Source organism: Lagopus leucura, unplaced genomic scaffold, assembly GCF_019238085.1.
Source record: "Lagopus leucura isolate 7727_CA_CO unplaced genomic scaffold, USGS_WTPT01 Super-Scaffold_100035, whole genome shotgun sequence".
NCBI lineage: Eukaryota > Metazoa > Chordata > Aves > Galliformes > Phasianidae > Lagopus > Lagopus leucura.
Window position 1 is genome coordinate 1,153,991 of NW_024962284.1, and position 138,259 is coordinate 1,292,249.

The following is a 138,259-nucleotide window of genomic DNA, read 5'->3' on the forward strand; positions in this document are numbered from 1 at the left end:
AGGTGCTTAAAATCTAACGCAAGTTCTGGCATCTGGAACACATGCGACTTCTTTATTTTCTTTTTTCCTTTTTCTTTTGGTTTTAGTATCTCGAGGGACAGAAACTATGATTTGCTGCCAATAACTTTTTCTCTGAGTGAATCTCATACTTTCACATGTCTGTGTTAAACGTTCTGTTTAAAGGTGCTTAAAAGTGATTGATAATAAGTCCTCAGAAAACAAATGTGAAATCAGAGGCAGTGGCAGAGAGGGGTCAAAGGCAAAGGGCCTTTGCGGGTGACTATGGTCAAGTAATAGGGGGTGGCAGGCAGAGGAGGAGGCTGCGTGGATGTGTGTGAGTGTGCTTTGGGGAAACGTTTCTGCTGGGTTGGCTGCCCATATTTTCCACCAGTTCTGCTGCTATAGCAGAGCTTTTCTCGACTGCTATAGATGATCCCTGTGTAAGACATGTGAAAATATGTTAAATGAGCTGCGTGCGTAATCATATGCTATGTCGCTTACCTAACATTTTATTTCTGTTTTATATATGCGTAATTATTCAGTGCAATTAAGCATCTGCTGGTTCAAGAAATTGTGAAATAAAACAGGTAAGTTAAGGTATTACTTGTTACATTTTGAGTAGCATATTACTTTAACTGGAGCTTGATTTAGGGAGGCAAGCTAAGAGGGAGCTGGGCTAGTTGTGTTGGATTGGAACAAGAATGAAGTCAGACACATTCAGATCAAAGATCTGATGATAAGAGAATGAGGATTCTGTGAAAGTGGGTTTTTGTGGAGAGAACAAACCCTGAGGCCAAGATAGACAGCTTCAATGGAATTGCTCAATGCACAGTTCTGGTTTTCACCATCCAGACACATAAACGAACTGTGGAATCTCTTAGAGGAGAAATGTGGAATGAGGCATTACCTTTTATTAAAGAAGTTATCCCCTCTCTCATGAAACTGATACAATGGGTCTGCCCCTGTAGTAAATATGGCTTGTCTAACAAAGCCTTGCTTGGATAATTTGCATTAGCTTGTGTAGAAGTATTTACCACTAGTGATTTTTAGCAGCCCAACTAATGCAAAAGTGCTTTGATGACATGGTACTGAACTATTTCTGAATGTCCAGTGGAGTGCAGGCCTTCAGACACTGGTCTTGCTTCTCATCCAGGAAAACAAAAAATAAATCAGAAATAGCTCTTAATAATGAAAGCTTTTTTAAGGCAAAAATAAAGGCTGTCTGAGGACATAGCACTTGGAGAGAGTGGTTTGCAATACTGGCATCACAAAATACACTGGATCTGGATAGAATTTAATCTTAAAATACGTGGAGCACTTGTGTGTGGTCCACAATCAATACTGAAAGGGCTTTTTTTTTGTAGGCAGTAGTCACTATTCTTTATTACTTTATCAATAAATTGGAAAATATTTAAATAGATGTGCAAAGGGGAAAAAACAAGCAAAAAAACCCCAAAACAATTGTGAAATTATCCACAGTAAAAATCATATTCATGAAGTCAATTTTGATCAAGAACGTGCCTGTCAATGTATTTTAACCAACTTGATGAACAAAGCACTTTGTAGACATGAACAAAGAAAACATTGGCTGCACTTTGCACCTCACTCTTCTGCATGTATTTTTCCCAGTTCAACTGAATTAAACAGAAGCAGCGGTGAGAAACAAGAAATTTCAAGTTTGCATTTATAACATGAAGTTAATATTACTGAAATTTTCCTTAACCTCCCTGTGCTGGTTAAGGATTAAACCTTCAGTATTAATCTTTCATTTATCACTTCAGAAAGGAAGAGTTCTGTGCATGCTGGTGAAATGTTAGCAGTACACGTACAATGCCTTGTGGAGCTGAGATTTTTCAGTAGGGATGCTTTAGGGTTTTTTAATTTATTTATTTTTGCTTTAGAGGAATTGCCCCTGTTTTTATTTTGCATCACATGAAGCTTGATTCCGTAACCAAAGTGTATTCATTCAACCTATCATGTCCTTATTCTCCCCCATCTCCCACCTCTCACTGGAAGAAACACAAGAATAAACCCTTACTTACCTACAGGTACAAAAGAATCTGTAAGTCCTTAAGTAACAGTACAGCACTGCAGAGAGGACAGAATATGGCCTTTCCATCAGCCAAGTTACGCAGCTCTCGTGCCTGCTGCTGCACCAAGCTGTACAAAGGCTTAGTGCACTCAGGGTGTAACAGTTGGAGCTTTGACTTTCTGAGGTGGTGAGTTTGCTTGTCCCCATTTCTGTTCAATCTTGCATCCATATCTTTCTGATAAAAGCTTTATGCAAATTGTGATAAAATTACCCCTGCCTTCCTAACGTTTGAATTTTGTTCAGAAAGGAACAAAGCTTCCACACTGCATCAGGTCTAAGCTAAACTCAGCCATCCCAGGTTTGCTTACCATTTGCTTCCATCATGCTCTGATGACAGTGGGAGAAATAAAGACAGCCCTCAGTGTTAAGAAGCTGCTCCTCGTGGCCATATGCTGGAGCAGAACTGGGCTCTGCCAGGTGTTTGCAGGACTTCTGCATCCTGCTGTGAGCACTTGGCCAAACTGATTCACTCCCACTGACCTCTAAGTCCCTCAGTCAATACTAAGGAGAAATGTGAAACATGGAACTGAAAGGTTGTTTACTTGTGCTTGCTGTGACGCTGATCCAGCAACAGAGGGTTGATGCCAACTTTCTTGTTGTTTCACTCTATTACTGCAAGTTTTTAAGAAAGAGAAACTGCAGAAAATAGAAGAAAAAACAGACAGAGGGAATTTACCCTGCCTGATTTTTCGGTGACAAACTGCAAAAGCAATAGCAGACTCGTAGAGAAGAGTGTCTTTTGGCCTAGTGATATCAAAATACATTGTGCATCACTCTTTTCAGGGCTGCTTCAGGCTTCAGAAGAATTGCCACTTTTGCAGTCAAATCCAAGTAACATCTGCTCTATGCAACCAGTCAATATTGTGGAAAAGTTCAAAGAATGAAGATCATTAGTAGTGTCAGCTTTACAACCAGAAGGTAATGGCATTAAAGTGAGCAAGTATAATACCCAACAATACCAGGCTCATTAACCAGTGATTTATCATGATGAAAAGACCTGTTTAACCTTTAGTCTTCACATGCTTTCTCTTTTTAACAAAAAGAGCTATTATTTCTAGTTGTCAAGTGATAATTTGTGGGTTGTTAAAGGGGTGTATTAAATTATACTTTAAGTGATTATACACAGTTACATAAATATTACGCTTCCATTGGGATAAGTTGAAAATATTATTTTTTCTTTCCCTTTAATTTTGTTCAGCCATTTGGAAAGTAAAATTAAGGCGTTATATGTATTAAGCCTCTCAGTATATGACTTTTAATCAAGTTATATCAAGCCTCTGACTAAATAAATAGGTGCATATAGCTGACTGCCTTGGAAAATTGTATTTCTCTCATCCATAGGCTAGGAGGTTTGCTAGCTTAATTCAGATTTTACTGGGAAGGAAGCACTGATTCTGGACAGCTTTGCCAGTTGCCATTTAACCTTGTGTACAGCAAATCTACCAGTAGAGTTTATTCTGACCTACGACATCTGTGCCTTGCCAGCAATAAGCCTCTCTGAAAACATCAACTCTAACTTGGTGCCATACGTTTTTGTGGCTTTTGTGATGTAGGCAAACGTCCATCAAGGATTGGAAAGATTGTGAGGCTCATTTCAGATCTCGTTAGATAATTTGGGATCTAGTTCATATTCGTGTTGCAAGTTGCCAGGAACAGTGTCATCTACTTCTAGTTTTACACTTGCTCTGTCTGGCTATTCCGTTGTCTGTTTGTTCTTAGTTCAGTAATACATGGTGAAATACAAGGATTATTTTTACCTGACTGAGTAACTCTTCAAGGAAGTGTTATGTAATGAGATGCTAGAGATGTAAACTAATGTGCAAAAGTAGATAAAATAGAGTGAGTGTGGACTTCACATCTCTTTTTTACGCCCACTTTTTAAATGTTGTAAGACTACATGCAGGTAGACATCCTCTTTCTCAGCCTCCATGCAGTACTGGTGTTTTGTCTTTGGTGATGCTTATCCTTATCTCTGTAGCGATGTTTTCTAGGGCCAGGTAGACTTTTTGTGACGTATCACTGTCCACCAATTTTGCTGTAAAATCATAGAATCATAGAATCCTTAGAGTAGGATGGGACTTCTGAAGACCACCTAGTCCAAAAATATTCTTGGTTATAAAGAGACTATTTGAATTCCTTGCTGCATTTGAGAAACAATTTTGACTGAAAATAAGCCATAGCAATCTCTTTTTTTATATATATATATGTAAAGAAAGATAATCCTGAGCTGTACTCTGTGTATCAGTTGAACTGAGAAGATGGTGAGGGGGAGGGTGACGAGAGATGGGCAAGTCTCCAAAGGAAAGAAGACAAGCTTTGTATTATTATTTTTTCTGTAAAATTAGAGGATTTGAACAATTGACTGGAGATTTAAATTTAATAATAATCTTATTAAAATTCTGCCCCTCGTTCTGCAATTTTACCTGGAATAAAACTTTCAGTACACATTTGCCTGTAGAAAAGAGATCCGGGTGCAAATGGAAATACACATATATTTGTAGTTTCCTTCTGAAAACATGGAAAATGCTCAAATCTTCTGTCTGAAAAATTTTTAAGTGGGCTAGTTAATGAATTCTCATAGGGAGGAGAGGAAAAAAAAAAGCAAATCAGAAGAATCTGGCAAGTTCAGCTTTTGTTTGCAACTATTTGTAGCTCTCTGGCAGTGATGTCAGATTAGTTTTGCAGCTGTAACATATGTTTGCTCTTTCTGGGCTCAGTATTGTGAGCTCCTCAATATTCTGTCTGTCATGAACCATTTCAGGGGTGTTATCTTAGAGATAACCCACATGTTTGAGTGCTTTCCTAAACCTGCATTGAAATAAGCCTTGTGAGGATTTATGATGTTTGGGATCAGAAGCAGCATGGCTCCTTGCAGGAAGATGGAACCACTGGAATAGTCATCAGGACTTTTCTTCAGGGCTATCCATCCACTTAGATGGATTTCCAATCATTTTGCAATACTGAAAAATTGATATTCTATACTAATTCAGGAAAAAAAAAAGTACAACTCACACATGAATTACAGGAGCTGATTTTATTAGGTTGCTTGCCCTAAGGAACCAAAACTGTACCACAAACACACTTCTTTAATAGTAAAAATCCCCCAGAAAATTTAAAAGATGGATATATTTGAAAGATACATTGTGCAAGGGCTTTGAAAGAGAGCTTAAAAGCAGCTTGGTAATACAGAACGGGATCAGCAGCTTGGCACATCACGTAGTGTATATCTACATACACATTAAAATGCACTTGGTCTCAGAAACGGGCTTTCTCCACTCCTTCTACCCTGCCTCTTTCTCCCTCCCCCCCCCCCCCCAATTCTGTGCTGCCTAACAAAAGGTTTTCTACAAAAGAAATTCTTCCTGATTTGTAAAACAGTTGTGTAAAACTTGGACTGTAAAGCCACAGTTGACTGCTTTAATGTGGAACAGTTGGGAGGGTGGGGAATCACTGGCAGGTTGGGACAGGACACAGCAATGGTGCCCCTATTCTGTCGAGGGTCTACTTAGTCACACCACCTGCTCCCCCTATTCTTTCAAAGGCAAACCAGTCGTGACAGTATGAACAGACGGATGTTTAGCCTCAATACCTTGGACACACGGCACCAGACGGAGCAAGAAAAGATAAATTAAGTGATCAATAAAGATAAGGGACCTGTTTAGCAGTAAATGGTGGGGACAGAGCAGACAGAACAAGGGGGGAAACGTGTGTTAAATAATGCAACTGTGTGTTCATCTAAACTCAAAACTTTTCAAATCCATGTGTTGCTCCCCAAAAAGCCTTTGTTGTTGTTGTTCTATTTTTTTCCCCAGCATTGGTTAATTGTGCTTTAGGTAAATGCAGGGAAGTGTCTGCAGGCACAGAGAAACTCCCCAGCCTATGTCTCCTCAGTCAGCTTCACTGTTCGGTGTTTGGTTGGAGAAGGGGAAGAGCAGAGGCAGTGTCCAGAGGTGAGTCAGTGACCTCTGCACCTCCTGTCTTCCCTATATAAGGGAAAGCATAGTCAGGGGTAATGAAGCTCTGACTGAGACTGACTATCAGCTGATTGATAGTTAAGTAATCCCAACCCATGGGTCTGTTCTAACAGGCTATAACGCTCTTTGTCTCAAGGACAGTCCTCTTGTTCTGTCCTTCTGCCTTGCATAGTCAAGGTCTTGACTTCAAGCTTAGACTTCAAAGCGTGACTGTAGTTTAGTCAGAAGCTATTAAAGCCAACCTACAGTGTTTATTCACCTTCAAGGCAATAAATAAATAAAGCATTCATGTCAATAGGTGCTGAAAAATGGCGTGGTTTTATTTAGCAGGGCTCTATGCCCCAGAAAATGTTTTTGTTGATGCCAACAAAAGAAGCCACCACCAACATGAAGGTCCATGAATAGCCTGATACCTGGCTGATATGAAGTTGTGGCCTCACAGGGTGGTCCCAAGCTCATGCAGAATTAACTCTGAACCTCCCAGAAGAGTCCTGTTTTTACAATGGGCATCTTATCACAAACTAAGTTGACCGATGTAGCCATTTTTCTGCTTGTGTTATCCTAATATGATTAAATATTTAATTCTGCTTAAATGGTTGAGTGCCAGACTGTATTAGACTCTCTTGACTGCAATTCATTGAGTAGATCACAGAGGTCTTGCAGCTTCAGCTCCAAACTTTTACATAATTTTCTTTGTGTACTTGCTGTATGATGCTGGAATTGAAAATAGTGCTGTTGTAGAGGGTTTTTAAGGTGCTGTACACCTTAATATCCCAGGATATGAACATTGAATTGTAGTAGTGGTACAGCAGGACAATTCATTTCTCTGTTATAAAATTATATAAAAGGCTCTTCTTTTTCACTAGGTTAGAAAAAAATGCAGAGATCACTGGTAGGGATTGTCTCTAAAGGGACAGGGAGAAACAGCTCAAAAAAAGAGTTGAATCAGCCACAGTGACTTGGAGATGACTTGGAAGTGAAGCTAAGCCTCAGCTGTTCTCTCCAGCGTCATCCTGAACTGACACTTTGATTTTCCTCTCAGAGCTGAAATGATTCTCAGTGAATGTCCTCTGCAACTGATCCTGAGCAGCTGTGGGTGCTTGAGCAGTGGGAACACATTTCGAGCAGGCAGAGGCCAGCACAGCTGCGTGGAGCCAGCTGTCCACATCGGGTGGCTCTCAGCACTGGGAAGATGGAGGTACCCTCCACTGACCTCTCAGCATTTCATGTCCAACACATGGCTCTGGGCACCCTGCCTGTTACTGTGAACCACTCATAAAAATAAAATGCTAGCCTGTAGAGATGCTGGCTAGCTCAGATGTGGAATTTCCTTTGCTCGCAATAGTGCTATCGCTCTTTGCCATGAGTTGATATGGATGCCACTGCTGCTGTTTGAAGGCAGTGCAGGATCCCTTTATTTTCACTGTCCACAGGTTTTACAGATCATAAGAATGCCAGAATAAGGACAACCTGGAGAATGAACCTTCTACACATTTTAGATGTGAGCTGTGAGCCACACTCGGGATATCTGGATATGTGCAGTAGCGAAGGAAAGCTGAATAAGCAATTGGAATTTCTCTGACGTCCGTGAAAGTTTATAGTTCTGGAAGTTCTTGATGTTGATCCCTTGTCCTTTTCCAGCTAATTTTCCCTTTTCCCTTGATGAGAGAGGAGCCTTCTTCTGCCATGCATTCCTTGCTGCCCAGAGCCATTGGGTTCAGCTGTGCTTGGAGACCTGCCTAGGTTGGAGTGTGTAGTACTACTTCCCCGCTTGCATTTTTAATGTTTTTCTTGGGGAGCATGGGTGAAAAGGGAGAAGGCACGAAAGAAAAAGGGTAAAGAGTGGGATATGAATGATATGAATGGCTTCTTGTGGTGGTGTTCAGCCTTAGTGCCGCGTAACATCAGCACTTGCAAATGGAATGGTGGTGCTGACTAGAAACAGGAAATGAATTGTCAAAACTTGTGGAAATTGAACATGTAAGCGAAGAAATTAATGCAACATTTTTCCACTTTTAAAACTGATTTTAGACTTTGTACATAAAGATTTTGAAGAGAGGAGAAGTACAGCCCCGTGCCCTCATTCTGTGCTTCATTCTGTCACTACTCAAAAGGACATACTCTCTGGCAAAGTCCAGGACTGAAAAATATCTAAAGGAGGGCTTCTTTCACACTTGGAGGTAAATTAAACAGGTAAAAACACAGCAGCTCTGTGTGAGTCAGAACCTTCTGATTTTAGAATTAAGCCCTGTTAAGCATAAACATGCAGTGAGTGCAATGAGTTTTTTTGTCCTTTCAAATCAGCAGGGTCGAGATGTCTGCTTCTGTGCTAAAAAAAAAGTGATGGGAAATTCTTCTGTGTAGGAAGTGTACTGACAGTGCTGTGAGGAACAGAGATTGGCTGAGTACCGTTATTTTTACTCCTGATTGCTGGGCTGAGGCCAATGGGATGAAGAAGGCCAGTAGCATCCTGGCTTGTATCAGGAATGGTGTGATGAGCAGGACTATGGAAGTCATCCTGCCCCTGTACTCAGCATTGGTGAGGCCTCACCTCGAGTGCTGTGTTCAGTTTTGGGCACCTCAGTACAGAAAGGACATGGAGGTGCTGGAGCAGGTGCAAAGAAGGACAACAAGGCTGGGGAAGGGCTTGGAGAATATGGCCTATGAGGAGAGACTGAAGGAACTGGAGCTGTTCAGTCTGGGGAAAAGGAGGCTGAGGGCAGACCTTATTGCTCTCTTCCAATACCTGAAAGGTGCTTACAGCGAGAGCAGGGTTGGTCTCTTCTCACTGGTGACAGGTGACAAGAGGAGGGGAAATGGCCTCAAGTTGTGCCAGGGGAGATTTAGGTTGAATCACTAAAATCTTCTTTACAGAAAGGGATGTTAAGCACTGGAATAGGCTCCCCAGGGAGGTGATTGAGACACCATCCTGGATGTGTTTAAAAACCGTTTGGATGTGGTGCTCAGGGACATGATTTAGCAGAGGGCTGTTAGAGTTAGGGCAGTATGGTTAGGTTGTGGTTGGACTCGATGATCTTGAAGGTCTTTTCCAACCTGAGTGATTCTGTGATTCTATCAAGTTCAACAAGACCAAGTACTGAGTCCTGTTCTTTGGCCACAACAACCCCAGGCAGCGCTACAGGCTTGGGACAGAGTGGTTGAGAGGAAAGGAAAAGGACTGAGGGGTGCTGGTTGACTCTTGGCTGAACAAGAGCTGGCAGTGTGCCCTGGTCACCAAGAAGGCCAACAGCATCCTGGCTTGTATCAGAAATAGTGCAGGCAGTGGGAGCAGGAGGAGACTGTGTGGTGAAGCTGTACCTTTGAGTGCTGAGTTAATTGTTGGGCCCCTCACTACAAGAAACATATGGAGGCCTGGGAGCTTGTTCAGAAACGGGCAATGAAGTTGGGAGGGATCTGGAGCACAAGTCTTGCAGGGAGCGGCTGAGGGAGCTGGGATGGTTCATCTCAGAGAAGTGGAGGCTCAGGGGAGATCTCATCACTGTCTGCAAGTGCCTGACTGGAGGTTGTGGCAAAGTGGGGATCAGCCTCTCCTCCTGGGTAACAGTGAAAGGATGAAAGGGAATGGCCTCAAGTTGTGTCAGGGGAGGTTCAGGTTGAATATCAGGAAAACTTCTCTGAAAGAGTGGTAGCGCATTGAAACGGGCTGCCCAGGGAAGTGGGGGAGTCACTGTCCCTGGAGGTGTTCAGGAACCATGGCGATGTGGCACTAAGGGATGTGGTTTAGTGGGCAATATTGGTGGGAGGTGGACGATTAGAGCTGGTGATCTTGGAGGTCTTCTCCAACCTTGGTGATTCTGTGATTCATTAGGGCTGGTCCTTGATGGCACAGTGTGTTTTCAGCAGCAGGCAACCACTGTCTGCTTCGTGTAGGAAGAACATAATGTAACTGCAAAACCACAAACTCCATAAAACAGATCCCTGGTTTGGTAATTACCTTGGCACGTTCTTTGATTAATGATTTTCATCTGTGGGATTATCATTCATCAGCCCAGCAGTAAGGCTGTTTATTTTTATGAGATATTTAATAATTCTAGCTCTGAGAATGGCATAGTCCATTAGTGTTGGTACATCAGCTAAATGTGCACATAGCATCATTGGATGACTCAAACAAACAACTGGGAGCATTACTGTGTGTTCTGAAATTTACCAAAGTGCAGCGACAGCATGATTCATTTGGCATCCTTCTCTTACAGCTAATTGCAGACATTTTAGAAGACCATGGGTCTTTTTCCACATAAAGTCAGCTTGGCAGCAAGATGTATCCCATGAACAAAGTGTGTGACCCTTAATAATAATAATAATGAGCTGCTTCAAATTCATTATGAATACTTAGCAAAAAAAAAAAAAAAAAGTTGGCTTGAAGAGTGGCAGAAGCAGGAGGAGTGCAGCTCAAGGATTGAGTTGGTGTGAGAGTTGGAATGAGCCACAGTTAGTTGGTTTGGGGCTGTAATGAGATCGCAGGTGTCCATGGTGAGCACTGCCAGCTCTCTGTGTCTCTGTGTGAGCTCTTTTTTATGAGCTGAGCTTTTTCTCTTGTCCAAATCCAAATTTTCAGGGGAACATTTTTTGCCTAAAATTCAGTTATCTGTTTTGCCTGGAGGTGGGCTAACTGGGACAGAAATCTCATGGCTTGACGCCACAGGAGCTGAGGCCATGGGACCAGGAGATTGGAAGCTATGGGAGTAACACTGACATGAATAGGAGGCCATGATACCGCAGGCTGCGGAAGCTGAAGGTTGCAGGCTGGAGACCTTGGGACGAGGGTGCACAAGTCTAGAAGCTACTGGGAGTGAGGGACAGAGGTTTTGGAGACTGTTGGAGATGAGGCCATGGAATGGAGGGACGGGGAGGCTATGAAAACCGAGACCACAAGAGTGGAGTCAATGGGACCAGATGCCGTAGAGCTGAAGAATATATGAATTGAACTCATGGGATCTGAGGTCATGGGACTGTGTTAGCTGAGGCTATGTTATAAACCCAGTAATCTGAATTAAAAGTAAACTTTGCTTGGAGGAATGAGAGATGTGATGGGAATTTCTGCCCACTTGGCTTTTGAAGCTGGGACCTTCCTGGATTTCTCCAGCAGAGATGTGGAGCGGCACACCTGAAGAGCTGTTGAAATGCCTGCAGCTCACCCCAACACAACCTCATTTCTCTTCGTCTCTAGTCCTGGCTCAACTTGAGTCTCTGGAAACATAATATTTAGACAAATGTGTGTTGTCCTTTCAGCAGCAGTTTGGCAACCGCTGCTCTTTCATTAATCATCCACACAGTGTGGCAGTGACCTGATTTCTCATAGCCGTGGGGTTGGGTATTATAGGAGGCAGCATTACCCCCAAGGCAAAACTGAATCTGTCAGATCTGCCACAGAGGAGCTGGCTGGCAGCAGGTGCCCTGCTGTGAAAAGGAAGGAGTAGGGAGAAAGGAAATGAAGGGCTTTGTCTTTGGGAGAGGCATGTGGTCACTTGCATGACCAGCTGCTACCTTCTGTAGTTTCCTGAAATTCCTACAAGACCATAGACAGCCTGCCCAAGTTCCCTTCTATCCAAGGATGCATGGCAGCCAGAAATGAGAAGTGTAGCAGGAGAGCTGCCATTCCTGTTTGGATTTCAGGGGCTCCAAGCAGGTTGATTGTGCCAGTCCTCATTCTCTTACGGCCTTCATTCTTCTTGGGGAATGAAGATGCAGAGCTACTGTTCTTACAGCCCTGACCAGCCTCGTGGGGGCAGCTCACGGCCTGCTGAAGGCACTAATTAAGCTCATGTAACTCAGGTACAGGATCAGGGAGTAAATGCTGGACTGCCTCTAATTCAAACATTCCACTTTGGCTGTAGTAAGAAACACAGTGTAAACTTGCGTTGTAAAATCCAGGTAAAAGGCAACAAATGATCATAATAACTCAAGCACAATAACAAAAAAATTGCACTTTATATGCTTGCAATTAAATTGATCATATATGGGGTGAGATCAAAACACTGCTTAATAAATAGTGTCTGTGTCATTCCAGTTTCTTGCTGATAAAACTGTTAGATGAGCAGATCTTGGTAACACAAGAACATATCACGCAATATTCCTTAATGCTGCACTGCCACCCTGCTTTTGGCTGCTCTCAAATTTGTCTATCAATAAGGGCCAGAATATTTTCCATTTCCTCATATGTCTAAAACACTTATCTTGTGATCAAATGCTACTGCTTAGGATAAAAGCACTAAATACATAAACATAATATAAATGCAACAAAGAGAGATTTCACTACAAAAACTCAGGAAGGTCTGATTAATGGAATGACGGTGTTAAGCTTCAGGTACAATACAATATTGAGGGGAAAAAAAAAAGGAAAAATGTATTCTTCAGATGTTTTTTCAATTATTCTGTGTGTCCCCATCTTTCCTGTGCCTACACGTTCATTTACACAGTGATTTTTCAAACGTTAAGCTATCTAGATCAGAAGAAAGCATTTTCGAAATTGATGATGGAGGGACACGGTCATGATAGAAAATATTACCCCCAAAACACTGTGTTTCTAATCAGTGCCTGTTGTGTACAACTTGTAGCTTTGCATTTTGTTAAGACTGCCTTTGGCATTGTGCTTTTTGGAACTGTTGGGTGCATTTTCTTATTGCTGTCGCCGAAGGTGCATTGTTGGCACCATGGGAGAGACAGTCTTGCATTTATTTTATCTTGCATCATCAGTCACACAGAGCGATTACTCCAGCTGTACAAATAATGTAGGAAATGGATTTTTCTTGCTTTGGAATTATGCAAGCCCAGCAAATACTCTCAACAATTGCTCCTTAAGTCAGTGAAATTTAAAGCCATTCAGTTTTCTTGTAAGGAGCTCACGGCCTCTTTGATGATGAGGTTTGTTAAGCCCAAATGTGGAGAACTAATAAAATAATAAAAAGACTCCAGAGGTGTTTATAGATTCCAATTATCTCCTGCTTTCTCTCCCAGGATTGGGCTGGGCAGGATTGTGCTGCCCTCAAGTAGTACTTGAGTCCAGGCTGCATTTTCTGCTGGCTGTCACCGAGGTTTCTTCTTTGTGGCTGAATCGCCTTAGTGCAGGCAGTGTACAGAGGTGCTAAGGGCTCACCCAGACAAAGCAGACATGCTTCACAAAGGCAAAGGAGCAAAAGGAAGCAAAATTGAATCTCTAGCATCCAGCTCCTGGGCAAACAGACAAAACTAATGGATCCACTCTTGCTCCTCCCATCCAATTACTGTGATCCAGTAGAGAGAATATGACAACATCGGTTCACACAAACTCTAATGCTCTTAATCCCTTCCATACACATAAACCTCACATTCACCACCGTTACTTCATTATCGAGCCACCCAGGCAGACGGAGTGTTGGAATGGACCCACCGGCTGCAAAAACCTGCCTCCTTCAGGTTTTAATCAGCTAATGAGGGGTATGCAAATGCCAAGCTTATGGGATTACGGTTTGTCTTACAGCAGTCCTCCCCACCGTGATACAGTGCTAATACAGGTGTTAGTAAACTGGTTATTAGGTGCTGGCTAATGCCGGGCCATTCACGCTGTGATTGCGCTCGCGGCCCTGCCATTTGTAGTGGTGTTTGTGGCCCGTCACAGATCTCCTAGTGCTGCGGTGGGTCTGACATGAACGCCTCGTTCTTTGCTATAAAGTTAATAAATCCTGTTGGTTTGGTATTTAGCCATAGACGGCAGCGCATGACTGAAATGGGGGTTGCTCCTCCGCCCCTACTGCCTGGGAAATTGCTGTGGGAGGGCAAAGGGGGAGTTTAATTAACAGCTGCTTAACATTTATATGGACTGATCGCATACTTTTGAAGGAAGTGCAGAGCACAGCAATATGATTAACATATATTTTCTCTCAGTCACAACTAGCCAACTGTCTTTCGTGAAAGAATGGGCAGCCTCAAAGTGCACAGCAAGAACAAAATCACTAGGGATGTTTCTAGGGATGAGCAATCTGTTCGGGGCTCTGGATGGCTTGGTTCGGAGCAACTCTCTGCTTTTTCATTTTCCTTGTCTTGAAGTTTTTCTTTGAAATGTTCTTTCATTACACAAGGAACTCTACTTCACAGTTCATTTGTTCTCCCCATCAACTGCAGCAAAATTTTCCAGTGTGGGTGCTATATATAAAATGGAGTGACATCGGTAAGGTGGTGACATACCAGAGCATGCCACATGCTCAGGTTCCACAGCAATTTTCAGTATTTGCTCAGAGGACATTGGTGCCATAATACACAAATCCACAGTTGAAATTAAGGTAGGGTTAGCACATAATTTCAAAGGTCTAGTGTTCATAAACAGAGAGAGAAGCATAGCTGTTTCTGTGTACGGGAGACCCAGAATAGTGGAAATCTCCAAGTGAGTCACCTGATGAGTGCCAAAATTAGTTAAAAAGAAGATGTCTGATGAATGATAGCTTTATTTTTTCCAGTCAGCTGATGAAAATGTGTATTTCAAAGTGAATCTTCAAGGCACATTTTAAGATTTTGTCAGAAATCTTACAACAGTACCTCTAATTACTCAGTGCTTCATTTAAATATTACCTAAAACTGTTGAGCTGTCCTAGGAGAAGCGTGATATTCAGGTAGCCTTCATTGAGTGAATGACTGGGAGTTCATCTTCAAAACTACTGAGTTGGAATTATCGTCATCATATGTGGGGAGACTGAGACAAAGATTTAAAAGAAGAGTTAAAAAATGAGTCTGTAAATGTAAATACAAAAAGCCTCTTAGATTTAATGCATACATATCTATTGTTCCTCTGTTTGCTCTGGCTGACCCTACCTAAATGTGTATCTTCAGAGGAAGGCTCTGCATCTGAACTCTTTGTGTCCTTTTAAACATTAAGATATTTGAAAATCAGGCAAGTTTCGACCTGTCCAAAATCTGTACGTTTAGGTCTGTCTCTGGAACCCAAGTCTTTTGGATAAATGGGGCTGGATCATCTGCTTACATGGCACTTCTTGAGGTTTTCTTGTCCTTCTGATAAGTAAACTGGAATGACCAATTGAGAAAAGACTTCCACTGTGTACCTAGTTTGGACCTACTAAAAATCCCAATATCTAGAATTCCTGAATGGTCACAGAACACATGAATCCTCAGAAATATTCAGAAGCCCTTTAGAGCAAGAAGAAAAGATTTTTCTTGCAATTGTTCTGCGAAAGAACAATACCTCTGAATGCTGATTACTGCTTTACTTGAATTTACAAAACGCAATGGAGCTAAACAGTGCAAAAGAAATGGCAGAAAAAAAAGTCTGCTTGTACAGAACAGATCAGAGGCATTGTGGAAACTTCAGGGAAAAATGCCTGTTCTGATGGTACTATGAAATTGGTAGTAGTTGGCATGCGAGGGAGCGAAATAATTCTAATGGTGCAGAAGCACACCATAAAAGTGCAGTGCGTTTCTTTGTTTATTTTAAACACAAGGATGATTACTTCTCACACTACGAGGAGAAATGTACACCCCATCCAAGGAAAAGGTTGCTCCATTTGATTACGAAAATGAACCAATGTGCTGTGCAAAAATGAATGTGTATGTGTCAGAAAGTGCCTGTATTCATAAAAAATGGCATGGGCTATAAGGCTAAATAGATGTAGAGGTATATAGGCGTAGGTCATCTTCTTTAATGAACACGCAGGGATATCTTGCAGTTAGATGAGTTAGCTACAGGTCTCTACTTGGTCATCCTGGAAGTTACACTTCTTTCCAATACAAGTTGGAAGTTAGATGAATCACACATTTGTTTTCAGGGTTCAGTATTTGTTGGTGCATATTCACCGCTGAATCACTTCTACATGCTAAGAGAGTTCTCCACTTGACTGATGACTTTCTAGCTCCGCTAATGTCAGCAGCAAAATTTCCAGCAAGCTTGACAGGAGCAGAATTTCACAGTTTCAACAGAGTTGTTGGAAGCACATTAAACTGAGACCAAAATATATCACAACATTGATGTTGGGTTTTTTTTTTTCTGATACAAATGACCAGAGAAAAGCCTTACCTCTGTATAATGCGCTGAAACTTTGTTCATGTAGGTCTTGCTGCTCCTTTCAGAACCTTTGCTACCACAGCCTACATGCAAGGTAATGGATAAGTCTGACTGTTTTTCTGATTAAAAGGAAGTTTCACATAGCGTGGAGATATAATTGCTTGGGTTTTTTAATGCAAGTTTTATCATCTGCCTGTAGCTTTTATGTTTGGTACATTTGCTCTAGACGTTTGTTTTGTATTATGTTAAAATGTAATTGCATCTATCCACGTTATTTGGGCTCCTTTTCAGTGCATGCCTGAAGCAGGACTATCCTGACTCTTCACCTTTCCCAGTGAAATATTCTGGCCGCTTGGGATAACTCTATTATCTGAAAGATCTGTTGTCATAGAGAGTTTGCCCTTTGTCCCAGAGAAAGTAAATATGGCTTCTTTCTTAGGCATTTCTGAATCCTAATTTTTTTTGGTTACTTTTTATTTTTTGAAGAAATTATCAGTTGTCTCACTGCTAAATGAGAAAACAAAATAGAAAACAAACGCACTGTGAGAAGTTGTTTAAAGAATTGTTAGTAAATGCAAAAAGATGTGAGAAAGTCATATGCAAAAGTTACCTTCAGAAAATCCTGAAGTCAAATAGGAGTAATGCTGCTTCTTGTGTAACTTTACAATGAGAATTTTAAGCGGATTCCTCCTGCATGGTGGTACATAGGGTTAAAGGTTAACAACTGACCAATTCCTTGGACAAGGTGTTATTCAAAATCAGGTACTTAAGACATTTGCTGGAGGACTTAGCCATTATAGTTGTTTGGAATCAGTGCATTTTCCAGCAGGGAAAGTATTTAGGGAAACAAAAAAGAATGTGGAGATGTGGAATGCCAGAAAGCCTGTCAACACATAAACTGAAAACCACCATTAGGAGATGAGTTTTCTTTACAAAAATCTGACAGTATCCAAATAGGTTGTGTGGAAATCATGGTTGCTAGAAGAGATGAGAGCTTTCTCTGCAAATAGTTCAGCTTGGCTCCATTTGAACTTTGTTTTCAATGTACACACCAGCTCTCTCTTCCCATGTTGCATTCCTTTGATGTAATTATGCTTGTTGGAATCTGTCAGGTTGTTTTTTTAGTGCTTATAAAATAAGTGGTAATTTTACAATCAGATCTGGCTCAAAGGAAAAAAACTTGTTGGAGGCTTCTGATTTTGCATTATTTGAAGAAGTGTCTCATCCAGCATTGGAGATTATTTGAAAGAACGCTGAAATAACAGAAATTGTCAGGATTATGTTGTCCTGTTTTGAAGAAGAGCTTATAAATTGGATGGTCAGAAAATAGTCACATTCTTTAGTCAGTGAGTTCTGCTGTTGGATCTCCTTTGTGGTGTGAGCTGCGGCTTTTCTCTTTTGTTCTTGTTTGTGCTTCTGGATCTTCTGGGTCTTGAAGTGGTTGGGCAATGCAGACAGCATGGCTAGCTCCTCTGCTGGATAGGAAAACATGAACAACGATCCTGGGCAGGATTCAGAGCCAAAAAAATGGACACTAAAAACAGCTTTAAAGAGGTAATAAAATTCTCAGGACTAAGCCATTGTGTAAGAAAATGAAAAGTAAGTAATAATACCTATTGTTCTTATTTGAGTGAGATTCAGGTAAGACTTGGTTCAGTAGAAGTCTCGAGAGCTTTAGTCTGTGGAGTTGGAACTACATGATCTGCGAGGTCCCTTCCAACCAGAGCAATTCTGTGTCTGTGAATATCATCCAAGATATCACAGATATCTTAGATCACTCCTGGCAGCCATATGTTAATCTTTCACAAGTAACAAGAGGAAAAACTGCATGGTACACCAGCTTTGTCCAGAGCTGTTGTATACTAACCTCAGTAGGATCTGTCTCCCAGCATACAGCACAAGGCATGGCCTTCTCTTACTCTGTTTTATTTAAATAAGAAGCAATAAGCCCTACATCCACTTGCAGGAATGATTTTAAGCATTTAAAATCATTTGAGCACACAGCTGTGAAGATAACACATCCAGCCCAAACTTCTGCACAGTGGAGATGGGCAACTCCAGCCGACATCCAGATCCTTCTGTATTTTCTCCTAAACTCCCACTGGCATTTTAAGTGCTTAGCTACCTTGAAAATTCGCAGAGGAGAGCAGATCCTCCTGATACTATGCCTGTGGTCATGCTCATTGATTTCAGAAGACTGGCTGCATGAGTGCGTTGGCTGTGTCTTTGGTTCAGGTAGAGCCAAAGGCTGGAATGGCTGGGCTGGTTGTCACCTGCAGCTGAAGCACACCATGCACATTTTTCTTTGCCCAGAAAATGAAAGGAAGGATTTGTGCTTGTAATCATTATCAACACTATAACAAAATGTTTCCCCGAGGATGCCCTTGTGAGAAAGTGGCTGTGGTTGGGTCTTGATTTGGCAGTGTGTTAAGAGCACTTCACCATTTAGGTCTTGCAGGTATTTTGCCTGCCTTCTCTATTGTTCTTCCACGTTGTTAAAGGTATTTAAATAAGTTGGTGATTTTTTTTTTCCTCTTACAGCTCCCCTGCTTCCTGCCAGAGCTGCTAAAATTATGTATTCTTTACTGCTCACTAAGAAGATTACTGAGCCAGCTGACCCAAACAGCAGCACCAATTAGACATCATTCAAAATTAATAACCACTATGATGATAACAAATAAAAAGATTGATTCTTCTGATGCGAGAATCATTTTAATTAATTTAATCCATGTTGAAAGATCAGCTGTGCCCAATCCAGCTCACCAGTGGGGCCCATTTGTCCCTGTTTGTCCCCGTCACCTAAAGCCAGTGAATATGATCAGTAGCCAGCACTTAGGGAACAATAAGAAGCAGATTGTACTGTCAGGCTTCATTAAAGATCATCATTAGTATTCCAATTTGGAAACAGTCAATCTATCCCAACCTTTTACCAATTCTTTTCGGACGCTTTTGTGAAGTTTGGTTCAGCTGCTAAACGTAGAAACACTGCGCAAGGCTCTTTTTAAAGAGCAGGCTGGTGCTGGCTGACGCCTGTCAGGCTGAAGCTTAAGGACAAAGCTCCGGGGAAACATGCGTTACGCAACCGCACTCTAAATGATATCATGTGCAGCTGCTTATGATTTGAGCATTTATGGGCAATGAAACTTTCTTAAAGTGCAGCTTAACAATGATGAATGGAAATGAAATTGATATGGCACTTGCTTTCATCCCCTGGCTGGAGCTGCGGGTCGCGGGGCTGTGTTTGCAGAGATAGTGCTGGCTGCACCCACTGCTCTCCCGAGCGGGCTGCAGAGGGCTTTCTGAGCACGTTGATGAGAGAGGGGGAACGCTGGAGTTGTTTGCAGTTCAATTTATCTTTTCTGCTAAGGTCAGATTGCTTTGTTTGTTTGCTCTTGATTCTGATGACTGGAAATAGTTATGGACAAATGGATTATAGGATTTCAGGGTATGTTTCTGTATGGCCATCCCTTTATCTTGACCATATCTTCTGGCTGAGCTGGTTGTGTATCTTGGATCTTAGTTTTCAAAACAGTTTGCCTGCCAGGCAGTGATCTCATTACTTCCATATTCTTGACATTTATTGTTTGCAAACTGTCCCAGTTGTCTGTGCAGTCTCCTAAAGGTGATGGGAGAGCACGGCTGCTTCAGGAATATTCTTCTTGAAACACCAAAAGGAAATAACAATTCTGTCATTTTGAATAACCCCTTACATAAATGCTTTTAAAATAGAGCCTCTGTGGTTTTTTTCTTCTGACACATTCCTGTGGATCAGGAAGCATTTCACCATGATTATGAATGAAAGCAGAATTAGTCCAGTGAAGTAGGGAAGGAATGGAAGCTTAGTTGTCACACGAACTTGATCACAATTCTTTTGCAAACTTTTGCTTACGGTCTGCGAAGAAAAGCTGAGAGCTGTCGCCTGTTTTCTGTGAGAGTCGTGAAAATGCAATTTGCTGATAAAATATCATACAGAGCAAACTGAATTTCAAACTGAGTTTCAAACTGAATTTGCTGTGCACTTTTTGCTCTGGGTATGTGTATCGTGTTGTTTGAATTCACACTAACAAGATGGCTTTCGTCAAAATTCAAAGAGATTGTAGAGTTTACATGTTAATACTTATTAATTGCAAAGGTGTTGGCTATGTGACTATTTGCTACAGTACATTAATTAGCAGCACAGACTGAGTGACAAATAGCCTTTGTAGTGGCGTGAATGCAGATTAAAGACTTCTAGCATTCTAGCACTCAGGAATAACAATCTTTCAAACTACTACAACTCCTTTCTTTTTATAACTTAGGTATAATTTTTCACTGTCTACTCTGCTTATTTTGTTAGATTTGCACATTACAAACCTGTTACAAATGAGGAAGTTGAGAGATACAAATTTTGTACACCAGTGCAGCTGAGTTCCACAGCATCAACTCCATAAATGATTCCTAGCTGTTTCTTAAAATTGTTCTTTTTGAACTGCATCTTCTCAGTTTCAAATTTTCTTGTTTTTTTTTTGTTTGTTTGTTTTGTTTTGTTTTGTTTTTTGGTGGTTTCTTTTTTTTTCTTTTTTTCTTTTTCTTTTTTTTTTTTTTTACTACTTGACTTTTACTTTTTTTTCTTTCCCTTTTTCTTTTTCTTTTTTTTTCTTTTTCTCCTTTTTTCACTGGTAATTATACCTGCAGAAGAAGAAGATAGGTGCACTGTGGTATTATCTTTATATTTTCAAGTAGATTTAATTTCTGGATTGGGACTTTATAAGAAAGTGTCCCCAGTGAAAATTTCCTACCAAGGCACCTCATCAGAGTGCTGTGCCTGCCTGGAATCCACCAGAAGCTGGGCTCTGATTCTGGTCCCAGGTTCAGGTCTCATCCACTCTAAGATGCTGCCTTTAAGAGAGGCTCCTGTGCCTTACCCTAGTGCTGTGCCTTCCATTCTTGTTTCTTTTTCCTGGTTTGGATAACTACCCGGAAAGGTACTCCATTTATTTTAAATGGAGATTTAAAATTAAAAAATGATAATGTTGCTTTGGGCTGGAGACGAATCAAGTAGCCATGTGGTTGTGTGATTTCTTTATAGCCCTTCAATCTAACTACTAAGTAAGCTGAAATTAGAAATACATATAAGGTAAATGCAGAAACATATATTAAGATACAATGTAGCTTATGTAAATATTAGTTCCTAAAACAACAATTAAAAATAATGACTGCAAATATCCCTAATCATTTCTAAAATCTCTCTCCCTCTTCTGCGTATATACAATGTCAAGGGACGTAATACCCACCAAGAGGGTGAAAGCACAGAAGCATCACAAATGGACAAACTCTATAATGTAGTGAAAGCTTCATCCCAAGAACTATTTCAGCACAAACCCTTCTGCACTGATGTGGCTCCAGAGAGGCGGGAGCCCTGTGCAGAGCGCAGCATGCTGTGTGCTGTGCTGTTGGTAACACACCGCACATCGCATGGATCCTGAGGCCCCCAAGTGTTTCCCAGCACTGAGGGATGTGCCAGGACCCAGGCCAGAAACAGAGTTTTCAAACCCACCACATTCTTCAGGTTCTGCAGTCCATCAGCGGGGTCTCCCACAGAGCCTGGTTAAAGTCAATATCCTGTGAACAACAGACTTTTGTTAGCAGTAAGTGGTTTACTTTGCTGCAGTGTTCTTGGGAAAAAATGTGCTTACCATTGAATTTTTTGCACCAAGTGAGGCAATCCTTATTGCCCCAAACTACCAGTTACTTCAATGACTGTTTTGTTTGGGTAGTATTTTTACTTTGCAAAATGTTTTTTCACTGAAGTGTTTCATTGGAAGGAACACCTTAAAATAAATGTGGATAAACTAAAATAAATGTGACAGAAGACAGTTAAATATATTTTACAGAGGAAATTTGAACTCTCCAGCTGGCCCATCAGAGCAGAGCAGAACAAATCTGCCCAAAGCACTAATAAGAAAAAGCAAGCACTTTTTTTTTCAAATGTTCATCTCTACTTATTCCACACTTTAAAGCCATATGGACTGACAGTTCTTGATCTGCTTCTCTTTTTAGGCATAATTGGTATCCTATGCATCCAACTGCTTGTTTTATGTTTTTGTTGCCCCCTTTTTTTCCATGCTGTTTTAATTAAAAATATGTCTTCAAAAAGAAGTTTTGTTACATATATACAATAACTTTATTATCTATGTTATATGTGGCCCAACACAATTCCTCCTACTCAGCATGGCAAGCCGAAAGGTCAGACACCCATGGCTTACGTATTGCAGTAATGGCTTTTTGACAGGTAATGGAATCTTTCATTTTCTTGTTCAAGATGACATCAAATTGTGAGAAGAATTTTTAGTCTTTGTTTCCAGAAAGCACTTAATTCTACTGGCAGTGAATTACTATTCCAAAAATATTTTTAAAAAGTCATAAAAAGTCAGCACGCTGGCATCCTTTGGCCCTGCCTTTTTATCTCATTCTTAAGATACGCTCTGCCTATCACAAGTTATCCAGTAGTACTTTAGATGTTGAAAAAGACTGATGTGAGAATAGGAACTGATGGATTTCCCTGTCACCTCACCAGGCTGCGGTTCCAAGGCCCCTGCAGTGCCCCTGTTGCTGCAGTCCAAGAGAAGCCTGAAGAGCTTCATCCTGCAGAGCTGCTACCAGGGACCACTGAGAGATCGATTTCAGACACGCTTGGTTTGCTTTGGGGCCCTGAGCACTTGTGATGTAGCACTGCAGAGCAATTGTGTGGGATCAGCACTTTCCAGGACTTGGCTACCAGAGAGACCAATAGAGCCACTTCATTACGCTTAGGAAAAAGAGGCTGCCCTTGTCTTTTTTCTTCCATTCATTCTTCCTTCTTCTATATTTTTCCCCCTTTGGCATTATAGATATTTGCTGCAAATGAGGAAGACATCTCTGATTTAAAGGGTGTAACTACGGCTGTGTGCAGCAAGGAGGGAAATGGTAGGAACTAGAAGCTTGCTCTCCCTTGCGCAGATCATCTGGCTTTTGGATCCAAATTAGAGCTGCACTGCCCCCCGGTGTTCTCCAGTGATGAAGGCTGCGTGTGGGAATGAGAAGGATTTGCCCAAGAAGTGCTTTCAGAGTGAAGGAAGTGACTAGTTTCACACAAGGTACACTAGCAATAAGTACGCAGGGCTTCCTGTGCCTGGCTGCTGAGGAGGAGCGATATATAGTGGGCATGGTGGTGGTAGGATGATGGTTGGATGTGGTGATCTTAGAGGTCTTTTCCAACCGCAATGATTCTGTGATTCTATATGACCAAACCCGTTTAATCTGCTTTGGGCATACCATGCTTAGAGTCAAATCTGAGTGGAGTGCTAGCTCCAAGTCTCATTTTCCAATTTTGAATTCACTGCATAAACAGTCTGAAAGTTTTTCAACATGCTCTGCTTTCATGGGCAGCAAATTCAGGTGCTATAGTGAAGTCACTGTGTAGACTGCAGGTATATAGGCAACTCTGTACAGTTGAACAGGTTCAGAGATTTCCAACCCTGGCCATTCTGTGATGCTGTGATTCTGTGAAAAGCAGCTAAAACCTTTGTGACACAGAATGTCGAACACAAAGGCAGGTGCCCACACAGCATCTATGCCACCTTCACCAGACCTGACAAACTACAGGGTTTGGCTAAAGCTGTAGCATTCACAGAATCAGGTGTGATTGCATTAAGTGGCCCCGAGGCTAATTGCTTGGGGCAGAGCTGCACGAGGCTGTGAAATGCTGGTGGCAGAGTGAGTCGCTGGGCTTTGGCACCTGGGCCTGCCCTGCCCTCTGCTCTGTATGTGCACTGCAGTTCCAGCTGCCCGCTGGGCGAGGAGTCAAACAGCTTCTGAGACAGAAAGGGAAAATCTATGCCATACACAGAAAATTGTTGCTTGTTATCTAGTGCCCTCTGCTGCTATACACAAAATCAGGGGTTCACTGGAGGGTCACACCCATTCTCCTTTAAGCAGCTCAATCTGCATGTTGAGCAGGGCGCTCCTCCCTCCTCCGGTATATTTTGGTAACGTCTCCTCCACATGAGAAGGGTTTCCTAGAAGGCAAGCACAGGGGTTTGTATGCAGCAAAACAGAAATAAGTAAGCCATGAAAGCAGGAAACAGGAGATTGAACACATAACTTTAGGAAGGAGCAAACAGGCTGCTGGGGTGAGGGGTGTAGAACTGGGATAAAACACCCTAGTATCAGTAGCTAAGTAGCACTGCAGTTTACTGTAGTTTACTGTAATGGTTACATAAAGTGGCAATCCTCATTCTGCTGTTTTTCAAAGACAGTCTTTTGTGCTTTTGCAATCACAGATTTTTCTCTAGGGGGGAAAAGTGAAAATAACACAAATAGAATTTTTTATTGATATATATCAAAGCATGGAAAGCTGAAGGGCAAAACAAGCTGTTACTTTTAAAACTGCTGAGACTCAGTTTTAGTTTTATCGAATTACTGTCCACCCAGATGAATCTGCTTGGGAATTGCATTCACTGCTGGCTCAGTGTAATTCTGTCCTGGCTCGGGGTCCGGATTTGATCTTCAGCTTCTCTGAGTGTCACATTGTTCAGTTTTGGGCTCTTAGAATTCAGCAGGCAGAACTTAGGCACACAAATCATGTGGCCATTAAACAAACTGGGTAGTGTTTAAGTGATTAGGTAACAAAAATATCTGGTCAATCAGTAGGAAAACTACATAGCTGCAGTATCCTCTGTGCTCTGAATATTGCCAAACGAAGCAGGGGGCTGGACAGCCTGAGCAAAGCAGGAAGACTCCTTCCTGCCTGTGTAACTTGGACAACAGCTGCTCAGCATCTGCCTTGGCTTCCAGATGTGTGACTTGGCTACTAGTCAGATTTCCAGTAAACAAGAAGGATGACCTGAATTTGTACTGCATCAATGAACACCAGTGGTTGGTTTGTGGAGGCAGGTGGCTCCTAGCAGGAAGTGGTGAAACAACAGGGGAATTGCTCTAAGTAGTGGCAATCTGTATCAATCCACAGGGATTATTCCTCTGGAGTAACAGTGTTCTCAGCCTGCCACCAGAAAACATTATGTATACATCAGTAATTTGTTAGGGGCAGATCAATACACAGAAGTGAGATGTGTGAGGTCTTATAGCTGTGCCACACTAAGTTATCCACCAGCTAAGATTCAGTCTGGTTCCCTGGGTTCACCATCTGCACCACATTTGTGGTCTGAAGCTGTCTGAAGAAGCTGCTGTTGCTTCAGAGCCTAATTTCTGCTGCTGGAATGTATTTGCTGTGCACCTGGACTGGAGACCTCTCATTTAGCTTCATTCAGTCTGCTGATCTAAACAACAGAGTTAAGTGGGGATCATGGGAAATTCACTTCAGAACCACGATGCTGTTTTCCAGTGTTATGGAATGGAACAAAATGCTTTGGTAGATGGCAGCTACTACCATCTTGACATAAAGTCATGGCTGTAAGCCAGCACTTAGGTTAAAAACAACTGTATTTGCAGGTCTGCTACTTCTGTTTTCACCAATAAATTTGTACATTTATTTTCTTTTTTTTTCCCATAGAAAACGTTGCCTTAAAAAAAAACAGTAAAGATCTTTTAGGTTGTGTATTTTGATCAATAATTGAACAACAAACTGTCCCTCTGTGTTAGTCCTTGTTGTTTGTTCTTAAGAATACAAAACTGGAAAAAACTTCTCCAAGACTGTAGGCCTATTTTTACTCCTGGCAAACAAAAGAGGGTTATTTATGTCAGTAGCCAAAAGACAGTGGGGAAAAAAAAACACCCAACACCTCTATTTTATTTGTCCTGTCAAAAACTTGCATGCCTTGGTCAAAATATCTGAGATTTAAAATGTTATCCTTTTTGAAAGTAGGTAAGTGTATTTTCTGATAGTATGTTCCAATCTTCTGATGTTCTTTTTTTTTTTTTTTTTTTTTTTTTTTTTGACAGGATAGATATTTGTCCAAATGAAAATATATTAGAAAAAGAGTTTGAGGTAATCCCAAGAGAGACCTGAGTATATGTGAAAGCCATTTAAAACAGACTATACAGTCCTCTTTGGAGCTATGTTAATGTTATTCTCTGAGCAACTGCATTCACATTAATTGTGCCTAGGTATGGAGGAGCACAAAAGTGCTCTACCAAAAGGTAGTTACTAATTTGAAACATTGCCTCTAAAGCATTACTTTTATAATCCATTTCAGAACTGGTACTTTGTTACATGGCTGACGAAGTGGAAAAACTGTTTTGTTTCAGCCCAGAGGAATTTATCAGCCAAAACAACTTTTCATTTCCTAGTTAACACAAGATTTAGGTATGTTAAAGCCTTGCACAGAGGGCATAAAACATATGCTTAGTCCATTTTGGTTTTTTAGTTGAATCATAGCTGAATCTTTCAGGTCCAGGAAGAAGACGACTAACCTTTGAATGGTTTTCTTGCATCGAAGAGTAAAATCTGCCTATTCCAAGATTTATTTTGGGCAAAGTATGCACAGTCATTCATAGAATTGTAGAATCAGGCTGGCTCAGTTTGGAAGTGACCTTAAAGACGCCCAGGTGCAACCCTTGCTATGGGCTGGTGGCCCCCAGCAGATCAGGCTGTCCAGGGCCCCGTCCAGCCTGACCTTGGGCATCTCCAGGGATGGGGCATCCACAGTCTGAGCAGCCTGTTTCAGTGCCCAACCACACTCTCAGGAAAGAATTTCCACCTAATATCTAAGCTAAATTTTTCCTGTTTTAGTTTAAAACCATTTCCCTTGTCCTATTATTATCAGACCGTGTAAAAAGTCAGTCTCCCTCCTTCTTTTGAGCTCTCTTTAAGTACTGGAAGATTGCGATGGGATCTCCTCCAGAGCCTTCTCTTCTCCAGGCTCCAGCTTCCTCAGCATTTTTCATAGGGCAGGTGCTCCAGCTCCCTGAGTATCCTTGCAGCCTTCCTCTGGACCCATTGAGGTATCATTGCTGAGGTGTTAGCTTGCAATAGTTCCTCTTTTCCAGTTGTCATAGGGAGCATGTCCTACAGAAAAAAACAGAAATGTGCAAAGGACAAGCCAAAGGTGCCAAACAAGGACAAGCAAAAGTCCCCATGCCTCAAAACTCAGGATCTACTTCCAGGAGCTACAATATGTGTGTGCCTCCCAGCAGAGCCCATCTGCCATGGCCTGGTGATCTGCACCATGGCCAGTGGGCCATCATTATGTTACCAGCTGTCATGATCAGCATTTCTGGGGTGAAGTAAAACAAGCAAGGATGGGTACGGCCAAGAGGAAATGTGTTTGTGATGCTGCTCCCCTTGTGCCTCACAGAAGACACATCCATGGCCCAGAATGCAAAGAAAGGATTGTCAGAGTGAATCAGGCCTGCCCAAGCGTTCTGTCTGACTTGGACGTGAACAGTGCATCATTCAGCGGTGCAGCGTTCAGCTTTGTTACCATTTTATATATTGTAAATAAAAAAAGCTTAGTTCCCTCTCTCACTTCTTATTCCATCAGCCCACAGACTAAGCAAGAATTTACTATATTGCTGTGAAAGCAAGAGGAAGGCTCAGAAGCTTTCTTATTCTTAAGTTGCAAACAAATGGCCAGAAAGTGGAGGAGCAGGGAAATCTGTTGATTAACACCACAAGGTGTAGGTTTGATCAAATTTAAACTGAAAATCTTTGACAAAACTTTGTAAATGTTCAGTTAAAGGCAACATTAAAACAACAAGCTTTTTTTTTTTTTTTTTTTTTTTTTTTTTTTTTGTGGCTTTGCTTACCAGCTACAATGTCCCGTATCAGTGCAGGAGGGTCAGGAGAGGAGAAAATCCATCTGAAATTTAGCAGCTTTAAAAAAAACCGCAACAAAACAAAACAAAAAAAACCCCACCAAACGTTTATAATCAGCTTGGGAGCTCAGTGGATTTGTGAAATCGTTTGGGATTAACAGGCTATTGATTGCTAATAAAACAATATTTAGCTTTGTTTGATGAACGGCAATGGAAAAAGGTGTGGGCACCTTGTCAAACAAGAGCCATTGAGGACGGATGATGGGTTAAGTGTGGGGGTCTGAGTGGCAGCGTGGGTGCCCGTTCTTCAAGGAGAACTTGTCAGTTGTTAGTGAGGCTGGTGAAAGGAAGGACGCCAGCGCCTGATGGCTGGGGCAGTATTGATGCAAGTTAGCTGACTAATCAGATTGAAAAAGTCCCATGGTATTTATGTCACTTTAATTTTCATCAAACAATTGGAGACGACAGCACTCTATTAAGGAGAGGTTGATCCAGAACTAAAGCTAAATAAATTGGGGTCTCAGTTTAATCAAATTATCCCTCTACTGGCCTTGGATTAGCCGAGGGAGACAGCGTCAGTCTAGGCACTTCTGATTGGCTGGTTTATTTTTTTTTTTAAATAAGCTGATGCAAAGAATGGGAGGTTTAACACACATAGCTACTACTTACAAAACTTCAAACAAGCACCTTTTTTAAAAAAGTGGAATTTAATAGTTATCAGAAGAACTTGCTGTTTTACTGAAGGATATTTCCATTTTCTTTAGTTTTGTTCAGTGAAATGAACTGAGAATGAGGCAAAAATCTGCCAAGAGACAAGCTAAAACTTGGAAAAAGCTGGCACAAAACCCAAAATACTAGATTGATGCTGCTTAGTATATTTGATTAGCAGCAGATACCTCAGTTTCCTCGATTTATTTTTATTTTTTAGATCCTTTGATAGCACCTTTACATTGTGCTACCATTTACTTACACTATTTGTGCAGGTTTAAGTAAGTCTTCTGCCTTTCTTCAGAGAAGCCTTTAGGGTAGCTAGATTGCCTGAGAGAATGCTTTTCCCAAACTTTTTGGTATCCCGCAAAGTGTTTTCAAAATTTTTCAAGGAGAGAAACCTTGAACTCCTACAATGCTCCCCATTGCTGTGTTGTCAAAACAAAAATGACATTTTTCCAGAGATGGAAACACAGGTAAAACAGCACATTTCTTCTGCAAATAACTAAATGAATTGAGCCCAGTGAGCTATGAAACCTGTTTATTAAAAATGCAGTGCAATCTATACTCTCTTGCATCTTTGTTGAAAAAGCAAAAATGGTTTGGTAGATCTAATCCTATGCTTGATTCTACTTTCTAATTTTTTTTCTCTTTCTCTGACACACTTAAGCTTCTCCTGATCATCAGGATCGCTCCCCGTACTGCTGGGGTAGCCACACATTAGGGAGAGGGGAGCTGGAGAAAGAAATAATTGTGTTTTTGTTGCATCCACCGTAACAGAGAGAATGGTCTGAGCTGTAAGCTAACACATGTTCAGGGCAAATCACTTACGCTGCATACGTAGAAGACATGAGAAATACAACTGCATTACATTGCTCTCTACTACTTACTCTGTAACCTACAAAATTTCATATTCTTCCTCTACTTGCCTCTCAAGTGAGCTTTTACCAATAGCAAGCTGTGAAAATCTAGGCACTAAGTTCACTAAGCTCTAGGTTCTCTTAATATCAGTGCCCTTTTAATTTCTTATTTCCATTTTTTAAGTTCCTTTTTCAGCACTGTAGGTTTGCCCCTAAATGCAGCAGCTCTGTAGCAGAGGAGCACTGCCCTTTGCCACTTCCACAAGCACAGTCTGCCAAGTTAGCAAGATGTGTCAGTGCACCAAGTTCTCACAGGAACGGATGCTGGAGATGCAGGGCTCCTTGCCTGGGAGCAAACAAGTGTGTTGGATCGTCTCACCTAACTGTGCCTTGAGACAAGATTCAAATGTAAGGATAAAAGCTGTCACCTGAATTGCAAAGGGACTGTATGATGGATAGGAAGAGATGCCCTGTATTGCCTTTGATTTTCTGACAGGTTGAGAAATGCTGCTTGACTGTAAAAGAAGAGAAAATGGAGAAAGAAAGGGGAGTGGTTGATGAAAATTATCTGTGCAACATACTGAGTCCCACATTTGGTAACATAACCCAGCCATAATTCCAGGGTGAGCATGAAAAGAAAGCCAGCAGCCACCTGCCCAGAGGAAAAACTGGTAACATTGGTGTTTTTTGTATCCCACGCTTTCTTTTGGCAGCCCCTTTCCAGCCCCACTCCAGCTGCATATACAGGCTTGCTTTCTCTGTCAAAGGCAATCCTATTCCCACCCTATGATCAGCGTGAGCCCTACACAGAGTCCTCTGGGATGTCTGCCCAGATCAAAAATGCCTCACAGTCCCGTTATCTCAGTATGGAATTAAGGGAAATATAGCCATCATTATGAAATTTCTAAAGACTAGTTGAGTATGTAAATCCAGATTGTGATCCCACTTTCAAAACTACTGGCTTTCCCTGAAGATAAAGAGTTTTATTATTATTACAATTCACTGTATCACATCTTGTTTCCCACTGTATGCTAACTGGCACTAAAATTTTCTGTTTTATGCTTCAACTGAATCTTTCTTTGCTTTTAATTAACACAGTCTAAACTCACCCTTCAGCTGAGAGGTAATAAAGGTGTAAGATTGTCACCGACATTAATGATGCTTTACTTGCAGCGATGCCCCTGTGGTTTTTGCATGAGGTTTTTGGGCCTCTTTCTGTTGCACTGACTGCCACTGTTGCATCTGTGCTTTACATTGCTGTGTGACGTTGGGCAGTGACAACGTTGTATGAACCTCCTTGTTGCTAGACATCATAAAGTCTAGAAAAACCTCATAAGGTATTGGGAAAAAAAAAAAAAAAGCCTCATAAAGTATTGGAAAAGCCAGATCTGCTTATAGATCAAAGACTGCTTGCTCCAGAGAGTTTGCATCGTTAATAAAAAGTCCAACAAACTGGGAGGGGAGGACTGGATATAAAATAGTAATTGTCATCATACATGTGATTTTGGGAGTATCTTTCCTAGCACATACATGTAGCGGGATGGGTTTAGTACTAAAGGAATGTGGGATAACTTTTCAGATGTTTGGGCCTTTCCACATAAGCACTGCTTCTGAGCCATTGTTTGCAGTCTTGATCTTCATGGTTCTGTGTAACTGTCTGTTCTGCTGGAGACCTTGAGTGGTTAAAACTGAAGAACGTCACTGCTATGTAAATTTAGACCTATACAACTGATTAGGAAGCAATTGGGTTTACTATCTATCTATTATTATTTTTTTTTTTTTACATTTTCTCTCTATTTTTCTCCAGTGTACATTACACAAGGTAAAGTGATAGCAGCCTAGTAATAGTTTGCTCAAAAATGTTTCACTCGCTTTCCAAGCAGTTTCCATTAACACACTTTCTGTGCTTTTGAATAATGGCAAGCATGATGGTGACGGGTAGAGAATAAATGTACGTGGCCTACAAGCAATATGATGACACTGCATTTGGTGTGTGAACACCCTTGGGTGGCCTCCCCAGTGTTGTCTTTCTAGAGCTGAAAAAAAGTTTGAAATGCAGTCCAAAAAAATCGTAAATATTTGAAGTTTCTTCCCCTTGGCCCGGATTATGGAATAGTAATTACATTGTAAATCTTCCTGTACCATGCAAATCCCTTTATAAGGATTAGGAGATGGTAACAAAGATGATCATATTCCAAGAGGTTCTGGTGTAAGCTGTGTGCTTTGGATGCAGGACTTCATACAGTCTTCACCCAATGAGTTACAGACATTGTTCTGGATGAACAGGTGCTTTACATTTATTGAGAATCTTACTCCAAGCAATTAAAGGAAATAATAATAAAAAAAGATTCAGTTCCAAGGCTTGGCGGCACATTCAGTCTGTTGCTCTCTGAGTAGGCTCAACAATAGCTGAGGGTGTGCAATGGAGCAAAGACTATGCAATCAGTGACCCCTTGCCCCTTCAGTGGGGGAGAATTTCAGGAAAGCACAAAGACGCTGCTGTTCCTGCCTTGCTGCTATCAGCCAAGGACTACTTGCACAACAGTGGCTGTTGGATCTATTTCTGTGATTAGCTGCTTGAATCAGAGGGAAAAGTGTGTTTTCTCACCCTGCATCACTCCAGTTTCTTTCCTAGGATCAGATTCTACTCTGGGAGGAGAGGTAGCAGCATCTGGTTTGCCTCGGTTTCTTCTGCACTTTGGGGGCATGCAGTGCTTTTTAACAGCGTTTTGCACAGCTTCCTAGTCAAGGAGCAGTGATGCATCACTTTGTAAGGAAATCAAATTTCATCAGGAGCATTGCTTTACCCCACGAAGCAGCACTTGCAGAATTGCTGTATACTGCTGTGTCCACAAGGAGCAATGCTGAATGGATAATGGAATTTAAAAACAGAGGCTGTGAAGGAGACTGATTCAATAGCTGCGGAAACAACTTTCCTTTTTAAAATCTGTCATTCCGGTCATATCCAAAATCAGTTTCTGTGTTTGGATTTTCTCGTGTCCCTTTGGGTTTGCCTGAAACTGCAAAATCAAGGCAGCTCCAATCTGTCGAGTTAGTATGGCATTTAGAAGTCTTGTTAGCTTTAAAAGGAAGCCGAAGCAGGAATTCCATTATGTTTGGAAATATTTCTACTAGCACTACGGCAGATTGGTGCACGTGGAGCAACTGACAGGCACAAAGCCCTCATTTAGAACAGAACGCAAACTGCAGCTCCTCAGACACCACAGGTTGTGGTGTCCAACCATCTTATTTTTTGTATTTATTTTTCTGCATTTCACCCTGGCTGGCAGTCCTGAAAACCTCTTGCTAAACTTTATTTAAAAGCCAGCTTGCAGTTGCCGTTCCCGCTATTTAAGTCTCCCCTCAGGCGGACGCTACTCGTTGCAGGCGTTTCCCGCCTCCGCCCGCCAGGTGGCGCCTGGCCGCCCTCCTGTCGCGGCGCAGAGGCGCGCGCGCGCTTTTGAAAAATAACGGCCGGCAACCCCGCAACTTCCTGCTTCCGGAGGGCGCCGCCAGGGTGCGCGCTGCCACGCTCTCACGTTGACGCGCGGGGCGGGGCGCGCTGCCGGCCCGGAAGCGGCGCACGCGGGGCGCGGCGCGGGAATGGGCTCGCGGGTAGAGGAGGCGGCTGGCAGCTCTGTGCCCACAGGGCCTGAGCGGGACGACGAGATGGCTGAGCTGTCTGACGGCGAGGAGGCCTGGGAGGAGGAAGAGGAGGAGGAGCGGAGAGCAGGCGAGGGGCTGCGTGCCCGCTGCCTTTTCTGCGATAGGTGAGCGGCCCCCAGGGCCGGGCTTCTCAGAGAAGGAGCAGGCGTGCAGCAGGTGGGGCTCCCAGCCCTCAGGTTGTGTCTCTGGCTCTGCCGTGTTATGCCCGTGTGTCGGAATGCAGCAGTGTAAGCTGCGTGCGTTACAGCTCCCGCGTAATGGTGTTTGAGTGCTGTGTGCTCAGTAACTGTCTGCTTGCAGGTGGTTCTGCAGCCCCGAAGATGTGTTCTGCCACTGTAACGCGGAGCATCAGTTTAATGTTCGTGATGTGGTCAGAAAACACGGTAGGTGCTGACCCTGACTAATAACTACCTGTGTATTGTTGTCTGTTAAAAACAAGTTGTGAAGATCAGCTTAATGGATTTCATGTTGGTGATTGGATATAGCAATATCTATATTCATGCTCGTTGCTACCTGCATGTTTTCTGTACTGAGAGAGCTCTTATCAGGCTCACTTTGGTTAGTAGCTCTCTGCTGGCTCACTCTGAGTCTCTGCTGTCTGCTTTGTCTCCTCAGGCACTGTGCTAAGTGTGCATGGCCATGAATAGGGTTGAGCTAGTCACCTGTCTTGCGAGTTGCTATGTGATGCCTGGACTTATCACAGGAGAACCAAAAATCTAATTATGATTTTTTTTAAGGCTAATTTCTGCTTAAGACTCCCGTGCATTTAGGCCAAGATGGTGACTAAAGGAAAGAACATACAGGAGGATGCACATGGAGCTAAGGGGTGGTGCTTTGGAAGAGTTAAGTGTTGAACTGCTGAACCTCAAATTCACATCCTACTGCTGGTAGAGGAAAACCTAGGCAACAGAGGAAAGAGAAAGAGGATTGGAGAAACAGTGCTTTGGGAGTGTGTATGAAAAATGGGAGAGAAGAAGGGTTGGGAACTACATGAAGTGTTTAGAAATCTGCGTGTGAAATACTTACACCTGGTCTGCTTTCAGTCTAAAACCCAATAGAAGATATTTTGGGTTTATGTGGCATCCTCTCTGCTCTTGAGGAAAGTACATAATTACAGTAACTTGATCTTTTTGAGTTAGGCTGCGGTTTTAAATTAGTATAAGTGTGTGTTCTTGATTAGTAGGATCAATTTACCTGTTTGTTTGTTTTTAAGCAGAAAGCTGAAAAGTATAACAAGGAGCACAACAGTCTAAAATATCAGCAAGATGGCCTGGTAGGAGATAAATATGGCTGTTCCAATGTACATTGCTTACTAAATGAAGGAAATACTTGCTAGTGAGATGAGTTGGCATGTTTTCTTTTCTTGACATGTGGTAAAAGTATCTGTACTAAAGGTGAGGATTTTATAGTTTGAACCTAAAAAGAGCAGAATCGTAGATGGCATATCTAAGATAGGAAAACTGTACTGGGTGATGATGTACACCCTAAGGGGAAGCTGGCTGACTGAACAAGTAATTACTAATCTTATCACTGTAAAATGTGGATTTTCAGTAACACAAGCTGTCTCTGCTTTTTTTTTTTTTTCTTTCCAGGACTTGATTTTTATGGATACATTAAACTAATAAACTTTGTCAGGCTGAAGGTAAGTGTGCCATGTAATATTTCTGTAGCTGATGTCTGGAGAATGTGAAATCCAGACACTGTGCTTTCAATGTTCTTTTTAAAAATAACTGTATGGAAACGAGGATGACACTTGTAGAAGTAAGAGTTTCGTAGCCATTGATTGGTTTATTTAGGTGTGAGCATTTTAACTATAAAGTTGTTTTAATTTCAAATGTGTTTATTTAACGTGACTTCTGTTGTTTCTGTGAGATAAATTTTATACTTGCAAAAAGCTGGTGCTGTGTTGTGATACTATTTTGTTACTTCGTCTTGGCCTCTGACTTGGAGGTCTGGCTCTAGTATTGGGGTTACCTCTAAGTGACAGAAGTTTCTTGGTTAACAAGTGTGCAAAAAAGGCTTTCGTGGGAATGTGAGCCATCTGCTGCAGCGCAAGGAAACTTAGGTCTCAGAATGTAGAATTAAGCTTTGCAAAAAATAACAAGAAAAGCTGTTGGGCACCTATGGTTTTAAGTTATGCTTGGCTAGCTTTTGTGTTTGTGTTGACTTGAATATGGGTTCTTTGGTTGTTCTGAGGATGTTTACATTTATAATGAAGAACATTTTGCCCAACTGAAGTTTTTTTAAATGAAATTTTCAAGTCTTTACTTAAATCCTTGGATGGTTATTTAAAGCATAACTAACTATTCACAGTAAATCATTTAAACGAAAAAACTGGTCCAGAATCGGACCTCTCCTTTTCCTAAGGAAAGGAATTAATTCCTATTAATTATGCAAGTGGGAGAGAATGTAGCGTTTCTGAAATTGATCCCCAAAGCACTATGCACGTGGAAAGACTTTGCACAATTAGGATCTTGGCTTTACAGATTAGCCCTGTTGTAAGCTGTGAGCCTGACACAGCTGAACACCTGAGTAAACTTGATTCCTGGCAGCAGTGCAATCCTAAAGATACCTTTTGACATCTGTCAGTCTCCTATGCTTTGCTGCTTGTACTGGGTTCCACAATCCTGGGTTTTGCTACCAGTCTAGCTTCTAGATGTATTTTTGTGTTGTTCTATGGTCACCATGGTTGTAGTGTTAGTATGCTATTTTGGATATGTGCTGTCAGAACTAGGATGGAAGACAGAACTTAATTTCTTTACTGTTGCTGCTTGTGCTTTAAAACAGTATTTATCATAGCCCTTGCCATAAAGCTGCTTTGGAAATGTCACATTTATTTTAATGGGTGGAAGAAAAGGCCTTTGCTTTATTGTCTTGAATGGACTTGGATGGTTTGTTTTTTCGAAGGAACTTAGCCTACATGCTCTTCTTCTTTCCTTTAGAAACCTATGCCAGCTTATTTGAATTCACTCAGCAGCCCGCTGCCTTGGGATGGAGAGGAATATCTGAAACCAGAGCTGGAAGATGATCTCCTGCTTCAGTTTGGTAGGAGATTGTATTTTAGAATTCAGTGTATTGTATCTTGAGGTAAATGTGATGTTTGCATCATGCAAAGTAACCCTTCCTGTACTGAAATTAATTTGAGTATGCTTAAGAAGGTCCATGTAATAGTTTAAGTCAGGATGTTACATCGTTCTCTGATATTTCTACCACATATTGTCAATTAGTTTTAATGGCTGGGATTTCTGTAGCCTTGTTTATTATCTGCATTCACTTACATTAAATATGTTCTTAGTTGCCATGTGTAGTAATTAAGCAGATGAAAGGGGTATTACACCTATATTTCAGTGAGGCTTCTATGAGATTTATAAACCTAAACACAGGCGCTTAAAACTGGGTGACTTCAATAAAAAAAAACCACAGTAGAAGAATAGAGCAAGGAATTAGTTGTGTTGAAAATTCCTTCATCTTTTATATGGATTGTCATTGGATAAAGGGAGTGTAAGATGAGAGTTAGGCTTTCTAGTGGTTCTGACAGTCTGTTTGCTAGAAATCCTTAGGAATACAGTTTGACTTCAGAACATCCTTTAGCAGCCCACAAAACTCCTACTGGCTTATTTGGCACTTGATTGGGTATCTTTCTTTGACCTGAACTATGAGATATTTAAACTCTACTGGAGCTTTCCCACTTAGTACTGTCTGTTTCTAAACAAGTCCAGCTATTGCTAGCACACGGAGGGATGGCGCAGGGTGCTATAGTGCTTGAGCGTGTATTTAGTATACGTTTCACTGGTTATAAGCCTGTCCTGTGTGTGCTCTTTATGCAAGTTACAGGATTCTGGGATGTGTGGTTCTTTCAACTGCCTTTGCGGTTTGCTGATGGTTATGGATTATCTGAACATCTCCAATTTGTATTTTAAGTATCTCTTTGTGCTTGAGGAACAAGTAGTTGGTCTGCTATCGTTAAATGTAATAAACATAGTTATGGTTTATTTATTTTTGTTAGTGAAGTCGTTATCCTGACAAGCTGCAGTTGCTTCTTAACACCCCTGGAAATGTGCTAGCATTGTCCTTTGAACCGCTGATAACTTTTTAAAGAAGTCTCAGCTCAGGATGTACTTGTTTTGCTAAGTTTGAGTTCACTTTTAGCATCTTGCTTTTATTGAGTTTCTGCAGCTGGCTCTCTCAAATTCAGCGATGTTATTGCCTACAAGAAACAGAAATAGCAGTACTGGTTGAGTATTATGTTTATAAGCAGGTTTATAGTTTTTCCTCCTTTTTGTTTCAACAGATACAGAAGACCTATGTGAACCCACAGACATTTTGTGTTCTAATGGCTTAAATGATACCTCGGTGCTCCTTAAACAATTAAAGCATGCAGAAGACAGAGCAAGACTTGCTGAAGCAGCCCTTGCTAGAGCACAAGATGATCTTCAGAAAATGAGGTAAGTGCTTTAGCTGAGGTTTTTTTATCTGATATGTTTTAGACAAGATAGAACAGTTTCTAAGACCAATAAGATTTGTAAGAAGTAGTAGAGTGTAACGGTGGAATAGAACTCATATCTTGTGTTGGAAATTTTTGTGTGGTTTAATTTTTCTCTTATCGATGATCAGTGAAATTGTAAAAACTGTGTAAACAAAGCATGGTTAGGAAGGCTGAGTAAACACCCAGAATAGAAACATGTATTTTTCTTCAGACCACTCTGTTTTTCACTTTTCCAGTAGTCCTTTAAATATGAATTAAGTGTTGAAGATGTATGCAGTGCTCCACGAGGGAGTCTGAATTACAAGACTTGGAGCATCTCGAGAGAGATTTTTGTGCCGATTCAGTTTTCCCCTTCCCCATTTATTTTTAAGTGGAATCCAGTTCCTTCAACAGCTGTACATCATGCTTGTAAATCTTGAGGTCTTCAGAATGGAGGTTAATGATGCATATGCATAAAAACAGGAATTTAAGTTTCTTTAGAGAACACATGAGATTCAATACTATATGGAAATATCATTTCAAGATGATAACTGCAGTGATAAGGCACTGAAAAACTGGGTTGACTGAACTTAATTCATACTCTCCTTCAAATCCCAACAACTATGGCAAAATAGGCAGTTTTGTTCTAAGAATTTCAGGTCTTCTCTTGCAATTTCTTTTCAGCTCTGTAAGATTCATTCAGCCTTACATATTTTAGGCTTGTTCATCAAGCTACCCCTTGGTATAAGCAGGACCCTTTAACTGCTCTTTTTCAGTGTAGGTTTTTCCAATTCAGAAGGGATCAACCAGCAGGAAAAGTAGCCAGTTGTGATGAAGCAGCCTGCTTGGAAATTATGGACAGATTAACCAGCTACATTGTAGTAGCCTGTGTGCTGTAGTTTGTAGTGATACTGGTTTGTACTGTTATTTATGACTGTGTACAGGTGTTTTCTTTCAGGTAGACAGCATAGGGCTTCCCTCAGTGCAATTAAAGTAGCTCAGAAGTCAAATGTGAAGTGGAAATTAATTTAAGGGACCTTAAGCTACAGCAGCCTGTTTTTTCTCTTGTCTTTGGTCATTGAAATTGGTTTATGCCAGTATTTAGAAGGCTGGTTCATTGACCCGAACTTCTGGAATATAAAATCTAGGTGAAGGAGCTTTCTCGTGCTTTACCTGTCTGCAGAGACTTCTTGGGAGATTATGCAACTGCAATTTGTCTCAGTGTTTATATTATGCAGATTTTTCTCTCTAGAATTGGGAAAAAACATTAGGTGTTTTAATGACTGTCTGTTTAGGATCAGTCGTGCAACTCCCTGGAAATTGTTGCCTTATGAGTGTGAAAATATGGGAGGGCCTGCTAAATGAGTATAATGTAATATCTGTGGAAATGTTTCTCCAGGCTTGCCAGGCTCTGCAGTCGTTTATGATGAAGTTGGTTCCGCCCTGATACTTCAGCTTTGAAGTTCTTTCTTTAGCTGTCCACGAGTTATTCAGTGATGTGTGCTGAATGGTTCTTCAGTACTGCTTGTTTACTGAGTCCGTATCTACGTGACACGACATGACCTCTTTTGTTGCCCTGTGGATGTTTACCACTGTGGCTCTAGCTTTTGTACTAGACCAGCAAGTGCAGAACAGATGATTCCTATATAAAAGTAGAAATTAACTATGAATTGTGGCTGGCACATAGATAAATACAGTGAGTGTTTCAGTGCTGATGTTTACTGCTTCAAATGAGAGAGAAATGCTGAAGCGTAATGCACCAAGTGCTGGATCGTCATGCAGCAGCCTCCAGACGCCAGCAGAGGGAGATTGTGCACATTTGAAGTCTATGCTAGACCCATTGCTGTAGAAACCCCTGGGCAGTCTGGATTCCTTCTCTCTTTCAAGCCCCTGCCCCCACTTCCCAGTCGTGCTCTCATAAGCATGTCTCAAGAGTATATTTCGAATTGATTACAGACAGTTTGCACAGGATTTCGTGATGAACGCCGATGTCGGAAGCAGCTCGTCATCCAACACCACTGCAGACCTTTGTGAGGATGAGGATGGCGTTTACTTCAGCTCCTATGGGCATTATGGGATACATGAAGAGATGCTGAAGGTTAGAAAGTGATCTCAACTGCATCTTAGTAGGACTAAAGAGGAGATGGAATGAAGTGGGCTGTGTGCCTGTAAATATACTGCAGAGCAGCTGCATTTTTAACCCTTTCTATGCAAAATATTTTTTTCCTTTGGAGATTAGTTGAGTTCCTATTTTCAGTTTTATTCCTTTTGTGTAAGTTCTGTTTACTGTACAGGAAGTACTAGGTACACAGAATCATTCACTACAGATATGTGTTTTGAAATGTTGTGTTTTCCATACCACAACTCTACCTTGGCAGAAGCAGCTTTTCATGTAGGCTTAAAAGAGAAATGAAATAATGTGGTACAGACAATGAATTTTTCTAAGTTCATATTTTCTGAACAATTGGAGTTTGCCTTATTGTAGAAATATTGTAAACTGAAACTAGGTATTTGTGCACCATCCAACATACTGATAATAGAACACTGAACAGCTGGAAAAATTATGTGCACCTCTTATATAATAAAGATGATATAAAATAGTCAGAATTGTTCAAAGGGAAACCTGTAATGCCCTTTTAACTTCAAAAAAGAAAATAATGTTATAATTGGCATGCAAACCAACATCCCTTAATGCTTCCTTTCATAGAAAAAGTCACGATTAAAAGTGTTGTAAGCAGATTTACTGTTTTATGGCATAAATAAAATTCTTTCCTGCCTGTATGGATAAAATATGAACTTGTGAAGTACCTTAGTCCTTACAGGTAGTATGTGTATCCTTCTGTGTTGGAGATCCGTTAGTGGCCCCACTGTAGAAACACTCATAGATCTGTATTAAGAATAATGTAAGTATGAGGTAGGTTATGAAGGGGAGGGAGTGCTGTGGAAAGACAAAGCACTGCTGCAGAGGTGGAGGGATGTTCTCCAGAATGCATAAGCTAGGGAAATACGATCAAAATCTTGAAGATAAATAATAGAAGTTGGGTTTGGCAGTCAGTTATATTAAAAATTAAGAAAAGTGTTTGAGATGTCATGGGAATGGATGGGGAAGCCTTTGCTACTGAAGTTCTTAGTAATTCTGCGTCTCTGCAGAAGATCGATTTTTAGAAAATCATATTCTGTTGATTTCAGGGAGTGTTTGTCAGGATGCCTTTCAGAACTCTGACTTCTTTTCTAAACAGGAAAAGGTTGATTTTTACCATGTATAAATTGAATGTTTTGCTGTGTGCCTGATGTTTACTTAGGTTTTGGTGCATCAACCTTATTTAAATTGGCCAGTAACTCGCTACGTTTGAAGGAAGGAGGCTGTCTGCGTTTGTCTGACAACACTGTTTTGAAACCTTTTTTCTTTATTCTTAGTAGTGACAGCACAAAGTTTGTTTGTTTCTTTTACAGCACTCATTTCAAATACAGGAAAGATAACTGCTGCTTTTCAGCAGTGAAATGCCCAGTCACTTCCCTGTTCCTTTTATTTTTTTTTTTTCTTTGAGAATGTCTTGTATAGTAATCTGAGTGAAATTTCTTTCCACTTTATTTAAAAAAAAAAAAAAGTGTGACATGGCAGTGGTGAGTGAAAGTAATTCGTAAGTAGAGAGACCTGAAAGTGAATGACTGTGGCTTACTCAAGCCAGTAATGCATATAGGAGACACAGGATCTTGCACTGTATTGATTAAGCTGGGGCAGTGCTGAGGCAGTGTCAGTGGGCAGGATGTAAAGCTGAAAGCTTTGCAGCTGACTGCATTATTGACTGATGTTGAACCTTCTTTTTTTTCATTCTATTTTGGTTGTTTCAGCAAATAGTGTGATAGGAGTGAACTAGTAAAAATAGTTATTGTTGAAATATTTTTTCTCAATGTAATATTATAGTAATAAAGTATAATTTTAAAGGATTCACTTTTTTATTCATAGTTGTGTACTTTTAAAGTACAATTTTCTACACTGTTTGGGCTGTATTTGAGATGATGCTTTTTAACCTTATCTGGATTCTAGGGTTTTCAAGACTGAGTATAGCTTAGTTTGTCTAAATAATTGTTATGAATATACCTTTTGTTCTCACCCCGATCTTTTTTTTCCTAATAAAACACTTCTCACTAGAGAAAGTTTATTTAATTTAAATATTTTTTTCTAAACATTTTCTGCCATAGTAGAAGAATGTAATCTTGATTATTTTTCTACTTTAGTATTGTTTCTAGGCCAAATGTCTTAGATAAAGATCACTTTTGTAAGGCTTTCATTTGCATTGTTCTAACATCTGACTTACAACAGCAGTTCCAAAACTGACTGCTAGCTGTAAATTTGTGTACTGGCTGATGCACATTAAATGAATTACTATATCACCATGCTGGCAGATTGAGCTATGCCATCAGCTTTCATACACTAAGATACTATAAATGCTTGGTTAGATGCTCGTTAGGAACTTTAAAGCACCCAAAAATCAAACATAAAAGGTCAGTATGGTGTAAGTTGTCTTTTTTGTATGTTTGTTTTTGCTGTTTTTTTCCTCCACTTGTAGAGGTTCAGCTGACTTGGTTTGCTTAGGCAGTAAATTTTAAAGGGTTGCAGTACAGAACTTCATTGTTGCAGAATCCTTATAGGTGTAGTAGCAACAAAACATCTGTAGGTCAGGTTAAAAGCCAGTTGCTCAGCATGTTTGAACTGTATCTTGTATACAAATAAGCCAAGTAAACATTGTGTGGGTTTTTTTTAAATCATAGGATAAAGTGCGTACAGAAAGCTATCGTGACTTCATCTATCAAAATCCACATATCTTCAAGGACAAGGTGCGTAAAACAGTTCAGAAAATTCAGTAATTTCTGTTTTTGTTTTTGTTTTTTTTTTTGTTTCTGTTCCTTGCAGTGGTAGAAATGGTACAGACCAGCTGCTTTGTGGCTTTGGAAATGGAGTATTGCACTGACAAGGTTTGATTTAATAGACTCAGCTTTTATTAGTTGATAGAATGTTATTCAGCTGCTGGAGGGTGGATAGTGCTGATAACAGAAGTGTTGATTGCTGTTGTCATTGTTGTGTGTGCTGTGTCAGGATGTTCATTAATTATGTTGGTGGGGTTAGGCTGAGCCTTTCTTGTCTAGTATATTAAGCAGAATCCATCTTAGAGGGGCTCAAACACAATTTAAGTGAATTTCAATCTGTGCCTGATTTCAGTAAAGACATCCTAGGAGCACTGAGTAATTAAAACTGGGGAAGAATTCACACGCAACTGACTTGTTGAATTGTTGCTTAATGCATCCAGGCTAGGTTATTACGAAGGGACTTGAAATCAGCAGCTGGTATTTCACTTGCAATGAGGAAAAAAGAGACCTGTCTTTATGATCCTACTGTGGTTATGACCCCAGTGCAGTTGTAACCTGCTTGTCTTCTGTATTTTGCTTGGCTGTTTCTGATGAGTTTGATGTCTTCTGAGTTATGCTACGCAGGCTTCTGTTCTGGAGTAGCTTTCATCCACTTACTACTTACATTCTTCAGCTGGCAAGTTCATGGAATCTTCCATAAACTTCCAATTGTTATGTGAATTTTGATTGATACTTTGTTAATCAGCAAGACTTGAGTATAGCTGTGGAGGAAATGAAGGTGTGCCCATCTAATAGCTGCTCTTTATATTTCTTACATCAGATTTCTTTTAGCAACTTTTGCTTCAGCTCATGTCATAAGCCTGTTTTTACTAAACACAGCTAAGGTTTTCATTGCAGTGACAGCAAGCAAAAGTGTCTTTAAAACATGATGCTGACAGTTTGTCAAAAGTTGTGAATGATCAGATAGCTTGATGGCTCGTCCTACAGGGCAGAAAGATTCAGTAAAGAAGCAAAACTTTCCCGTGTGCAGTTCAGTTTCGCAGATGAACCTTGAATTGATAACTGGATTTTCACAGGGGGCAGCTGATCTCTGAGTTCCCAATTAGCTGGTATCCAGATGACCTGTGGGTTGCAGATTTCTGCTTGAGGAAGTGTTCACATGCTTTGTTTAACTTGGGTGTCATATGATGCTCTCAAAATCATATTGAAGAGTGAAACTTCCATCTTGAGAAAATAAGCAGATTCCTCTTAAAAGTTTGTTTACAATTACTAAGAAAATGAATAAAAGGAATAGTCTGACACTGTGTTTCCAAGATTCTTGTAGTATCTATAGAAATCATATGACATTTCCCTTTAGGAGATATGTGGTGATGCTTTTTTGTTGTTTATGAAAAGATAGCTGTGAGAGTAGTTTATTAAGAGAGCTTATCTAAACTTTTAATTACTAATCTGAAGTGTCCCTTAAGAAATGCATGAAATCAGCATATCTATGTCATCAATGCTGTATTGAGGAGAAAAAAGGAAGTTTTTAAAACATCCCTTCTACTAAGAATTCATAGATGGAATTAATTTAATTGACCAAGTTAGCTAAAAGCCTGTTTTTCTGAATTTGAAGTACTTTTTTTTTTTCCCCATTATGAAAACAAGAATATCGGTTTGGGTTCAGCTGCAGAGAAAAACGTGATAACTGCGGTGTGTTATGGTATAGTCAGATCACTAGTCCAGCTGTTCCAGATCCCTGGTGAGAGGCCATATGTGATCACTGCAAGAATGTGTTGGCTGCAGACCCTTGTCCTTAGGCTAATTGGTGATCATTCTGCTCGCCTTTCCCTTTCTCAGATGTGTTCCAGCTTGTGCGTATTCTCTCCCTTGCCTTTTTCTCCATCCCTGTCCCCTGCCTAAGTCTAGATGAGTTCCATCTGGGTTTTTAAGTGACCAGGGCAGCTGTCCAAATGTTGTCCATTTTGATTTTTTTCCCATTTGTGGTGATTGCTCTCTTTCATACAACTGCATGTCGAGAGCAGTCTTTTGCAGAGGTTTGTTTTTGGCTCTGACTTCTAGCTATCATGGCTCAGCAGTTCTGTTAACTACCATGGCCAAGTGCTAGAACAGATGATTCTGGGGGCATGAGATTTCAACAGCTGCAGGAACATTCTAGTCACTTCCTATTCCTGTCTCCAGAAGATTTCAGCCTAGACACTTCTGTAGCCTTTGCTACTCCTGCGTAACGTGTCGCAGATGGGTCACAGCACAGACTCCCTTTGGAAGAAAGCTGCAGACTTTAAGTAGAACAACTATATCTCCAACTGTTGTTTCAGAGGTAGTGCTGGGATGCCAGTGTTTTCTAGGCTGATTCCAGATAGTAAGTTTGTTTATGAAGGCACGTGGCATTTGCTTCATCAGTTGCTGCTTCCCTGTGCACCGCAACAGAGGTCACGCTTTGTTGCTAAGTATAAAAGGGTATTTTAATTCTTGCTGGGTTCAGTGTTGTTGTCTGTATTCATCCTCAAAGTTGTATAATATACAGTGCAAACGTGCCTATTGTGCAGAACATTCATGAGCTTAAATTCTGGAAACTTGTAGTGTGAAATTTAAAAGGGCTTATGTAAGTTTTTTGTTGTGCCAAGCAGTCTTAATTGTTCGTTCGTAAGAGTGCATTGTTGCCTTGAAATATTTTGTAAAAAGGAGTTGTAATTCTCAAGTGTGACATTGATTACTAAGTGATGTGATACCTCCTTAATGAATTAATGCCATGTCTTGAAGAATTCATGTCATGAAAGCTATGAAGACCATTTTACAACAGTGGAATCTGTGCTAAGGGGAGCTAGTGAAATAAGTTGGTACTCCCTTCTAATGGATGATTCTTTTGATTACTGTTACTAGTAGTTTCAGAAGGTATGGCACACTGGTGTTATCAGTGAGTAGGCGTTTTCTTTCTTTTTGTATTCTCCTTTTGAAGCGTATGTACCTCTTAACTATCGCATTGAGTTTTTGTACTTGAAGGGAAGAATGAAACACACAAACATGTAATTATGATTTAAAGTCAGAAATCTTAAGATGTAAGATAGGAACAGTTGTGTGAATTTACTTTGGATTAAAAAGGATGTAGCCAATGAAGAAGATAAATATTGATATAGTAAGAATGCTGAGAGAATGCATTCTCAGTGTTGAACAGTCTGTGGTTGAGACATTTCTTTTCTTACACAAAGAGATATGAATTTTCAGTGACTTCAGATGTTCTTTATGTTGAGCAATGTAGATATTTTAGAATTAATTTGTAAATGTTTTTTACACTTGTTGAAATTACTTAACAGATCTACTTAAAGAAAATATAAAGGCTTTTGGCTTTGTGAGTATTTATGTATACATTATCTTCTTGTGCTATAGTTGGAATTAAACTACTGGAAAGAATACAATTTTTTCAGACTTCAGGAGAAACTGCAAAGTTAGAATGTGCTAAATTCAGTTGTTAGGATGATTAACTAATATTACAATTTTTAAGGCTCTTATTTCTTCTTTCTCCTTTTTATATAACTTTTTTTAGTTGTTTCCTAAGTAGTTACTTGGGATGAAAATGATCCCAGCAGCAGCGGGAGCTGGTCTGCTTTATTGCCCGTCTGTAAAAGGCAGAGGATCCTATAGGAGATCTGAAGTTACAATTGTGATTTGACTTGGATATCTGAATGTAATAGGAAGATCTGATGCTACCTTTTTTTTTTTTTTTCTTCCATTAGAATGTGTAGAAGGGTGTGTAGAAAAATCAGAGCAAAGGAAATAAATGGAAGCAAAAATATGTTGCTTACTCATTTCAGGTTGTTTTGGATGTTGGCTGCGGAACTGGAATACTCTCCATGTTTGCTGCCAAAGCAGGTGCAAAGAAAGTGATTGGAGTAGACCAATCTGAAATCATTTATCAAGCCATGGACATCATTAGGTAGGAAAGCTGTGGGAAAAGCGTATGGTAAATATTGCTGTAAAAAGTTACTAAAATATTTTTCCTAATTAATGATCACGTATCACTTGGTTTGTCTTTTACTGAAGTCCTTCTTTGATCTGAAGATTAAAACAGGCTTTAATTTCTGTAAGCTAATTTTGTGGATTACAGAAAATTGAAAGCTTCACTTTACTGTGAATATATATATATATTCACATATAATATATATTATATATTATATATAATATATATATAATATATAATACAAATATATATATTTAGATCTTCCTGTTGGAGCTGTTGTGGATTTGAAGAAAAAAAAAAAAAAAAAAAAAAAAAAAAAGAAAAAAAGCTTGTTGTGGAATCATACACTCACCAGGGTTGGAAAACACCTCCAAGGTGATCCAGTGCAACCGTCCACCTACCACCAGTATTTCCCCACTAAACCATGCCCCTTAGTGCAGCATATAATTGTTCTTGAACACCTCCGGGTGACTCCGCCACCTCCCGGTGCAACCTGTTATGTATTAGCTATTTTCACCAGTTTTAACACCAACTGAGATGTGAAATTTTGTGATTATGTGGTATCAACCTTTCTCTAGTAAGATTTTCTATGTTACTATATTTAAGGGACTCACTCTTTGTGGAGAGTAATGAAAGTCTACTATCTCATTTTAATTAGTTGGAAGCATGCTATTTGTGAGGTTGCTAAGAAAAGATGTTTCAGTGAAAACGACAAACACAATGTGTACCATGTAAACTCACAGAATTCTGTAGAGTGGAAGGGACCCCTGAAGGACATCTGGTCTAGGCACCATTCAGTTCGGGTTCTGCTGCAGCAGGCGGTTCAGACATTGTTTGGTTAAGTTCTGGACATTGCCACTTCTGTCTGAACTTCTGGCAAATGTCTTATTTGACTAGCCTCACTCTTATTTTTTAAATATCAAATTGAAATTTCTGTGGTTGCAGCTTTTGTCCACGGCCTCTCATCCAGTTGTTGTGATATTAGAGGCTTGCTTTGTCATCTCTTCAACCTCATGTTAGGTAGGGGCGGGCAGTGGGTATTCACCTTTTATCCTTAAAGCAAAGGAAACCCACTTCTCAGTCTCTCCCTGAGTGTTATGTGCTCCAGCCCCTGGTTATCCTGGTGAATCCCATATGTCACTGTCTTGTACTGCAGGTCTCCCATCTGAATGCTGCACTCCAGGTGTATTTTCACAAGTGTCAAATAGTAGGAAAAGTTTGTTCCTTGAGCTGCTGCTCCCATCTTCTGTGTATGACACAGCTGGTTATTATTTCTACAGGGGTGTGCTGGTTGCTCATGTTCAACTTGTTCACCAGCACCCCTTGTTAGAACAGAGTGGAGAAAAGCAACCAGAGTTGATTTCTAACCCTCAAGAACCAATCTGTCTTGTTTTGTGGGATTATTCCAGCTGAGGTGGTCTTTGTCTTTGCGAAGCTGAGGTTCCTATCAGCTCGTTTCTACAGTCTCTCCCTTCTAATTTATCATCTGCTTTCCTCAATTGAGATCCATCCAGAAATTTTATAAGGGTGCATTCTTTCCCATCGTCTAGGTTGCTCGATTGGTATCAGATCTAGCACTGAATCCTGAGGGACACCTCTGATACCTGGCTGTCAGACTTTGTATTACTTTTCTCAACTCTTTCAGATCTCATGGTTTGGAAGGCTTTCCTCTCATGTAGTAGTTTATTTATCTATTCAATGTTTCACTAATTTACCTTTATTGGGATAATATTGGAGGCTTGTGAGTGTGTAAAAATAAAAGAATGGTGCCTGAGCGCTTAAGGACTTTCGAACTTGAAGCATGGGAAATGTAGGCTAAAATATGTACTGTTGATAACTGAGGTTAATAATGCTTTTTTTATTCAAAGCATCTGTGAAATAAAAAGCAAAAATAGCTGCTGAGGAATTTGGGGATCACGGTTCATGGGATTTTAATGATACAGTAATATTGTTCTTGAGGTGTAATTCTGGGGACACAACATGTCACACTTGGATGCTGTAACATTTTTCTGTTAAATAAATACCTGGTTAAGAAAAGTGCAATATTAAATATTAGTTGCAACGTGGAGTGCATAAATAGTATCCAAGTTGTTTTTCCTACAGTCTGTAAACTTCTTTACATGTTACATTGAAATTAAATATGTAATTAAAAATACTGAGGAAGAATACTGGTTTATAGTGTCCTTGTGCAGTGTCATTTACAACGTTATCTTTATGTACTTTTTGCTCTTAAAATACTGATACAAGTGATAGCCCTTTTAATTTCTGTTTTTATTTTTCCCTCTGAACTTCTGTTTTGACTCCTGTTTACAAAACTAAGCATGATATTAGTGGTGAACAGCTATTCTTCTAAGGGAAGGCTGTCACATGTGCAGAATTTAATTGATGCTTCTTACAGCCCACGTGTTCAAGCAGCCCTTTGACCCTTTCCCTCCTTTTTTTCTGTTCTTTCTCCTATTGTCTTCTAGATGGAATTTTTAATGTGATTACTGATTTGCATTGAGAGTCAGATGGTGTGAGAGAGTGAGATGTCAGGCTGTGGGGGGAAGGGGCAGGGATGGGAACTACAGTGGATAGATAAATTTCTTTGGGAGTACTTTTTTCCTCTCTGTAACATTAGCTATAGGTATGTAGCAATTTAACTGTCATGGAGTTTTTTGTTTCAAAAATACCTTCCTTATACAGAATGTTTGTATCATTACTTGTGTGTGAGGTAATACTGATTGATAATTAAACAATGCAGATAATTTTGGCAAAAATCACAGCGAGGACAAGGCCTTCATCATGGAGTAACTGTAATATTGTTCTAAATGGGAATGTTCTCAGTGGCTTTGCTGCTGGCTTCCTCAAATGACAAAAGAAAGCAAAACAGCACAGTTGTGCAGAAGAGCTTTGTACAAAGCTAACTTCGATTTCTGTCCTAGTGTGATGAGTAGGTTCTAATCACTGCAGACTTACACTACAAGGGTCAAAGAAGGATAATTAGAAACAAGCAACTCTAAATAAAAAGGAGTATAATTGTAAATTGGCTTCTTTTCTGTTCTGGGTTCTGAAGTCTGCACGCTTGCATGCACAAGAAGTTGGAGGTACACGGTTGTACTGTCTGCCACCTTTGCCTGATGCTTAATGTCCTGAAATTTTTTGGCGTTCTGGTAACATACCCTCTGAAGTATAACTAACAAGAATAATATTGCCTCTTAGCCTTTTTTGGGGGGAGGAGGGAAAAACAACTCAGTAGAGACATCAGTATATCTCTCTTGACAGCATCTAATGGAAATATAAACTAACTGGCTTATGTTATGACTTGCAGATTAAATAAACTTGAAAATATCATTACGTTAATCAAAGGAAGAATTGAAGAAGTAGATCTGCCTTTGGAGAAAGTGGATGTAATTATATCTGAATGGATGGTAAGGCATATGAATGTTCTTTTCAAAGCATTGCTGTTCTTAGGAAAAAAAATGCATTGTTTTGTTATAAACGCCTGAAAAGTTCTTCTCCAAGGATTACTTCTTAAACCAACAAGACATTGTGCTTATAGCAGTGTTTTTCATAACCTGGAGGTGGGATGACAGTTTAAATTATGTGGTATTCAAATAGAGTTCTTCATCTTCGTTGTACATGTTACTTCAGGTCAAAGTTCTGTAGGTGCAGTTAAGCTGTTTTGGATATAGCCAGTAAGTTGGAGTTACGTAGTTGAGCATGCAAATCTATGGAACTATTCTATACTCATGAATAGTAATATTACAGCTGCTCTTATGATAATACTTGATGTTTTGTATTAGTCATGTAGCTTAGATGATTTTGATAAATAAAATACCTTTAAGTCCATGAAGACAACTCAAGACAGGGAAAGTGAATTAGAGGAGCGTGTATGCTGCGATATCTGTAAATAGAGAGAACTTGAAAACAGCATTGCTACTGATTGCAGAGTTTTTAGTGTATGAATGAAATAACTGATTGTAAAAGTACATGATGATGATAATGGATCATTTGTATGCTGCTTAGTGCATTGGTTATTTCCTGGAATGTGTTTGATTTCAGGTGCTGGACTATTATCATTCTTTCATATGCTTTTTTTCAAACAGTTGTGCTTGCTGCATTGTATTGCTACTAATAAAGAAATCTGTTTGACAAGACCCAGGGTCAGGCTGAATTACGTAGTGGTTTAGTCTGTTCATTGTCAAAAGTGTGGGGGAAGCACTCTGACTTTTTTTGTGGACTTCCACAATTCAGTTTCCTATGTCACAGACCTTGAAAAAGCTCTTAAAAAAATGTTGTTTTTCCATAATAATTGCCACTGTTCGGATTTGAATTTAAAGGATAGAAGAATTTTTCATTAAGATCAGTAATGAAAGCTTAAATTCTTTTGTGTGGCTGTTCTAGATGCAGAGAGGCCTTTGGGCATGTTCACTATGCATCCGTATGTATTTAACTTCCAGATAAAGGTGAAAATAAATTGTTCTGAAGTATTTTCATGTGCTGGCAAACTATAAATGTGTTGTTCCGCTGCTGTAAAGAATGTTATGTAGAGCATGAGCTGAATTTAATGTGGAGGTTGCTTGTTTCAGTAAAGATTTAAACTAGTAGTAGTGGTAGTAGTGGATTAAAAACCAGTGTGTTATGATTAGTGATTTCTGACAACGTAGTGACTTCACTAGAAACAATAATAGCTCTTTTGAGGAAACTTCTGATCAGTTTCTAATATATGTGCCAGAATCATGTTTTCAAGAGCATATTTTTTTATTTTGGAGTCCAAGCTTTGCTTTTGAAAATGATTTGGGCACTTCAGAACCTAAGATGTGTTGTAAATGGATTCCTCTAAGGTGAAATAGAGGACAATGTAAAGCACTTCATGTAAGAAATCAGGTAATGGATGTTCTCTGTTTCCCATTTTGGTGCTGATTTAGCTTTTAATGTTACAATTATATAAATGTACGCTTGGCTTAATGAGGTATTCTAAACATTTAGGGGTGTTACTATTTTTATAGGTTGCTGCAATACGGAGATAAAGAGGACAATGCTGTGAGTGTAAGATTGATAGCTGGGTATGGAGCACAGACAGTTCCAACACTGTCCAGAGAGGAGTCTTATGTTGTCTAGATGCAAATGAAGATTCCTCTTTGTCTGGCTTTCTCATGTTCCCCATTTTCACAACTGTGTGAATTGGCTTTTTCTTTTCACTCTCTGATTCTGAGCAGTGTGAAATATTTTGTGTTAATATGAGAACAGAAGTGCTTGAAAATTGACTGACCACTTGCTTGAAGATCTTGTACTTGCTAAGCATGGAAGCAAAAAGGATCTCAATATATCATGTTTTCTGTTCTTTGTTTGGAGTGTCTGGATGAACTAGCAGGGAAACCTCAATGGGTAATTTTTCTTTGTAACAAAAAATATGAAAACTTGCTGCTGCTTTTAGCCAGCAAGCTGCTACACTAGCAATTACTAAACCCTTCTATGGAGCCATCGCTTGGTTTTGCTTGGCAGAGAGCGGTGCTGAAAACCAGTTCTGTAAGCTTTTTAGAGCCATGCATCAGGAAGTTATAAGCAGGTGTGCAGCAATAGAACAGAGGCTGGAGGGAGGGAAAGATGCTGCATCCAGCAGGAATATTTCTAGAATGCACTTTCTGAGAAAACTGGCACATGAGTGTGTTATCAAAGGTACAGCACTGCTTTACGAGCACCTTCATTGCAGTGATTTCTGGTGATTATTCACAGGTCACTTACACAAGTAGACTTCCACAGGTTGCTATTCCTACCTATTCCATTTTTACATTTATTCCCTTAAAATACACAGAAATGGGAGAAGCATCTTAAATATTATGTAATGAGTAGTTTGGGTGTCTGTATGTCAGATACAGACAAATCCAAACAGTATTTCAAATCTATACTTGTCATCATCTGAAATAATGTTTTTCAGTTGAAAATTTATTTAGATCCAGTTTTGTTTTGTTCAAGGCTTAGAGGGTGAACCATGAGCAACTGCCTCTTTGGTGGCTTTTTTTTTTCCAGCCTGTGAAAGAAATTAGCAGACAGTGAACAGTGATCTTACTTTTGATGTAACAGCTAAGTGACTTACTTGTGACATCTGAAGTATATATACCAAAATTAAGATCGGGCATTAAGGGCATCTGTGTAACTGTATTCTACTAAAACCAGCATGCAGACTGTTGTGAAAGACAGTGGAAGGTGTTTTAAGCTGTAAGCTCTTCTGCAGGTGTCTGAAAGGAAGACTGCTGAAGATGGAGAACCTCTTACAATACTGGATACCCGGATAAATCCGTCTATTTAGATATTTGCATTCTGAAGACAGCTGTGGGTTCTTTGTAGCACAACACTGGTGAAGTATTATTGGCTAGACGCATGTGCTTTGAGTGCTGTAGGCTGGGAGGACTGAAAAGCCAGTTCATATCATGAACCATATTAGCTTGTGGATAAGAATGGCCAAATCATAATCTGTTCTGCTAACCAAACTGATTCTGTTAGACCAAGGTCTTTTGGTTGTTGGAGATAAGCTTAATGTTCAAGTGGGTGAATCTTGTACCAGATCTCACTGCTGGTGTCCTTCATAGAGGTTTCCCTGTACAGGATTGCCCAATAATCTGTTCTAGGGCTATAAGCTTCTGATGCTCCATCCTCCTTAATTGTCTCGAGTTCACATGTGCCAAAGCTTTGGAAGCCTTAAGATGTAAAACTACCAGTTATGTTTTAGTGGTTATGTTTTTACTTATCTGCTTTTACCTTAGGAAACCTACAAACAAATCTCTTTTTACACAAATTGTAGGCTTACATGAATTTCTAAGGAAAGATGCAAATAAAGTATAAATAAATTTGAAAGAGGAGCTGCTGTGCCAAGTCCTTGAAGCCTGTTTTTGGTGAAATGGAATATTTGGCAGGACAGGATTTGCTATCAGCGTACAGAATGTGGCTGTGTTATTGCACGTGTGGAGTTTGGCCGTATAATCATAAGCTTTGCAGGCAGCCCATTGAAAGGATGAGAAACAAAAAATATAGTGTTTTTCTAGAATGCTGTTATTCAGCTGGGTCTGTTTGCAGTTGTTGTTTTTTTTCCAATCAGTGCTTTTATTTCTGCTTCTGCAGCTAAGAATATGGAGGTAGAGAATGAGAGGCTTGTTCCCCTCTCAAGTATCTATCCCCCTATCAAGTGTCCTCAGGTTTTAATGGTAGGGGGTTTGAGATGGTTGTCTCAAATTCAATGTCAGAACACTGCATTGCCATAAATTGCTGGTTTACATAGTGCTGTATGATACTGAACATGCAGTGTCATCTTAAGAGTGGAAAAACTGGGAAACAATTGGATTCTTATCGGATTCTTAAAATCAAAAATGGCATCTAGTGCTCATGTTGCTCAGGCAGCTAATAACCCTTTTCTTGTTTTGTCTTATGTAATTTTGAAATGATATTAATATGAGTTGTGAGTAGAGGTAGCCTGGATCTTGGGAAAAGTACTACAAAGTGAGTGTGTCTGAAATACTGGAAGCAATCTTATCAACCCTTGCTCCTTTCCCCTGTTTCTATGTAGACACCCAGTGATGGTGCTTGGTTTTTTGTTTGTTCTAACACTTGCTAGTGTTTTTGTTGTCTTCATATTCTATGTTGAGGTGTTCTGCTCCTATAAAACAATAAAAATATAGTTTTCAAGTTTACATAAGATTTTATTTTTTTTTTAAATTCTGCGTGAGAAGCGTACTAAGTGCCTGAGTACTTTGATTTCTCTGCAGTGTTGGGTTTTTTTTGGTGTTTTTTCCAAGTTCTCAGACTGTTTTACAATCCTGTTACAAAATGCAAGATATGGATATAAGGGGCATACAAGATGTCTTTTATGCCTATTAGCTCAGCCATTAGCAAGATAAAATTATCAGTATTCTACTCACAGTTTTGTGTTCTAGAAATCTCTTTGTGCTCATTAATCTTGAGGGCGCCAGTATATACTGAAGTAAAACAGACAAACAAAACACTGAGCATTTTTTGAGGTGGAAACATGGAAGCAGGAATGTTGCCCCACAGCATCATGGGGAGAAAACCAGTGTAGTTCTCTCTCCAGATGGCACCCCTACAGGTGAGGCAGCAGCCTGTGAAATTACATTCTAAATTACACTGCAGCTGAACACAGCGCACAGGGCAAAATGTTTTGGTATAAGTAATAAATGACTTGATTCAGTACCTCTGACAGTTTATGCAATTTGCAAGAATGCTGTATGGAGCTGGGGATAAGGGGAAGAACAACAGCAATGCTGGAGTGGAATGGTTTGGGATAAGGACTGTGAGAATTTCACTGTATTGCTCGTTAGGAGGTGCATCTTCCAGAGACTGTAGATAGTGGGCATCTCAGACAGAAAGAAGTGGATATCCTTCTTTGTATCTGTCTTTATGGATATACATTAAGATGTTGCTTTGCAGCTTGCTGACTGTTGGTGTTAACTATTTGTAAGATTTGTCTTTGAGGTCACATTTTCATTTAAAAGCATGAGAAGAATTTATATGAGCCAAATGCATCGTATTTTTAGAACGGCAAGAATTAAGAAGAGCTTTGTGGGTTCCAGTCTGTGCTTTCAGCTTTGCTGAAAGCATAAAATAATCTGGTGCAATAGGAGCTCCTGGCCTTTTCAACCATTTTGCAAAGCTTACAAAAGACTGTATTGCTCACAAAGCAGTAATGTTCGTTCTGGGGTTCGCTCTAAGGATTTTGTGAAAGTTAGGCAATAAAGTGGAAGAGAGGGCAGCATTTGGATGAAAAGTATCCCATAGAGCACTGTCATCTTAGAAATAGGATGAGAAAAGGACATTTCTGTAGTTTTCCAACTGTTCTTTTATTGAACAAAAGGGCAAAAAAAACAGTGGCTGTAGAAATACAGAATTGTTGGAAGGGTGAGGGAAGGGAAAGCAGTCTTTACAGATTTGCTTGGTTCCTGCTGTTTGGTCTTGTAGGACTGCAAGTCTGAAATCTGGACTTTCCATTCTCTTTTTTGTTCTTCTCTATTGTCAGTCAGTTTGTACAAATCAAGCCACATGGTTAAGCTGTGTTACAAGCAAAAATAAGGATTTTGCTTGAAGTGAAAAAGCAAAGTGTATTCTAGTTGGATTTGTCTGAATTTATTTGATGTCATAAGAATGTGAATGAAATGCGTTGCACTATTCAGCAGAGATCATATTCAAACTTGGTGACAGGATGGTAGCAAAACTTTTGGCTGTATGTCTCTTTGAAATTTGGATTTGACTTACAAGTAGTTGCAGTTTAATGTTTTATTTGAAATATTAATTGTGTGTAATGCTCTTCTCTGTCCTGTGCGCTCAGAAAATGCCTGACTGAAAATCTGGGAAGTTTACAATAAGCTGCTCTACTTGGCTAGAGTGGTATTCTCTGCTTTAGTCTATGTTGTAGAGTACAACCTTCTCTAAAATTAACCATAGCACAAAAAAAAAAAAACTAAGCAAACATTGCACTCAGGAATTTTATCCTGAGAACATTTTAAGTTCTGGTGCTGTTGTATGATGCAGACCATTCAGAGAACCTCGTGTATTTGCAGTGTGATTCATTTCCACCTATCTTTCTCAGCATTGTCCAGTCTGGTGCAGGGTACCACTAGGTTGCAAATGTCAAGAAGCAAAGATGTGTTCCTTTAGTGTTTCAGTGACTTCCTACATTGCGATAGTTCTAAAGCTGCTTGCAGTTTGCAGTAGGAAAAGAATTTCTTTTGTGAGTTATTGCTATAAAATAATACTTAGAGCTTTTCACTTGGGATTGAAGGTGAATTTGACATTTTGGAACTCAGGTAGTTGGTTTAGGTGGATATTTATTGCCTACAGTTTGTTGATTGATTAGATGTTAAGGTATGTGTAGCGTGGGGGTGTTTATCTCATAAGGTTCGAAGTGATGGCGCTACTGAGAAATTCTTTAGGTGCTGGCGCTTAGCAGGGAGTGTGGACATGTAAAAATCTCAAACCGTGTTGGTGAGTCTGTCTGCATTATTAAGTATGCTAAATGAGAACTGTAATGGCTTCTAAAATTCTTTCCCTTGTGTGCATACAGGGTTATTTCCTTCTCTTTGAGTCTATGCTGGATTCTGTCATCTATGCAAAGGACAAGTACCTGGCAGAGGGAGGCTCAGGTTGGTGTGCATAATTCTTTTAATAAATGTAGCTCTGAGGGAAAACTAAATTAACTCGGAGAACTCAGAGACTTGGAATAAGCTATGCATGAATGAGAAAGTTGCCAGTCTAAATGAAAAATGTTTCCATTAGCATGAGCTTCAAGGCATTAATTTACTGTGTGGATAGTAGAAGAGCATTAGGTGGGGTATCAAGGTCTCATGTTAATGGTGTTTTTAAGATTTGAAGGGGTTATTTATTCTTAAGCACGGCCTAAATTTTTCCTCCCTACTTCTTTCCACACATACCCCTGTGGATGGGGAAGAAAGAAACACAGTGGCAAATAAACTTCATTTTAAGAGTACACTTTTATGTTTTGAGGTATTATTTTCCTTAATTGAAGGATTTGGATGGTAACCTCAAGCTGTATACTTCAATGAGAAATGCTTAATTTTTTTTCCCCCAGATCCTCTGATTTGAAGAATGAGTGTTGCCTATCTGGACAAATACAGATGTATAAATGTCTTTTAATCAAATTAGGGCACTGGGTTTAAAACCTTTCAAAATACATGAAGCTAAATAGCAGCAATCAGAAAAGGTTGTATTTGTTTTCCTTTCTCTAAATATCAGTTTCTGCAAAACTACAAACAGAAGAAGTTTTATTCTTTAAGATGTAGCACTGTTCAGTAAGGTACATCTAGGATTCATGAAAGAATCATTCTTCATCATGGAAGAATTCATGATGATGAATTAAAGGAAAAGTGGATAGAGTGCTTTCTAGGGCAGTGGAAGTGTGGGGAAGACATATGGTTTCGTATGCTAAAAATTATGAATTAACTAATGGAATTCCGTTGGTTCTGTTCAGAATTTTTATCCTGTGCCAGTAGGAGTGGACTTTTTGGCTGGAGAGGTGGGGAAGTGACAGAAGAAACATATTTCACTTTGAAATTGAGTTCTTTTGTCCTTTTAAGTAAATTAGATAGCGTCATCTTGAGCAATGTTTAAATAGTTTATAATGTAAATATTTAGTGTGCATGAGGTGCAGTCTTGTGCTCTGCGTATGCTTTATTCCTTTCAGTTGATTCCTTTGTCAGTGTTGTATTTCATATTGACCTTTTCAATCATAGCCATCAGTCTGGTTTTTTTCCCCCCAGTTGTGCTAACCATGCGCATAGTTAGTTTCACCAGGCTGCCTTAATGATTGGATTAATGACTGTGTAACAGTGCTCGCTGCAGTGCTTCAATTTGATTGCAGTAAGCTTTTGTATGCTACAGAGTGCAGAAGAAAAGAAGCAGTTTTTTAATGCAGTTTAACATTTGGTTGAGATTACTGTTCATGTGTGAAAATAGAAGCCTCTTGAACAACTTGACACAGAATAAAAGCATTTTTCTTTTCAGCCAGATCTGTAGCGCAGTTGTAATGTGCTCTGTGTAGGTATATGCTAATCATTTTACATCACAGTGTAATTATTAAATTTGAGGACATATTTTAAAATAGTAAGGAATCACTTTATTCTTAGCTAGTACTTCCATAGCCTTTTGAATGGAGCCAGAAATTGTTGACCTCTGTGGAAACTATAATAGAATCTTGTTCTCTAGGATCTTTCTGTATTGTTGGCATATTTGCTAGTGGCTTGAGCTTCAACGGTTTCCATTTGAGAGAGTGTGATGATTTTGTAGTACGCTTAACCTTTGTGGTCTCAGAATGATCTTGGGTTGTTAGCTGACTCTTGCTACTAGGTATACTGTATTCCAGTACCAGACTGGTACTGTCAGGTTTTGAACAGAATGCTTAAGATGCTTGCTGTTACTGCTCTGCCAGTTTGCATAGCAGGTAAATGGCTGTGCCCAAGATCCGTGCCAAAATTGCTCAACAATCAGTTTAACAAAACCGGTGCTTCTGCAGCATAGATGTACAGCAGCAGCAGTGTGGGCGCATCCAAATTTGAATGAGCTGAAACTGAGAGCTCATCCAGTACTTAACATCTTAACAGAGAAACTCCTGAGTTCTGCCATTCTGTCTGAAGCCTCTTAGAGTTATTAAACCAAAATGGTTATTTATAGGGGCTGTTTGCAAGCTGAGAAAAGCAGTAGGAGCAGCTGTGACTTGGCCAAATCCATCAGTGACTGAGGCAGGAGGAGAACCCTGATTCCCAGATATGTGTCCAGTTGGTCATATCATAGCCACTTCAGCTTAACCTATTGGCATACTGAGTCAGATTATGCCAAACTGTCTAGGGTAATGTGTATAGTATGCAATAGTTTTATTTGAGAACATAAAATTCTTGCTGCCTGTGACCCATCTGTTCGTTCTTCAAAGCTGTTTATTTGCTTGAGTGCATATTTTTTCCATGTACTTGAGTGCAGTGCACATCAGTTAGGAGTGACATAGGCAAGGAAGGTATAGTTCAAAATGTAATCGCTCGTTTGTATAAAAAAGATGGTGTATTCACTTGGAATTATTTCTGCATATCCAGGGGACTACTGTCTTACCCTTCAGCGTCCTGAAATTTGTGAGGCATTGCTAAGGGAGAAAGGGTTTCCCATTGTGTACTGTTCACCACGTGAGCTGCTACTAGTGACAGATGACTTCAAGGCACTGAGTCGAGAAGGACACAGATGTCAAAGCGATGAATCTGAGAGCATTGTGGAGCATGTGCTTTTGTCCAGTCAGCATTTTGGTCAGCTCATCTTTGAGAAGGAATAATTATTGAATCATAGCTTTCATCAGGGGGAAAAAGTGACAACTCGGTCAAGATTGCACAGGAAGGTGTTACAAAGCTGCAGAAAAAGCAGGAGACTTTTGGAGGATCAGGGATAATGGTTGCAATGCAGGTTGAAGGAGATGTTTTTAAACCTTGACAAAACTCTTCTGTTTTTGCATGATTTAGGATGGTACTTGGATAATGTGCTTACGTTCCCAGTAAAACTTCAATACAGTGTATGCTTCCGGATGCAATTGGGTTTGCAAATTTAGCAGTTGGTGTTTCATTGTCATCTTTTGCCCACAACTTGTTTATGGAGCTTGGATTTATTTTTCTGAAGTCAGAACAGGCTTAGTCTGGCTTTTTTGTTGTTGTTGTTCTGTTGATGGAATGAACAAGAGCTATCAATTAGGCTTGGGCAGCAATGTTTACCTTTCTTGTTTTGGTTTGTTTTTTTTTGCTTGTACTTTATGTGGTTGAAGACATTTCACTGCTGATTAAAGGATTTGTTATGTGGATAAAGAGATTTAATAAAGTCTGATTGAACACTTGATAGGAAACTTTTTCCCTTAAGAGAACATGCTGGAAATGCAAGCTAGTCTAAGGAAGGAATGTTATAGAATAGTCCATGTTTCGCTGTCATTTTTGTATGTAGTTTCTCTACATTTCTGTAAGTATTTTCTGTATCTGGGTCCTCTTTCACCCCTCTTGTATGCTTTCACTGCATTCCTTGCATCCTGTAGTCACTTAATGTTGTGGTGTCAAGTTGTGTTTTAATTTCTGGAGTGCTCGTGGTTGCTCTTGGAGGTTTGGAATGCTTGGTGATACAGCATGTAATGCAGTTCTCACACTAGTAAGCAGCAATATGAAAGCTTTGAGAAATATAAATCCCTTATTGATGGCTCTAGAAGCTACTTTCACATACTTCAACACCCGATACTGATTTTTGTGCATGTGTGACAGCTGTCAGGTGTGCTGAACCAAACAATTTGTTTCAAACAAGGCAGTTTGAACATCTTCCTGTTTTGATACTCATCGAATTATCTTCTTACTGTTGAGTTAATTGTAGGCTGTCCATGGAAAAACCTTCTGTTTTCAGCTCTCATCTGCAAAGTGAGGATGATAGTTCACTAGTGCAATTCCAGTTTAAGCTTGCAGATTTTTATTATTCTGTTTTAGTCAGAATGTGAGAAAAATGACGTTGTGCATGCAAAAGATGTTTTTGGTTATGTTAAACATACTCTCACAGTATAACAGGATAATTCTAGTTTACTATTTCTATCTTCAGTATTTTTCAAGGCAAAAAAAGTAATGCCTTTCTGACCAGTGCTTTCCCCTGTGCTCATTTGGGTAAGCCAATTTCAAGCAGAGCTGAAGATAAAATTAATTTTACAGTTCACTAGATTTTTTGGGGAGTAAAAGAGAAACTTTGCTTTAGTTTTATTAACGCCATCACATTGATGTATCAGTAAAAAAAAAAAAAAAAAAAGTGCTTAATAGGAAGCATTTTGTTCTAAAGCCAGATTAAAAAAAAAACACTAATTTGTGTGATTTGGAAGCCTTTAAAGCCCTAACGGCAAATGGGAATTTTATTTGTGGAAGGAAGCCTAACTTAATACTAGCTTTAAAATGGGCTTCTCTTAGTATTCGATAACGCTTTAGACAGCCATATTTATAGCAGCTGTTCTACCTGTCTTTTCCAATCAGTAGTGGGTAAGGAATTGATTATCTTTCCTGTAGGAAGCTCTTGAAAAGGCAAATGTCAACTTTCCACTACTGTTTGGAAAAGCTGTGAATAGATGGGTTTTCTAAAAACATTCTTGCAAGAGGAGAGCACAAATGTGAAGATAATGCAAGAATGATAGATATTGATGTAAAACCGGGGGGGAAGAATTGGTGAGGGGGTTGTCTTCTGTCATTTGGATTCCTGTCATGCTGTTTGGTTAGAGATAGAAGTTTCTCTTATTTTTGGGTGTCTGGAAGTCATTTTCAGATTGTAAAGCATGTATCAGCTGAACACAATAAGAAATAGGAACCAAATACCTCAGTGAAAATATTTGCTCTTCACTGAAAATAAGGTCTTTTCTTGCTACTGCAGATTCCTTATCTGGATTTTCCTTTGCGTATCTATCTAGGAATTATCAAATGTATTTCAGTGCAGTCTCTAGAAGCCAGAATAGGATGTTCCAAAATATTTCATCAAACATGAAAATTTCTATTTGTGTCCTGGCAGTGGGGTTTGGCTAAAAGAGATTTTCTCCTAAGGAGTAAATATTGTTATTAGAGTAGTGTGGGGAAAGTGTCTAGTCTCCCCTGTGGACATACACAGAAAAGAAAGCAGCAGAAAAAATCTTGTCTAAGAACTGAAAAAAGTTTTTGTCTTTTTAAATGTTAATCACTTAGAAAAGGAATTATGCATGCCTGAAAATAAAATTTCACTCATCTGTTTGTTGTTGTTACAGTTTATCCTGACATTTGCGCCATCAGTCTAGTAGCTGTAGGAGATATGAATAAACATACAGAAAAGCTACGTTTCTGGGAGGATGTATATGGCTTTGACATGTCTTGCATGAAGAAAGCTGTAATTCCAGAAGCTGTTGTGGAGGTGCTGGATCCAAGCACTCTTATATCTGAAACCAGCATAATTAAGGTACGTACCAGATCCTTCTGAATATTCGTCAGATTAGAAGTTCCATTTTATTATTTGTGGGGAAGAGAACAGATATGTAGACACACTTTGGCATATCAAAAAATGTGTAAATGCTGTAAGGTTCTTGATGTTGAGACTATATGACACCATATTTATTATTTTTTTTTCCAAGTTTAAACAAGACCATAAAGATGTCTTGTAGGATAGAACCATCTAAACATGATATTTTCCTCTATCAAGAATGAAATTTACTTGCATTTCAATAAGTTACAAGTTGCATAACTGAAGTGGAAAATAAAAACTAACAGAACAACAGAGTTCCATTTTACTTTCCTTCCCTCTTCAGTTAAGTTACTGCATGGAGTTACAGGGTGATTCCTTAGCTATGTCTGCATAGTTAGCTAGCTTTGAAGATCTTGAGTTGCAGCATTATTCACTGTTATCTATGGCTTTCTTCAACAAAAATAGCTGTGCTGAGACTGATAATCCCTTTAATATGAAGGGCTGTTCTCAAGGGGTTCTTCTCCCAGATTGTATAAATACCTGGGAATAACTAATTTTGACCTTCCTCTACATTTCTTCATTCTTTTGTTTAGTTTCAGGATTCTTTCCTTGTAGATGGTAGTCATTATAGATGTCTTAGATTTTGTTAACTGAGCTTGTTTTTACCAGGCTATCTTCATAGTCAATACACATGTCCCTTTTAGTTTATATATAATTATGAGCAGTCACTGGCCAGCACAGTTGCATGGGCTTAGCAAACTTTCACATTGTACAGCATTTAACATAATGGCTCTGCTTAATGGTTTTGTACGTACTTATTTTGGTAACAGTCATGGTTTTTAAAATAGACTGTAGTCAATGTATGTGCTTGTTTGCTTGAAATTACAGTACGAAATAGTAAAATTAATGAGTTGAGCGAAAGTGGCCTTACAGGTAAATTGTTTAAATCAATAGTATTCTACAAAACAAATAGATTGTATTTTTGAGAGAAAGATTAAAAATTCATCACTAGCTTATTACAGACAGTGTCTTAATGTGCTTTCTCATATTAGCTAGTTCTTGTTTTGAATAGTTTATACTGTAATTTTCAGGAAGAATGATATTTCCTAAAGAAAAACAAGGTAGCAAAAACTGACCAGTAATGTATGAAGTGCTTTCTGTCAACAGTATATAATATTATATAATATTATATATGATATATTATATATATATAATGTAAGGCATTTTAGCTGGGTGTGTGAACTAAGGAACTTCTTACAATGCCACTTGTGATGGATTTTTTTTATTAACTGAAAACAGTTTGTTTTTTTTTTTTTTGAACTTCAAGTATTTGATACTTACATATTTAAAGTAAAAATAAAAAAAAATTGAAATGCAGGTTGCAGTTGGATCTGACAGTATCATAATTATCCTGGATGCTGTTCTATGACTATATGAAAATACAGAAGCTGTTCTCTACCTCCTGTGTTCCTTCTCTATCACACCTACTTCACATTCTGATGCTTCCATGGTTGTTCTGCTGTTCAGCAGAGGGCCTCCATAGGCTGCAGGAAGGAGCCAATCGTCCTCTGTGCAGTTCATCAGAGGTCAATGCAAAGTCCTGCAGTGGGAAGGAATAACCCCTATGCCAGTGCAGACTGGGACCTACTGTCTGGAAAGCAGCTTTGTGGAAACACAACTGAGTGTCCTGATTAAGCCTAAGCTGATCAGCCCCACGCCCTCTTGCAGCAAAGGCTGTCAGATGACAGCCTTGCAGTATGCACTAGAAGGCTGCTGCCAGCAAGTCAAGGGATGGAAGCCTACTCTTGTCAGTCTTGGGAAGCCTGATGGTAGAGCACCAAGCCAGTCTTGGCTCCTGAGCGCATGGGCAAGCTGGGTGTACTTGAAGTCTAGTGATCCAAGAGGATGAAGTTGATGAGAGCTGAATCTGTCACACAGGGATGCAATTCCACTTAAATATGAGGAATTTCATTATTTTTAATGAGAGGATGATTGAATGTTGGCCCAGATTGCTCAAGCTGCTGCTCAGGATACCCATATATATAACTGTGAGTGATGCTTAATGTCAGCTATGCAAAGCTGTCAGCATTACTTCAAAGCAACTTTCTTGAATGCGGTGAGCTACAGTGCCTAGTACCAATCTATTATTCCTCACTGTCTATTGAATTTGACATCTGGGAGAAAGGATCTTTAGGTACTTGGTCAGTGTGCGTGTATAGTTGGCTCTTTCCGTTTTTAAAAAGCTGTGTTAATACTGCCCTACAGAGATGTCTGTATATGAAAGTAACTGTACAACCTGTAAAAATCATCCAAAGAGCCGTCTCAGTTTCTATTAAGCACTGTTATCTGACAGAATTGTTTTATTCTTTTCAACAGCGTATTGACTGTAATACTGCATCTATTCCTGATTTAGAATTCTCATCAGAATTCACCCTACGAGTCAGAACAAGCACAAAGTGTACAGTAAGATAATTTTAATTTTTCTTATATGGTCAGTAGAACCTTTTAACTAATGCACTGTTTGAAATAAACCTTTGTTTTTCATTATTCCATGTCTTGAAACTTTTTAATTTCTGTATTACAGAGATGTGACATGAGCCCTCTTTCTACAAAGAGTTTAAACTCTTGTAGTATGATGACATGGTACAGTATGAGGAAGAGAAGTGGAAGCAGGGTCCTGTAGCCTGGGAGGAATACAGGGCTGTTGTCCGTGTGTATAGAGATAGGATTAGGAAAGCCAAGGCACAGATGGAGCTGAACTTGGCAAGAGATGTGAAAGACAACAAGAAGGGGTTCTACAGGTACATAGGCAGAAAGAGGCAGGCCAAGGAGAGTGCTCCCTCTCTCATGGAAGGTAATGGGGAGCTGGCTTTCTCAGACATAGAAGAAGCTGAGGTACTCAATGAGTGCTTTGCCTCAGTCTTCACGAGTGGTCAGGCTTCCCATGTCTACCAGGACCCTGAGGTGAGGGTGTGGGGAGTGGTTTCTGTCCCACTGTAACAGTGGAACAAGTCTGATCCCTCCTCATGAAATTGAACGTGTACAAGTCCATGGGGCTGGATAATATCCATCGTGGGGTTCTGAAAGAGATGGCTGGTGTGGTTGCCGAGCTGCTCTCCATCATAAAATCATGACTGTCTGGTGAAGTCCCTGGTGACTGGAAAAAGGGAAAAATTACTCCTATTTCTAAGAAAGAGAGAAAGAAAGACTCAGGGAACTGAAGGCCACTGAGTCTCACCTCTGTGCCTGGGATGATCATGGAGCAGATCCTTCTAGAAGCATTGTTAAAGCACATATGAGATAAAAGGTGATTTGAGGCAGGCAGCGCGGCTCTGATCATCACTAAGATGATCAGAGGGCTGGAGTGCCTCTCCTATGACGAAAGGTTGAGGGAACTGGGATTGTTTAGCTTGGAGGGAAAAAAAAAAAAAGGCTTCAGGGAGACCTCATTGTGGCCATTCCAGTACTTGAAGGGAGCATTTAACAGGAGGGGGAATGTTTATGGGGGCTGTTTATGACTGTGGATAGTGACAGGACAAGGGGGAATAGTTTTAAACTGAGTCAAGGGAGGTTTAGGTTAGATATTAGGAAGTTTTTCCACACAGAAGGTGGTGACCCACTGCAGCAGGTTGCCCAAGGAGGCTGTGGATGCCCCATCTCTGGAGGCATTCAAGGGCAGGCTGCATGTGGCTCTGGGCAGCCTGGTCTGCTGGTGGCAACCCTGCACATAGCAGGGGGTTGAAACTGGATGATCATCATGGTCTTTTTCAACCCAGGCCATTCTATGATTCTATGATTCTATGATAATGGGTCTTAGCGTTGTTCTTGTTGCTGTTTTCTAGCCCACTGATTTCCTGAAACGCAAGTTCTCTGTTCAGACAAGTTGTTACCATTATGCTGAAGAGTGAATTGGTCACTGTTCTCTGAAGAGATTTAAGTTTAATAAAAATAGTAAAAACAAAATAGGTAAACTACATACACTGAACTACCTAAGTTCACTTTTTGTTTTTTTTTTTCTTGGTCATTCAGTATTTGTTAATCAGTGTTTCTGTTTTCTCATTATGTTTGATTATTTGAAAGTGTCCAAGGGTGAGCATTCCAGTAAGTTCTTTAAAGATGAAGCTCATGAGATGATAGGTCTGCTTAGCAAATCTCAGGGCTAGTTGAGGAATCAAAGAATCATAGAATCACAAGGTTGGAAACGACCTACAAGATCATCTAGTCCAACCGTCTCCTCATCACCATTGCCACCACTAGCACCAAACCATATCATGCAGCACGTCATCCAGATGCCTCTTGAACACTGACAGGGATGGCAACTCCACCACCTCTCTGGGCAGCCATTCCAGTGCCTGACCACTCTCTGAGAGAAAACGTTCTTCCTTATGTAACTGGTTTTGGATGGATCTGCATGTTATTTCACACTGCTGCATTCGTCGCCGCAGTTGCTGCACAGCAGGTTGCATGTGAATTTGTTGGCATTTTAAACTGAAATTTTCCCATATATGTAATTTAAAATATTAACTTGGTGTAGTAGTTGAGTACTTTGTAATTGTGCATCATTTATCACCAAATTAAGTAAAGACACAGCAATACCTGTGATTTTTATTAAATCTGCCAATTTCATTGTTCATTCAAAAATCCCTCTAGTTGCTAATTAGTTGCAAATTCATAAAATAACTCTTTTTGCCTAGGGGCAAGGTCAGCTTTGATTTCTGACCATGCTCTAATGGAATCATGGGTTAATTTAGTTCACTTGTCCACTTCTGGAATAACTGGTAAGCAGATGGAAATTGATCCAAATTCTTTGTCGCTTTAACTGCTTGAATAAAGTAAAGTAGTTTATTTCTTAAAAATCATTTTTTCCTAGCGATAGATATTTACAAAAACTTTGTTTCAGTTCTGTTCTCCTGGCAAGTGTGTCACTGATGTGTAAATCCAGATACATACATGCCTAAATGTTGTGACTTCTGTGGTGAAGGTGAGGGAGTAAGTGGAAGAATGGTGTGTCTGAAATTTTGCACTGAGTGCAGGTTTTAAAAAATGGCCAGAACTCTGTAAAGTATTCTGCTCTTCATCATTTAGGTTTATTGACACTTAGAGAGAAATTTCCACTCTTTCTATGATGAATTGTAGAAGTTTAGGTGGGGGTTGACAGTTCATCCATCATATCAGGCTGCCTAACCTTGCAGCAAATGAACAATACAAGTCCATCATTTATCTTGAGAATTTTGGGGGAGGTGCTCTAGGATTGCGATTTGTCCTTTGAAAATAACGCTTGATGTTTTTCTGGTTTGCATCTGCTTTTTGTTTCTACACAATCATAATCATAGAATCATAGACTGGCCTGGGTTGAAAAGGACCACAGTGATCATCTAGTTTCAACTCCCCTGCTGTGTGCATTGGCCAGCCAGCCATTTCCTAATCCATCGAACAGTCAATCCTTCACATCCACACTTCTCGTATTTAGAGAGAAGGATGTGGTGAGGGACCGTGTCAAGGGCCTTGCAGAAATCCAGGTAGATGGCATTAATATGTTGTGAATCCTACCGTAGATTGGTTACTAGTGTACACTGTTATTTGGGCTATGGAGTGAGGATTTGCATGTTGCATCATTCCAAGATACTACTGTGGTTGTACAATAGGCATCACTCTATAGAAATGTAACAGCAGAGTGGAAAGCGTCGCCGCTTTTGCTAAAATTGTTTTTGCAGAAGCATAGATCAGTGAGAGGTAATTCAGTAAGTACCCAGAGCAAGGAATTGTAGCCTCAGCCTGTTGCAGCTTGCAATGTAGTGCTAATCATTGAAGAAATTAACTTTTAGCTTGCAGTCTGCTGCTCCTTCCCATCAACCTGTTTCCATTTCTGCGGTGACAGACGTTAAATAGTAAAAATTTACAGGAATCAAACTAATAATGCAGTCTCTTTAATAACTAATTAGTGCATTTACTTTCATTATGACTTGGAAGCCCCTAAGGACCTCAAGTATAGGCAGTCCTTCTAATTACAGTGGTAAGATGTTTAGCATATCTAAACTCTGACCTTAGTTTCTTCTCAGTTTTTTTCCCCTTTAGTAGATACTACTTGAAATTGTTTACTTTCAGCCGTAACAGAGAAATTGATCTCTTCTTAGTTTATTCATTCTTAGTTCTTTTGAATTATTTGGTATGTGGTGCCTAGTATTTCAGAAGTTATTTTGGGATGGGAGGAATCTAAGCTTTCCTGAGAGCAAGTATAGCAAGTATTCATGTTTGCTTTTTTTTTTCTACTATGATTTTCCACTTAACATCTCTTCTCAGTAGTATCCTAGGGGTGTCCTAGAAGTAAGATTTCAAAGACTGAAGATAATAAAAGCGAGAAGCAGTTGTTTGGAATGATTGTATTTGATAGACTCAAAGCACTTTTAAGTGCATGTTAGCTTTATTTCGGTCTTACGAAGATAATGGCCAAAAATAAATTTAATTAGTCTCTGAAAGTGTATTTTTGTGGTAATGAATTAGGGTTTGTCACTGCTGATTTTAATGAGACATCTGGCTAATATCAGTTAATAGATGCTGCTGGGAAAGTATTGCATTAATTGTATTCTGAGTTGATCACTGTGTGTGCTTTTGAGATAAAATATAATGGTGATTACCCTCAGTGTAGAAATCAATTTGACAAACTTCCTCTTTTGTTTGTGAGTGTTTCCCCTGTGAGCCCATCACTGTTGATCTTTCCTAGCTGAATAACAATATCCCTTGGGAGGAAAATGGCAGTATCTCTTCATTGCTCCCAGGAGATGTTGTCAAAGAGCAGGGGATGTGTGTAAGAAGTTGGAGGGAAGAAGGTGTGAAAGAAGGATAATGAACCGCAGGACGTGACTGATGTATTAAAACCTTCAAGAGAAAAAGGAAATTGAGTTGCCTTGAAAATTGTTTTGAGTTAGGAAAATGTATCTTTAAGTCTTCTCTGTTAAGCAGTTTAGTCCCGTAATGTCCAGTCTTGCACTTGAGAGCCAAAAATGAGCGTTAGCATCTAAATCTTAAGTGAGGAAATACATTTTTTAGTTGTGAGTTGGAAGTCTGACTTTGGTCCTGCTGCAAAACACACCTTGAATGTCTGCTGCCTTAAAGACCACAATATCCCAGTACAAAGCAGGATGTGGCCTTATGATCTGTTCAGTTATTGGTAATCTCCTCTTCACTGAGATCCAGATTTGTGTTCCTTTTAAAACAACAAAAAAAATTTTTTTTAGTAGCAAGTGCTTTTTATTTTTTTACTGTGATAAAAAGGCAGCAACTCTGCCGCATGGATTACAAACATTCCATCTCCATGCTTGGATAAACTCCATCAAAAGCACATTATCTCCCACTTCTGTGGCCAGCTGTCTAATTGTATTTGTTGTAGCCGCTCACTGTTGGAACACGATGCTAGTGAAGAGCAAGAATGATAAATTACTCACTGTAGGTGATAGCAGTGATGATAATTTTTAATTTCCTTGTTCCTAAGTGAATTGGTAAGGTTGCCTTTGAGTTCCCATAAGGAGTCAAGCAATCTCATTTGTTTTATCCTGTTAAAAAGCTGCACAAAACAGACAGTCGTTATGGAATAAGCCTACTGTTCAGATATGTCTGCACTAAAATTTGGTCTCTTCTTCCCATTTCAGGTAAGGGCTGCAAAGTGAAGAATGCGTACACCCGTTACAGCTCTTAAGGATTTTATGATCTTGAATAAAAGGAAAAATAGGTTTAAGATAAATCACTTGTGAGGGGAGAAAATGTTGAAGAAATGAGTCGCGTTGAGAGGAAGTGCTTCATTTACAGATCATATGCTTGCATGAACACCTTAGTGTCCCTCAATGATGGGGGAAGACCTTAAACTATTCTGAGAGTTCTTTGTCAAAGCCTGGGTTGGATGAAACTGAGGAGAGGTTACTGGATACTATAATAATTTCAAAAATATATTTTTTAAACTGTTGAGTAAACTTTTGCTAGCCTTTGCCATCTCAGTAATGCAAATCTGTTCCTAATTGTTTCTTTAACTCTGTAGTTAACCTTCTTAGGTCCCTAGCTAATTGTGGGGAGTTTATTCTGAGGCTGTGGTTTTTGTCCTCATGGCTCTGCTTTCTTTCTGACAGTCTACTTGAAAGCAGGAAGAATAATATTTCTGCATCATTTCTTATATTTAGCATCCTTTGAGGCTGGAACATGTGTCTAAGTAGAGTTTTAGTTATTTATTACCAGTTTAAAAGCCATCATTTTTGTTGTATGGTATTCAAGAGACTGGCACTGGAAAGCTTCTGCCAGTGGAGTTCTTAATGGTTGATGCCTGGTGAAGCTGTAAATGATCTGTTGAGCAAAAACAAAACTGCGATGGAAGAAATAACTGTTATCATTATGCTTAAAACAAAAGAAACCAATGCAGTAGTTACAAAATGTCACCCGACATTTACAGTGGCATTATTGTCTTGTTCCTTTTAGTTTGACTACAAATCTTTTTTCAAGTTATTTTTAAAAATATTTTTACATCTTTCATTAAAATCTGGCCAGCCCTTTGTTTCATTTTAATATGTCCTTGTCCGTGAGATTACTGCATGTGTGCACAGTGATTTTTTTTTTTCCTTACCTTTTTAGCTCTGTGTTTAAATTTTACTGCAAAAAGGGAGGACTTATTCTTCCTTCAGTTTGCAAGCACTGGAAATAGCTTTCTTTGTAGTAGTGCATATTTAAAAGAAGTTTGTGATTAACTGTTGTAGCTTCTGCAGTGTGTGGTAATGTTCTAAAGTGAAATCACCTGAAAATGCTTTGAACTTTGTACTTTGAATTATTTCATTAAAATGCACTTAAATGCAGAGCGTATTTATTGTGCATTTCGGTAACAGAGCACCAAACTCTACTAACAAATAATAGAAATTAAAATGGAAGAGAAGATACATTAGAACCTGAAAAGATTGTCATCAAAGTCACAATTAGTTTTGCATTATTGGGTATTTTGACTTCCTGATTTCTTATCAGAAGCATAAATTCAGTAGTGAATTTCCAGGACTTTGACTTTGCTGTGAGGAACAGCTCTGAGGGAAGTCTGTGAGAAAGTAGATCAAGTGATATTCTAAATACAGTGTAGTTATTTTTGAAAATGCATAATGGGAAATGTTTCTCTATAATGTTTCTTGTTCTCAGCCTGTTCTCTGAAGTGACAATTTTTTTTTGTGTCCAGACGATTTTGATATAGTTACTAATTCCAAGACCTATGATAACAAACATTGGTTTGGTAATATACATACAAGTTCTCATCTATGAAAAATAAAAATAAGGAAGAAAATGTTACATTGTTTTTGGCTGAGTAGTTGTAGGAAAATTCAAGATGGGAACCTGTGCAGAATTAGAGAAAAGAATATTTTCTATTTTGCTACTTATCAAACCTACATATGGAAATGCTCTGTGTACTCCCTCTGTCTTTGGTAGGAGACCAAGTGATTTCTGTTAAGTGCCAAAATTAAATTATTCTGCAAGTTTGATCTTAAACTTGTTTTGTAGTGGTAAATACACGCTTCCTGGATCAGTGGCTTTGTAGTCACAACAAAAGTCTTGTGTTCTTTTTTAGGTCTTTCTTCTGGCTCAACAATTATTTCAGTTTCAGTATTGAGGGGAATGGATCCGTTTTAGAATGCTGCAAGAAATAATTTAATGAATCAGTGCAGAAAACAATGTAGAATCCCTGGAACCCTGCCTTTGGTAGACCTTGTGATGTCTAATTATCACTGATACAACCTCTTGATTTAGGTAGTCAAGGGCAGTGCTTTAGCATTTTTAGTTTGGGAGAACATTAATAATGCAAGGAATTAAATGGTTATTTGTCCGGATTCTTTACAGAATCATACAGAATCCTCTATCCATGAGCACAGGAAACAAGCAAGTAGCAGAGGGATGGTTTCTTTGCTTGTAACTGTAGTCTCCTTTCATCTTAAATCCCCTAAAAACATTTATCTGGGGATGTTTTCTCAGGGTAGCATGTCAGATGTTACTTCTTGCTGCCGAGTGCCTAGCTGTTTGCAGCCCCCCTAGCTGTGATATGTCTTCTTGGAGTTTGGGACAGTGTTTTTGCTTTCTACTCGAAAACATAACTTGGTAGTCTCATTTTCTCTGGAAGCCATTCTTTTTTCCTTCAATTCTTAATGCATTTTTATTATCTCAACCTTTATCTTCCCTTATCCAGTAATCATATCTTAACTTTTATTTGCAAGCATACCAACAGTATTGATGCAATGATTGATAGGTATTTTTATGGCTTAGATATCTGACTAGTATCCAGAAAAGATTCTGTGTCAGTAAAAGAAGTCTCAGTGGGTCAATAAAACTGTGTCAAACTTCTCAATCTTCACTGAAAAAGGCATATTAGAGACAAGGATATAATTCAACTGAGAATGAGATTCTTGGCGCTGAATGAGTGATAGGACCTTTTGCTTAAGGGATGGAAGAGTTGGCAGTTCCAACATCCTGGTATTCATTTGTCATGAAGATCCCATAGTGTCTCCTTGGTTCATTTCTGAGCTTTCCAGACTTCTCTAGATTGCTATTAGTTGAAAATCTAAAGCTGGTGATTCAACATAATGTTTTATTGCTTTAAGATATATTTGCCACCATGTTGTCTGTTCTGGATTTAGACTAGAAAGAAAAAAATACAAGAGTAAATCAGCTATCATTCAGATTATGTATCCATATTTTTTTGTATATTTATTATAGGGTTTTTTTACTGTCATTCTTCATCTTATTTGTATTTTGTTTACTACAGGCAATTGCAGGTTATTTCGATATATTTTTCGAGAAGGGCTGTCACAACAAGGTATGTGGTGGTATGCATTTTAAAAATAACTTCAAGAGAAAATACTTCTTGAGCCCTTTGTCAAAGTGTTTGGCAGCAAGTCTGTTTTGCTGTAGCAACACTCATATGCATGTGTGTTTAGTAATTGATTGATGTAGTCTGATATTAAAACTGTTGTTCTCTAATCAAACTCTTGAACTCTTCAAACAGGTCTTGTTTTCAACTGGTCCCCTGTGTACCAAAACACACTGGAAACAAACAGTTTTTCTTCTGGAGGAACCAATTCCTGTAGAAGCAGGTATATTTAAATTCAGTCCTGGTGCAACAGCAGTTGTGCTACACTGGTATTATCATTAAATCTAAATCTAAAACATTTCAAGAGTTATGTAAGCATTAAAAAGGATTAGTAATAAAGTCCTTCAGCTACTCTTTAGGGTTTTTTTTTTTTTTTTTTTTTTTTTTTGCTTAAGCAAAGCAGTGGGCAATATCTATATATTCTACAAATTTAATGACAAATGTATACGTAAATGGGCACATATCAAATACTTACATAGTACCATACAGTACAGTGAGAAATCTCACTTGTGTTTCAAATGATTTTTCTCTGATGCAAGAAAAACTTAAGACCAGAGTACTGCTATTAATGTTCTCTTAATTTTGATGCTAGTTGTGTTCTTAAGTATCAGTGATTGTATGGAGATCCTTGTACCACTCGTAAACTTTGCTGCACTTTTTAATGTGAATCATGAGTACGAGGAAGAGTCTTGTACCTGGAGCTGTGGGATTACTCTGTAATAGAAAGTGGTTTCAGAGAACTCACAGCCAAGAGCATGACCCATTGAAGTATGGAGATGTCATTTGGATATGCTGAATGTTGAAATAAACTTGATAGGTACCGTAATTTGCTCCTTGTTGCTCAGATGTGAAGAAAGTAAAAAAGCTTTTCTTGTCATCAGAGATAACCCAAAGTTCAGACAGCGAATTGCTGAAGTACAGTTTGGGGGACTAAACTGATGTTTATTAGGTTTTATTTAGCTGTATTTATTAAGTTTTGACAGTAACTTTCCATGCAAGTAGTCAAATATCCTTTGGTTTTTAAACACTGCAACGTGTCCATTACCATCATGGAATAGTTGTGCAGCAGAGAAACATGCATCAAAGCAGTGTTACTCATATTGAAGGCCATGGTTTTTTTACAGGTTATCAGGGCAGAGAGGATCTGGCAGTGGGGTTTGGTTCTTCTGTCAGCTAATAAACTCATGGTAATATGTGGCCTCGAACTGAAAAGTTTATAAGCAGATCAGGTGTACTGGGAGAGAAGTGTGCAGAAATTTATGTGGATTCTGCAAAATAAGCTGAAGTCAAGAGGCTTAGTGGTGATGTGGAGAAGAACTGAGGTAGCTTGTTACCATCAGAGCTTTTTACCAGGTGCTCCTTTCGTAAAGGCACAGTGATCTATGTTCCATGGCAAATCATTTTTGTCATGCTTGAATTTATGTTCTCAAATAACTTACACTTACATATTCTTAAATCCTATCGCTACTTGGGATGCACAAGTACTTGCGTGCATTTGTGCTTGGATTTGTTCTGTTCAGCCTCTCTTTCTAGATGAGGCTGGCTAAGCTCTCTGTGCTGCTGTTCATTACGTTTCAATGTCATAGAGTGTGAAGGGAATTTTTTAGAAGTGCAGTGACATTTGTTGGAATATGCACATTATTAAATATTACATAGATCATTTGACATTTACAAAACTTCTGAAATTATTGGGAGGTGTGTCTGGTTCTAGAATTTTTGTCTGCTTGCCATGACTTTCTCAAGACAACTGCAGAAATGTTGTGCTTTGAAGCAGTGAACACAATCTGGTCGACCTTCAAGATTACTTTTGTCATAACTTCTTCCCTTCTCTTTATTAGCTCACATTTCTTTAAATTATAACAGTAACAAATCTTGCTGTTGCCATGTTTCTCTTTTTCTATTTGCTTCCTTCTCTTTATCGTTAAGCCCCCTTTTCCCTCTTATTTATTCCATCTAATTTTACATCTTCTTTAGAATTACCATTTTTGTTTTCAGAGCTGTCATTTTTATTGCAAGGTTCTGAGAGAAACTGGGACCTAATCTCCTTCTCCTTTGTAATTCTATTATTAATTTCTGTGGGGTATTTGTTGTTCATGGAGGATAGAAGTCCATCAGGGCAGAGAGTGTTCCCTTATACTTACATAAGAGTGTTGCTTTATTTCTAAATAATTGTTGTCTTCTCCTTCAGCATTCCAAAAATCTTTTTTCCAAGTCGTGTTACTTTAAGTTCATGCTTAAAAAATAGCCAAGTATAGTTCTTATTCAATGAAGGAAGGCAAAAGGGGTAAACCAGCACACAGCATAGGCCACGTGGTCCAATTTCAGATTTTGTTCAATTTTTAAAACTGTTTTAAAGACTGAGTTGCTTACTTAAGTATTTGATTTAAATACTGACTGATTTATTATGGTGCAGTGGGGGCACTTGTTTCCATTATTTTAATGGGCCATGAAACAGATTTGTTGGTATAAAATACATTCTCCTGTTCAGTAAATATGTCTTCTGGATATCATGATTTTTGTTTGTTTTATTTTGTTTTCCATTAAAGAAAAATGGTTCCTTCAGATTTCCAATTCTGACCAAAATAATAAAATCGACTTTAGTTCTATCAGATGCTTTACAGCTTTTGGGGATAAGCCTGAAGTGACTGTAAAACTGTGTTTGGATTTGCTCTGCAAAATCGGTTGAGCTTACAGGTATCTGAACCTGCTGGGTATTTATCAGAGAAATGCTGCTTCATGCCATGGCAGAATTCTTTTGTTCTGCCATGTTAACCCTCTTAATTTTTTTCAGTTCTTTGACTCCAGGTTATTTGTTGTATAAATAGATCTATTTTCTCAGTCATAAAAAAGATTGAATATTTTGATCTTGATTCTGGTGATAACAGAATCAAGCCATTACAAGATAAAGGATGGGGCTTGTAATTAATTCTCCCTGCTCTGCCATTCCTGCTGCAGCCTTTGCTAGGTGTGCAGCGTTTGCATATCCTCTGAGAGAGGAAATAAGAGAGGCTTAACCTAGATCCAAAGGTGTGGAGGCTGGAAGGACAAAATTGCATCTGCTATGTGTGCTTTGCTACTGAATTTTGGCTTGATGAGTAAACATGACAGAGTGCTTTGTGTATAGTTTTAGTGGATAATTTCTGCTGATTAGATTTATTTTAGAAGTGGGGGAAGTCTCTTACTAGTCACGTATTCAAAGAACTGGTTTTCCTCCTCCCAGACTGGCCTGATAGACTTGAAGCTGATGTGTGATGAACTAAAACCAAAAAAAACATCAGCATGTTGGATAGACTTTAACTGCTTAGCATGCAGTAGAAATAGAGAAGCCACGTGATACTTTATTGCCAGAAAACTGTTTTTTCTCAAACAAGAGTATTGTATTGTGGACTCCCTACAGAGTACAAGGCTTTTCACAGCAGCTCTTATAATAGCTTGAAAAAGTCTTTGTTTTAAAAAATTGAAATTCAGATGCCAGAGCCATGCCATTCTCTTACAAACGCTCCAAATGCGGATCTTTTCCTTTTATTGTTTGTTGAGATATTCCTACTTCATCTCAGAAGCAGAAAAATACGTACAGCATATCATTTTCATTTGGTTGACCCAAGCACTTAGTAAATAAAATCATTTTTGTAAGCTTTTTATTTAAAAGGGTGACAGAATCTGTTCAGTAACAGTGCATTAAGTTAAAACCCGTATCTATATGCAAGCAAAATCTATTAGCAATAAAACAGCATATTGTCGGCATCTTGTGTTCTTGGTATTGCCTTGCAGTGGAAATAAAGCCTTGATTTGTTTATCAGTGGAGCTAAAAGGGGCCAGCACAGCAAAATAGAAGGGCTTACATGACCAACCCCCCATAAAATCCATGATTATCGTTAGCTCCCCAGTCTCTATAATTGGTTAGCTGTTTGTAAACTTACAAACTGAAAAACATTAAAAACCAAAACAAAACACAAAAACAACACTGGCAGTTAGTCTGTCTGAGTGTTTAGATCTTATACTGAAATACTTCAGTATTATGTATCCCAGTGGGGTAATTTGTTTCCTAATTGGCTTTTTATTGTTTGTTTTGCCTGTCTACAGTTTCAGTGTGGTGTCTTTAGAACAGTCACTTGTTTACTTACAAATAGCATCTCCAAAAATGTTTTGCATTTGATATCTAGTAATTATTAAAACTTGGATCTTGAGGTCAGACTAGATGTTCCATGTCTTATGATGTAACTCGTGAAGTCTGCTGCTTAAAATTATCCTGTTGACTTGTCAGAAGAATCTGTAAATTTGTATTTTGGGCACAGAGCGGGCAGAATCTCTTATCACTGAAAGGTAATTGAAGTTCTATATCTGTACAAGAAAGGCTGCACAGATTTCTTGTGCCACACTGTTTCCTTTTGCACAGTCTGAAATTGCAACGAGATACGCTACACATGGCAGCAATAGTATGGTTTTCTCAGAGTTTTATTCCAACTGCTGAGAGAAAGATTGAGACAGGCCACACAATGGATCTCTGTTATAAAATGTAGTGACTTGAGACTAGCTCTAGGTGAGGTAGTTTGGCTCCTACAGCTCCACTTGATGCATGGTGCTCACAGTCCATTGCGGCAAGTGTTTCTGGTGCCTGGTCTACATTGGGAATTTTTGCACTGCCACGTGTGGGTTGTGGATGTTAGGCAGCTCATACTAGGCTGTCTTAACTTACTTAACATGCTGTGTAGACTTCTTTAGATTTAGTTTCAGGGTTTTTTTCATTTCAATTTTGACCTGGGGTGTTGAAACAACAATTCGGTTGTTGTTCGTATGCCAAAGAACAGGCTCATGTATGACAGGAAAGCACGGGGCCTTAAGATAGTTTCACAACAGGCTGAACAATGAAGAGACAGAAAGTATTTAAACTAAACAGACTGTATGAGAGTGTTGTCACAGAGGAGATGAATAATACTGGAAGCCTGTGATTTCTGCTCAATTCAGAAACTGCTTATTGAAGATTGAGTTGGTGATTCAGTAAGTAACGTGGCCAAGTGGGAAGGTGATGGTTCACCTACAGCTGTAGGTGCCTGTGGATTACCTGGATGAATGGGGAGATTAAGGACGAGTTACTGAGTTTAAGGGAAATGCTCACTGTTCTGCAAGAAATGATTTCTACCTTTCATTGTTCCTATTCGTTTTCAGAAGATGGATGATATATGGAAACTTCTTTGTAGCCAACTCTTCCAAAGTGATGCTTGCTTTATTTCAGTTACTTGCTAGACCTCAGTTTTGCTTAAGATAGTGACTCCAGTTTGTTGAAAATAGAGAGGAAAACAAGATTTTGTTTAAAATGTCAGTCTTGTGTGAGAACTTGTCTTTAAGAGAGGTGTCAAATCTCACTGTTAATACATCAATGTCTACCTCCTACAAGCCTGTGGTTATTGCTGTGTAGCGGATTGTCACAGCCCTAGAGTGGGGATTTCAAAAGATACTTCTCACTGGCAGTTGGGTAGTTAAGGTATCTTTAGCAGAAGTCTACTGCAGTCTTGTAAGAGCTCTATTTAAAACAATTTCGGTGAGATTTTTCTTTGACAGATCTTAAGGTCTTTGAAGTTGAAGATCTCAAGCTTTAACGGGGGGTCAGAATAAAGAATGCTTTAAGTACCATGTTCGTACTTGCCTCACAATTACTTTCATCAAACTCTTCCACAAAAAGAAAAAAGCCTTGAAAGATCTTGATTGCTGCTTGCCTTCATTTATTCCTTCCATTTTTTTTGTAATCAAAAAGTGAGAGGATACTGAGCTGTATTAAAAGGCGGGGGGGGGGTCTTCACATTATGAGCTCATTGCCACGGGTCACTTCAAGCTTTACATAGGTATTATGGATATGTATGCAGAAGGTTGCACAAAATCTTCAGGTTCAGTCAAATCAGATGAATCAAGTTATAAACTGAAAAGTACTGATTGCTCAGCCTAAATAACTTAGTAGTAGAGGCTCTTGCACTGAGAAGTGTCTTATCTTACAGAATCGCTGTATGGGTGATTTTGTTGCACTGACATAATTAAAAGTTATGATTGCTTATGATTTCAGTGGTGATGAAAGTCAGAACCAAAATAAATGATCACAAGTGTTAAGGGTTTGCGTGTGTACAGAGTGTTCTGTAGAGCATGTAATGAGCTTTGTTACTTGGTAGCGAGTCAGTGTAGAAGTAGGGATTTTTTGTTTGTTTATTTTCTCCTATTCTGTGCTAGCAAGCTTCTACAGCAGTTCTGCTGAATTCTTCATTTTTTTTCTTTTTGGACAAAGCTCAGGACTTAGCAAAGTCTAATAAAAATGCTGGAAGGGATGGTAATGCATTCAGTTTTGTCCTAATCAAACTGCAGTGGCACTGTGCAGTTTACTTGCATTCAGCTAAGCGTGATAAGAGCAAGGTGATGCAGCTGAGTCCCGCAGACAGCTTCCACCAGGCAGCTTGTAGGAGAGGACAATGGTGAAAAAACATCAGTCATCTTATATCTATGTGACATTGATTAATTGTTCAGAACTACCTTCCTGTTACTTGGTTGCAGTGCTGCTGCTTGGTTCAGCCCTCAGAAAAGCCTATTTAGGAAGGCAGATCTAATGTTGTTACTGCATGAAAATAGCTGAGAAAAATGCTTTGTTTCAGAAATTGTCATATAAACATAATCTGAGGCTCTGTTCTGTGAAGTCAGCTGTATTTTTTGAAATTATATTTAGATCTCCGCTTCATTCGTTGTATTGCTTTGTATTAAAATGTTTTACGTGGCAGGACTTCAGTCTGGGCTGATTTAAGTCATAGAATTTTAATTCTGCTTGTGGAGATTCTTTACTTCAGTTTATACAGTTTCAAAAACCTTCGGTATTAGGGAACATTAACACGAAGTAGTGAATTTTGCAGCGCATTTCTGAAAATGTTTTTATGTTCAAACTAGGTTAAACTTTCCCACTGAAGAGAAGCTATAATGCCTTTTTTTCTCTGACTTATCCTTCTACCAGGCAAATCTGTCTCTGTAAACTATCAAACCATTTTTGCAATTCTTTTTTCAACTCCTTAGCAGGTCACAAACAGTAGCTTTTAAAATCACATTAAGAAAGCAATAGTGAGCGTGGTGGGCATGAGACATGGAAGTGAATGGAGCAAGGACTAAAAGAAGAGTAGCAGAAAACTTAATTGCTGTTGCAATTTATGGTGTGAAATATCTGAGTAGATTTCCTACATGCTTGCTAATATAACTGAAAGTACAAGCCTTGTTAAGGACTGAAAATAAAAGTTAATTTTTACTAATATCCAGAAGCAGCAATCTTCACAAAAGCATTGTGAAATTGAGACATCTGCTTGGTAAGCTCATTTAAAATGTGACTAAAAATCCCTTATAGGTACTATTTCCTTAGGATATGAAGCAGCATTTGTAATTGTGGATTTTTTTAATTGACTTAGTAGAATATTGACTGATAGTAGTTTTCCTAAATGTAAAAAGAGTGTAACTTGTAGGTTGGTTGTAAACCTTGAGCCATGCTATTGAAACAGCATTTGTCATGCCTAAGCTTTCACAAGAATTTATAATATGCATATAAGTCTGAGGCACAAATGACCTTTTGAATACCTGAATGAAAGCCATTGAATAAATACTTGTAGACGTCGAAGTTAGTGTCTTGCTTGAGCACTTGGTGGGTCAGCTGAGTGATAAAGCATCTGTGTGACTCAACACCTCAACCAGTTTAACTGTAGATGGTTAGGACTGTTGCTCAGAGCTTTGAAAACATAAAGGAAACCTTTGTAGACCCTAATTAATTGAGAGCAACTTCTCATGCAATATAAACATACTTAATGCATCCGTCCTCTTAGCATACATGATACAGTAATGCAAGCGTATTAATGGTTTGTTGTTTTTTTTTCTTCATTCTTGCAGGAGAGGCCTTGAGGGGAAAGATAACAGTCCGCAAGAACAGAAAAGATCCACGGTCCCTCGTTATAACCCTTTTGGTCAAGGATGTAAAGCAGACTTACAGTCTTCAATGAAAGTTCTATGTGTATAGCTATGAAAAATGTCCAATTTAACTGTTAGATTTAACTGTTGGTAGCTGTTTCTGTAAGCCAAAAATGGTAAACTCTTGGAACTTCATATGTGTGCAGGCACAACAGTGTGATAAGGGTACCTGAAACTGAGAGAGTTTTGGAAATTTTCAATTGAAATTTTGGATGCTCTTGCACATGCGTATGGCAAATAATGACAAAATGAGATCCTGCTTTATTTCACATAACGTGGGGGAAAGAAAGAGAAGTTGGGTTTGGTTAGATGAGACAGCTGAGTGAGAAAAATAACTTGAAAGTTGTGTTGTGAGGTAAAGTAATCATGATATCTGAATATTACTTTATTCTCCAGCTGGCAATGATGCTTACCATTAAAGAATAAGAAAAAAAAATGTTTTTTTTTTTAAATATGGAAAGAGCAGTTAAATGATGTGCCACTGCAGCTCAGCAGTAGTTAGAAAATCACAATGAGAATAAATTTGGAATTTCAACTGCAGGTTGCAGCACCAAAGATTTTATTTTTATTACAACTCTGTGAATAAAAAGTCGTATCACGTTTCAGTTACATTAATCTAAATAAATGATCTGAGTGTGTTTTATAATGCAGTTGCCTGCTTCCTTTTTTTCCCGTTTAATTGGATACTCTTTTATCTGTCCACTGATGGCTCATTTATTTATGACTAAGGTTTTTTTCTGTATTAGCCTACTGGAGCATGGGTGGGTGGAGCTGTATATTTTTGCAGCTTTAGGAAAAATGCTAGGAACAGTTGCTGCAACAGTACATTTGGTTTGGCTGGTTACAGAGATTGAATATGAAGTCAAAGATTGATGTGTGTGTCGTGGTGTTTAAGCACACTTGGTTCTAACGCTAATGTACTTTAACACCAAACTTGTGTTGTACACCAATATTTATACTGAATGTTGATTCAAAAGCCATTTCAAGGAAAGTGACAGCGTTTTGCTAGTTGCCTCTGAACTGCTGTTATAAAGTGGGTTTGGTTTTTTTGTTTTTTTTTTTGTTTGTTTGTTTTTCAAGGACTAAGAGACAGAGATTCTTTGCCTTAGACTCTGCTCCACAAAATTTGAGTAATTAGATACTATAGTGTGGGAAATTCCTTTTTTTTTTTTTTTTTTTTTGCCTGTAACTAAAGGTTAGTAGAATGTTATCAGTGATTATGCCAATTTGGCAAGAGAGTGGAAGTTTGTATTACAGAAGCTGAAATTCTCTTGCAAGGCAGCCCTTTTTTCACACAGTGAAATGTGTATTGGGAGGAAACCGCAATTAGTACAGTGCTACCACATTTTTTAATTGTAAGCAGCCTTGTGGATTTCTGTGCCATCTCAACACTGTTTCATTCTCTCTTGTGGAAACACACAGCTTACTCATCTGCATCCAAATCGTTTTGTGTGCTTGGGAGGATTGGGGGCTTTTTCCTGTGTGGAAATTAGTGAATTACCATTAAAGCCTGAAATGTCCTGATTAGATGTTCAAGATCTCAGCTCATGTGTGCAGCTTAATTGGAGTGTTCAGTATATTCACTTAGTCTGGTTAATTCATTTTAATAGCCTAAATAAGGGCTTGACCACCAAAAGAATTTAAACCTGTATTGAAACCTTGTGTTCATCTAGTAATGAATGCATTACTTCTGCCGATGTTTAGATGCCTCTGTTTTATGAAGCGAGATGGCACACAACTGACAAATTCTATATATTTTCAGGATTTTGTTTTCAAGGTAGGCTTTACTGTAAAAATAACTGAGACAATTGAATAGAAAATAAAGATGGATGACTTACTTCCCAGTAGTATTTGACACAACAGTGATATAGTTGATCCATAGATTTCTGTGACCTGCCACCATTTTTCTAGTTTGGTAACATACATTCCATTCAAAAATAAGTTGTTTGTTTTTTGTTAAAATGCTTGGAATGAAACTCAAACTATTCCACTATGTAGAAAGGCAATCTATTGACAGACTGAATGAAATTGTCACAGGGTGGGTATTCACAGCACTGTGGCAATCAAGCTGTAAGCATATGGTGTTAATTTGTTTGGTGCATAATTTACTGTGAGAGTTTCATGTACATGTGAAGTTTTGTGCTTCGAGCATGACTGAATTTTGAGATATTGGACTCTAATCTTGCAAGGTTCCTTCTAACTTTTTTTCAGTGAGTCTCCAGATTTTGTAGAAATGTAGAGTGTATTTGTATAAATGTTGAGATGGAGAGCTCGGAGGAAAAGGAACAGAATTGGAGAGTGGTATAAAGACCTTTAAAGAATTGTTGATCTTTGGCAGCAGGGGAGAATAATGAAAGAACAGTCGAAAATTTTTAAAAGGAAAGAGAAAATGTTAGCTGTGATTAAAAAACAAACAAACAAAAATGCACCAAGATGAGGAGATTTGGTCACTATGTCTTCCAGGAGCAAAGAGTAGGAGGTGGACTAAAGAGGAGTTAAACTTTTGAAGCAGCATGACCAGTGCATGAGCAGATGGTCAGCAGAAACAGATAAAGCTGGATGCAAATCACTTGGAGTGCAGAGATGGAAGACTAAATGGTAATAATTGTTAAGAATTAGGGCACTGTTGGTATTTAAATTTGAAAAAATCAAATCTGAAAAATTCTCATACCGTTGTTTTTTGTCAAATTTGGGACAAGATGTGAGGGAGATGTGAATGATGTTAACGAATGTAACAGTTAATTAGCATGACTAAAAGGCAGATTGATGCTACCGTGACAAATCCATTGCTGTTTCAAAGAACTTCCAGTACACGTGGGTGAAAATTGATCCAATAGGCAGCATCACACGGCATCCTGTGGAAGGAACCAATCAATTACAGATGGCTTTTCTCTACCCAGGAATTGGATTGTACAGGATTTATCTGAGAGCACAGTCAGTTATTTATCTTTTCTAATTGTAATTCTGAGAATTCAATAGTTTAGGAAATGGGATCATTAAACACTTTTTGAAGACACTAATAAACAAACTGGGGGCAGAAGAGTGACAAGTAACTGCTGGGAGTAGAACTCATGCAGTCCAAGATTATAATCCTTTATCCTAAGGCATATGGTCCAAGGTGCAAATGAAGGTATTGCCCTTTGAGCTAGAGCTTCTGTGCTTCTGAGGACAAAGGTGCTGTATATCCATCCTCTTCAAATTCCTTCCATGACATCATGATACAGCCCAGGTGCTGTCCTAGTTGTAATTCTAGGAATGTACAGACAGTCATTTGTCTGCCATTCACATACTGTTTGTTTGGGGTTTTTTTTAAACAAATGGGTTAATCAGAGTTTCAGATAGATATGTTACTTGATTTTTGTGTACCTGTATTTGGAAAAGAATGAAAAAAAAATTGTAGAGAAGCTGAATTTCACTGATGCTTGTCTGTCAGACCAGCTGAAATGAGATAATTTATCTCATGGTATTTCTTTTCTTAGTAGCAACTCATGTCAAAATCTGTCTTTTCTTGACTAAGAAATACCAAATAAATGTGTCCTGTGGATTACATTGGATTATATTTGCCTAGATTTGAAATTCAAACTTGGCATTTATTTGTCTGCTTCTCTTTCCTTGAGAATTTTTTCTCTTACCTCTTTTCCCTCTCCTTTCTGCATACTGAGATGTACAAATGCAATTTTTAATGCATGCAGCAAGCCCTGCTGCTGGTTGGATGCGGTCTTGTTTATACCACTCAGTCTTCCTCTTGTGTTTCTTGTGCTACCTTAAAGCATTCCCTTATTTCTGATGACTGCAGCTTCCTGGTGTCTGAAGACTCTGACTTACCCAAGTCTGTCCCATTTGCAAGACTACTTCCATTCTCACTGCAGCCTCTTACCTACAGAAAGGTCTAAAGGGCAGTTTGTTCTTGAGAGATGCAAAAAATTGTGTACAAACATGAGTTTTGCTTTAGCTACCAGCAATACTGATGGAATCAGTACAGAATGTGTTTGATTTGCAGCTATGGCAGAAACAGAATGCTGATGCAATAAGTCAGGTACAGACAAGGTTTGATACAGGTCTTGGCCCTAGAACTTATGAAGTTAAAGCCAAACAAGTTATTGTTGCTAACAGAGAGCTGCTAAAATATGCTGAAATACAGAAGTGATTTAGTCTGTGATGGGCAGGTAGGAGGATATAAAGAAAAAAAGTCAATGCAAAGATCCATAACTTCAGTTTGGTGATCAGATGTGTAAAGTATATCTCCCTCCCCTCAGAAAACTAAAAAACTGGCACATGGTAAAGGGCCGATGAACCCATGATGGCAATAACATGCCTGTTTCCCAACAGTGTGAAAGTTGGCCTTTCCCCTAACTGTCAGTGGCTGTCAATTGGAAAAGATGGTTTGCTTGCCAAACTACAATCTCATGTAGGAATGGCGAGTATTAGTGTCATGGAACTGCTTACATGTGTAAACATCATGATGTATATGAATATACTGTAAGTGCTCTGAAATCTTCGAGTTTGCACTATGCATTTTCAAAATACTGTATACTAATAACAATCTTCATAGACCAATACTATGTTCAGTGAATGTTTTGTAGTTAAGATAACTTCTGCAAAAATACTCTTCATAGCAAGAGAAGCCCATATCATGAAAGCAGGATTTACATGTCAGGGAAGGCTTTGTTCCGTGTTAACTAGTGTGCAGCTATTGCAATTTGTCTTGAGATCCCCCAGCACCAAGAAGATCATAGAGACCTGTTTATATCTCGAGAACTGCAATGGAATGTTCTTACTGTTGTAAACAAGTAGAATATAAATACAACTGTTTGAGACCTTCACCTGTCAGCGACGTGGTTTGCTGGGTGAGCAATTAATTATTTTCTGGTTAGTAAGGCTTAATCTTGCTTATTTCACGTTTTCTTGCGGTTGATATTGAACATGAAATCAATGTCTGCATGTGGGTAGCCTTTTTGTCCAATGTTAAAACTAATAGGTGAGTTTTAACATCTTAGGAGACTAGTCTGGCATTTTAAGCAAGATTCCTGAAAAATTGATCATTTCTGATATTCAGTAATTAGTTTGCAAGTTAATAACTCTGGAAGTGCTTTGGGCTATTTTAGCTAGCAGAGTGATAGGCACCAATATTGAGGAAAACGCCTTACTGAAATAGCTTTAATAACCCATAATTATTTTTATGTTTGCTCTCTCTTGAATAGGAAGTGGTTTGGGTTATTGGGGAAGAGGGGAGGAAAGCTTGTTTGGTGTTAAATAACTGAGGATTTTTGGTGGGGCAATTTTTTTTTTTTTGTTAGGAAAGTATGTCCTAAATAGCACAGAGGACAATGAATCCAACCTTTTTCCCAATTAAAAATCCTCAAATATCAATCTTCATTCATGCTTAAATACTTTGTTATACTTAGCCCAAGGTCGGATGTGTTAAATTGACAGGTGATTCTTAAAAGTTCTTTTAATATTCATATGAAACTGAAGATTGGCTTACATTCTCTTGTCTGCCTGTCTGTGTCCTGAAATCCGTGTGTGCACACTTGAACATAAATAACTCTATCTGAAAAGACTATCGATGCTTACAGCTCCATTTCCATGTGGATGCTGAACTACAGGTTTTTTCCCTTTTGGTGAATTGTTATTTAATCTTCTTTGTTTTCTGTAATGCTTTTAAATGTTTACTTCTGTACAGTGCAAAGCTCACCCTTTTTGTACCCGTCAGAGAGCAGGTAAGCAAGAAAGACTAATGCTCCCGGTCCTACCAAATGTCTCTTTTGTGTGCATCATGCTGAGGTCTCTAATAGGATTTTTCCATGTGCACCTTAGCTTGACCCTCTGAATTCTCTTTGATGGAGCCTGCTATAACGAGGTAGCTCCAGCTTCTGTCATCCAGAGAAAAGCAAACCTTAAACTGCAAGTAGCTAAAGGTCTAGAGATGGTTCAGAAAGTTAGTTGGAAGGATATGCCTACCAACTCAAAAAGGAGAAAGCAGTTAGTTTTTAAGACTTCTTTTCTTCCAGGAAGTTGTCTGTGGTCTATTTAGTAGTGCTTGAAGTTCCCTTTAATGACTTGTAATGTTTTGTTGTTTTTTTTTTCTTCCTGAGTTGAATTTTTTTTTGAGAAAAAAATGGTGTATTTATCAAGCATAGAGGAATGTCACAAACTAAGTCTGACTTATTTCTGGAAGAATTAGAAAGAGCCAACAGCTGTACGGGAAAGGAAGCTGAAGATTAAAAGTTGAAACTAACAGCTTGGGTGAAGATGAAAGTGATGACAAATAGTTTTTTTAGAAATCAGATTTTGTGTGTAATATGTTCTTGCCTTTACAATGCTGATTGACTGCACGGCAATGGAATTGAGGGGTTCTTGAAGGCAAACAAAAATAAATTCAAGTCCTGTGCACATTTCCTGGTGTGCGGGCTTCCAAAGAAACATCACGAAGATTTTCTCCTCTTCTGTTTATGCAGGCTATAACAGGCGTTAAAACCAATGCAGTACAATATCCAGTTAAAAGACAAATATTGTATTGCACGACAAGGCAAGGGAGAACATTGAAATAGTTCACAGTTAATGCTATGATCATGACAGAGAGTTTGCAGAAGGGTTTATTTGGTTAAAAATTTTTAAGAAGCTTATTTAATTGGACTGGAGAAGAATCTGAGTATGGTTCAGTTTCCAGGTTTCCAAGTAATTTGAATATTTACTATTTGATATATTATTTGACCTTGTATAAAATTCATAGGTAGATGATCAAATTTGCCATTAAAAGCAATGTTCTTAGTGGTGATTTACCGTCATAGACAGGAGAGACAAAGAGCTCACGAGTCCTGATAACATGGAGATTAAGTTCAGTTGGTGGAATATTTCAGACCATCTTTTCTGAATCTGTAACTAGTGACCTGTTTCTTGATGTGCACCAACAGGTTCCTAGCTTTTATTTACTTGGCTACCTCTCATATATCAAAATGGAAACAAATTTTGCTTATATACCTTTCTAAATGGCAAGGATGTTAGTTTCTTTGACTTAAGAATGCATCTAGGTTCCAGTACTCCCTGGACTCCACCATGATAAGTGAGAAGGACTCTCCCAATGAAAGAATTGTACCATACAGCAATCAACTTACAGATTTATAACGTTTCTGTTCTGTTCCTGTAACAACTAGCTGAACTGAAATGACTCCTAATGACAGCAATAACAAATTAAAGAGGAATAAAGCTTACTCAGCATGTTAATTCTGTTTTCCACTTGGGTGCGACTCAAAGTGGAAACAAGTGATAACAAAAATGTCCCATGGAAAACAAGCAAAGTGAAGCTATCTTTCCACAAATGAGAGCTACAGACCAAATAAAACAATTCTTGGGTTCAGTTGGCAGATGCTAAAATAATCCTGCTTTACATGGTTGTTTGGAAACTTTTCTGATTTCTTTTTTTCCTTTCTTTTTTTTTCCTCCTAAAGAAAGCTAGGCAGAACTGAGGATGCCAATTTTTGTTCTCCTTACCAGTCTGTCATCTTGAGATTTGTTACAACATACATGAAATGATGGGCAGATTTTTCAAAACAGCTTGCCTTAACTGAGAGAGTACATCTTTACAGTAATATGCAACAAATAACAAGGAATAGATTCAAGTACCTTGAAGATGTTCATATTTGGGAAATTTCCATGGGTGAAAACACATCTTGAGTATCATGCAGTACTACCAGAACATAATCTGTGCTGTGTAGGCTTCTCTTCGTATCTTCCCACCTGGCTTTAAATTGTATCCACATAAGGAGGTGGTTTTCACGCTACGTAAAAATATTACATGAGCTATGTATCTGTAAAACAGGGAAAGTTCCTCTGGTACTTTCCAAACAAATTACTATAAATTTGCAGTACCTCTTTAGTACTCTCCAGTACTCCTGTTAGCAATAGTTCTCATTAAATATTAGTTTTACGAAGAACTATTTTTAACTTTCCAGTGTGTTTCAGTGTGCTTGGGTGAAAAGTGTTGGAGGTGTGCAAGGTCTGCTGGTGGGAGGTGCAATGAATCTACAGGCTCTGGGGGGCACCTATCAATGAGAGCTCCTTTGAAGTACTGTTGCTTCAGTCTAGATAATGATGGCTCAGATAATTAAGCCCGAAACACAAGTAGGATTCAGTAAGTAGGATTGGACTTTGATTAAACCATCTGATGGGTTATGCAAAAAGAGGAGCAATGCAGAGAGGGAATTTCCTAATAATATTGACTTCTGTCACAGCACTGGACACTGTTGAAACAAAGTCCTGCTCAACTGGAAAATTGGATGTGAGAAGAAGGACTTCTCTGCAACTCGCATGTTACAGTGGCACTGTACTTGCCTGCTTGAATTAATACGAAGTCTTACTCTGAATACTGTTCATTTTGAAACCTATGTGTTTAGAACGTTCACAACTGTTTCATCTATTTGGGCCCTAAAGTATATTTAGCTTAGGTGGTAATAAATACCATACAGGGTCCCCAGAGAGGGAAATGATGCTCTTGCAAATTGATTTGAATACAATTTTGACCACCGTCATATTACCAGATAGAAATGTTATCAGACTGTGCAACCTAGTTGGAGCTTGGTGGCCTCTTTTTTTCTTTCTCCTCTCTGTCACCTAAAGTGGACCAACATCTCTTGGCAGTAACAGCAAGGAGCATCAGGGAACGCTGCCATCTGAGGAAAATGGAAGGAGAATGGTTTCATGAGAATATGCATGTGCCAGAAAGCTTGATGATGTTGGAAGTAAAGAATATTAAGGAAAACATATCAATCTCTTTTACTATCAAACCATTTGGCTATGATTTTAATTTTTTTGTTATTTTTTATCTGCTGAAACAGTTCTTTTTTGCAAGAGTTCATCTTTCTGAAATGCCTGAAGAAAAGCCCTTTTGTGATATCTTAACTGAAGAACAATGTTTTTGAGAATCAAGGTAAATAGTTGTCAATATTTTTGGTCATTTTTGGACTCTCCAGCTCCTCTGATAACTGTGTATGACAACAATTTGCTATTGTTATGTAGCTGCCAAGAGCTTTAAAAAGAAGAATGAGGTGAGATAACACCTGAAATTCCTGGGGTAAAATAGAGACTTTTTGTATTCTTCCAAATATGTTGAAAAGCGAAGTCTTTATTTTTATATGCAGTTTAAGATTATTTTCTCTGAAATAGATTTCCCGAAAATTATTTCTTAAGATTAACTGGGTCTGTGCTTTAATCATTCGCTTTAATCATTAAAGGCATCATGCTATTTCTCATCTCCCTATATTAAAATGAATATTGAATACAGGCAAGGTGACAGGTATTGTAATGGCTATATTAAAGTCTGAATTTGTGATGCCTTTCAGAGTTCATTTTGATTCAAGATTTCAGTCAGTGCTTTCCATTGAAAGTTAGGTGCAATGTTAGCAGAGGAATCTATCATGAAGTAGGGGTTGTGGTTCAGACCATTCTTTGATGGAATTTTGTTGTTCACACAGTTTTTTTTTTTCATTGTTTTTTTTCCAGATCAGATTTTCTGCCTGATTTAATCATCCATATGGCAGATAATTATTCTTGAAGTAACTGAGACAACAGCAGAGAGCTGTCAACAAAGGAATCGTAGCAAAATCAACCCTCGAAGACCATCTTATGGTCTTACCATCTTACCTTATTTCTTTAACATCTGAAATCTCTGCTCCTGTTAGTGGGAAAAGTAAGCAATGGTTGAACTTTTACACCCTTCTCATTGTCTCCCTGTGCCACTTAAATTCATTACCAGCAGAAAATTGTCATAGTAGTCTGCGGAGTTGGGAAAGGGTTGGGAAATAAGTTTGTAGGAGAGTTTAATGAGGTTGGAATAAAATGTTCCTCTTTCATACGCCTGCCACAATCTGCCTGTTTTTCCTGAGTCCTGCCATTTCTCCTCTGAGACCATTCTGTGCTTTAATGTTTTCAATAACTTCATGTGTTTATACAACTTGTTATAGCCCTGCAAACAAAATGGAAGTTGTTCCCATTAGTCAGCATGCCCAGCTAATAGATTACTGGTACTGAAAGCCTTGTTTTTAGTAAGCTATTGCTGATCAATGTGTTTTTCAGCAGAGTTGGTCATTGCCAGAGATACTTTTAAAGCACTGGAGCATAGTGATCCTTTGAAAAAAGACAAACATATATTTTTAGATGATCTCCCACACCTGCATTCTCTCTACTTGGTATGTGCAGCTTTATGTTATTTGAGGAAGAAAGAGGCAGACTTCTATAGTCACACTGTTTGATTTACTGGTTGGGTGTTTCTTCCACATTAGACAATATTTAACCAATCTGTTTGAAAACATAGTGGAGGCAATTAGGGTTTGTTACCCTGGTTTGGATGCTGACTTCTGGATTAGGAAAATCCTCTGTAGGTTGTAAACTGTTTCCATTCCTGGGAGCGAGTGATCGAGTCCAGGTTGCGGTATTTTGAGGAAACGGGGCAGAATGACAAGTCAGCAGGCAGGCACTCCAGAATGGGAGTGACACAGCTGCAGCAAGAGGGGCAGGATCCAAAACTAAGCCTCAGTAATGAGAGGTTGTGGATGTCCCCTCCCTGGAAGCACTCAAGGCCAGGCTGGATGGGGCTGTGAGCAACCTAGCCTAGAGGGAGGTGTCCTTGCCTCTAGCAGGGGGTTGGAATTAGATGATCCCTAAGGTCTCTTCCAATCCAAACCATTCTATTATATGATTCCATGATATGATGGGAAGCAGAGGACCTTCCAGACCATATAGGAGACTGAGCTTTCTTACTACCAAGGATGATCTTTAAAGAAGCACTTTGTTCTATGGAAAGGTAGGTGTTGATGTATGAGTTTGGGGGCATCTTTCTATTAAAAGTGGAGTCAGTGCAAATTCTACTGCTGGATCTAAGCACCTTCCCTTCCAGGATTATTTATGCTTACCTAATATTACAGCAGAACTTCAAGCCATTCAGGGATTTCTTAGTGCGTAGAAATTTGAGCTTATGAAATGTTCTTCAGTGGAACCTTTTGCTCTGCAACTATGACATAGAAAAGTGCGAGAAAGCTATAATTATCTGAATTTATAGGGGCATATCAATTTCAGTACCTGAACTTTAGGTGTGATCTGAGCATCAAGCTAAGACTGAGATGCAGTATCTGAGGTGAATGTTAAGTGTCTTATGCACTGCAGAAATGTTCAAAGATATCTGTAGAGTGGAAGTGTGGTGAGATTCACTGAAACAGGCAATTCTACGGTCTAGAATATATGGTTCTATATGAAATGAGGGCAGGCTGCCACTTGTGGCCTGTGCAGAGCACACAACAAAGCTTAGTCCACAGGTATAGAATCAGAGTTGCTGATACTAAGTTATATAATAAAGCAAGAGTCAGAATTTTTTCTTAAATCTGTACATTGCTTCTCATCCTTATCAACATGTCTAAATGACCGTAAGAGGATATTTGGTCATAAGAATATCAAGAAATTGGACATAGAAAAGGCCAAAAGCTTTTTAACCAATGAACAGGAACAATTATAAAAATGGTTCTTGAATACTGGGTTTGTGTAGGGTGATGAATGGACTGTGTGTAGAAAAAGAGCAAGGGTAGGGAAACAGATGGATTTGTTACGTGCTTTTGTGCATAATGTATTTTCTATAGACAGCCTCTGTCCAGAGTATCTCTCCTCTGCTTGCTCTTCTCTTTGCATATAGAATAAAATCCTACGTTGACTTGGTCAAATGCAATTTACCTTTTCTTTTGAACTGAAGTAATAAAGGAAATAAAGGAATAAAGGAAAAAGGGTCCGTAAGCCAAGCTCATATCAAGAGCACAGATGGTAGGCAAAGTTAATATGAGACAAAGCAAAACAACAACAAAAACACTCTCCTGGAACTTGGTGTAGTAATTATCTCAACTTAGAACTCAATATGGTTTCTGAAAACATCATTAGAGCCCATTACATTTGCCAGTGCTTCACGAAGGCCTCTACAAGTCTAATTTAATTTTCCTTTTGCTCCCTAGCAGCTTCTTGCAGTGTACGTGAAGAAACTATTTTTCATTATCTGAAACAGAAAAGAAAGTATGAGCTATCACTTGGAGGATTTCTACAGGGAGTTACGTGTGAATCTGATAGAAGGCCAGCTGTAGATTGTACAGATCACACTTAATCTTTGTAGTACGCTGCCTGGACTGGGGTTTGCACCAGCATGCTTTCCTCTGGTTTCTTCTAGTTTTCTGGATTTGAAAGGGACATAAAAGTTGCCGTAGGTGTTAATATTTTCATGATTCCATGTAGAAGCTCTCTAAACTCAGAGTTTGATGAAAATACCAAGCAGGTATATGTCATTTTCTTGCCATGTGTCACGTCCAGTCACCTCTTGTCACGAGGTCTGAGATTTGCAGAAGTTCTTTATTACCTTGCTAAGCTAAAAATCAGATGAGGAGATCCTGGGTGTCCTGATCAAACACTGCTGACCACCAGCCAACACTGTGGGCTGTTGGTAGTTCCCAGAACATCTATTCAAAAAAACAAACAAACAAACAAAACAAAACAAACAAACAAAAAACAAACAAACAAACAAACAAAAAAAAAAAACAGTGCTGTCTTGCAAATCTTTTTTGCTACTCCCTGCAGAGTGCAATTGTTTCCAGCCTGTATGTTGGTCTGGCTTTGTTTTTCCTTGTATCTGACATATGCTTAATTTCTGTCTCCATCAAAATTGCATTGAAGTGTGTGCTTGTATGCTCCTTCACTTTCTTTGGAGGTTCTTTGTTCTTCCTCAGCATCAGGGCTATGTGATACTTGGATTTTCCTCTGTCTGCTACAGACCAAACATTTCTTTATCTGAAGTGAAACCACTAATAATTGTCAATCCCAGCAGGAAGCTGGAGGAAGAAATGTCTGGTCAAGTTTTGTGAAATTCTCTGGGTTCAAGTCTCCAGACATCAAAATCAATTTTGTCTGTCTAAATGTCATTGCTTGAAGTTGAGTAACGATGTGTTTTTTGAGGATGAGCAGATGGGGTGAAAAGAGATGGGAGCCTCACTCTAGATCCAAGAAGTTTCTGTTCATTCTGTTTCAATTATAAAGTAACAACTATTGCTCTGAAAAATTTCCTCTGACATAGCAGAGACGAGAATAATGACACTGAAGTAATTGGTTTGTCCAGGTGGATATATTGCATACATCCGTACAGGCATTAACTGTCTCTGGTCTTTGACCAAATAGCTCACTACGGTGTGATACCCAAACCTGAGTGGTACCATAGCCATTTTATATTTGATGATGGGAATGGTGACATCAAAAGAGAGTCAGCAGCCCCCCTCCACCTCCTCGCCTGGCCAAATCCCACAGCTATGCTGAGGTGGCAGAACCAGCACGCCTTGACAGAAAAGCATCAATTTCTGCTATCAAAAACTCTCTTTCAAGTACATCACATGAGTAAGTACGTAGCTTCTACTAGTTTGCCCAGCTTGCATCCCAGGGGTGGGATGGGAATGTGGTTTTGATAGTAAAAGAGATTATTACCATAATACAGGAGATGCAGGTTTGTGAATTGTAGGTTATCCTCTAATTTTTAGATGTGCTTGAAGAGAACAGGGGGGTTAGTATAAAGCTAGCAGAAAAAATAATCTTAAGCAGTAAATTAAGAGGAGAGGAGTGGGGGAAAAAGTCTTCATAGTATCACCTAATGAACCACTATAATTGAAACCTGTCATCCAGAAAGTTCCAGTTCTGTGGTAAGGATATCTAGACGTGCTGAAATACTAATATTTAGCATTTGTCCTTAATACACATGGTCTCCAACAAAGCAGAATTTAGTGTGGTAGCTTGTTTGCTTGTTTGCTTAGAAACTACACAAGACCAAGTGCTGGGTCCTGCACTTTGGCCACAATAACCCCACGCAGCACTATAGGTTTGGGCTGTGAAGAGAAAATGGAGCTGGGGGTGTTGGTTGGTTGATGCTTGGCTGAACATGAGCCGACAGTGTGCCCAGATGGCCAAGAGGGCCAGTGCCATCCTGGCCTGCATTAGAAATAGTGTGGCCAGCAGGAGCAGGGAGGTGATCATCCCCCTCTGCTCAGCACTGGTGAGGCCGCACCTCGAGTACTGTGTTCAATTTTGGGCCCCTCAATGCAAGAAAGACTTTGAGGCCCTGGAACGTGTCCAGAGAAGGGCAACGAAACTGGTGAGGGGTCTGGAGCACAAGTCTTATGAGAAACTGCTGAGGGAGCTGGGATTGTTCAGAGTGTGGAAAAGAGGAGGCTCAGGGCAGACCTCATTGCACTGTACAACTTCCTGAAGGGAGGTTGTGATGAGGAGTGGTTTGGCCTCTTCTCCCAGGTAACAAACAGGACCTGAGGAAATGGCTGCAAGTTGTACCAGAGGAGGTTTAGATTAGACATAAGGAAAAGCTTCTTCTCCCAAAGAATGGTCAGGCACTGGAATGGCTGCCCAGGGAGGTGGTGGAGTTGCCGTCCCTGGCAGTGTTCAAGAGGCATCTGGATGAGGAGCAATGAGATCTGGTTTAGTGCTTGTGGTAGCAATGGTGGTGGAAGGATGGTTGGACTGGATGATCCTGTAGGTCCTTTCCAAGCTTGTGATTCTATGATTCTAAGGTGATTGAAAGTAATCGTAACCTCTTCTTTGTGCAACAAGGGTACATTAAATTGGTTGTTGAGCTGACACTTTTAAAAGTTAGTATTATCTCTCATCAGAATAATTAGAAGTTCAGCTGAAATATTGAAACCGTTTAAATACCTGTTGTTTATAATTTTTTTTTTTTTTTTAATTATCTACTTCTGTCTTTCACAAGTAATGTGATTTTGGTTTTCTTTCATGGTTTTCTTTGAACTGGGAAATATACAGAGGCATGAAACCAATCACTGCATCACTGCTTTTTTTTTTTTTTTTTTTTTTTTTAATTAGGGTTACATCAAGGAAACAAATAGAAAAAGGGAAACAAAATAACATCTGTTAGCTCTTTCTTTTGGTGAAAAGACAAACAATAAAAACTAGCTAGATGTTGGAGTTATTTTCCACTGCTGCTGTTAGAACAAAATACTACTTTAAAGGAAAGAAAAAAAAAATGGAGAAACAAACACAAAACATAACAAAAACACCCACAGAGAAGGGAAACAAACCACAAGCAAAGATTTGCTTTAGGATAACTTTAGAATAACTTTAGGATAGCAGGATAACTTCTTTATCTTCTGCTGATTTGTGTCTGCAGTCTTACCACTGATGCCATAGGCGCAACACACAGTCATGCATACTCTGACATGGAAAATACTGGATATTTTAGACAAGAGTCCCCTTCAGTTGCCTTTCTGTGCAGAAGTATGTGGCAATGGTCTACCAGCCAAGCTTGAGTCAGTGGGAATTCTGTCCTTCAGCTGAGGAACATTGCTGAGCTGATAGTAAGTGCATGTTGCTACATTTAGTCAACTGTTACCTTGGACAAACTTCAAGGTTTTTTTTTGGTTTTTGTCTTTGCGCTGCTCTCAAGATGACTCATAACCTAATCTTGGGATCTGTGCAGAATTGGCTGTTGGAATATTTTCTTTTTTTTTTTTTTCCCCTACTGCAGCTCTGAGGAATCTGACTGTATTGATTCTTATTGCTTCCTAATGATGTCCATCTATTTTTGGATCAAGTGTTAATCTCTGATGTCAGTGTAAAATGGTACAGTGAAGGGAGAATGCCAATAAAGTCAGGTCAGCTGATGTTCTGTACAAAGGACAAGAAATAAATGAATTACCTGTTTGGAATGGAGGTGTTTAATGCCAATGCACTAAAAAAAGCTGAAGTTTTGAGGAAGGTTTTCTAGCACTGTAATGCAATTTGGAAACCATAGTGTGGATTTACCATTGCACGATGGCCTCAAGACAGTCATTTGCCTTGGAGCATTGTTATTTCCAGAGACATGAGAATATGTAATAAGAATTGATTCATAAATGGGTTTTATACCAATTTCTCTTTCTGTTAAGGCTTGAAAGAAGATTTTCTTTGGAGCAAGTGGGGAGGATTGAACTTGCTTCGTTGAACTTGTGAAACCTTATCCTGGCTGCCAGCATAACAATAGCTCATACTCATGCATCTGCCTAAAGTTAAGATGACTAATACCTTTAAAAGGTACTTACATAAATGAAGTAAGAAAGAACAAGAGAGGAGAACAAGAAAGAACAGGAGGGGAGAGGGTGGAGTGTATGGCCCGTGTTCACTCAGATTGAAGTCTGTGGTAGAGCTCAACTCCGTACTCATGTTACCCTTAAATTTTTCTCTGGTTTTATCCATCTGCTGCATACACTGGTCCTGTTTTGTCTGTTTCTTCAGTTGGAGAAGTGATGGTATTTAGCTATGTTTTAAGTTCTTTGCAATGTGGTATAAAAACATCAATAGATTGGACATGCAAGTCTGGCTTCAATTTTCCATCCTTCTAGATAGTGGATCACTTTGAATTTTTAATATGACCAAGACATGCAGTGTATTTGGAACTCAGTGTTGAAACTGTCCAGAATTCCAGATGAACCATAGGAATAAACAGAGTGGTCATTTAAACAATGAATCTCATTCCTTAGGACAGCAACATCATTCTAATTACTTTGAGGTTTGTACTTGAGAGAATGGTTAAACCTGATTTTCACAGGTAGAACAGACTGGTAGAAGCTTTCTTGCTTTTGTAGTTATTTTTAAGCAATTACATGCCTTTATTTTAAATCTAATTCCCTGAATTTAATGGACAGGTTGTCTTAGGGAATGAATAGTAATTTTTTTGCAGCTAATTGTTGGAGTCTTCTCTTCAGAACTCAAGCTGAAGGTATGTTGCAATTCAAGCCTACTTCAGCATGGCCAGAAAAAAAGCACTGTGCCATTAGAGAACATGGGTCTGCTCCCAGTGAAGTGCAGATGTGACGGGTTTATGTAGCTTTGACTAACAGCTGAGAAGCCTGTGAGTAACAGCCGCGTGTGTACAAGCTGTAAGCCAGATTCTCTGCTGCGATGCCAGCCCCTTTCAGCCATCTGACAGTGTAATGAAGCTGAAAAGTAGCTGTGTAATATATCCCTGTCTTCTGTTCCTCAGCCTGGGGTAGTTCCCAGCTGCCACAGTGCTGGCATACCTGCCTCTTTCATCCAAGGTTTGGACCCAGAATGGGGCTCTGCTGTCCTTACGTGGGCTGCCTACTAAGGCAGATGTGATTAGGGGAAGTGTTACCACTAATATATTCCTCTTTCAAGTGAGAGTTCAGGACAGGGAGTTGGTCCTACATCTTTTTAATAGAGTAGCACTATCTGAATATCTGCCCTAATATTTATTCTTCGGTCAAAATGAAGGAAAGCTAGATTTAACCCGCAGCCTCAGATACTTGCTGCTCTTAGGGATGTCTTACAGACTACTTGCTGATTCAGGTTTACATCCCAACCTGGTGTAAATCTGACTGTAAATCAACACGGTGAACAGATGGATTTCTTCATTTGGCATCCCTATAGACGAAAGCATAGGATTCCCCCTCCCTCCCCCCGGTGGTATACAGGGATCACAGTTGACTCATTATCTCTGCGTGAAAATTGCCACGATTCAAATCACTTTTTTGGGGAAGTTTGCCTTTTCATGGTGAACAAGGGGAAATTAAGTGTCTCCTATGAGAGAACACAGAAAAAGTTTAAGGCTTTTTTTTTTTCCCCACTAAGTTAGAAACTCTAAAGATCCAAATGACAATCAGGCTGTGCCTTGTGAAACACCAAAGCAATTACGTTAGTGTTGGAGTGCTTTTTCTTATAATTGGGCCACACATTGTATTGTCCCACAGCCTCACAGGGGTCAGTGCTACTGCATTTCATCAGTACTGTTTTTGATCTAACAGTTAAAAGTAGAAAAAAAAGAAAACACAAAGTGAGAGATGTTAGAATTGACCTTATTTGCTGGAGTCTGCTGTATTTTCTGCGGGATGTTTGTGGCATCCTCGTTCTCTGCACTAACCCTACTTAAAATGCATTTGTGCAATTAACAGAAACTCCTGATCCCAGTGTTAAGCACCATTAGTTCCAACAGAGGTGTTTTTATCTTGTTGTGATGCAAGGACAGGTCGTTCTTACCTGGGATGAGCGCAGTGAGCAGGCTGGGAGTAAGCCTGGAGGCCGCTGTGGCAGTACTAAAACCGTTCTTGACTTGATTGCCCTTGGGTAAACCAGGGGAATATATTCAGAGTTCTAAATAGCATCTGCTTGGTGATTTCCATTAAATACGTTAGTCTTTTTTTTTTTTTTTTTTTTTTCATTTATGGATATATTTGTTTTTTTATAAGAGATTTGTGGGCTCAAATCTGTGTTTATTATGCCCTAGATTGGCCTGTGGTTGGGGAAACTGGCTGGACGGATTTAAAAAACCCATGCATGTATGGGTTAAATAGCTGTTAGGAGCATCAATGCCTGGCCAGTGGTGCAGAAATTTCCTTCAGATGCTTCTGTTTCCCCCTCCTCCCCCCCACCTGATCCCCCTTTCTCTTCATTTCGATTATTTACAGTGAATCTCGGCTGAGGGAGAGAAACTGGGTGCTTGTGGCAATGAGGATGCACGACTTCGGCAACGTGCTGAAAACCCAAGGGCCATCCAGTGAGTTATCCGGGTTAAAGGGAATGGAGAGGAGAGCATCAGAAAGTATATAGTAGAGCCAGTAGTGAGCCTGAGGCATGGCACGGGAGAAAATTAGCAGGTAATTATCGCCCTAAAGATTTTTACAGTCTCTTCATTATTTGGACGTAATTAACTGAGAAAGGGGAAATATTGCAGCCTGATGAGGTTCTTTGGCTTAAGGAAGGGTCCGTGGGAAGGGTTCTGCCTAGAAGACTGTGTTCAGCTGAATTAAGGCTATAAAAATAATCTACGCCTGGTTAGAATTGGAAAAGGAAATTTGAGATGTATCACTTCGCGGGATCCTGCAAAGTGGGTTTTTTGGTTGTTGTTTTTTTTTTTTTTTCTTTTTTTTTTAATTGTTGTTGTTGTTCTGAGTTTGATTGCTCATAGCTGCGGGAATGCAATGCTATTTTGGCTTTGCATTACGCATCGCTATCGATGAATTTTCACAACGGTTACCACCATCGCTGTTAAATATACGCATATGTATTTAACGCACGCAAACACATCGGCATTGCCGCGTTGCCCAAAGGGGGAACGTCTCCGCAAGATTCGGGAACGGGGGCGGATTAACTCCCCAGGGATCGGTGCCAAGGAGCGGGTGGGCAGGCACGGGAGCAGCTTGGCACTGCGGCTGCAGCCGTCAAACGGAGGCAAACTTCGTAGCGGACAGGGAGGGGGAAGGAAGGCAGATGTTGGAGCAGCGGCTGAAGCCCGAACGGGGCTCAGAGCGGGGCTGGCAGCTGCGGGCTGTCTGCCCGTCCGGCGGCTGCTGAGCGGTGTAGGTTTCGCCACCGGCTCGCGGAGTGACTCTGCTTTTCCGTGAGGAAGGGGGGGGGGTCTCCTCTTTTTGAGAGGTGCTGGACTGTGTTGCTCTGCAACTCTGTTCCCTCCGAACCTTCGCTGCGGTGGCTCGGTGAGAGCCTCCCGACGTCCCCACAGAGCGGGGGAGGCGGTGGGAATCGAGTAAGGGGGCCGGGGCCTGCTAATGGGAGTAGAACCTCGATCTCACGCTGCAGCGCTGATTGAAAAGGGAAAGAATATCACTTAGATATTGATATTAAAAGAGATATTAAAAGATTAGATATTGAAAGAGTGAATTAATTGCATCAAATCATCTGAAAACAAAACAAAACAAACGAACAACCCCCCCCCAAAAGTCAGCCCTCTGGTTTTAGAAGAAGTTTGGAGCTGGTGCCTTGTCGTTTCGAGTTTGCTCTGTGCCCTTAGAGACACGAAGCCAGGGCCAAGGACAGCCGAGCTGGCGGCCCCGCTCCGCTCCCGGCGCTGACAACGAGACGCTCCCCCCGCCCAGCACGACTGCGCGCTGTGTGCCCCCAGTGCCGCACGCACCGGTACGGGGAAATATAGAGGCAAGTGAAGAGAGGAGAGAAAAGGAACGCACGGAAGTGTATGAGCATAAAAATACTTCTATGTGTTTTAAACACCAGCGTAATCTATGTTGTAAAAATGCTTTGAAGCTCTGTGGTAAGGTGAAAGATTTTTTTTTTTTTTTTTTTTTTTTCGCACGGGAAACGCAACGTTCTTCCCTGCGAAAAGCTGGCTTTTTTTTTTTTAGCGCCGGTCTCCTTTGCTTTGGTGGCTCACGGAAGAACACGCGCAGGTGAGTTTTTGCTGCCGTCCGCAGTGACCAGGGGCCGCCCCCCGCAGCCCCCGATGGTGAGCCGTGTTACCAAGGACGTGCGAGAGTTGCGTTGGGTACACGGGAGCCCAGGGCAGTGCCCGCCTGTCCCACGCGTAAGTGCGCACCCCGCGTTGCTCACGCTGAAACAGCAAATAGTCTCGGGAGGAGCTGACGCTAGCACAGCGTATGCGGAGGGACAGCAGCTCTGCCTCTGACGTTAAACAATTGAGAAGGTTGCTTAGGGAGTGTCCCGTTTTGGCTACGCGTTTTTATTTCTTCAGTGAGAGTAAAGCTTCCCTGCGCACAGCAAATCTCCCTTGCATAGAAAATAACATAAAAGATGATTACGGGTGGGTTACTTCGTTGGGAAAATGATTGGGGCTTAACTTCTGGCTTAGAACGATGAAGAATCATCCCTCAGTTCTCAAACAAAAAAGCACTTGATGGGTGGAGAAGAACTCCACTCACCTGACTGCAGTTGCTTTCACCTTGGCTCCCTGTTAAGTCTTATCAGGACAGTTTTGATGAAGGAGAATGGCTTACAGTGTGTATCGTTTTCATTTATTTAGGGGTGAGGGCTTCCCCCCGTGATGCTCTGTAAAAGATAAGCAATGCAGGGTTGTGTGATGGCGCAAAGAGTCCAGGGAAGAACTAAAATGTTTGTACGCTATATGTACAGTGAATGCCTCTCTATAAATAGATATGTGGTTATATATATAATTTTTGTATACATAAGGTATTTTAAATTTGGTTGTAATGTGAAGTACAAGAATGGCAGAAAAAAAGAAGAGAACCGTGGGTAGGGAGAGAGGTGTAGAAATGGATGGTTGTTCCCCCTTCCTGCACATTTCTGGCTGCAGTACTGCGTGTTTCTCACATGTTTCCCCTAATTACCAGAAAGAAAGTTCTTCCGTGCTCTTGCTGGATTTGGTTTAGTAATCAGCCCCCATATGAGTCACACGGAACACGCAATCCCACTGCCGCATGAGTGACAGCTAGCCGACGCTCTGGCTTCTCATTGTCCCTTTAAAACCTGAATCCAAGGATAATGATTTATCAAACTCTTATTATCACAAAAATGTCAAACGAAGGGCACCTTGCTATGCACTGACGCAAACCCAGTCTTTCCCACGGAAGTATAGAAGCTTTGCTCTGGACTGGGCAAAATCCAGTCCATCAATTGCCTGTACTGCAGCTTTTACCTCCACCAAGTCGATCCGTTGCCATTTAAGACGTGGTAAGCTCTCGATTTATTTTCTTTGAAATTTAGAAGGACTGAAGGGAGGGGGAGGTTCGTGGTTGAATTTGGTGCTTGTGTTGGTTCTCGGCCACTCGTCCATGGTAGGCAGGGAGCGATGCCGACGGAGCTGTCCGCGGTGCTGGGGAGCTGTCCGCGGTGCTGACCGTGGAGCCGCCGCTGAGTGAAGGCTCCCGCAGCGCGGGGTAGGGCTGCTGCTAGGCGGTGGGTGCGCGGGGCGGAGGGTGGGGGGGTATGGGGAGCCGTCCGTGCCGTGCTGGGGCAGGGAATGAACCCTCTCCCCCTCCTGCCCTGCTGCTACGGGTCGGGAGATGGGATTACGGTGTAGAGAACTTGCAACGGAAAGAGCGACGGGTAGTTCCATGAAACCTCGCTGAGTGTAGGTCTGAAAAGAGGGTACGTTTTCTAAAGATAGTTTTTAACAGAGAGAAAAGAGAGGGACCATCTGCAGTCTTCTTGAGGTAAAAGAAGAGAAGGTGTGTTTTAAAATATAATTTTAGATTGACGGGAAAGGCAGGTGGATGGGAATGTCAGTATTCTGTTTAGCCTAGAGGGAATGTTTTAAAATAAACTTCAAAGGTGTGCAAATAGAAAATGTTAGAAAAATAAGAAGGAAACCCATCTATTACTGGTCATAATTGCTCTGTTGTGGTGTGGTTATTTGCCTGTTTCACTGCCTTGCTGCTGGGTTTTGGAAGGTGGCAGACAGCTCAGAAACACTCACTAGCACTATTTCACTCGTTTTTTAACATCTCTGCCTGCCTACAGGGCAGCTTGTCTATTGCCTGTATTAAAAAAAATAAAGGGGAGCGAGAAAAGCCAATGTGCATTGTTGAATGACAGAAAGGAAATGGGGCGTAAAATTAAAGAATCTTTCTACACTGGTGATAGGGAAGGGAGCATCCTACACTCGTGATATGAAACTTAACGAGGTCTGGCAGAGCAGTGCTGTAGAAACATTTATCTAAAACTCGAATTGTGGGTTTCCAGCCGCTGTTTTTTCGTTTCGTTATCGTTTCTGACTGTTTTCTCCCAGAGTATTAATGTTGAATGAGAGAGCAAGCAGAGGAACTGGGACACCTCGAAATTCACCAAAGCTCTTTATTTTTTATTTTTTATTTTTTTTCCACCAAATCCAAATTTTCTAGTGGGCACATTTTGAGCCTGAGGAAATAAATCAGTAAAATCTCTGCAGTCCGAACATTTTTTATTATTATTATTATTATTATTATTTTAATAAAATATGTGACACTGTTATTTCAGGATTACACCAGCCAAAGGGATATGAACAGGCAGGCTGTGAACAGTCCTGAAACAGTTCCTCCTGGACCAAATGAAGGTGCAGGAGTCACAAGAATCAGCCCTGAAAACGAGCAGCAGAACGCCCCACTGCAACCCCCTGCCACCATGGCTAGGCTCCCACGATCGCTCTCCAACGACTACAAAACGCTTCTCTCCGAAGAAACCAAACAAACTGATTTGGAGAGGACGAAAGTCGGAATCTGCAAGCTCAGCAGCACCCCGGTGCAAGCCAACTCCACGCTCCGGAGGGAATCTGCTGAGACCTTTCCGTACAAGCAGGTGGCCGGGGCAGCGGCTGCCGGGCAAGCTGTGATCCCTCACTGCAAAATCGCCGCTTTGCAAAGCACGGACGGGGACGGTAACCCAGCTCTGGGTAAGAGCACGCTGGAGCAAAACAATGCCAAAAGCACCTGGGTGACCTTGAGCCAGAGCACCGTGGTACTGGGTACAGATGGCAACACCTCTGTTCTTCCTGGCAGAGTGGAGGGGGTAAGTTCTCCCTTGCGGGATTTCTCGCCCCCCTGAGGGAGTAAGAGATCATCTGGGGCTGAAGCTCTAATGGGAGCGGACCCGACAAGTGGGGGATGGGGCTGCTCAGTGAGGAGGGGGAAAGAGAAAAGGGGAGAGAGGGCAGCAGATAAGCTGCTGTGTCGCTGGTGGTCGTTAATAACGAGGTATCGGTATAAACGCCGATCAATAGCTCTCGGCTCATTCCCGTGTGCTCGACGAGCCGTGCCCTCCAGGCTCCGATGCTGCCTGGGACCACTGGGAGAGAAGTTCCTTGTGCTCTACCTGAGTCTGCCCCAAGAGAAAAAGCAGAGAAGGAAATTTGGGGTCCTTGGGCATCCCTTTGCTCCGGCGCGAGGTTCTGCAGCCTTCACGGGCTGTGCACTCTGCGCACGAGGTGTTGCCCACCCGAGCTGAACGCCCCGGAGCCAAAAATAGGGCCAAATCAATCAACCGAGACCCCAAAACGTCAGACCATGCTCCTTCGCTCTGAAGTGATTGACATTGGCGAAGTGGGAGGCCGGAAAGGAGCACCCCACCCCCATCGTCCCTACCGACCCGCGGAGCCGGCTTTATCCTGAAAGGAGAAGTGGGGAGGTTTCATTTCGCGAAAACGATTTTTAGTTTTCTCGGGGTAAAAGACTGAGCCCGCAGGAGCGGGCGGGGACCCCCGAGGGCACCCCGGAACTGCAGCCGTGAGGATCCCGCTCCGGGGACTGAGCCTGGCAGCTCCCTCCCCCTCCCCACTCCCCCCTCCTCTTCCCCCCCGGGCCAGAGATGCGCATTGCAGGGGTTGGAGCTTCGGAAGGGAAATGTCGGGCCGAGCCCTGTGCCCTTCGCCCCAGGGGAAGCACGAAGGGAGGGGGGGGGGGTGGGGAGGGACCAGACAGGGGATGCATACACGTAGCTCCACACCCACCACCTCCCTTCCCCTGGGGGCAGCCGCTAATTGCGATGGTTATTTGCCACCGTGGCTGTTTTCCGATCTTCCCCCTTCGTTTTTTTTCCCCCTTTAGGAAGACGATATAGGGGATGAAAACAAAGCCCGAGGGAACTGGTCCAGCAAGCTGGATTTCATCCTCTCCATGGTGGGTTATGCAGTGGGGCTGGGCAATGTCTGGAGGTTCCCGTACCTGGCCTTTAAGAATGGGGGAGGTAGGATGGCTTTTTCCTGTCTCTCTTCCTGCAGTACCGTACGTGGATGAGCTGGGAGCTGTCCCCGTCCCTAGGTGGGGAGAAACCCGAGGGGAGCGGAGGCTGGGGTCGGGCAGTCGCGTACGTGCCCGCAGCATCAGATCGAGTGCGAATCCTCACTGTGCTTTCCGTTTGGTTGGGTTTTCAGTTATTATTATTCCTATTGAAAAGCTGGTGGTCAGCAGGGAAGTTACAACGAGATTTCGTTCGCATTTTCCGTTTAAGAAAAAAAAAAAAAAGCAAACGAAACACATACGAAAAATAAAAAAATGCCAAGCAGGAGAGTGAAGGGAATGAAGAGCGAACGATGAGTCGCTCCGGCCGCATCCCTCACCCAAATGGTCCCTGATGTCGGGACGGGAAAACGGCAGGGGAGGGGGGGAGAAAGAGGATTCCAGGACGCAGGTGGAAGCAAAGTCAATATTCGTCTTATTTTGAGCTGTTTGAGGATTGGTCTTAACGCAATTGGTGACAAATCGAAAAATACTCTTCGGAAATGCTGTGCGGCCGAATGGAATCATCGCATATGATTCTAGGGGAGAAGATTTGGAAGGGTTCACAAAAGGTTAACGGTTCACAAAAGGAAGAAGTTGTGCCCGCAGAGGCTCCATTCAAACTCCCGTTGGCGTTGCCCACCCGCTGCAGCTGCCAGCGCAGCGCTATGGCACGGGGCTCTTGGTGCCGAGGTCGTGTTAAGCAGCTGCATCGCCCCCGTGAGGGCTGCTTTGTGCCACAGGTAGCGGTTTAGAGGATATTCATCTTTAAAATACAGATAGATTAAAAAGTTGTGCAGGTTTTTTTTTTTTTTTTTTTTTTTTTCCCCTACACTTACAAAAGCGGGGGGCTGTCAAAATCCTCAGCTGACGCTTTTATCATGTTGAGATAGAGCTGGAAACGCAGCAGAGCTCACTCTCTATCGGGGCTGCCGTCACCGGTACCCGCGAACAAAGAGAACCACTTTCGGTGTTGCCGAATCCTCCCGGTGCTGCGCGCTGCCCGGGCCGCTGCCGCTCCCCGTGACTCACGCTGTGCTCTGCTCTCCTCCTTCTCTTCCCCAAGGTGCCTTTCTCATCCCCTACCTGATGATGCTGGCTCTTGCCGGCATCCCCATCTTCTTTCTGGAGGTCTCCCTGGGGCAGTTCGCTAGCCAGGGCCCCGTCTCGGTGTGGAAAGCTATCCCCGCCCTGCAAGGTGAGCGGGACAGCAGCGGCCCCTCCGGGCTGCTTTTGGGGAGCCCCCCCCTGCTGGACTCCCTGTTGGCTGGTGTTTTTTTTCCTCTCTCAGGCTGCGGCATCGCGATGTTGATCATCTCCGTTCTGATAGCCATATATTACAACATTATCCTGTGCTACACTCTTTTCTACCTTTTTGCCTCCTTTGTACCCGTTCTCCCTTGGGCGTCCTGTAACAACCCCTGGAACACGCCGGACTGTAAAGACAAAAACAAGCTTTTGCTGGGTAAGTGGGGGCTGATGGGGCTTTCTTCATCCAAAATCCACACTTTCCCATGCTCCATTGCTGGCTCTGTGTCCCTGAGTATGCATTTGGTTCCGGGGTAAAGTCTGACCCCATCCTGCTGCCAGCGATGTGCTTCTCTTTTGTGGGGCTGAGCTCCTGAGCATCTCAATAGGAATGTCTACATCTACGTAGGAAGGAAGATGTTATGCTGGACAGGCCTGTGATGAGCTTGAAGTAAGCTTTCCCCTCGAACTGTTTTGTTCAGACCCCTTTTGTGCCTTGGGCTTTTAGCTATAAGGGGGAAAATGGTCAGATACTGAGACTCACTACTCTTAGAGCCCCCTGCAAGCGAAGTATTACAGAAAGCAAACACAACTGAATTTCAAGTAATGCTTTTGTCATTTTATGCTCAAATGGTAAAACAATCCAATCAACTTTTTTTCTTTTCCTTCTTATTCTCCCCTCAACCTCAGATTCATGCATCATTGGTGACCATCCAAAAATACAAATCAAGAACTCTACTTTCTGTATGAGTGCCTATCCAAACTTGACTATGGTTAACTTTACCAGTGAAGGAAATAAGACATTTGTCAGTGGAAGTGAAGAATACTTCAAGTAAGATCTTTACTTAATGTTATGTTGCTTACCTCAAAATGTGCAGTAGCACAGATAGTCATTCATAATGCAGGGACGAACTATTTGGAGGACTGGAAATGTCATCTTTAAGGGCGATAAATGATACCCGCTTGTATGTGTAATAACAATGAAAGCTCATTTGTAAGGATTGTGTTTTTGTCCTATTCCTGTGGTGCTTAGCACAGCTGGAGTGCTGGCCCACGCTTGGCATTTTTATTTCCTACTGCAATGCGGATACATAAAATAATACGTGGTGAGATTCACTGGAATCTTCTAGAGGGACCACTGAGGATGCTACAGCAGAACAAAATGCTGTAGGATTTTGCACTGAATTACTCTCTGCAGTTGTTGTATTTTTTTTTTCTATGTTTTTTAAATGTATTTTTTCTTTTTTTTCATTATTATTTTAGGTACTTTGTATTGAAGATTTCAGCAGGGATTGAATACCCCGGTGAGATTAGGTGGCCACTGGCACTGTCTCTTTTTCTCGCCTGGGTGATTGTGTATGCCTCCCTTGCTAAAGGAATCAAGTCATCAGGAAAAGTAAGAAAATCATCTGCAATTGCACTCTTCCAGGAAAGCAGCACACTGCTTTGATGGAATCACGCCCCTCTTTAAAGCTCTGAGAGCTGGTTTCAACAAATGTCTAAGTAGTAATGAAGTGCCCCGTTCCTTTCCAAGATTTGTTGTCTGGCCGTAATATTAAAAAGATAATTTTGTGTTGGCCTTTGCTCCCTAATCTGCACTGAATTTAAAATGAGCCCTCTGGCTGTACTTAGCAATGGGATGGCAAAAATAGTGCCTTCCCTTTTGTGTGTGGCCTTCATCAAAAATTCTGCAGTCGCCTCAACTATCATTATAATTAGGGAATCCATGACAAAAATGAAGATGATATGCAACAAGTTTTAAATTATTACTGAACCTAAACTGTGGTGGATGTGAGCAGTGGCATTATGTATGCTGTTGTCCTGAATATCGGTGGCAACTTTCTGAAACTAATCCTTTCCTTAACCCAGACCCCTTTCTCTGCCTTTTCACATTTCCAGCTACTACAGCCTGCGGCCATGTAAAGAAGGAAGCTGTGCTCTCATAAGCAGGGAAGTGCAGGTGCACTGGTTGGCAAGGCAGCCCTCTGAGCAGGGAAACGCTGCCCTGTCTTTGGTGGCAGTGCTGGTTTGGGTGTATTTCATCGCACCGAATGCAGTGTGTGAGACTTTTCCATCAGTGCCACTGCACTGCTTGCAGATTAAAATGTGAGATGAGCTGTACCAAAATGTAGTTCATTTGTGTAGACAGAGAAAAATTGATGTCCCCCAAAACAACCAAACAAACAAACAAACAAAGCTGCATCAGAATAGATTGGTGTAAGTAGAAGTTTTCTGGGATAGCACAAATCCGGAGACTAAACTACCAGGGAAAAGTTACTCTAACTACACTGAGATATGTCAGTCTGCAAAACAGTTCTGTCTCTGGCTCCAGTCTGGCTGTCAGCAAAGTGCCCGCTGTGGTGAATTGCAGCAGTATTGGTCTGTCTGTTGAATGTGCTAAGGACCAGGCTGGTAAAGTCAGCTGGTTTTGGAAGTCTGAAACCTGTATGTACTGTACTGATGTACAGTATCTGATATACAGCAGGCTACTAGCCTGCTGAATTTGTGTAGGTCTTACCTAAATGACAGAATCGCATCTAGGTTTAACATAAGAACATCAGGCATACATCAGGCTAGCTTAATTATGTTCCAGTTTACTTAAGAAACCTCAAGCAAATTTGTTTTAAGATGAAGAGTGGAAACAACACTCATCTGGAATAGCCGTATGGTCCGGCTCTCCTGGATAAGAATTTCTCTCTCTCTCTCTGGAGTACTTTTTTTCAGTTGCTTCTGAGATGCAGTGAAAACAGGAATCTGATCTACCTGTACACGCCTTTAAAAGCCAAGTGCAAATATGCTGATGTAGCTATTTCCCAGGAATACTGCTTAGATGGAAATAGATTTTATCACTCGCTATGGTTAAATGGAACTCTATTCACTGCACTGAACGCAACTTCTTGAAATGCCCCTTGAAACAGCAAGGAGAAAGCTGGAAAAACAGTTTCAAAAGTCACCTCGGCTCAGAGGATTCCAGTCCCTCTGGGATCCAGAAGTTGAAATGTAAAAGGATTTTAAATACTTTTGGGTAGAGAGTATGGCCTAACGGGTTGTAACTTTGCCATTTTATTTGACTAGAGAGAGCCCTGCTCTGTACTAGATAATTATGAAGACATTTAATGCACAACCTCTGCTGTGTTTTTAGACCCAATGATTATTATGTCTGTCTGGATCATTCCGCTGACTTTTTTTTTTTGTCCTCGCTTTGAGTCCATGAACATTTTTATGCAGATATGTAATTATTAGGAAGCACCGACTGATATTTTCTGGCTTAGATAAATAAGGAAAAATGCACAATACATGGGAAAAAACTTGGATCTTTAGGTGGTATTTGAGTTCCAGTGAGTTGTATTAGTTTCCTCTGGGTAAAGATCAAGCATGGTGTCTCCACTTAGCTTTAAATTACTGTTGCTCTTCAGGCTTTCTCTTCTCCTTTTCTTCTCCTCTGCAATCCCAGTTGTTATCATTGATATTATTCCTGTTTCCAGCAGTAAGAAGAGATGTAAAAAAAAAATACAGCTCTGTCCTAGTCTTATCCCCTGGCTGTTTTCTCTGATTCCCAGTAATTCTTTTTTTTTAAGGCAATAGTGAAACAATTCCAGTTCTTTCCTCCTCTTCTTATAAATCCAAAGAATCCCTTCTAACAATCTTTTTGGTCTGTGTAGGTCGTGTACTTCACAGCAACGTTCCCTTACGTGGTTCTCATCATCCTACTTATCCGAGGTGTGACACTACCTGGGGCTGGAGCTGGGATCTGGTACTTCATCACGCCCAAGTGGGAGAAGCTCATTGATGCTATGGTGAGCTGCTTGCTGCACTCGTAACTGATAGGATGAATAATCCGTACAGATTTCTCACTTAATGGCTGTTGCAACCATTTTGTGCGTGTGCAGAGGCAGTCCTGTCATCAGTGGAATCCCATTCATTGTGTGGGGAGCGTTGTTGCCATGGCTGTTTGTTGTTTGTGTGCACACACCTTATATTGTACCTATAGGTATAAACATGAGGCATTTACTTCACATTTAATGTCTCACCCAAATCTCTCAGAGTAGATGCATTTAAAATGGGGAATTAAAAGGGAGATAGAGATTTTTGCATGCTGCCATCCAAGTGGATGCTGCGTTGACTTGAACAAACACGTGAAACTTTGATTGGTAACACAAGCTGCGTTTCTCTGTAAATATCTTCAGAAATTCGGAGAATACGTGCATTTTTCTCACTGAATAAATTCAATGGTTCTGAAAAATGAGCCTGAGATGTAAATCATACAACTTACTCTAACACCTTCCCCCTCAACAGCATTTATGCTTACACGGAACAGCTGTGATCATTACAGTAGCTACTTTATAAGAAATAATGTTCTTTTCCATCTAGAACAGTATGGAAATAAAGGACTCAGTACCCAGCTTGGCTCTTTGGAAAAGATGGGCTGGTCTGCATGCTTCAGCTCTGATTTCTCACTTAAATTTCAGCTGAATGTTGCTGAATAAACCAGTGAAACATGCTACAAAAGCACACCTCCTCTGTATTTGTGTGGGCATGAACCCACGCATCAATTTTGGTTGCTTGAAAGGGCATGTGAGCACCTCCTTCTGTCAATAGCGGTGTGACTTTTACAGGTCTTCAAGTCCTTATCTCTATAAACAATGAGTACTGTGATCCTTTGGTGATGGTAGCATTACATCTTTCAAAACAATACAGAATCACAGAACAGCATTGCTTTCCTTAAGAAGGTAACAGCGCTGTCACATCAGTGCCCAATGCAGAATTTTTCCTCTTCGTTTGTGTTCCCTTTGCTGAATGTATTTAGACTGACAAGTACCCAGCAACACAGTGTGCTGAATACTTGTGCCCTTGTGCCAAGATGACATGTTATCATTTCAGTTGGGCTGAACGAGTATTCCTAATAAAATGAATGTTGTATTTCAGGGCGGGATTTTATTTGTAAATACTGTTTTATTTACATCCACAGCTCCAAATGTTATTTGAACTACTTATGTGTTAATCCCCAGCAGTAATTCTTAGTGTTATTGATCTCACTAATTCTTTCCTGAAGCCAATGCAATTTCCTTTCCTGTCTGTCTTATTTAGGTTTGGAAGGATGCTGCCACTCAGATTTTCTTCTCCTTATCTGCAGCGTGGGGAGGTCTAATTACTCTCTCTTCTTACAACAAATTCCATAATAACTGCTACAGGTATGTGGGAATGAAGTCCATCAGACTTATTAAAGAGATCTTGTCCAAAAACGCTGTTATTTTCCATCTTGCAGAAATGTGCACTGAAGTGTCTACTGCTCCATAGAGTTTAGTTTTCATTCCCTCCCCTTTTTGTCTTGTTGCCTCTTCTCTCTAGGTCCTAATCTAATCCAGGTCTCAAGATGAACTGTCAGTTAATTATAGTCCCTATTGATGCTTCATTTTCAGAGTTGGCAGTTGTAGGTTGAAAGAGAATCTGAGCAGCTGCCAACAGCTGTGAGCAGTGTTTATGAAGCCATGCCAACAGTCAGTGTCTATTAAGAATGACCTGGGTGTGCAATAAGCTGAAGTTTGCTATTGTTCATACCTGCTTAAGTTTAGCATGCAACTTCTGTATGTGCTTCTCAACTCTTAAATATTTTTCCCCCAATCACATGTATTGCATGAAGTTATTTCAGCTTCCAACACTTAAAACTACTTTTGTGAGGGAAGTGATTGTTTTAGTGATATAGTATAGGTTTTGTCAAGAAATCTGCACAATAACTGCCTGCAGATAGGGGGGAAAAAACAAAAGCAAGGGAGATGAGCAGAAAGCTTCACCGATGCTTTGTGATGTCTTTAGAGTCAGTTTTGTTTCCCTTGAAACAAACCCATTCTGATTCCTGTTCTTTGGGTTCTGCCTTTGAATATGTTTGCCCTGTGCTTCTATTTTTTGACGAGGAATGAGTGTAAGGGAAAAAAACGGTTTAGGTGTCATACCAATTTTTTTCTACACTAATTTAGCAGTGTTTCGCAGCAATTGAAAATATTAATGAAAAATTTGAAAGTAATAGATGGTAATGAAATATATAAAAATATTAAGGCTTTTACGCATGCTTAACATATGATAGGGATGGGAAGAGTGAAGAAAAACAGTAAGAAAGACTTAGTTCTAATGTGCTTAATTTTACAGTGTATCTTGAATACTGAAATGAAGCCTGACAATTTTTTCCCTTTCACTTTCTAAAACCATTACATTATAATGCAGATGAAATTCTAGAATTCTGGTTTTCAGTTACATATACAGTTGAAACATTATTAGATAATCTAGGATTGGAGTAAATTTACATAAAATCACTTGGTGATACATGCATAAAATGTTTCCTTAAAACTTATCTGGCTTTTGAAAGGATATTAATCCACAATGGTGTTTTTGTTTTTGTTTTTTATTAAATAAAAGTGTACATTTTTTCCATAAGTCCAAATAGTTAATGTAATCCTTCCTGCTAAGTGATGCTCTGTCATTCTTTCCAGAAGCACTGTCAACTCATTGAAGTTCTTAATAACTTTTCAGTTTGTATTTAATTCTGTTCCTGACAAAGAAATACCGGTAAAAATAAGCAGTTTTAGCAATCATAGCCACGTTTGGAAGACATTTAGAGCAAACTACTTTCTTTTTCAGTCGTAGTAGCGTAAGGGGAAGTATTTCGAACTGTTATCATGAAGATGAAATAAAAATCCCGTAAGGATATAATTGTGGACAGGGCCAATGGTGTCTTGCTTCCTGCCAGACCACATGTATTTACCCACCCTAGCCTGGAATTCAGATACGGATTTCTTGAGATTCCCATTACAACACCAAAAAATGAGGACAGTATTGGGGAATCCTCCACAAATGGGTTGTGTACAGTATTATTTAGGACACAAATGATCTTGTCTTGACTCTGGTGGGTAGTGCACATGTAATGCAGCGAGTAGATGGCCACATTAGGCAGAATTAAAGCACCCTGTTACATCACTGCTGCTGCCTTTAGTGATGCTAGAAGCAGAAACGTTCAGCCTTCCGTTTAGCCTGTGGCTTCCTACATGGTGTATGAGCCATGAAAACTTGCACAGCTGAATTCTTGTGGTCTCAAGACTTCCATCATCTCAGACCGGTGTCAAAAATACTGGATAAGTATAAAAGTTCCTCTTTGTCGGTGTTCCTACAGGATGCATATGTCATGTGAGAGTCTTGAAATGCATACAGAATCTTCCCTTTTTGTGCTTTCTTTCCAGGGACACACTGATAGTCACGTGTACCAACAGTGCAACAAGTATATTTGCCGGCTTTGTCATCTTCTCAGTTATTGGCTTCATGGCAAACGAGCTCAAAGTGAATATTGAAGCTGTGGCAGACCAAGGTAGGGTATGCTGCCACTTCATTAACTCATGTTAATGAATTTCATTTCATTAATTTCATTAACACCACAGTTCTGGTGACGCCTTCATCTCTATTATTGATGATTCTATTGACAGTGAAGGTGGGAATACTGGCTTCTAAGTGGTGTGGATCAGTAATCTACTTATGTGCACCTTGATACAGAAAAAAGTCCAGTATTCATTACTTGGAAGTAAAGATCTCACTCATTTGATAAGAGAAAGCAGCAAGGTGAAATTCATTTCAAAGCTCTTTGTGAATGAGTGTTTTGAATGAGGTATCTCCTTCATATAATCCGAGCAGTCAGCTGCTATTTGGTGCTGCCTTGTTACGTCCTGATCAATGTAGAAGATGTTCCTGATGGTGGAGATCTTGGATGGGAAGCAGTGGGCTTTGCAGTGTGGAGGTGGAAGAAATACAGCTTGAGATGTGGATTATGCTTCTGAACAGTGGGGAGGATGGAGATGCTTCTACAGTGAAATGAAAAAATTCATCTGGAACGTATTATAGTGGTACAGATGGAGAAAGCCTTGAATTATGAAGAGAGATGATTAGAAATGTGGATCTATAACATCTTAATTGGTAGAGCTGAATTGATATGAGAAGAGTGTGGCTGATGGAGGAAAATGTTGTGTATGATTTGATATGAAGCAGCAGGATGTAGGAAGGGGTACTATTCAAAGAAGCTTAAAGGGCTGAATTATAGTGGGATAGTTCAGCTCTGTTTCCTGTGAAATGTGCAGCACTTCAAGTCTATGCCAACCCTCAGGATCATTTCAAACTGCGTTAAAAGGACAAGCCTGAAGTCATTTTACAATAACTTACACACGGATTTACACTTCCCACTATAGCTGTTTCTGTGTACGTGTGAGGGTGCTAAGTGTATTGTACTAACCTTCAACACAGAGCCACCTTGAAGCACTGAAATAATGTATTTTAGTAGCTTCTCCATGAGCTATGGGAAAGCTGCCCATGCTATGCCCCCCTCACCCTGCAATAGCACAGAGTAAAAGGAGGCTCTGAACTGAAGAAAGATTAAGGAGTTCAAGAAGGGAATTTTGCATGCTGGTGACTTCTGTAGGTGAAGTGTCTCGCTGCCTGCATTAATGCAAAGGTACAAAACATTTTTCCTGAGATTTGTTGTGTAGATAAATCCAGTGCCATAAGGCATCATGTATTGCCTAAGGATGATTGAGAATCTTGATTCAGAAATGGTATCAGCAAATTGTTAGTAGGGGATAGAAATCGAGAAAAGTTTCCTTCATTTATGTATGCTAACATTCATGGTCGGAGAAAAATTAGGTATTAAGGTTAGTATGTATTTGATAATTTTATCAGAGCTAAATGGGAAGCAGAAATCCTGTAGTTGATGGAACAAGCACCAGTAGAATGGATTGACCTTTTCTCAGAACCCTGATATTTCTCATTGCTCATTAGAAACCTGCTACTAAAGGCAAAAGGAATAGCACTGAAGGGAACAAGATGCTTTGCTACTTAAGAAAAATAAAAGACTCTCAGTTTCCTTCTGTTTTTTTCCTATTTGAGACTGAAATATACATAATCACACAGATTTTGCAGTACTTCTGAGCTGACCAGAGAGGATGGCCAGCTGGCAAGACGTTTCTTGATAGAAAGTTGTAGGGGTTAGTACCCTTGCAGGATAATGCCATGTCAATTAATTCTTTGGTGCTTCATCTCTTCTTTTTTGGTCTGCCAGTCAGCTAAGTAGGAATGGAAAAGTACTGTTGTAGTCCCAACCTTCTGGATGAATTAGACCAGTGTGTTTGGGAAAAACTGTGTGAGTTTAGCTGAGGGTCAGTCTTCATCTCCAAGTTGTGTTAAACTTGTCTTGGCTAGGTGTCATTTGAGTCCAGCCTAGGGATGGGGTAGTAAGACAGGTTTTATTGCTGTATGTGATCATATGTGCTTTCTGGATAGCGTGTCTGCATTTCATAGTCCTTATATGAAGTTTCTGGTTGTGAGATGAAGAACCTCTTTACAGAAGTATCATCAATTCAGCGGTGAGATGGGAGACGGGCACTACGCAACTGCACATCTATCAATTTCTGATGTAAGCACTGCAGGTGATGAGGAAGAATTAAAGCGCAACCATTGGGTTTTTGCTCAATTTTTATTTTAGATCAAGGTTAAGCACCCTGCAGTCCAAACCACGGTGCAGTCAGTTTATCGTAAGGAGCACCGTCCTTGGGTGAATCTGCTCTGAAGGGACAGCTGAGGAGAGGGCTGGAGGATCTGGGAGGCAGGACGGTAGAGAGGAATCACTTGGTTCACCTGGTTCATTTACCTGGGGGAGACATATTACTTAGGACAGTAGATGGTCAGTCATGATGCAACGTAATCTGCCTTCAAAGCATGCAGTAACCTGAATGCAAATTGTTGATTGGAATGGGAAGGGACCTTTTTTTGTTAAGATATGAATCTGAAGTACTATATAATATTCTCAGTTAGAATCTGTCTTTCAGGAAAAACTTGTGTTCCCAATGAAAAATAAAATTCTCTTCATGAAAGGAGAGGCAATCTATTTTGTTTCTACTCTCATGGTTTGACTAAGAACATCCCAACATTACTGAAAGGCTTTAGTAATTTAAAATGAAAGTTCAAGGTCATTTGACTTCTAAAGTTCCAACATGTGCAAAACCTTTGGAGTTTTCATGCCTTTAACAGCCCACACTGCTGTTAAATTTCATGTTCAGAAAGAATATGAAACGCTTCACGAGTTGACTACATAGATTATTTCATGTGCTGCTAGAACAGAACATCTGTTCTGCTATGTGAGAAAAAACCAGCCATAATACATGGCTTTGTTTACGCTTGTTTGGATCAGTGTATCAGCATAGTGGTTAAAAGTGTGTTCTGCAGCTTGGAAGGTAGCAGTGTGCAAATTTTCTTGAACCTTATAGCTAAAATGGAAGTTAATCATTTGAGACTCAGTCTTGAAGTGGTAAAATCTTTCTGTATACAGCAGAGACTGACCTGGATTGCTTCTTACTTTTATCATGCATAGTAATGTAGCATTATACTTTGAAATGTTACTTTTCGATTCTCCCTCCTTTTTTTCTATAGGGTCAACCAAATGAATACAATTTATTTTATCACAAACTTTATTTTTATCATTTCCAGGTCCTGGGATTGCTTTTGTTGTTTACCCGGAAGCTTTAACTAGGCTTCCCCTCTCTCCATTCTGGGCTATCATATTCTTTTTGATGCTTCTGACACTTGGATTGGACACTATGGTAAAATGCTTTTGTTTTCCGTCCTTTTCTTGGTGCTTTTCCTATTTACGTGTGGGGATTGCTTGCTATTTTCTGTGTGGTCTATGTACTGACTTACAAAGGGAAGAATTAAGGCCATCAGCACTGAAATGATTTGGGCAATGCTTTGGCACTGGCATCCAAGCAATTAACACCAAGGATTAGGAACACTCTGTCTCGCTTTGCAGTATATCCAGTTGGACCATTTTGCGTACACTGTGTGTGTGAAAGTGAATCTCTTTATTTTGTCTTTCAGTTTGCCACTATCGAGACTATAGTGACCTCTGTTTCAGATGAATTCCCCAAATACTTACGTACACACAAGGCACTGTTCACTCTTGGGTGCTGCATTTCCTTTTTCATCATGGGATTTCCTATGATCACTCAGGTAATGACACAGTCTTTGAGCATCGCTCTCTGCCCCCAGTCTCCCTCTGGTGGCCGTTCTCTGTTCTTGCAAGAAACGGTCGCAAAATAGGAAGCAGAATTCGAATGATTAAAGACACCAGGTGAGTTTGAAAGCTTTGTGCATGGACGCTCTGGCTGAGATGCATTTAAGAGACTTGGTTTCTCAAATCTTTCTGAAAGTCTGACTCTCTTAAAATTAATTCCTAACCAAGCATCTCCAAGTAGTCATATAAGTCAGGTATTTGATTAGAAACAAAAAACCCAAAAGTTGATATTCCATCTAAACCTGTGTGTTAGTTTGGGGTGCCTTCCCTCACATGGGTAACATAGATACGCACTGATAGCCCTGGCAAACTGTGCAGTTAATAATGAAATTCTCATCTACCACAGATAATCCTCGCTGCCTGCTTTCCACTACTTCCTCCAGCATTGTAAGCTGAACAATTTCAAGAGGAGCTGTGCAGACTCTGTAACGCTTATCCATCCTTTTCCCCTCTTTGGCTTTCTTTGCCTTACTTCACCAGCTACCAGCGTGACTCTGCTGTTCCAAAGTTTGGGATGGATTCAGTCCTTCATTTGCTTGAGTTATATTGCTTCAGGCTTTCTTCATCAGAATCAATTGGACTCACTATTATTTCTAGTTTCAATGGTGATTTTGCTTTGGGTGTTGTACTTGGTGGTGCCAATTGAGTTGATTTTCTTAATCTAAAAGGAGTGACATCTATGTCTTCCCTTTCCCAGGGTGTTTCAGTCACCACAATCTGGCATTCTTTCTGTTTCTTTTCTAGATGAGATGGTCTATGGTGCAGAACATCTGCTACTGCTCTAGTAGAAGGAAGAAATAGTAACGTGGCTTGAATCTCTGTCTCTTGGATGCTTGCTTAGAAAAGGATCTTGTGTCCTGCTCCTGTCTGGTTTTCCTACCTTAGTGCTTAGTACAGGGTTATTTTGGCACATGGAGAGGCATGTAGGCCACAAGTAACTGCTCTTTTCTTTTTTCCTCAGGGTGGAATGTATATGTTACAGCTTGTGGACACTTACGCAGCTTCTTACTCTCTTGTCATCATTGCCATATTTGAGCTTGTTGGAGTTTCCTACATTTATGGTAAGAATATTGTTGTTGCCTATGTCAAAGCAGCGTTTCAGTACACAGTAAAGTAAATGTTATCATTAAGTTCTCAAGAAAAGGTGCAACATTTATTTGTATTTATTTATTTATTGTAGAAAGAAAACCCAAGAATTCAGAGCCGTTATTTTGAATGAAACATTCTGGGACTTCATTATTATGATTCCTTTAAACCTGTATATTTAAAAAAATATTTTATACAGCTTACTGTCCTTTTTCTATCAGTAGCTTAAAGCCAATGTTTTGAGAGCATGGGAGCATTCTTAGTCAATGCTAAGAATAGACAAAGCATTTAGTGATAATTTTCCAGGAGTTCATCCACACACCAACTCTACGAGGTTAAACTCTGAGCAAACTTGCATTTAGCAGCTTCTGAAGGATTTATTTTCCATATGCGCATCCAGCTTTCCCTTTAGCGGGTCTCTTTATAACACAGAATGAAGATATGCTGCTACTCAGAGTGATTACCTATGCACAGTGGTAGCACTGCTTACATCAACCCACACTTTAAGTGATGGGAAAGATTACCTTTACTGTAAAGCAGTGCAGTTACCTCGATGCCTCCATAGCTAACAGTATCAGCTGATTACTGTTCCCAAACTTGCCCACTCTGGGGAAATTGATTGTTGGAAGTGTGTTATCTAAGGTAACTAGTAGGACATGATGATCTTGCTATATAGCAGGCTTTTAATTTATGTCTGGAGCATGCTGATGCCACTTATGACTTGTGTTCAGAAGCGAAAGAAGTGCTGAGTCTTGGTGTCAAAGAAAACAAGGTAAAGGCTGTTTCTGCTCTTGCCATACCCAGAAGTGAATGATTTATTTTCAATCAGCTTGTCCTCAACAATCCTGAGGTTTTCTTCTAGGGATGTATACATAGCAGAATGATCTTAGGTCCTAGTGCTGTGCACTTAAATCTACTTAGGTTATGGAGTAAAATAAAATAAATGTATGAAAAATCAGGCATAACTCAAAACTCTTGCTTGAGAATTGGCTGCTATAGAAAGGACAGGCAATTCATCCTGCCCTGTTCTCTCTAATTTCATGAAAATAGAGCAGTGTATTCTAGCTCTGGTGATGTCCACTCCAGTGGGCTGGCTCAAGTGGTTTAAACTAAGTCAGCTATGACCTATTGCAGTCTTACAGAACATAATGGAAAATATCAAAAACAACATGTCAGAAGTTTTTGATTGCTCACATTTTTATTTTATTATTATTATTGTTATTATTATTATTATTATTTAATGTCCTTGAAATGTATGTATGTTGATTAGAGCTGGTTTAGAAGTGTAATGTCTGTGAGTAAGATGATTCTGGTAACTGCGATCAACTTTATGTGCAAACGATCTTCTCAAATGACCTGAGAGTCATGCTTTGAGATACCTCCCGAGGCCATGTCTAGAGATGGATCTGGAGGATTATTTAGAGTACTCTAGGTCTGAAATTCATTGCTGGAAATTTGTCATCTCTCCACGCTTCAGTTTCCATGAAGACATGCACAGTTTGCATGTTCTGTCCTCCCACTTAGCACTGGGTTAGCACTTAGTTGTTTTTTTTCTCCTTCCTCCTTGTCTGTTTGCTGAGGACATACCTGAATAATGCCATGCTAAAAGCACTTGACGCTGCCCTTCTTTGCCATCATTATGATTAGTGTCACTCGGCCTGTGCCAAGATTGTGCCCTCTAAGCCATTGCCATCAGTACAGAAGAGAAAAATTCCTTGCACAGAATATTTTTCAAGACCTCAAAAGCTACTCCAGTCTGTGGAATTCCTTTGCTCTGTGTGTTCTTAAGTAAGCATGAAGGTAAATAGGAAGAAAATAGCTCTATTTCACCTTTGAACATTGAGTGGCAGAAGAACTACAAGCCTGCCTTCATAGTACAGAACTTTGTTAAATTTACTTGGCTTTGCCCAATACATTCATTATTCCTTAAAATACTAATTTCTGTGGAAAATGTAAAATAATACAGAATAGCTACAGAGCTGCTATTTGAGGAAGGATTTGAGTAGAGGAGATCTTTTCTTTATTACAAATTTTCTTAAGTAATCAGATGTGGCAAAGATCTGACAAATGGCAAATCATTTGCTCTGTGCTTTCCATACCCATGGATTGTTAATCAACAGATGTTAGTCATGTCTTTCATATGACAATTTCAAAGATTGTTACCTGGAATTAACCTTTACTTTTAAACACTGAAATCTTCCACTCTCAGCATGAAAAATGAAGGATTTATTTTACATTCATCACTCACTCCTCTAATGCACCATAACTGCTTGTACTGTATTAAATCTAAACACAGCTTGTATCTTCGTAAATTTGTATCTTGCAAATGCAAGTGAGGCTGTTGCCCTTGTTAAATTCCTTCAAGCAGTGCTTAAAATTGGCACAATATATTTTCAAGCTCCGACAATTACTTGTTTTACACTCCACTGACACCTTTCTCTGTACACTTGTACTCTTCATGGCAAGCAAGCTGGTAGAATAATGGCAGGTGCTTTTATGATGAAATAAATCTTTCTTTAGCTCTTGTTACATGTTCTGCTTGTTGAGATTTTTAAATTAAAAAGAGGCACGCTTGGTTATTTCCTTGCAATCACTTATTTTTTTCAGGAAGGCCCATGCTACATTATTCTGTCCAAGTGCAGGTTTTTATTTCATTTGCCAGCATCGATGTTTGTTCTCCACTTGTTAGATGATGATGATGCATGATTGGTAAAGAATAACTTAAAGCTGTGGGTATTAACTTAATCATCAGCATTATTTCCACTGTTGTGTATTGTAATGCAGAGCTAAGCATGAAGATCTTTCTGCTTCAGTGAAACACTGTAGGAAATTGCTTGGAATTGAGAATGCATCACCTTAACTTGATTCAAGCTCCTTCCAGACAGTTTTTTATGGCAGTCTGTTGTCAGGAAGGTTCATCATCAGAGTGAGTGGTAGCTGCTGCTGTGTGTTGGTAGGAAGTATGTCACTCGTTCCAAACATTTCACCTGCAGAAGTTTGAAGCAGATCCTGTTTTTAGCTTGCATTGCACTTCATTGTGGATTTCATGCCTGTAGCACTTTGAATACATCATCCTACTTTAGAAGGTGAAAACTGAAGTTTGATACATTGTTGATTTCCCAAAGTCACACAGCAGGCTCGACTGATCTGAAGGAGAAACCAGGTGCACTAAGATTGAATCAGTGCTTTACTAACTAAAGCATCCTTTACATTTGAACCTATTCTCTATCGTTCACTAAGAGACGCCTTCTGTGTCAGTTCTGCACGTGTTTATTTGCATTGGCTCCTAAACTTAAGTACTTCAAAGCACCCAAAGCTGAATTTTTGCCAACAATTCCAAGAAAGAGCTCTTTTTTTTTTTTTTTCTTAAACATTGAAGTTTTAAGCAAATCTGGTTAAATCTGCACGAAGCTTGCCCAAATTTTGGAGGCAGAATCCTATGGTAATTACATCATGAGGTGAAACTCCATTGCAGTTCCATGTGTGGCCAAGGTAGGGGCACTCAGATAGCTCTAATATGTGTGGACACTTCAGCCTACACTTTTTGTTGCTGCAACCAGTTTAACCAGTTTGGTTACTACTGCAGCATGCTGCAGGGATGGCTGCTGCTGAACATCTCTCCCAAGCAGCTTGCTTCAGATGGTTCACTCAGCTGGAATAAGCAGGAAAACACATCAGAGGGGCAAATCATCCAGCTACTGCAGATTGCTTTCACGTCCATCACAGAGCAGTCCTGGGTCTTACATTCAGTCCATGCATGCAAAGGTTTGTGTTACAAAAAGGAGAAGCACACGATGAGAAAGATAGGCACAGATCTTGCAGTACCACCTTCTTTAGTTTCTGGATTTTCATCTTTTTATTGCAGTAACAGTTTTCAGCTTTTCTCTTGTATGCTATCTGCCTGTGCTGGCTTACTCTGGGCTCACTGCTAAGCTCAGCTCTGGGGCTGCCCTAGCTCCTGCTGTTCTCCTTGAGGTGTATCAGAAGATGCTGAACAGTGAGCACTGAGCCATTGCTATTTTTTGTATGCTAGGGCATCCATTCTTAATTGTTAGAAGTCAGGTGGATAGATTAATTTCTCCTCAATAATAGCAGAAAAGCTTCAAAATTAGGGAGATAAAACCTGGGGATTATCCCTTCTTATGTTCAGCAGCTGCAGCGGCTGGCTATAAGGGCATTGAGAACATAAAGCAATTCATTGCTTTTTTTCTGAGAATTTCCTACTTCACTGAAGGACTTCCCAGCAATATTTAAGCTCTATCCATGTCTCCACATCATAGAAAAGAGACTAAATAGTGTAGAATAATGCTTTGTACAATGGAAATGGCAGAGACAGTCACCCACTTTATCAAATCAAATTGGCCCAAGTTTGAAATGCCCATTTAATGGAGGACCCCAGATTTCCTTCTTCTCATCACCATTAGACGAGCTGTAACATGTTTCAGTCTTGAAGTTTTTAATTTTTTTGTGGTTAAATCTCAAACAGCTGTGGAATTGAGGAGGGCCCACTGATGTGTACAGTAGTGCAGAGCCAGGCTGAAATGCAGACTGACTTTCGTTGGGTGGCATGGCCAAGGAGAATAACTGGAAATGTCTGAAATAGCATTTTCCCAATCGTTTGCATTTTATTAACTCACATGACCATACAGATGCAATCCATGCAATAATCTGAGGGATCAACACATCAGTCAGTCCGTTCAATTGAATGACACTAAATAGAATTTTAAAGATTTACTGATGCTTAAGATCTTTACAGAGAGAGTGGTGAGGTGCTGGAACAGATGCCCAGAGAGGCTGTGATGCCCCGTCCATCCCTGGAGGTGTTCAAGGCCAGGTTGGATGGGGCCCTGGGCAGCCTGGGCTGGTATTAAATGGGGAGGTTGGTGGCCCTGCATGTGGCAGCGGGGTTGGAGGTTTATGATCCTTGATGTCCTTTCCAACCCTGGCTGTTCTATGATTCTGTGGAGCTCTCCAATAGTTCTAAGCATTGCTTACATATTGGTTGAAAAATAACAGGAGATGATCAGTGTCAAAGTTAGGCAATTTAATCGCAGTAGGTATACAGAGGCTCAGATATTATCTGTGCTGATACAAGCATGCAGCTGGATGGTTTTACTGGCTGCATGTCACATCACATCTGAAGATACATCTTAACTAAAGTAGTTTATTTAATTTTTGTTGTTAGTAAGGCTTTTATTTTTATTTTTTTCAAAATGTAACAAGTATGCACAGAATTGCAGTTAATCAGCACATGTTCATCATGGCTCCACCTGGAAGGTTCTAAACTCAGTGATTAATCTCTGCTAACAGCTCCATTTTTGTTTTTAATCCTTAGGAATCGAGTAATTCATTGGAATTTGTGTCACTTTTGACTTTGTGGTTAGAATCCTTCAGTTGAGGTTTTCAGCTAACATGCCAACAATTTATTATTGTAATTAGACATAAGGATCACAAAAGCTGTGTCGCAAATTGAAACCAGTTTCTTTCGCCTCCTAATTGCATTTACCTTTTCAACTTACAGGATTGCAAAGGTTTTGTGAAGATATAGAAATGATGATTGGATTCCAGCCAAGTAAATTCTGGCGAGTCTGTTGGGCCTTTGTGACTCCAACTATCTTAACAGTAAGCAAGAATTGCTGGTGCCTTTTTTTGTGTACTTTTTGTTGTTGATTCGTGGGCTGGTGGGACTCCCCGCAGTGCTGTTGAAGCCTTTCCCTGCTTGTACCAAATGCTGGTACAGCATACCGTGGCATAGCAGCATGGTTTGGTTATTCTGGGTGTGTGTATTCGATATGTGTGTGTGTGTGTACATACAGAGAGAGAATGACATAGTCCCTTTCTCTTCTTAGGCTCTGCTAAGGAAAAATGTGTTTTATGCACGTTATATGCTTTTGGAAAGAGTTTCATGGAGATCTCCGTGACGGCTGCTCTGCAAAGCCGGAGCTATTTTTTTTCAGAGACTGAAATATGCATGCCCTTAATAACAAGTATAACCCCCTTCGGTGTTTCTCCCTGCCTACGACAAGGAACTCGGGCTTCCCCGAGGCACGCCGTGCCGGTGGCAGAGCAGGACAGCAGGTGGCGGCAGCGTCCTGCGCGAAGTGGGACTGCAGCCTCTTCCTCCTCCTCCTCTTCTTCCTTTCCCTCCTCTTTCTCCTCTTCCTCCTTCCCCGGGCTGCCGGCGCTGCTGCCCGCCTGCCTTTAACGATATGACGTTTCAAGATGAACATTGCCACACCGATATCTTTTAGATAGTCTGTACTTCCATGTAGCAGCTCCATAGCATCTCAATTTAGTCTAAAAGGGGACTTCATTTTACCATTATGAAGCGTAGTTTCTAGGTCTTTTTTCCAAGTCCAGGGCTCAATATATTGCAGTTCTGTTGACAGTCTGACCTTCTAACATTTTCTTTATATTTTACCCAAAATACAATTATACTCTTTGAGTGTGTGCCATATTTTGGCACCAGAATGAAATCATGCTCTCAGTGCAGTGTTGGAAAAGTTCTTTGATTTTGGGATGGAGAGGAGGTAGAAGGCATCTTCCATAGTTGGTTACTTCTTTCAGGTAATGTTAGTTCAGGAATTAGGTCATTTCTTCTGAAAACTGAAGAAGTTTGTGTTAGCATAGAGGAATATGGGGGAAGGGACTGGTTGGTTTTAGTTAACTCAACAGAGCCCTGAGTTATGAGACGAAACACCCTATGCTGAGAACCATCTTTCCAACAGGCACATTGCAGGTGTTCATAGAATCATTTACAGTGGGAGTGTTCTGCCCTCTCATGTAGATTTTCTTGACTGTCTTCACCAAAGCATAGGGCTGCCATGCTTGGAAAACATGCAGATCTGGCTCACCTGCCTGGTGGCAGCTGTGGCAATATATTGGCGTAGTTTGGGACATTCATGTTTGAAAGTGTAGCCCATCTTAATCAACAGTATTAGGACTGTGTCAGTGTGAACATATGCTTCCTCGTGGGTCTTGTTAAGGAACATGTGCACATGTTCTCTTTCCTTTTTCACCAGTTTCTTCCAGTGGCTGTTTTCAAGGTCTGCTTTAGAACCGTTGTTACGCTTCTGAAGGGAACTATAAGGCAATTTCTGCTAATTGCTTGGTTGCTTTACTGATCAGACTTGCAGGCTTAGCTGCTGCCAGTAATCACAGCTAGGGAATACGAAATAATGTTGTCTCTTACGAAAAGCAAATTTGGAAAGCAAGTGAGGTCAGTTCAGGCTTTCATGCTTTGCTGCTGTTCCCTTCAACTGCAATATTTAGTGACCTTAGAGTGAGAAATAATTTGAGACTGATCACTCATAATTCAATTTTTGTGCTATGGAAATGGACAAAGCAAAACCAACCAATACATATATATTTTTTTCCTATTATGGCTTCTTTAAAACTAATATTTGATACATTTCAATAGTCTAATATTAGACTTTCAGCTCCTCCACATCTCTGGAAATAAAACCAATCGTTTTATATGCACCTTCACCTAGTTATGCTGCTATAAAATCTTCTGTGTGCAATTATTGTAAGCACAGGCATTTCCCAGAAGTTACTGAATTATGCACAAATGTAAGCAGATGTATTGCTATTCATACCATAACTGCAATGGAGTAACTTAACATAATCACATTAGGTAAAACTGCCAATAGGCCATGTAATAAAGCCTGTTACTCTAGGGGCAAGATTCTAATTTCAATTCTTCTGGCATAAATACAGATTTTTGTGGGATTTTGCAAGATTTCCATGAAACTCATTAGATTCGTTCTCTGACCTGCTCATTACGTTTGGTGAGAGCCCCCTGCCTAGCAGCATGTACTTATATTTATATCCCTTGCAGAGCAACTGTGTGCACAGCTACCTGCCCTTGGCTACAGAGCAAGTTCGTTTTGCTCATTCAGACTTTTTCCTCCCTTGTTTCCAGTTCATTCTTTGCTTCAGTTTTTACCAATGGGAACCGATGACTTATGGAGCTTACCACTACCCCGGCTGGTCGATGGTGCTTGGGTGGCTGATGCTGGCCTGCTCAGTTATTTGGATCCCAGTGATGTTTGTGATAAAAATGCATCTAGCCCCAGGCAAATTTATTGAGGTAACTCTGCTGTCTTTTTGCTGCTTAAAAATATGGTCACAGGAGACTGTCTTCTTTTATTTTACATAGATTTTTATAATATTGAATGTCTAATGTTGCTAAGATTTACTCACTGGTAGGCTAGTCATTGTGTTGCAAAGAGATGCTCCAGTGATTTAGAACACAGACCTACTCTCCATCCCTCAACAAAATGCTCCTAAATTGTTAATGGCTTTTAAGAGAAGTAGGTGTTACAAATTTCATAAGCCCTGGAAATAGTGTCAATGGAGGAAAGTTATCCCAGCTTTGTGGCCTGTCAAAGCAGTAAGCTTCACTCAACCACTGGCATGTGCTGCACTGCAAAGAGCCCCTTGGGCTCTAGGGGATGACATCACAACATGCCAGGTTGCAGAGTGATAGGCTGTTGTACCTGAGTCCCACGGGGCTGTTCCAGGAGGCTGTGCCCATCCATGAAGCCTAAATATAAGAAAGGCAAAAATATCTCATGCGCTACAGCTCAACCTACTTTGCTGACTGAATAAACTCTCCTGCTGTGGTGTCTGAGCTTAAAAAAAAAAGACAGGTGGCACTTGATTTCTAGGCTGCTTTTTTAGACTTTGTTTTGTAAATCAGATACCTGCTGCTTCCTCTCACCACTCTGGAAACGAGGCAGTCCCCTTCTGAGTCTTTCTCAGTTCTGCTCTGTCCTTGCTGGTACTGCTTGTGCCATTCTCTCCTCGGATAAACAGCAGGCACTCATCTGCTCTTTTCATAGCAGTTTTGTCAGTTTGGCTCTCCTGCAAAAATCCATCGGGTCTGTTACACACCTAGAAAAATGAAGAGAGCAGAATTTACTAAGGTAGAATATTCACTTGGTCTCTCAGTATGTCACACCACATGTGCCCAAGGGAAAAGATCATGTTTTTACATTTTGTAAAGAGCAAAGGAATTTAACATGAAGTGGTGAGATGCCCCAGGGAGAGCATCCAAGTACACAGCTGGCACTAGGCAGAAGTCACTTGTCTAAAGGGGCTGTTCAGCCCTTGTGTAGTGCATGTTGGAGCACAGAGGTCAGGAAAGAGAACTGCTACTGGAGATGAGTTAACATGATATTAGAATTGCTTGTTCACTGCTTTGTAAGCTTCTCTATTTGAGACAAACAGCTGTGCTTCAGATCTTCTAACTCACCTGTACTGTACTAGAGTATGTGGCCTGAAAAATAGGATGCTACCCTTACTGTCCTTCTGGTAGTGCACCCAAAGAAATGCCAAAAAGTTGGGCATGTTTTGAAGGGGCTTTCACTGAAGTTATTTCATCCATAGCCCAGTATTTTCTGAACATTGGGTCTGCTTCATAAAATCATTATGGTTGATCTGGGAGGTATGTGTTGCAAACTGGCAATTAAGTAGAGATTAAAATAACTGCTATAGAGGCCTGATTCACTTTACTGGGTAATAAACATGTAATTGCTCCCTCTTAAGTCATCAGAAATATGTTTTCTTTCCTTTTTACCTGTAAAAAGCCAATCGTATGATCTATTCAATAAGGAAACCAGCAGAAAGATGAAAAGTTTGTTGTTGTTTGCCACATTAACGTGCTCCTCTTTCTTTTTGCTGAGGATAGAAGTGAAATATTTTGTCATCTCCAGATGAGAATCCTGGTTCATTCATAGCAATGTACTACTTTTTGGTCATTTGTATACTTTGGGGAAATATGCTAAACAGAAATCCAGTTATTTTAATGCAGTTACCCACTGCTTAGACGACTGGGCTAAGTAATTGTGCACGTGTCCTTCAGTAAGTGAGCCTGGCAATCTGTAGCAGTAGATCTGAGCTCCCCTTACATGGTGCAAGGGAGAATGAATAATTAAAATCTGAGCACTTTATCCTCTATTAGTCTTGCAAACTTTGTATGAAACAAACACTGAGCAGTGGAGCATTGCAGGGCCATTGTCAAAAACTTCAAACGAGCCTGCTTTTCTTCCTTCTGCTCTGTGTTTTGCTCCATAACTCCAAATGAGACTCTCTTTTCTCTTCCCTGCATTGCAGCGACTCAAGCTGGTGTGCTCTCCACAGCCAGACTGGGGTCCATTTTTGGCCAAGCACCGTGGTGAACGTTACATGAATATGATTGATCCACTGGGAACATCTTCCTTGGGACTTAAACTGCCAGTGAAGGATATAGAACTGGGGACCCAATGCTAATTGTTCTTACCTTGGTGACAGTAACATCGTCAGCCTGTTCAGCTATTCTTTCTGATTTGTTTCCCCACCATTTCTTTTTCTTTCCTGCAGTGCCTGGAAGTGGTTGCTTAGAGAAGTAGAATTTACTGTTGCATGCCACAGGGGAGACCTAGCTAGACCATTTCCAGGGGTAGGTGATGCCCATGCTGTATTATGTTTTGACTGAGACAACAAAACCATGTTGCACAGTGGGTTACACCCCAGGTTTTGTTGGGCTGTGTAGGAATAAACAAAAGATCCTTTGTAACAGCTAAAGGTGGGACTAGAATTCTGTTACCAATGTCATCAAAGGGAAGGATGAGAGTGAACAAGCAGAGACCACTGAAACGGAATGCCAGTAAGCAAGATATGGGATCAGAGCAGAAACACTGATCTGTGCCCATTTGATGTTTTTTGTATAGGAAAGTAAAGCAAAGTTTAGGGAAAAAAAGAAAATATCATTTGAGATTGGAGCAAATTGTATCTGAGTCAAGAGGCGGTTTGGAGATAGTGCCGGAATGAGGTGCATGGGCATTACAATTAGAGTGCTACCATACATTTCCTTCTGAAATCTGCTATCTGTCATTTCCATTGGAAATAACTCAGTTACACCATGCATCTGAAACCTGGCTGCTCTGGCCAACTGCACACACATTCCTCCTGATTGTGGTTTTACTCTCTTCAGTACTCTGAACGTGGTTTCCTTGTTTCTCTGCTTTTGTTTACAATATCTCCTCAAGAAGCCATCATATAATTTGTGCCTAACTTTGTATTCTTACAGTGGTAAGTGTAGTCTGGTTATCACTCAGCGACATTAATTAGAAGTTAGATGTGCTGTTCAGCCTTGTGAGTCCCCCTTCATTCTCATTCTTTATACTACTTTTAGATGTATTCTTCTCTTTCAGCCAATGGGGAATGGCAAAACCCCAGTTGTCTATATATTATATATATAGCACATAAATTCTTCAAAGTGGTATTCTCTGGAATGTACATAGTTTACATAATTTTTCTTCTTCTTTTCTTTCTTCTTTCTTTTTTTTCCTTCTCCTATTTAGAATGTTTTCATGACATAGAAAGAAGACAAAAAAAGCAACAATTAACCACTGCAGTCATCCTCAAGGATGCAGCAACAGATGTACAAAATGTGAGGGCTGGGGGGGGGGGGGGGGGGAATGATAGGACATTCTAAATCACTACATTTTAGGCATCAGTTCTGTGTGGCAATAGGAATGTTAGACTTAAATAACTGTTACTTATTGGGCAAAGTAAAAAATAGAGCTTTTTAGGAGTACATTTATTTAACTGAATAGAAAATCAGCCCATTTTATTGTAAATGCACTAGAACGAGGGAGAAAAATATATCTTCACTAATTGGCAAAAACATAATAACCTTTATGATCTTGTTATATCTTATACATACTTAAATGATATTTTTTAAGAGTGACCAGTGTTCATGTAGTGTGTACTAGTGATGTTTTATGTCCCTATAAATATCTTATTGACCAGTGTAGAGATGGTGAGCTTAGAGTAGTTTAGCTTGTTTTTCCCTCCCAACCACACTCTTGTAGTAGCCAGTAAATGTTCTTTCCTTTCAGGGGGCTGTTTCTCTCCAGCTCTTTTGTCTGTCTCTCTTCATATTACAGGGTCTCAGGTAAATCCTCAGTTACTGTCTGTCTGTAGATCAGTAGATGTGTCGTGTCATTCCATTCCTGTAGAAGAAAACAAGGCAAAACCTAAACCTTGATGTAACACTTGTACGTGTTAACTTGTTTTCTCTCTGTGTGTATATATATATATATGTATATGAAATATATAAAGCGTTTTGCTGAACTTCCTCTTTCACGGGGCAATTAGTGTTGCCAATTGTAAGCACTGCTGGAGACCTTTAATCCTCATGCAGGACAAGAAAATGCCATCAGGGCTCTCTCTGAGGATGGATTTAGCTACAATCTGTGCTGGCCCCTGAATCTCTGCTCTGCCAGTGCCCATCTCATGGGGCAGCAGGATGGGACCCCACTGCAGCTTCTCTGCCTTAATGCTGTGCCCCTACTTTTCAGCTTTGCCCGCTATTTCTTAAGGGGGTTTCTATTCTTATGGCTTTTATTTTCCTGGCAGAGGCGGTATGAGAAGCCATGCTGATGCAATGGAACTTTGGCCCCTACATCTGCTTGAGGCTGAGAGCATTTCTGGGTGAAGAAAGGAACCTAAGTCAGTGAGGCTTAGGCATTTTGGTCAGGATAAAAAGCTCTAGGCCTCCCTTTACTGATAGTATCTAGCTTCCTGGCTTGATTTTTGGAGTCCAGTGCAGTTTGCTTTTCTTACTGTTGTGATAAAAACAATAGATCTATAGGCTTGTTCCTCCCAAAGAAAAAAACAAACCACAGTCAAATCATGTAATGGTTCTGAATCCTTTCACATCTTATCTTTGTCTCAGGATGTGCACTGGAACCATAATTTACTGTTTGCAACAAAATTGTCTCAGTATGAGGAAGTTGGCTGCTGTCTACGTTAAGAATAGATGTCATTTGAAGGAATACTGCTAGGTGATGATATCTGTCCCTTGGCCTGGATTGCCAAAATGAAATGCATGTGAATCCTGTAGTTTATCTGCACTATTTTCATTTATGCTGTTCCTGTGCTTGTTAAATCCTTATCACAGGATTAGACCTGACTTTGAAACTGAAGACAGATTATACAGAGCGATGTTCTTCTGGTTAATTTTTGTCTTTGGCTTTGACCTTCAATACTAGACATGCAAAAACACTTGGAGAGGTGGAGAAAACACTACAGAAGTCACCAAAGATATGAAATGTTCACTAAATATTAAAAGCAGAAGTTTTTCATGCCAGGCTTCTAAAAAGAAGTATTTCACTGTCCAAATCTGAATATTGAGATAAAATTAACCAGCAGTGTCCTCTTTAAATGAGAAGTAACCTTGCAGTTTGGGAATGCACTTAGCTTACTATGTTCTAGAAAAGTTTGCATGTACTTTAATAATTTTCTAAAAAGAAATTTAGTAACTAATTAAGTACCGGTAAAAATCTTTAAAGATTAAAAAAAAAAAAAAAAAAGGGGAAAAAGCCATATTAGTAAAAATGTGATGTGCTTACTAACAGATCTATCTGTCTCGTGAGTAAAGATGTTCAAATTTGATGAGAGTTAGTTTTGTTGCACATATTTTCTTTGAAATGAAATTGAACTTCTGAATGAGCCGAAATGCACTGTTGTATGCGTTAGAGATCACAATGCAAACGTTTGCCATCTTCAAATTCCTTGGGGTCTTCCTACTAGTGTTTTTAATATGCAATGTTCAAAACTTGTATTTCAACTAGACATGGCAGCACCTTGTTCCCAAGAAAAGGGTTTAACAAAATGATCTTTAATTGAGAGGCTTGAATTGTCTTTACATGACGTTCAATTGGGTCAAAGTATCTTGTTTTATTAGGATCTGCTCTGCTTTGATGTCCGCCTTGGCACTGAAGGTCATTGCTTCCAATGCGCTGTGGCAATCCCTTACCATGAAACTCAAAATACTCATTTATTTTGATACCTTTTGATCTTTTTTGAATATATGTAGAGTTATATGGATAATATGATTTCTTGCTGCCTGTGACAAAAGCAATTGCTTATTTATGACAGAGCTTGATTTCCTGTTGTTTTCTTCTTCTGCGACTCCACTTTTTCTTGCAGTCAAAGACTGGTATGGAGTGTGGGTTGCAGGCTGCAGAGCTTTTGGCAAGAGGCCTCCCAGAAGGCATGACTGTTTCACCATGAACTCTGCTGTGCCTGGTGTTTGTTAGTTGGTAGCTGAGCTGTTTGCACATCAGATACTTGTAAAATGGCCAGATCTTGGTATTCCAGAGGGACTCAGGTTGATGACTTGAGGGGAGCGGGCGGGTTATTTATGGTTTCTGCCTTCAGGCAGCCTATCACCAAAGAGGGAAGGTTTTCCTGTTGGGTTTAACATAAGGCGAGAACCAGGCTGGACCTTATCGCTTGCAATATTATTATTTGCCCATAATACCTAAATGCATCTTCAGGTAACCATTTGCCTTATAGCTATCTTCCATTGTTAGGGAAATTGTAAATTGACTATAACATGTTATCTGTCATTTATATTATGTAGTCTTACCTTGTAAAGTAGATGCTTAGGTGGTATAAATTGTCACAGCTTTGTTTGGAGCTGCGACAATTTACACCAGCTGAGAATTTGCTCCCTGTGTCCTATGGCACTTTACTACAGACCCATCGCTGATGGGTTAAATCTTAATTACTTGCGTAATGTCATATATAAATATATATATATATATTTACAGGCGTTCTATGGGGTACTGCTGCCTATGGATAAAGATATGTACCCTAACCAGGTCATTGTTTTTTTTTCCATTAGCTGTACATGGAGATGTATTACGTTACTAAGGTTGCATCATACATATCTCATGCAGGGCATAATATAATGCTGTACGTTATTCATTTAAGAAGTCATTATTCTTGAGGCCCTACCTCAGATTTTGTATTTATGTCTACAAATGCAATTTATTGTATTATATATTTGCCTATTATATTTGGATGTGATAAATTAAAATTATTCAATAATGTATGGGCTCTAAAGACTCTAAATAAATGTCCAGTGTTTAAAACAAAATTACTTAACATTTCCTGGTGAATATATTTGCTTTTCTACTCTCTTTCCCTACCCAACATGGACTACAAACATCATTCTTACTTAACACACAGCCTTAAGGTATCTGCAGAATTGATCCATTTGATTGTTAGAAACCTTGAGCAGCAACTGGAAACAGCCCTCTTGGGAAAGGGAGATATTGCACAGCTGCAGAAACAAGAATCAATTAAATGGCTGGGTTTGTAACTGTTTGCGTGCTCGGGAGCTTGTAGAATAATTGATTACTTATCAGAGGAACAACTGGCTTTGTTTAAATCCTTTTTATCCCATCAATTAAGTCACCCCAAAGATTGTTGAATTGTTACAAACAAGGGAGGTTCATATCTGATGGAAGTACAAACAAACAGAAGGGGAAAGGGGACAGAGGCAAGAGAAGAATGAAGGCTAAGCCCACATTTCCTGATGTTATCACACCTTTTGTTTAAAGCTGAATTCCTGCAATGTGGTGAGTGCAATACAAAGCAGTCTGTGCTGCAGTACTGCTGTACTAATGATACTTAATAACATTAATGATACTAATCTGACCGATTCCTCTTCTGGGAAACAAGCTTTTAATAAGCATCCCCAAAATACAATAGCTGAAGTGTGATAGCTGATCATAACACAGCATCAGATATGGTGGCAAATGATACATGAGTGCTCTGCCAAGAATGTGATGGCAATTCCAAGCCTCATCCTGAGGGTGACCCAACAGTCACATGCACTGCTCCAGCTGTTCTGGTAGTCAGTTCCACCCAGAAAAGTTTTTGTTTCTTTTACCCGAAAACTTACTTTTCTCCGACCTAATGATGGAGTACTGCGGGAATTCTTTGTGCATGTAAGACAGATTTCATCTTGGAAAGGGCTGCAGTTATCAGCGAGCACTGCAGGAGTGCTGAGAGGCACGTGAATGCCATTGGTCTCCTCATTAGGAGGAAAAACTGAGGCACAGGGAATTGGCCAGATTTCCAAAGTCGAACAATAGTAGTCAATGATATAACACACTGATTTGGGAAGAAGAGGTAATCCTTCGCTGTCACCGCTAGGCTCTGCTGCTTAAAACTGCAGACCCAAGGGCACATCTTGTATCAGCCTAATCATGGAATCATAGAATGGCCTGGGTTGAAAAGGACCACAATGATCATCAAGTTTCAACCTCCCTGCTACATGAAGGGTCACCAACCACCAGACCAGGCTGCCCAGAACCACATCCAGCCTGGCCTTGAATGCATCAGGGATGGGGCATCCACAACCTTCTTGTGCTACCTGCTCCAGTGTGTCACCACCCTCTGGGTGAAAAAATTCCTCCTAACATCTAACCTAAGTCCCCCTTGTCCTATCACCATCCACCCTCATCAACAGCTGTTCCCCCTCCTGTTTATACGCTCCCTTCAAGTACTGGACGGCTGCAGTGAGGTCTCCCCGATCCTTCTCTTCTCAAGCCAAACAAGCCCAGTTCCCTCAACCTTTCGTCATAGGAGAGCTGCTCCAGCCCTCTGATCATCTCAGTGCCCTCCTCTGAACCCACTCCATGAGCTCCACGTCCTTCCTGCGCTGGGGGCCCCAGGCCTGGATGCAGTACTGCAGATGGGCCCAAGCTGAGCAGAGGGAGACGATCACCTCCCTGGCCACCCCCTTTTTAATGCAGCCCAGAGCACAGTTGGCCTTCTGGGCTGCAAGCGCACACTGCTGGCTCATGGCCAGCTTCTCGTCCACTAGGACCCCCAAGTCCTTCTCTGCAGGATAGGTCAGTTTCAAAACTTAGTTTAGATATGATCTAACCACGCACTTAGGAATTAAAAAAGCAGCACAGCTGAGCACTGATGTAGATGAAGGATTTCTCTTTGTCAGGCCTTGTGCTGGAAGATTTGGAAGCTGCTGATGTGATTATACAGCTTAACGTGGGTACTCTGAACCTGTTGGACTGACATTAAGGAGTTGTGATGAGCTGCGTATGGGTGGGTAGGACAGGTGGGTGTAGCAGCATCCTCCGTAAATCCACTTAGTATTTTGGTGCTGTACTTTGTTGCCCTCTACTGCCTGCAAAGTAAACTTTGCCTGTATGAACAGCCAAGCAGCTCAGCAAGCAGGCTTCTGGGGGATTGAGCCTTACCACGAGCGAAACGGGAAGATTTCCTACTCCGTGAAGTAGGAGGTGTTTCTCCAGGTGTGAGCACTGCTGTCTCCCCAGTGTCTGCACATCCACTGGCAACCCAGCGTATGCTTGGCAGCACTGTGAGCAATACTTAGCACTTCTAATTGTCTGCTGTCCGAGAGCTGCAAACAGCATTGCTGCCATCTGAGAGAGGCCAGGCGTAGTCAGGAACTCTCCATCAAATAACAGAATGCCACAAGCTTTGTGGCTGGGAGAACTAGCAGCTTAACACCACACAGCTAGCAACGTCACCATAATTTAGGTCAAAATAAGAAGCATTCAGTGTCCAACTTGCCGTGCAAGAACAGTCTTTCACAGGAATATGATCTGACCTGAAATCCAGCTAGCTTGCCAGGAATAACACTTCATATTTGCTAAAGTGCCATCAGATTTTTTTAAATTGCTACGAATGTTCATGAACACAGCTCTAAGTCTTATTTGAATGTCATGCCTTGTGGCTATTTATATTTCTAACTAGATCATACCAGAATATCAGATTTTTCTTTTTTTTTTAACTATAATTTGTTGCCATTTGAGTAGGTATGGGGACAGTGTTGGTGGGGAGAAAGCTATTTAGTTTTTTTTTTTTTTTTTTTTTTTTTTTTTTTTTTTTTTGTCCTTCCTTTCTACTCTTCTCCAATATAAGTGCATGCAAAATAACTAGTGCTTAGCCAGGTCATGATCATTGGGCACAGGGGTTGGGGAGGACCCATGTCATGGAACCTGCTCTGTGCAGAGAGCTTCTGCCCATGTGGCAGGCTATTTGCTGTGCTGCCTGTGGGCTCTGTCCAACAGAATAACAAGCCAGGGATGGTGAGAAGGGAAGTGGTGGAGTCACCGTCCCTGGGGGTGTTTAAGGGGTGTGGAAATGTGGCACTGAGAAATGTGGTCAGTGGGCATGGTGGCGTGGGTTGGGATTGGACTTGGGGATCTTAGAAGTCTCCTTCAGCCTTTGTGATTCTATGATCTTCTGTTCGCAACAGAGGTGAGAATATGCCAGGGCATTTTTTTTCTTGTGTTCATGGTGACTTTTTAAATATCAGCTAATCCAGATTCAGGCTAAAGCTAATTACGTTTCTTACAAATCTTTGTAATACCAGTTTAAACTGCATAACCACTAAATGCTCTGCACCAGTTCTGCTTAGAAGTGAAAGCCATAGTGAAACTTCAGTTGTATTAGATTTGATTTTGTGTGTAGATAAACCCTGATTTTGTTATTTCATAAGCACAAATGTAACTAAGCTGTCATGAATTGGAGCTGTATTTCCTAGAAAGAAATCTCTTACATCAGAGTACTGAGATGGGATACAAAGGTGTGCCTTCACCTGAGGATGTGCCATTGCTTTGTTTTCTTGTTGCTATGGCTACATGACATGTACACATATGTGTATACAATACACCTCTCCATGCCCGAGGGCTAGCAGTAGTGCTGATAACATGACACACTGAACAAAAGCAAGCTACATTTGAGTGAAGGCTGTTTACTGAAACTGGAGGCAAATGGCTGAAATGCTGCTGGGATGAGCACCCCGGGGTTTCCTGGAGTGCACACCCTGCTAGCAGCCAGGAACAGCTGTTTCCAGTGATCTTACTAAATTAACGATTAGGCAGCCATGCCTTCTGATCACGCTGTTGTAAATGTGCACAATCACAACTGCCCCCTAAAAAGGGAATAGCTTCTATTTTATGTATTTTTATGTTCTTCTTTCCTAGAATCATTTGAGTTGGAATGGACCCTTCCAAGGCCACCTGGTCCAACTCCCCTGCAGTGAGCAGGGACACCCACAGCTTCAACAAGCGTGCAGAGCCCCATCCAACCTGACCTCACATGTGTCCAGGGATGGGGTTTCCACTAAATCTCTGGACAACCTTTGTGAGTGCATCACCACCCTCACTGTAAAATACTTCTTCATTACGTCCAATCTAGTTTTTTATTTTGTTGTTTGTGTCATCCTAGCTTTCTCCAAATGTACACTTTAATATTTTTTTTTGTGTGGGAACTGGCCTAGCTTTGTGTTAAGCAGAGCCTAACCACAGTGTGGCGAGGTGAAAAGGCAAAGAAGAGCCCCCCAACCTTTCCACCAGCTGGGGCTTGACTGGAACTGTAACGAAGCAGGACCAGCTGGGATAGCCTTATGGGAGCTCCAGCCTATCATCTCTAACCCAACTTTAAATCAGGTGCCCAAGGGGATGGGGGGAAATTGTGAGGTAGAACCAATTTTCTCTATACGACTGAGTTGAAATCGTGGCTGGAGAGAAAAAAAGTAGGTGAAGCGATTCTTTAGAGCAGCCATTGGAGCAGCATCTCCGATGACTTGCAAGTATGCTGAAGTGCTTTCTCCTTTTCACGCTTGACGGACGTGGAGGAGAGGGCGGTTAAGCGACTCGAGCAAGGACACCGGGAAGCCCGCGGCAGGGCACGGATCTCCGCGCTACGCTCCGGCGTTCCCGCGGCCTACGGGGCGGCGCAGGGGGCTCATCGTTCTGACGAGCCAGGGGGCGGCGGCCGGGGTCCGCGCTCGGGGCCGCTCCCACCCGGCGGCCGGGCGGCGGCGCTGGCGAGGCCCGGG

At 40.3% G+C, this 138,259-nt stretch overlaps 2 protein-coding genes across 2 annotated transcripts; both read left to right on the top strand.

Moving 5' to 3' along the window:
* The first annotated feature begins 32,951 nt into the window (after window positions 1-32,951).
* PRMT3 (protein arginine methyltransferase 3) lies at window positions 32,952-81,295 on the top strand. The gene is made up of 15 exons (XM_042882727.1): window positions 32,952-33,143; window positions 33,340-33,422; window positions 34,632-34,681; window positions 35,982-36,084; window positions 37,331-37,484; window positions 39,461-39,602; window positions 42,278-42,343; window positions 46,186-46,307; window positions 49,642-49,741; window positions 56,383-56,461; window positions 61,609-61,796; window positions 64,176-64,262; window positions 72,571-72,621; window positions 72,811-72,898; window positions 80,572-81,295. Exons 1-15 carry the CDS (start codon window positions 32,977-32,979, stop codon window positions 80,679-80,681), a joined length of 1,590 nt encoding a protein of 529 aa, XP_042738661.1. The 5' UTR covers window positions 32,952-32,976; the 3' UTR covers window positions 80,682-81,295.
* A 22,484-nt stretch (window positions 81,296-103,779) lies between these two features.
* SLC6A5 (solute carrier family 6 member 5) lies at window positions 103,780-128,853 on the top strand. Its single transcript, XM_042882683.1, has 15 exons — window positions 103,780-103,954; window positions 104,977-105,117; window positions 106,216-106,347; window positions 106,441-106,614; window positions 107,088-107,229; window positions 107,661-107,793; window positions 110,060-110,194; window positions 111,486-111,589; window positions 113,627-113,751; window positions 116,910-117,022; window positions 117,297-117,428; window positions 118,454-118,553; window positions 124,100-124,200; window positions 126,503-126,670; window positions 128,698-128,853. The coding sequence occupies exons 2-15, from the start codon at window positions 105,048-105,050 to the stop codon at window positions 128,851-128,853; spliced, it is 1,785 nt and encodes a 594-aa protein (XP_042738617.1). The 5' UTR covers window positions 103,780-103,954; window positions 104,977-105,047.
* The last annotated feature ends 9,406 nt before the right edge of the window (window positions 128,854-138,259 follow it).

What these genes read in the sequence shown, in the direction of transcription:
- PRMT3 (XM_042882727.1), top strand. Translation starts at nt 32,977, where the DNA reads ATGGGCTCGCGGGTAGAGGAGGCGGCTGGCAGCTCTGTGCCCACAGGG. An exon ending in CACATATCTTCAAGGACAAG is followed by an intron (nt 42,344 to 46,185) that starts GTGCGTAAAACA and finishes TACTCATTTCAG; the next exon opens with GTTGTTTTGGATGTTGGCTG. An exon ending in GAACAAGCACAAAGTGTACA is followed by an intron (nt 64,263 to 72,570) that starts GTAAGATAATTT and finishes TGTTTACTACAG; the next exon opens with GCAATTGCAGGTTATTTCGA.
- SLC6A5 (XM_042882683.1), top strand. Translation starts at nt 105,048, where the DNA reads ATGGTGGGTTATGCAGTGGGGCTGGGCAATGTCTGGAGGTTCCCGTAC. An exon ending in CAAAAACAAGCTTTTGCTGG is followed by an intron (nt 106,615 to 107,087) that starts GTAAGTGGGGGC and finishes CCTCAACCTCAG; the next exon opens with ATTCATGCATCATTGGTGAC. An exon ending in CACTTGGATTGGACACTATG is followed by an intron (nt 117,023 to 117,296) that starts GTAAAATGCTTT and finishes TTTGTCTTTCAG; the next exon opens with TTTGCCACTATCGAGACTAT.